At 46.9% G+C, this 118,655-nt stretch overlaps 5 protein-coding genes across 9 annotated transcripts in view; 2 read left to right on the top strand and 3 right to left on the bottom strand.

Moving 5' to 3' along the window:
* Positions 1 to 1,591, top strand: part of KCNS1 (potassium voltage-gated channel modifier subfamily S member 1) — a 12,458-nt gene extending 10,867 nt beyond the window's left edge. For both annotated transcript variants that reach the window (XM_064673644.1, XM_064673643.1), the window contains exon 3: positions 1 to 1,591. This exon is cut by the window's left edge and continues 870 nt beyond it. The gene's annotated coding sequence lies outside the window, so the exon portion shown is untranslated.
* Positions 1,592 to 4,919: 3,328 nt separating this feature from the next.
* On the bottom strand, positions 4,920 to 49,860 carry STK4 (serine/threonine kinase 4). 3 transcript variants are annotated; one of them, XM_064673640.1, is made up of 12 exons: positions 49,754 to 49,860; positions 47,220 to 47,300; positions 46,266 to 46,394; positions 44,327 to 44,441; positions 43,643 to 43,807; positions 43,074 to 43,241; positions 42,363 to 42,500; positions 41,580 to 41,708; positions 41,108 to 41,161; positions 39,086 to 39,272; positions 25,774 to 25,931; positions 4,920 to 8,134 (listed from the first exon to the last, which is right to left on the bottom strand). In XM_064673640.1, the coding sequence occupies exons 1-12, from the start codon at positions 49,783 to 49,785 to the stop codon at positions 7,976 to 7,978; spliced, it is 1,515 nt and encodes a 504-aa protein (XP_064529710.1). In that variant the 5' UTR covers positions 49,786 to 49,860; the 3' UTR covers positions 4,920 to 7,975. The 3 variants fall into 3 exon arrangements, with proteins under 3 accessions (XP_064529710.1, XP_064529712.1, XP_064529711.1); XM_064673642.1 differs by lacking the exon at positions 49,754 to 49,860 and adding an exon at positions 49,048 to 49,145; XM_064673641.1 differs by lacking the exon at positions 41,108 to 41,161.
* On the top strand, positions 49,784 to 53,986 carry TOMM34 (translocase of outer mitochondrial membrane 34). The gene is made up of 7 exons (XM_064673645.1): positions 49,784 to 50,036; positions 50,149 to 50,248; positions 50,365 to 50,517; positions 51,101 to 51,261; positions 51,520 to 51,664; positions 52,304 to 52,430; positions 52,948 to 53,986. The coding sequence occupies exons 1-7, from the start codon at positions 49,784 to 49,786 to the stop codon at positions 53,044 to 53,046; spliced, it is 1,038 nt and encodes a 345-aa protein (XP_064529715.1). The 3' UTR covers positions 53,047 to 53,986.
* A 2,647-nt stretch (positions 53,987 to 56,633) lies between these two features.
* PABPC1L (poly(A) binding protein cytoplasmic 1 like) lies at positions 56,634 to 67,555 on the bottom strand. Its single transcript, XM_064673638.1, has 15 exons — positions 67,312 to 67,555; positions 66,366 to 66,559; positions 65,747 to 65,862; positions 64,809 to 64,948; positions 63,903 to 63,997; positions 63,530 to 63,667; positions 62,893 to 62,988; positions 62,020 to 62,286; positions 61,418 to 61,508; positions 60,992 to 61,120; positions 59,833 to 59,969; positions 59,404 to 59,497; positions 58,426 to 58,556; positions 57,567 to 57,650; positions 56,634 to 56,999 (listed from the first exon to the last, which is right to left on the bottom strand). Exons 1-14 carry the CDS (start codon positions 67,502 to 67,504, stop codon positions 57,573 to 57,575), a joined length of 1,899 nt encoding a protein of 632 aa, XP_064529708.1. The 5' UTR covers positions 67,505 to 67,555; the 3' UTR covers positions 56,634 to 56,999; positions 57,567 to 57,572.
* Positions 67,556 to 70,613: 3,058 nt separating this feature from the next.
* Positions 70,614 to 84,718, bottom strand: YWHAB (tyrosine 3-monooxygenase/tryptophan 5-monooxygenase activation protein beta). 2 transcript variants are annotated; one of them, XM_064673646.1, is made up of 6 exons: positions 84,525 to 84,718; positions 76,654 to 76,954; positions 75,537 to 75,660; positions 74,360 to 74,523; positions 72,953 to 73,048; positions 70,614 to 72,516 (listed from the first exon to the last, which is right to left on the bottom strand). In XM_064673646.1, the coding sequence occupies exons 2-6, from the start codon at positions 76,945 to 76,947 to the stop codon at positions 72,460 to 72,462; spliced, it is 735 nt and encodes a 244-aa protein (XP_064529716.1). In that variant the 5' UTR covers positions 76,948 to 76,954; positions 84,525 to 84,718; the 3' UTR covers positions 70,614 to 72,459. The 2 variants fall into 2 exon arrangements, with proteins under 2 accessions (XP_064529716.1, XP_064529717.1); XM_064673647.1 differs by lacking the exon at positions 84,525 to 84,718 and adding an exon at positions 80,344 to 83,796.
* Positions 84,719 to 118,655: the final 33,937 nt, after the last annotated feature.

Consider the following 118,655-nt stretch of genomic DNA (forward strand, 5'->3'; position numbering starts at 1 on the left):
GAGCGTGAGGCAGCCCCTGACCAAGTTGGCTGCCCTTGCAGGTCCTCTGCCAGGTCAGCATCAACTCCAGCCCCAGCCTTGTCCTACCCCCTGCTGGAAACAGCCTCAAAAGGCTCAACTGGCCCCCCAGCCATAAAGGAAAGGGGGCTGGAAGTGAGTCTGTATAAGGGGAGAGGTGGTGTCAGCTCAGGGTGAATCCCACTGTCCTCAGTCCCTGCAGTGGGGTTGACTGGACCTCACCTTCCTTCCAGCTGGGGCTTATCTGCTTGCCTGCACTGCCACTGCTGGGATCCCCGGGGATCTGGGGCTGGGGCATGGCACAGCCAGGAGCACTGCCCATGCAGGGGGGCACCAGCCAGGGATGACCAGGCCAAAGGGACGTTGTCCTCTGAAGCAGGAGCAGAGGAAGGGGATCAAGCTGGGGGAACTGAGGAGCCATCCCCAGTGGGGCTCTCCCCACAAGCCCTTCCCTCCACGGTGCTCCTATGCCATGGGAGCCCAGGGCCTGCAGCAGGCCATGGTGGGGTAGGAGACACAACCAAAGCCAGCTGGGTTTGGCACACAGCCTGTTCCCCCTCACCACAGCCCCAGCCTGGCTTCGTTCTGCCTCTTCCCTCCTTGCCTCAGGGCCAGGCAGGGGCAGGAGGGCTGTAAGGAGTGGGGGGTCACACTGCCCTGGGTGTCCTCGCTGTCCCCCAGGGAGCTCAGCTCCCCAGGGGATGATGCACTCACCTTCCCTCTGCCCGGAGGGGGCACTCCCATGTCCGTGGGACAGAGGAGACCTTGCACTGCTCCTCGGTGACCAAGCACCTCACAGCCGGGCAGGGAGGTCCGCCTGGAGCACCAGACTGCCCTCCTGCCTGGACCCCCAGCCCACCTGAGCACATTCAGGGCTGCTCCCAGCACAGCATTAATTCCCTATGGAGTTTTTCCTTGCCCCCATGGTTCTCTGTTTGGAAACTGTGCAGCTCCGTTGTGCACAGGGGAACACACCCAGCAACGCCTGTTCTGAGCAGGGGAAATGTGCATCCTGCAATCCCCAAATCAGCTCAAAACCACGTTGGTGGCTGCAGGATGACCCCAGGTACCTGGATCACGGGGTTTGCTGCTGGCTGTCCTGGCTGGGTGTCGGCACAGCCGCAGCTGCCGGTGCTGGATCTGCTGATCACGGGCGAGAAAAGCCAAACCAACGCCAGTGCAGGTCCAGCCTTTCTGAACCCCAGTGGGACTCGGGGAGGGTCCCCAAGGACCTGTGGTGTGGGATCGGAGGGTGTTCACGCTTCTGGCATCATCAAGTCTTCCAGTATCGATGGTTTGTGGTCTGCTCTGCGCTCAGTCCTGCTCTGAGCTGGGACTGGGGAGCGGCTCCGTCCGCTCCGACCGGCTCCTGCTGCACTGTTACTTGAAAAAAGGAAGGAGTTTCCCCTTCTCACCATAAATATTCCAGTAGCAAAATGTATTAAAATGTGAAGAGTAAATTACATCTATTAATGAAAAAGCATTATGCAAATAATTAGGAGCATGTAAATTAATTTTATATCTATGCATGGGATGCATACTGTATATTTTATTAAAGACCTCAGTGACCTGCTGTGGATGCTGGTTTCTGTTTTGTGGCAGCTGCACATGCCCATGCTCATGCAGCCCATGGGCTGAGCTGGGGCTGGATCAGCAGGCTGGGGTGAGCAGGAGCTGCTCCCACAGCACTGCAGGTCCCTGTCAGCCAGCTCCAGCACCACCTCGGAGCACAGCAGAGATTCCACCTCATCCCTGCTCTGGGTGGTGAGTGATAGCTTGTCCTCGTGCTTGGACCACTGGTGTCATCCTGGCTGGAGCAGTTTGGATAACCCACCTCCTTGAGGCTCAAGGAAGGGGCATTCCTGGGGTGCAAGGGGATGGGTTGGAGCTGGTGGGCTCTGGGAAAAGCCACACAGGGAGCCAGGCATCCCAGCTGGGAGGGAGAGAATCCTGATGCTGGGTGTGGCCTCAGATGCTCTGAAATGAACGGGGTATCTCTCTCTAGGCTGTTGTTCTGCAAGGGCTGGCTGGGGAGGGCAGGACTTACCACTGCTCTTCCTGTGTCAGGTGCATTCCTCTGCTGGGTGCGACAGGAGTCAGGGGAAAAAACAGAATTTAATCTCTATTCCTTTGAGAGCTTTTCCATTAAAAAAAAAAAAAATCTACAAGCTGCTGATCTTTCCAAGGGAAAAGCTCCCCTGCCTTGGGGGCTGTAAGCAAGGTAGGACATCCTTCGGGCCCCCCTGGGGCAGCAGCTCTCGGAGGGGCTGCTGCAGAAGAGCTCCAAGCTCGGGTTTTGGGAAGCCACGAGGGATGTTTTCTTTTTTTAGCCTCCTGCACTCCGTTGAAGACATTAGGATTTGTATGGCTCTGAGTAACTGCACTAGGAAAATCCTCCCACTGCTGTGCAGGCAGATCTAGCAGAGCTGGAGTTCTGCAGAGCAGGGAAGAGCCGGGTGCAGGAAGGTGCCCAGCAGCAGTGGGTGATCACAGCCCACGCTCGCGCTGCAGAGACACGTCTGTGCAGCAACGGGGCTGCCAGGACGGGGCTGACTTACTATTTCTAAGGCAAGGAGGAAACTCGGGTTCTATTGCTAATCCCTAATCAGTTTTCCTGAGTGGCTGCGTTTTCATTTGGTACAGTGGGTAAATCAATTACACACTTTATCAGGTTATTCCTACAAAGCTGCTTTCCACATTCACAAAATGATTGATGAAAGCACGACTCTCTTGCCTCCAGGGAATGGTGATTATGGAGTGACCTTATTAAGCTGTTTAATGCAGCCGAGAATTAGACAACTCTCCTCAAAGAGACAAAGTAAACTTCATTACTTCTGTTTGAAACTTCTTTTCCTTTGCCAGCTCTAAGCACCGTGACTACCCTGAGCTTGTTCTGTGCACTCAGGAGATTTTAAAGGGTTTGATCTGTAGGAAGGGAAGACTCCTCACTGACAGCGTTCTGGGATCTCTGCTGCTCACAGGTTCCTACAGCCCTGCTGACCTCAGTAAAAATCCAAGCTTACTGCCTGAGCACACTGCTTGACGTGTTAAATCCGTGTTACTGCTATCTGCTGAACTGTGTAAGGAGATCAGTAAAGACAAACAGTGCAGTAATTCTATTTTTTTGTTTTACAACATAATGCTAAAACACTTCCTCCTGGTAGAGGTTCATCTGAACCACAGTTGTTAGCTTAGTTATAGGAAACACACAGTCTCAAGGCTTCCATCCTAAGTGCCTGAGAAAACCAAAAGAACAGCCTTGAAGGCATGGAATTGAATTAACCAAATATGCCTAGACAGGTCACACCATTTCAGGGAATGAAAACCACAGGTCAGATGTGCAGGGAGGCACAAAACCAGTGATGTTCACATCATCTGCATGTTCACATCCAGACCAAGTCTGGTGAGAGCAGAGGGGGAAAACTGCCCCGTGCCTTTTTCAAGACCATCCCCTCTGTGCTGAAGGAGTGATGGTCCAGAGCTTGTGAGCCCCTCGGGCTGAGGAAAGTCCACCCCACAGCTCAGCCACCTGATGCCTGTGCAGAGGTAAGAGGCTGCTGTGCTGCTCTCCACTCAGGATGGGACTCAGGGACTCTGAGCTCCCTCTGCTTCTGTTGATTTGAACAGTGACAACCTAGAGGGGAGCAGAACAGACTGTCCTTCAGAGCTGGAACTGAACTGTTTTAAACTTTATAAACACGTTGGCTACCTTCCTGGGCTCTTAAATTAAAGGACAATTAACTTTCAGTCTAGAAAGAGATGATGGTTGTTTCCCGGTTTGACCCTTCAAAATTTTGCCAGAGTGATTAGCGCAATGAAAAGCTGTCAGCGCTCGAGGCAGGGCTGTCAGCCAATGCTCAGAGCATTTATCCAAGCTCAGACTCCTCTGGCCTGTGCACAGGAGGAAATGGGACAAAATGAGGGTGTAGGAAATGAATAGCTGGGCATACAGGACACTGGCACAGCAGCCCCTGTCCTTCAGTATTGATTATTGTTAATAACTGCTGATCCTACAGGTTTAGTGGAGAGTTGACTTTTCCCTTTACTGGGGAGAAAAACCTGGTTAAACATCAGTCCCAGCTCACAGGTACCTGTCAGTGTTGGTTTTGTTCCTTATATGCAGTTAATATTTGTGCAGCAGGTGCAGTGCTGCAGCACATGAACACTCCCCTGGTATGGCAGCACTGGGAACACAACCCTCCCTTTGTTCTGGGGCTCCACAATATCCTGGTAACACTGCTGAGGATATGGGAGAGCTCCAGGCTTTCCCAGTTACTAGAAATGCCTGCAGCCTCCCCCCCTTTCACTTCCACGCTCCTTCCGAGCATTTAAAAGCTCACATCTACTTTGTTTCTTCCAGGATTGCTAACCAAAGCTGACTCCTGAATGAATTCTGTCTCTGCTCCCGTTAGTCATCCCTCCAGGACAGATTTAGTAACTGCTCAGGGAAACCACGTCGAAGCCAACAGTTCACCATTGGAAGGCAGCACCCACTCACTGTCAGCTTCATCTTTTTCTGAGCTAGAAAGCTCAAAGTGAGCCAGAATTGGGAGTGAGCCTCCAGCCTCACCTGTTGTGTAGGAAGGTGGATAAATTGATATGTACCTAGTCCCAAACCTGACTGCAGGCTCAGGGAAGCTGCTGCAGAGACAGCAAGGACCTACAGCAGAGTTCAGCATCCCCATTTGCCAGAGCACAACGTGGGGCAAATGACTCTCCTGCATGACTGGGGCTCCAGGCAGGGCTGCCTGTGCTCCCCACCGTGGGGAACTGCCTTTTCCAAAATGTTTATCTGATGTGTTTACTGCCTGTGTTCCTGAAAGCTTGTACTCTCCTCCAGAATGTTGCATAACATTGGCTGACTAGAGGTACACCATGTTAAAACTCATCCTCATAAGCAATAACACACCAAAGTATTTTAATGCACAAACATGAGTCACGACTCCACCCGATGCTTTCAGGTAGGGACAGTTTATTTGCCCCTTTGAACAAATAAGGCAAGATATTTGAGAAAGATCAAATAAAATCTCCTGTATCAAACTGAGAGGAATGCAATAAAAGTTACTATTTCATACATATACAAACTAAAGACCCAACACTATTATATACAAACAGCCAGATCTTACAAAATAGCATTTCAAGTCAGCAGTTTATGCCAGTGTCGCTAATTTCTTTGTTACAAAAAAGTTAAAGCTACAAACTTCACATTTGTAAGTCTCACATGACCGACATCATCAGTATCTCTGGGTTTTAGAAGCAAAGAGAACAGTTTGTCCAGAACCCTTTCAACAATGCAGATGGATTCAAGGAGCACACAAATGTAGCTTCACAATTAAACAAGTTTTTTTGCTTAAAAACTTCGTCAGAACAGCCTTCCCTTATGTCACTAGCCTTGGTCTTAGTCTGGAGTGCTAAGAGTTCACTCTGAGGAGTGAACAGGTCCTGTCCTTCCAGACCCTCTACGAAGGGACCAAAAAAGGGAAATATTTTCTCTAACAGATTGAAAATCAGTGAAGAGAAAATAATTCCTCTGCATTACAGCTCTAAGTGCAAGAAACATCATTAAGTCTCAGCCACTGCAAGCATTTAAGAAAGGTTCAAAGACAGTTAAGCCATTGGACCAGTTTTACTTATTTTGGTTCATTTGCTATATTTTAAGACAATTGCGTCAGCAAAGCAGAGTATTTCAAGAGTGCTTACATTCGGTTACAGAAGTCACAGGTTGCATATTCTGTAAGTAGACACCACCCCGTGGTGTTTCACCTAAAACTTGGGGTTCTAATGCCCTCTGATCACTACAAAGTTACCTACACAGTGCAGAAGTAAAACTCCTCCTGGCAGAGCCCGTTTGATCCACGCCACACGCAGGCAGTGCACAGTTTACCATGTCACATGTCTGTGTGTCCATCACACCAGAGGTGCTGGGCCAGATCCATCCCAGTGACTAATACAAGATCCAGCACTGAGCAGAGCACTCCCTCCTAAGTTGGAGGAGTTTCTTTGATGCAAAGGATGCTCATGGATATTGCTCATAACAAAGACAAGACCAGGGCAAAGAGTATTGCACAGATTCCAATGAGCACGGTATGAGCTCTGATGTTTCCCAATACCTGAGGCTATCAAATTGCTGGTTGTCCCAGGATGTACTCCTCCTTCAGCCCCCCTACATACACTGCTTACTGCCTCTCCCTTTTCCTTACGGACAGCTTGCTGATCTCCAAAACTGCCATGACCCCAATGCACATCAAACAGAGACAAACTGATGCAACCAGAGCTGCAGAGGGTAAGAATGGCTTGGTTCCTTTCACAGCTATGGAGCAGACCTGTTAGCAAAGCCAAGAGCCTGCTCTAAGGGGAAAACAAGAGCCCACAGAGGCACGAAATGAACACTTCACCTCTCTAGCAGCACTTGATCCAGGAGACACTGCTGTTTTATTATCTAGGTGATGTACCAAGGCCTGTTTCAGAAGATCGACAGGGAAACTGTTCCCTCTATCAGAGCAAAATGAAAATAAATTGGTAGAAATACTTGCTCTGTCCAAACAATTCATCATATGCTGGGAACATCTAAAACTACACAGCTCTGCTGTTACAGCCCACAGGGCAGAGGCACTGCTCAGTCTTTGCCCTGCAAAGAGGCTCTTTGCTGCTTCTGTTTTCCTCTCCCCTCTCTGGTGTGAGCTGATTGCACCATCCCCACAGCGACTGTACACGCTGGGGCATCACCACTGATTGACCTTTACTGGGCAGGAACAGCAGGGAAGTGAAAAAAAAAAATACAACCTACCAACACAGGAGCATCCAGAGAAACTGGAAGAGACTGAACCTCTTCCAGCAAGACATCAGTAGGTGTCTTCTCATCCAGATCAACTCCGCCTTTGCTCCACCACCATAAATGCACATCTTTGTTAATTCAACAGTTCTTACTTCCAGTTCAACTCTCCTGATGTGCTAAACCTTGCAGAAATGTGAAGGATTGTGAAACCAAGTTTTTATTCAAGTGTCTAAAGATGTAAATTTGAAATGAAGCCTATAAAATATTTCACAAGCTGTGGAGATTTTTTAAGTCCTCTCAGACACAGCTGAAGTACCCAGTTCCTGAGAGTATTCCTTCCACCCATTCAGGTGCTGTTTCCTCTCCTCAGCACTCCATTTGTGTCAGCAGGGTCTCCCTGAAGGACATTTCCAGACAGACAGACAAAGGGGAATCAGATCACTGACTGGCTTTTGGTTTTAAATGGGTGTGGATTTTAAATGACAGAACGTAATTTCTTATGGAGGCACAACGTGCTTTATCTACTCATATAAATTCATAAAGGACACAAAAAGAGAACAAAACTGAGGTCTTGAAGAAACCACACTTGCTTAAAGCACACAGTGTAAGGCATGGGGCTTATTACAGGCTTTTCAAAAACTGAGATTTAAGTTTCTTTCAAAAGGCTGGAACAGTTTGTACAAGTTCTCACCTGCTCTCTTCAGTGACCTAAAACTTATCAGTACCTTAACAGTAGAGACAGTTAACAGCTTGAAATTGAGTCTGTGCATTCACAAAGAAAAACAAAACCAAAAACCCCACAAAAGATGCAGCCGTTAAACACCACAATCCATATTCACTGAAACCAAAATGGACTCCTGAAAGTTCAGCTGAAAAAGAGAGTGAGCCAACTTTCATTAGCCTATTCCTATCTGTTCCTCTGGTTTAAAAACAATCCTCCTAAAAACAGTAACAGAACTCCTTTGCAATAATGTGTTAAATACCTGCCTAACATGAAAACACAACCACCAGGATCCTCCAGGTCACGGCATTCCTGAGTTCACAAAGGTGCTATGGAAAAATAAACGAGCAGAAGTATTGCCCTCTATTTCGCTAGCGTATTTCAATAGAAATCAATCTGTTCAGTAGTCATAAAAGCAAGGAGCTGATTGTATGAGGCTGGAAGAACATTCTACCCGTGGCTCAGAAGTTCTGCTGCCGCCGCTTCTTGGCTTCGATGGCGTCGAGGATCGGCTGCCGCTTGGACTGGTACTTCTGCCGGATCTCCTCAATCTCCTGCTCCATCATGGGGTCCAGGGCCGAGAGCCTCCTCTGGAGCTCATCCACACTCCACGTCTTCAGCTGAGCAGGAGACAAAAGAAGAACAGACAGCGGTGTCAGCGTGGCCACCACCCCCAGGTCTGCAGGGATCCTGCTGCCCGTCCGGCGGGCACAGCGCGCCTTCCAGGGGGAAAAGTGGGAGAGTTCTGCTCCAGGCTGCTGCTCTCACTGAGACTGGTACAAGCCTGGGGACACTGGGCTGCTTCTGCTCATTTTACAGGTACATTACATGCTCTGTTTAGTGGCAGTGTGAGCGTATAAACAACCAGTGAAATGTTTCCCCCGCTGAGTTGCTTTTCTAACGCTTCATTTTGCAGGCTTAGAACAGAAATACTGCACTGAGATGGAAGAGCAGCAAAGTTCTCTTCCCCTCCCCTTTCCTTGCAACTAAACTTCCTTCTGCTAAATGACAAAAGGAGACAGAGGGGAACAGAAATCAAAAAATACCATTGACAAAAGTTGAATTTGAATAAAAAAATCACTTCTGTACAATCAGGCTGAAGCTCAATCAGGGCAAGGATTCAGACAGGAATCCCAGAGCACAAGCACACACACCAGGTCTCTGTGGGTCAGCCTCGTACTGATACAGCATGCAAGTACCATTTGTATTTTCCTGCATGTGTGAAGATGTCAGACTACTCTGGACAAGCTCCCTTTCCCTGAATTCCCTCTCTGCCTGACCTTAGTTTAACTGGCTCTCTTGTCCACGCCAATTTGCTGAGAACTGGCACAGAAGAGTTTTACCGTGTGATTAGAGATGCCAAGTGTGGCCTGGACAGTCTAGATTGTCCACAGCTACAGCCTTTATGTAATATTATAATATTATAACCTGTGGAACAGACAGGATTTTAGGACAACGTTAAAATATATGGACACTGGAAGTGCTTCGGATATTCACTTAAGCACGAGCCCTTTTCCCATCCAAAACCAAGTGAGCATCAGAAGCACACAGGAGATGCTGTTTTACAGCCACTGCAGCAGGACAAGGATGACTGTGCAGCACCTGCCAGCAGCGATGCCATCCACTGCTGTGGATGCTAAGAACATGCAAAATAATTTGGTGATTTTTGTGCACAAAGAACTGTCAATTTTTTTGACTTTCAACAAATGTCATAATTGAGTGACTTATCTTTTTATTTCAGTTACATGCAAGTGATGCTGTCCTGGTTTAGCTGTTAATTAGTCAGCTGTCATGGTTATTCTTCAAACCACTTCTGAACCAAAACACTCAGTGAAATGTTTGCTGCCTACTACAAGGCAACAAATGAAAGTTTAATGGCAGTTTGCATCAGTCCTTAAAAATAATACTAAGATACAGAAATCTTGATCCCTCTTCCTGAGATGGTTTCTGCTAGCTGATTTCTTACACGGTCTTTTGAAGTTCTTTAGCATATTCTAAAGATCTCTCCTAGTTGCATTTACAGGATCATGAATTCACTTTAATCATCCAGGCACACGTGAAACACAACCTTTCTGCTGAGGATATACAGTCTTTGGGCCTCTCCAATCAGGCAACTGTTCATTAGAAAGACAAAGCACTTCCTCTGCAAAGATATACATTATTTATACACATTAATGCAACTTTACTAGGCAGCAGTTTAAGTTGATGCATGGCACCAGTTGCCTTTTCACACTAATTTATTATGGAGCAGGTAATTATTCAACATTCCCCTTCCTCACAGTCCAGGGAATTGAAAAGTCAAATGAAAATGCAAAGCAGAAGAAAATATTAATTCAAGTACTGAACACATACCGAGCAGCTACAGTGGAGCAAAGGGCTGTCAGGTCTCCCACTGCACCCAGTGCTGGACTGCTGAAAGAGAGCACTGGAATAGATCTAAAACACCTTGATCAAGGGTTAAGCCAACTATTAGATGTCAGAAATTGTCATAGGGCTGCAATCTTCCACGGATGCCCTTTGAGCCTTCTCCATCACCTCCCAAAGTGCTGGGTGCTGCTTACAGCCAGAAACAAAGTGCCAGAGCTGGCAGAGCAGAGGGCAGGGCAGATGTACAGCCATGGTCTCTGCACCTGAGAAGGTAGCAGTAAGAAAATACTGCCCTGCTGCTGCTCCTGAACCTGATGGAGCATCTTGGGACACCCTCGTGGGTACTGACACACAGAGTCTTCCTGCTGCCGGAGAGAACTGCCTGCCAAGGGACACAGCGGCTGTGACAGCTCCCGGGACTGGGTTTGTCAGGACAGATGGCTAACAGCATGGGAGATGCTGGAGTACTGCTAAGTCTGGAGTGGGCAAAAGCCCACAGATATATATTAATATGAGCAAACTGGGAAGTGCGTTCCCTGCGCAGACGCGCTGACGCAGAGCAAAGCTGCTGCTTCGGGAGCCTGATCACGGGTTAACCAGCACAGGGGGGGTGGGAGAAGGAAGGGAGGCAAGGCAAGGCACTGCAAAAATCTGGGAGCTCAGGAACATCCTGTGTGCAGTGCTCTGTGCTGGTGAGGATGAACTAACCACACAGCCTTCCCCTGGAAGAACGGCAGCCTGGCTGTGAGTGCCATGCTGGTCCTGAAGGAGGCAGAGAAGCCAAAGGGCAGCCCTGGGAAAAGGTCCAGAACGTGACTGCTCAGCCCAGATGAGCTGAGGAGAGACTGACAGCACCCAGGGGCTAATGAGAGCCACCCACCCACGCAGTGCAGAGGACACCCAGCTCTCTGCTCCTGCCCTGCTTCAGGCTGTGACAGCACCAGCCCAGGGATCTGGGCTGGGCGATTACTCAGCTCGTCCTTCCACTCACACACACATCTTTAGAATTAAAAAAAAAAAAAAAAAGCAAGAGAACTGTTTCAAACGTGATGGCCTCCATTTCACTTTGCTGCATGGCAGTTCACTGTAAGCCAATGCCACAGACAGACTTTCTGCCAGAAATGAAGTTTCAGACTCCAGGATCTCTGTCTCTCAGTGGAACACTCCCGGGACACTGACATTATTCTCTTTGTGAAATGCCAGGAGCAAAATAAGCCAAGAAGGACAAGGACAGCATCTCATGACAGACAGTTACTCGGGGTAAAGTCTCAGTGCTGAGCAGCTGCAATTAGAGCTGGTTTTAGCCACGGGCTCAGTCCCACTCCTCTCCTCACTTCTCAGCAATTCCTCTGCTGTAAGAAGTCAAAGTGTCTCTGTAAAAGCTATCTATTTTTGTCTGCACTGATCAAATACCTAAGACAAACTTTTAAAGGAAGGAATCTCATTTCAAATGTAAAGACAGATATAAAATACTTGTTCTAAGGTTAGTCAAACACATCTATCAAAATGGAGAGGAGGCAGCGCAGTGAAACCATTCCAGCAAGGTTGTATGTGCAGAAAGCTAATTTTTAACCATTTGATGAACAGTGGTATTTTTACTCAAGGTTTTGAGAATGATCCTAACTCTGTAAAAATGCCCAGCTGAAGACAAGTGTCAGAGGTGCAAGTGTTCACCTGAAAGCCTCTCACCCACGGCTGTGCTGTTGTTCTTCAGACACCACTGACAGCAACATCTTGTTTCAATATGCTGATGATTTCTGCTGTATAATTCAGAAGGACATACATAATTATATCCTTTGGAAGGACATAACCTGCAGCCTTCCCATGCATGCACAGTAATGATGGACAAACCAGGAACACATCATTTGAAATACAGTTTCTTCCTCAAGGAGAAGACTTGTAAGCTATTCATGACATTCCTTTGTCAGCATTTCAGACAGATTTGTAGACAAACTACCCCATGAATAATGTTCAACTCAGCAAACTGCTTCTGAGTTGCCATCCTTTTAAATCAGCATTTAAGAACAGGGGGGAAAAAAAAACCCCAAACACTTGCAACTCTTAGAGTCAGGTAAAGTGTCACAGCAACATGATATTCTACTGAATGTAAATGAACCTAAGCAGCAAAAGGAGAATAAATAAAAGCCACAGGTTCGATATTCAAGGGCACCATGATCTGAACTTTATACTGCTCTGTCCTAAGCAGGAAGCTGTCCAAAACCCTGCCACAGTATTTTTAAACAGACCATGCCAGATTTCTTATTTACACAAAACAAAAAAATCTGTTGTAAAACACAAAGCCTGGAGAATTAACTCAGCTCCTGCCCTGTCCCCACAAAAAAACCAAATGAAAATCCCAAGCAGTAAAAACTTTTTGAATTAGAAGCTGATGCAAATGATTTATCACAGGTTCTCTTGGGACCCATAGTCTTTACCCTGAAGAGCACCCCATGCTGGTTTTCCCATAGCAAGGTCTGTAGCTTGACCAGTTTGGGACTTGGCACATTCCTCTGGTCCCTCAAGAGCCCTTCAGCAGCGCAAGGTCACCACTGCCTGGACCAGGCTGCACTACTGACATAAATATGGTCATCCACTAACCCCCAGGTCACTTCAGCTAGTACTCTTATTTGCTCCTCTAGCAAAAAACACTGCCAGCAAAATCCTCTTGCTGCATGAATTATGAGCATCAAACAGAAAGGAGCTGTTTCCCAGCAGCTTTCACACGTTTCTCCCCCAACAAAGAGTCTCAGTAAAGCTCTAGCTCACTGACTGCACAGGAATCAAAAAACATTACCTTGGGGCAAGCAGAAAGCACATTCCTCCTGAAACTTTCTTTTTACTTGCTGACACTGAATCTGATCCCTGGATTTAGCACAAAGCCTTTTCCTTGCATGTCTGCAACGTTTCAAGCTATCTGGGCTTTGCTTTTAGATGCTGTCTTTGAAGTTCTGAAGCTTGTGCCAAACATGAACCCTCCATCCCCAGGGAGGGGATGCAGTTGTTCTACCATCACTCTTCAAACGTGCAGATGCACCCTGACTTCTGGGACAAAACTGGAATATGTATGATACTGATGAGATGAGGTTGCTTTCCTCATGGTGAAGGTGTCTGAACAGCTTTGCAGAAGGAAGATATTTTCGAGTCTTGGTACTACAACCAGTCCTATGAATAAAATCAGGAAGTTGTTCTCTCCTTCCTCAGCCCTCTAGTCACATCCCTCGACCATGATTTCTCTGAGTTTGAACACTTATCTTCCACATGCTCAGAGTATTTTCCGAATATCCTCCCACTGTTACCCCCAGTGGCTTTTTGGAAAGGAAACACCCAGCTGCAGCAATCGCTCTCTCTGCCTTTCACCCAGATATTCCAGGTGGCATTTACTGCTCAACATAACTTGATGTCAAACTTTTAAGTTTTAAATAGCCTTTAGAAAAACGGGCTTTAGCAATTATCACTTCATAAGGGGCAGTGGGAGTTTGAAGACTAAAATACAGAAGTAATAAAATTGCAGCTTCCCACGCTACACAGGGAAATAAATTCTTAGTAGAGCTAGATGGGAACTAAAGAAAAAAACAAATTAATTGTCTATTTAGCAGAGGTTTTATTGTTATAACTTCCTCTTCTGCCTAGTTTTATGCTGCAATCTAACAGTTCTTGACTGCATGCCCAGTGATCAAAACCCCCCAAGGAAACTCATCAATCATATCAGTAGGGAGCACAACTCATCATTTACTTGTGTATATTTGGAGAGGCAAACTCTAAGCATGGCTTGAGAAAGGGTTTTATCCAAACTGAGATATCCAAGCTATGCTAAACATTAAATGCCAAATAGGAATTTGCTGTTTAGAGATAATGAAAAATATTTCCACTGTAATATAGTAGCAACAGGCTACTTTGGAAAAACAAAACCAGAACAACCAAGTGGGACTGCAACTGTATGGAAGCCCCTCACAGGAGGCTATTGATGATCACACACCACAGCAAAAGTGGCTTTGTATCAGAGACAAGTAAAAAGGAATTCCTACACACAGTCTATTAAGTGTTCAGATGTCCTTTGGGAAGGGAGGCTCTTCACAGAAGAGACTAATTAAACTCTTGCCTCTCTTCACCCTGGCTATCAGCACTGTTATCAAGATGCTTCCCTTCTGACAAAACCAAGGGCACACTTGTACTTCCTTCTCCAGGATCCTGCAGATCAGTTTGTGTATTCACCTCAACTTCTGAACTTTTCTTCTGTCACCTCCTCGAGCAGAGTTTTATTTCTGGGAGGTGATCACCCCTCGGATACCACTTGCCATGACTATTTGTAGCAACCACCTCGGAGCAGAGCTCAGCCTGCAGCACATGGCAGCGCACGGGTGCTGCAGAGGACCACGAGCTAGGGAGAGGTGTCATCTCAAGGATTCATGAATGTGAGCTCTGACAAGTGTAAGAGCTGAGATTATTCTGGAATTAGCTTTCTGCAACTCGAAAGACTGGTTAAACACCGTATCAATTAAATGCTCGTATCAAATATACTCGGAGGGAGCACATTACTCAATAGTACTACACACGTTTTTTTAAACCAGAAAAAAATGTATTCCATTTCTCTGGCCAAAATTAAATGTAGAAGGTGATTTCTCACGCTAAGCAGACTTCAGGTCTTGAGGATGGTGATATAAATTGGTGTTGGAATAGCATGCCATTTTTTTCCATAACATTTTTCCTGAAATGCTGCCTCAATACTGCTTGGCATACTTTCAATCACTGATCTAAAAATTAAGTGCCTCGTTCTCATTTATGTTTCTAGCATAAGGAAGCCTTGATGTAATATATGAGCAGGCATTAACTATTTATTCACTTTAAGTTGTCAAACGCAAAGGACACAAGAACCTAAGAACCTACAGGCACTTTCTGCCCACTTTTTTCTCATGACTGTCAAGTCCCTACAACTCCACATATCTGCCAGGCAGCCATTCTACAGAGGGGCTGCAGTAAATCAGGATAAGCCCCTGTGCCTACACAAATACTAATTATCTTGATTTTCCCCCCCTTTTAGCATCAGCACGTCAGTGAAGTTTCTCACTGTTATGAAAGCAGAGGATGAAATGCACTCACTGTGGGATTTCATGCAAGATTCAAAATACAGATATTAAACTTTCAAAGGATTTGAAAAATAAGTCTCAGCAGCACAAGCTTCTGCTTTTAATGCATCTTAATTATTTAGGCAATGTACTAGCAAAACACATCATGGGCTGCAGCATCCAGCATGAGTCAAACCAGCACTACGGCCAGAAATTCCCAAAGAAAAAGAACAGGATCTGTGATCAGTGCACATGTGGAGACAGTGGTTTCAGGCCACCTCATCTGAACAGCACATGGCTTTCCAGAAAGAAATAACACTCAGCTTCCAACCAGATCATCGTTCTAGATCATTCTAGAGGTCAAGTCAGCTCAAGTCAGTGCAAGTCAAGCAGCTGAAACCATTAAATATTTAAGTGCAATCACAGCATCACTTTTTGTGGAAGAAAAGATGGACACTCAGTGTTGGATCCCTGGTCAAACTGGAAAATATATCTTAACAGAGAGTTATATCAGAGGAGACCCAGGGCTTCTCAGATGAGCTGTTTCTCCAGCTCTACCTTACTTGCACAGGTGTGGAGTTTGATGGCTACTGAAAGATCTCACTGCTACAATACCAGTAAGGATCCCAATTCATCTGCCATGTAGCTCTGCTTATTTGATTAAAATACAGGAGCATGACACCAGACCATTTTATTTGTTACTATCCCTACAGAATTACTTCCACCCATGTTTGGCAGAGAATTCCTGTGGGCGCTCTGGAAGAGACACACACACACACACTTTGGACACACAGCTGCTCCTTCAACAGCTAAGAGGCATCTTTGCTTTCTCACCCTCCCTACAGTTTGGAAGTTTCCCCCCATTCCTCAAAACCACGGAGCAGCTTTACTGTTGGCAAGATGCCAGAAAATTCCCAATTTTGGAGGATCACAGCAAACATCCAGCTCTCCCTGGCTACCCAGACAGAACTGTGCAGTGATTATGCAGAGTGATTACCACGGAACAGGGATTGCAGAACTGTGGGAACAGTACAGCCTGCATCCCTGGGCTGCTCTGAGCCAAGAACTGCACTTCAGTAATTCTCACTGTAATCCTTAAAAGGCTCAAGAAAGTTTTGGTGTCCCAGCCAGCACAAGCACACAAACACTGCAGGCTGTCATTACCTCAGCACCGTGCTGAAGTTGTATCAAGGAAGCAAACCCATCCAAATCTCTACTCACTGATATGAGTGGTGAGTGGTCATTAAAAAAAAAAAAACAGAGCTTTTTAAAAAAAGACCAATTTGTTTTAATCTTCTCAGCTCCAAGATTAAATTTCCTTTTTTAGCCTTCGTGTCAATTATGAGCATGAATAACGCCATTCACTTCCAAAATCATCCCAAGTATTGTACACACTCAATCTAAACAAAGGGAATGACAGATTGTGTTGGTGTTGTTCTGCAGCACTGAACTTCAAGAAGTCCAAACCTTAAAATCCTTTAGGGACTTAGAAAGTGGCTGACTAATCCTGCAACCACAAAGACAAGTTATCTCACTGGGCTGTTTTTTTCCCCAGTAACTGAATTACAAACCAAGATAAAAGGTCAGCCTGTCTGAACAAGCAAGTAAAAAAAAAAAAAAAAAGCATCACTTGCTTTTAAAAAGCACTTGCTTGCCAGAGGTTTGATTAAGAAAAAAGACAGCAGAGGGTTTTTTCCTTCTCTAAGTGATTATGCTTTAATTTTCTTAAGTAAGAGTACCAAAATACCTCTGAACATGCTAAAATAAATCATGTCATTGGGCTTTGAGGATCTGGCTAGCTGCACAACTCAACTGTAGAGCTCACAGCTGACCAATGTGGGGTTTTCCCCCCCCTTTTTTTTTTTTAAGAAAAGCAATCTGTTAGGAGATGCTGAATCCTTTAAACCAAATAAAATGCTTTTACAGATCTGAAAGGTTTAACTAAGTTCTGCCAGGAAGGGTACATGTGTCTGTAATGGAGCTTCCTTCCAATCCCCCCTACCCTTTCCCCCTCTCTCCCCTGCTCCTAAGGGCTCTACTTACTGAAGGATTGACAATAAACTTCTTTATTCAGGATCACTTATCCTAAACTAGGAGTGATTCATTCACATGATATTGCCCAGCATGAAACACAAATGTACCTGAAGTGGTAACCAATTAGTTAACACTGAATCAGTACACAAATCAGCAAAACCTCAAAGAAGCCTCACCCATGATGAAGCCCCCCCCTGCAAAGTCTCCTGGTGAGGTCAGCAGGCAGATTCCCAGGGATTCCATGCACCAATTACACTGGCAATGAGCAACACCTGGATGTTTCTGCAGGATTACAGGAACAGAAGAAGAAGGGGCACAAAGGCAAATGCAGCAGGTCCAGCAGTCAGAGCTGAGATAACTTTGCTCCTCCCACAGTGCATCATTTCAGGCACTTGTCCAGATGAGACCCTGCCCATTGGAAAGTATTCACAGGGACCTGATGGAGACTTTATCCCCAGGCTCTTCATTTATGGTCCAGAGGCTCCACCTCCCACGAGGCAACCCAGAGCACCTGTAATGGGCTCCTCAAGCAAAGAGGCACCAAAAGGAGCCTTTTCTGCTACAGATGAGAAAAACCTGGACAAGCTTGTCTTTTTAAGCTACATTACCCTTTAAAACATTTGTACTGACAGATGAGTTGGAAGAGGATTTTAGAAGCATTTCAAATAGACCTCATTTGAGCAGGAGTGTTCTTTCTTTAAGGGAGACGCTGTGCCAAGAACACATCCAGCCTTGAAAACAGATCTCAAGGCATAACAAGGCTCCAACAGGTTTTCTAAAGAATACAGTATGCTCAGAGATAATTTTTCCAGCATCACACCCTCAATTATTAATTCCTCTTCCCTTTCTCCCAAAGCAAAAATGCACATTGCAGCCTGACCTTAAACATACAGCCAAATCCAATGATCACAGACTCTGGATGAAGTTCTGTTAGTTACTTAGTTCATCCACAAAGCTTTCAGTCAATGTCTCAGCTGATTAAATGCTACAGCAGGAAAGGGGCCTCAGAGATAGTCCAGGATGTTGAGTTTACAAGTTTGAACACTGTGATATAAAGTCGATTTCAGGTTACATTATTCCAGTCTCTATTAAGGGCTATGACCTAAACAATTCGACACAAACAGCAGCAACTCATTTTACTTCCCACTCACTGCAAATTTCATCTAAAAGCCTCATGTCACAGAAGGCCTGCTATATACAAAAATATAGCAAAAAACGAAAATTTGACAGCGAGTTGTGGCAGAAAGTGCTTTGCAATCAATGTCAGTTTGCACCCAAGTGAAAGCAGGTGGTGAGCAATGACCCTGTTACCAAATGGAAGAGAGCAGGAATCTATTCTCTTCCCCAGCAGATACAAGAGTCACGTCACTGAACTACCTTTTTCAATTTTAAATATTGCTAACAAATTTTAAAACCAAATGTGGTATCTTCTGGTTTTTTTTTTTTTGTTGGTTTGTTTTTATAAAGGAAATTTGGAAAGGTTTATAAAACCTACATACACAGAGTTTGCTGTAAACCACGCTGGTGGTTTGAGGCAGCCACGAATCCAATGAGGTTTGCAGTGAGGTTCAGAGTGCTTTCCTCATGCAAATGTCACAGAAGATTAACAAACAATAAAAGAGAGAAGCAAGCTGTTCCTGGGCTTATTTTTAAAATGACTGTGTGTTTGACTATAAGGTGACAAAATGAACCATTTGTCCTTAATAAAGATGTCGTAAGTTAAAAGTATTTGCTGGGAAGAACATACTAAATATGCTGAAAAGGTAATGCTCAAAAGAGACACAAACAATTAACAGAGCTTTAAAAATTCTTGGCAGATGGCTGAAGGAAAAAAAAGGAAATCCATTCAAGGGACATCAGTGCTATGAATCAAGACAGGTGACATTTAAAACCAATGAATAAAACATCACAAAAACCTGCCTCTTTTTATAAATCATACTTCACAGTGGAATTACATCCAGATATTATACTTCAAGATCTTCCTCCATAAGCAGGAGACGCCATGGGGGTACGATTCAGCTTTGGAAGTTAATACTTGTCTATCCTGGACTGCCTTCTGCTGTCAGAAAAATGGTCTTATTTGAGTCTGTTTCTCTCCCTCCCATAAAAAGAAAGTTATAGCCTTAATGCTCTCCCACAGAAAGAAACCTTTATTTTAGATTCAGCACAGCAGAAACAAGTTTACTTGCTTCCCACCTAGGAATGTGCCCTACTTCCATAGGACCTAGACAGGGATATCCATCAGCCACCCCAGATCTGGCTTCATCTCTCAAACTGATGAATGCCCCAGCAAATAAGTTCACTTTACGTTCAAAGTAAGACTATTGGAAGAAATCAGTGCCTGAGAAGTAATTTTTATTCCAGCCACCACTGGGAAAAAGGAGAGTTCATGATAGATGAAGGGCAGAAACATTTGGACAGAGAACTCCCTGAAGATTCACTCAAAGTGTTTGTTTTAGTCTTAGAAAAACATTATTGAGAAAAGCTCTACTTTAACCAAACTTCTTTTCCTTCTGTGCAAAACTATACATATTCAAATGAATTTTTGGAACAATCAATCTTTATTCATCACACAAGGGTCAGAGAAACTTGCTCTCTTTGAAAATAATAATTCAGTAGAAGTCTCACTATTATCTGATTTTCAATAATGCCATTTAAATGACCTACAAATGTGCACACTCTAATAAAGCTTTTTTTGCTCCTATCCAAGCAGACAGACTTTCTGGAGTCTTGGTAACCAGCTCGGATTATTCACTTGAGTAATTTGTATGGGAGAAAGGAGGAACAGAAAGATTAGTGTGGAGGGGCCTGCATCTGACACCTTTACCAAGCTGCTTAAAAGAGAGAAGTTAAAAGAAGGATCACAGCAGTCAGGAAACACTATAAAATGATAAACTATAAAAAGTCACACACCAGCAGCTCACCCATATAATGCAAGTACTTCTAGCATCTGCCTCATCCCTGTATCCTCAGCATGCCTTCTTCCTACTGCTAGCAAAGACCCAAAGACCAATTCCAACAAAATGAGAGCCAATTATTCAGTCTGCCATCATTTTCAAAGCCGGCAACTGCACAGAAAATACTCTCAAGTTTTTAATCGATTGAACTTTTAGAAGGACAAAAGGTAGTAAAGCTACAAAGCATCAATATTAGATTGCTAATAAATGCTATCCAAATGGATGTTCAAAGAAACCAAAGACATTGAATGTTCCAGGTACTGGCAGAAAACAAGCTGTTCACAAGATAAATGACACCTTCACAGACAGAATACAATAAATTAGAGACTCTGGTCATTGTAAAGCAGAACGTGTTTACTGTTATTGATAAGCAATAAATCACCTGCCCTCCAAGAGTTTCTCCCTATAAGTAACTTCCAGTGAAAGAAACAGATGGTTCCAGTATGCAGCCATTCTTCAGCACAGTCCTGAGCAGGGAGAAGGAATGTGCTGTGCTGATGATGCCCATTTTTAACTGCAGTTGTTCTGGAGTGGTGTTGGGGGGAGCAGTGGGGTGAGGAGAGAGACAGAACACTGAGCACCTGAGCTCCAGCTGCCACTGCTTCTGGTCCAGGCCAGTGGGAATCATCACTGCACATCCCTGCTTTGGGCTCCAGCCCATAGGATCCATCCTGGCTGGATCCTTCCTGCCTGGGTCACACCTGACATGCCAGGCAGACTCGGACCTGCAGGCACTGTCAGGCTGATCTGCCCTCAGAGTCAAAAATACAGCACAATCCTAATGCTTTGGCATCCTAACACCTCGCTACGATAGAATTCAGCTTTCTACAAACACTTTCAATCTCTTGCTATCACACCAATACCTAATTTGTGCAACTAGAAAGACTCACATTCAAGGTTTCACCACAAACAGCCTGTTGTCCAACTGAACAAGCTGAAGACACCGTTAGACCAACACAGTTTCCTTCCTTGTAAGGAAACAAACCCAGAGACCACAACAGCAAGTGGTCTGCAGATGCCTCTGAAACAAAGAGGTCTCATTTCAAAACTAGTCAGTTTTAAGGAGCACATTCCCTGGAGAAGTCAGGTACTGACAGTAAGTTGTGGCCCGAGCACTTTGGAAGCAACAGGCCAGACTATTGGTTACTGGAAGGAGATCTGCAGCTGGGGCAAGAGCTGGGTTTGATCCCACAACTCCTGCAACTCAGCAAAGCCCCTTCTCTGCCGGGCAGATGGTGAGGTGGAGACCAGTGTACATGGGGACTCTCACTGTGCAGCCCTGACAAAAGTGGCAGCTGGTCAGCACTTACATTATTCTCCCCAATTAGAGGCAATTAACACCTCCTGCTAATCCTTCCTTTGCCCTGGAAAAATTTCAGAAGCCACAGTTATATTGTTTGCAGGACAGTCTTCCCCAGCAGTAGAGAAACAGATGACACTGAGCACTGAAAAGTGATAAAGTCTGTTTTGGAACCAAGGGAAATCACAGCAATCTTTCCTGTCCAAAGAAATTCCCATTAGCAGCCAAAGAGACACTGCTCAAAAGGAGCTAAAATGATGGGCTGGTGCAGGGAATGGCACTCACAGCATGGAAGCACGAGAGCTGGCACACAGGTTCACTCCCAGCAGACTGCAGCGTGGTGAAGCTGTGAACAAAGGCCACGGCAGCAGCCACCTTCCACAGCCCTCCCACAGACACCTGAGACACTGGCTGTGTCTGCTCCTTCCACTTCTGCAAACCCTGACACTCTCAAGGGCATATGTTAATTTTATTTTTGTAAGGAAACCAGTTCTGCTCCAAAGTTTTTTCTGCTGTGAAGGCAGATCCTCTTCATTAAGCCCAGGAGTGAGAAGGAAAGACCCGAATTACAGCTGTTGATAATTGCAGGAAAGGGAAAAGTCTGACTCACCAAGACCTCGCAGATGCAAGCAAATCAAGGTCTTCCCAAAGGAAGCAGCATGTTTCTTAGGAAAGAGGCATAAACCTCGTTTCTGAATGTCAGCCTCCTCCCCAGCGCTGCAGCAGCAGGGTGGAGACTGCCAGTGCAGACAACAACTGCTGCTGGTGGCAGCTCTCCACCAAGATCCTGCAGGGGAATGGCACTGCCTTCCCTCCACAGCCCAGCTCCCACCTGCTGCTCTTCCAGGGAAGCACCAAGAGCAAGAGCAGCTCAGACACTGTAAAAGTGACTGTACCAACCCTGCTCTTGACAGGCTGGCAGATACACAGGTGCTGGAAGCAAAAAGGCCTTGGAGCAAATGGCCTCAGCTTTATGTGTAAAGCCTGTGGAAAGATCTGATGTCCTGCCGTACCCTTGCTCTAGTCTCTGTTAAAAGTTCATGTCCTATTTGACTTCACATCCAAAACGTGCCATCAGGATACTTGACTAGCAAAGACTCACTGATACATAAAAAATTATGACTTAGAGTTACAGTAAAACCTAAGGTTAATACAGGTATTAAAAACACAGCAGTTGCATCATGGTGGCAAAATTTGAGACTGACCAGGGCTCTACTGACACTGATTTTCACCAGTGAAACCACAGTCATGAAATAAAACTGAAAAGGTTGCAGTGTTATCACAGCAGTCGCTGGCACCTGCTAATTTGTTAACAAAACAGGCCTTCAGTAAAAGGATTAGTGTTGTAATATAAAACATTAGTGACTGGCTGATCCACAAATGTGTGCTACAATAGGTCTGGCAAGACTGAAGGCCTTTCAAGCAGGGCCAGAATAAAGAACAAGTGACCCCAGTTTAGCCACAAGTGATATTAGAACACTGACCTGCTCAGAGCAGTCAAAAGGCTTTTAAAATAAGAATAAGTAAAGGGTTTGTTGTGTCTAAGGGCAGGAAACACTGCACAACTAATTTTCCCTTATGTTACAGGACTACTGAAAGATTAAAGTGAAAAAATGTAGGACATTGTCTAAACAAATCTTCTAGCATTATTAAGTCTGTGCAACAGCATGTGACTAATGTTCACTGGCAAAATTAAATTCAACTACAAAAATTCTGAAATCTGATTATGGCAATTAGGAATTCTCCATACAATGCAGCCTGCCCATTAACAGCCTACTCCCGCAGCAGTCTCCTGTTAAGAGTTTGTTATATTTTTCCTAAAAGCAAGCATTTTTGCCCATAATTACTATTTTCCCCCACCCCATGTTAAATAAATCATAATGTTGTTGAAAACATTGTTTGCAATCAAGCAGGGCTTAAATCTTTAGAGATCCTTGTTCAAGCGTGAGTGGGGATAAACATTAACAGCATCAGGCATTGACTAATCAGTTAATAACAACTTCTACCTCAGAAATCCAAGGCTGGAAATACTCTGGGTTAATGCCATCTCTGACCACAACCAGGACACAGCCAGAGCATCACATCTGGGAGGAATGGAGTTCACCACCTCTGCAGTGGATGGAGTTGAGTCAATCTAACCCTCATCCAACGTGACACTGCCATTGTGATATAAATAGTGTCTTATTTGCCTGCTTCAGAGGAACAACGTTAGTCAAGAAAAGGTCAAATGGTTTTGCCACAGGGAAAAAGAGAAAAAAAATCTTTTGTAATTTAATATTGCCCCCCCCTTTTTTTTTTGGGGGGGACAGGAGACTCCAGGTGCTACTCACGTAGGAGGGAAAGGAATACAGAAGAGAAGGCATATTTATCTAGTCTCCAGTAGCACAAAGCAACAATATTTCAATCATTTCTTAAGGTCCAGAGGAACTAGTATTTACCCAGCATCTCACTGATCTCATCTCTACTTGGAAACCTGCAAACTCTATAAAAAAAGGCTGCTCAAACCTGCCTATTTTGACAATGCAGAAGTAAGTTACAGCTGCAGGCAGATCTAGGACAGATTTACTGGATACACCCAGTGAATGCATTTTTTTCTTATTCCACAATGCTCACTGCATTGATGATTTCAATTAAAAAATCATTAATAAACATGACTTTCACCCACAGCTAGCTATCAAATTGATCAATTTTTGGGCAAATGGTAAAAAATACACGATTTTAAGTCTTTAAATACATTACACAACGTGAGCTTGCTGCTACAAACCCTCAGATAAGGGCTATCTGAACACCCACCTTATTTATCAAGACTGCTTTCAAGTAATTTTCTTATCCTACAGAAAATAAAGTAGCTCTGTTCCAAAATTTACATGCAAGGCAGGTTGGTATATTCATATGCAATTGAACCAGAGAAACACATACAGCTGGGAAGTGAGATTCCTACAAATTATTACAGGAAGGTGACCCAAAGGCCGATTTATTGCTCACTTTTATTGCTTCCAGCACACTGCTAATCTGTGCACATGGCAATACTGCAGCACTAATGGAAATCAGTAAGCAGGGTCATGTGTGTCAAATAACTGCTTTGCATGTTCTAAAAATATTTGTAGGTCCCGTTTGCTGGAGTGGCACCGACCTTCCCTCGTCTTATCCGTGCTCCCTGGGCGTGCCCTGCACCCACAGCTCCCAGGGAGCACAGTGGAACACATGGAATACACTGCTAAACTTGTTATCAACCGAATTAGAAAGTAAAATAATTACAGCAAGTTTCCCCTTGGGCCACCTTCTGCAGACAACAAAAGACTTCTGAGATACTCCAAACCTTTCCTGGGAAATGCCACACACTGAAAAAACAATTATTTATCATTAGATTAGGGTGCAGCACGCAAGGTGAATGAGATACATGAAGTGTCTGACTCGACTGGAACCGTGTGTTTGGCCCAGACCCTGCGACACACAGGCAGCTTGAGGGTTATATCTGCAAAACATCTTTATGCAGTGACTTTAAGCTTTCGGGCTGAACACAGCACAGTGCAAAGGAGAGAGAACACAGGAGGTCCCCTCAGCCATCCTCTGCAGCCTGAGTGAGAAAACAGGAGAAGCAGCAGCACCGACAACAAAATACACATAACAGCAGTAAGTCTCCTACAACATGCACAAAGATGATGAAAAGCTCCAGAGATTATTCTGGCCTTGAAGAGAAGCATCTCCTCGAGTCGTGACTGGCAGAGGGATTTTGCTTTGCACGCTCTGTGAAGGTGGAGTGAATATCACCAGCTCCTGACAGCGTGACAACCTGAGCCACAGGCAGCACGACGAGGCAGCACAAGGGCACTGAGAGCAACAAGTGCTGGCAGTGAAGGATCACTGTGCGAAAATGCAGCGTTCAGCTGGGCACGCTGCTGCTGGCATGGGGAACTCAAACCAGAGACTTTCCAGCCCCACCAAAAAAAAAAAAAAAAAAAAAAAAAATTAAATCAAATTTATGAATAATGGCTCTTTCTTTGGACTTCTGAAAAGTTCACGAAAATTCCGAGCGTGTGAATCGTAGGCAGGGAGGCTGAAAATTAAGGATTTGAAAGAGTAATTAAAGACGAGCTTGATGTTTATCTATTAAAACAAAGCCCAGCGCCACAGCTTGAGAAAAACAAGGGAAGTCAATGGTTCTAACACTGTTCTTTGTCAGGCATTACACACTGTGGATTTGCATTTTCCAACTACCATCTGGATTTTTTTTTTTTTTATTTTAAATGCATAACGGGGAAGTAAAGCAAGACAGCTTGTACCGTCACGTCCTCAGGCATTTTTGTTCGTTTTGTTTGCTTTTAAACAAGGAAAGTATAGAGACAGTGACTGGTTATGATTACTGAGAAATACCTAAAGAAAACAAGTTTTTCAAAATGCCCCATCCAAATGCATTAGCCATTAGAATCTCCTCAAGTTTCCATTAGTCTGTCAAAACAAGAAATAATCTTATAGCAGCTCTGACTAAAATTCTTAAAGGATTGTCACACTGATTGAATTTCAAAGTATAGACTTACAAATTCGTAGTCTCCATCCTGTGGTACTTTCCAATCAGATGAATTTTTTGTCTGGCCAGACACATTCTTCCCGAAGCTATTGATTTGATTCTCCTTCTCCTTCTGCTCAAAATATTCAAGGAATGATGGTTTGGCTGGCTGCATGGTTTCATCCCTCCCTGGAAATATTAAACATAACAATAAAAGAGTTGTTTTGAAAAATATAGCTTTGCTTATACAGCCCTACATCACGCCCAAAAGTGATTTAATTTTTTTAGCACACACTAAATCACACAGTACTGCTAAAGTACTTGCTAAAATACTATTTTTCAGCAGCTTTTCAATCATAAAACTGACTGTACAGTGGGAAAACTAGAGAAGGGAAGCTTAAAGCCCAGCACACAAGAGATTACAATGCTGGAGGCCTTGGCCTCTAGACCTGCAATCCATCATCACAGCACATTGCCAGGTAACTCGACCTCATGCACTGAATGTTGAACTGAACTGCTGCCCACGAGACAGGCTGGGCTACTTCATCCCAGCCAGGTTCCATGCACTGCAAAAATAAGCCAAGTTCAAAAACTAAACAGCGCTGTTTTACAAGCAGAAACTCACCTTTATATTTGTGAACAGAACAGGACAAAAATGAGGCTTTCCAAGACCACAAATACCTTATAAATACCACATAACTTGCCTTGGGTAGAAGTAGGCAAGTTCTACATTGTTTGTGTAGAAAGGCTTAATTAGCTGACAAAAGTTCTTTTTTTTTTCCTTTTTATAAATAGTAAGTTTTCAAGTTTGCTGCTCCAGTTTTCTTTTCATAAATTAATTCTTTTGAGTCCACTTTCCTAGTGGATTACTCAAGTAAGCCAGATATACAGATCAACCTCTCAATTCTAGGCTGTATTTAAGAAACTTGGGGTAATAAGAAACAAGTTAAGAGTACAAAGAGAGACAGAGGAGTCAAAATAACCCTGTAAACATGAATACTTTGATTTTTAAAAGCAGGTCTCATAAGCCTCCCGAGCACCATTCTCAATGAGCTCACCCATACTGATGGCAGAAGAAAGGACGTGGCCAAGAGCACATGGCTTTAGCACAACTGACACTGTTCTCATTTGCTTAAATTATTCTTTGGAATGAGCAGGAGTTAAAAAAAAAGGGAGAATGCTGCTGATCCATTAAGAGCTAATAAAACTACATTCTCACAGGGTGCACAGGTAGGTTGGTGGGATTAGGGATACGAGCACTTTATCCTTCTTCCTTTAGCCATTACACCATCCAATCCCCTGCTCATGTGATTCAAGAACCACTGCATACAAATAATTCTAGCAATCCATTCAGTAAACAGGTTTCCATCACTGCAGGTCACAAGTTCCCAGAGCAAAGCAGCTCCCCAGGGCTGTGTGGAGAGAGCAGAGGTGGCTCCCCACGGGAGGCGGCTCCGGCTGTGGGGTGGCAGCAGCAGAACAGGGAAGGAAGTGATGAAACATGAGAGGATGGAAATACTGATTTCTAGCACAGACAGCAAAAAAAAAACCAACACAGGAAGAAAACATGACATTTAACTTCACAGCAAGTCAAGATCAAAAGGTTTTCAGTATCTCCAAAGGAAGATTTCTTCACTAGTGCAACCAGTCCAGCTTGAGATGCTGCACAGACTCCTCTCACTTAAACTGGCCAGTCCTGTGACTTACAGCACTGCTAATATCTTGTGAAGAGTCCCAGTCCAAAGGAAGAAGCTGTCTTGCACAGCAAACATGCTGTAACAGGGCTGCAACACAAGGCCATGACAGCTGCAAACACAGCTACAGCTGCAAACACAGCTAAAGGCTGCTCACAGCTTAATGCCACTGCACTGCTCTTGATGATAAAATGCTTCAGCAGAACCTGTGAGCATCATGGAAGCAAGCACTGAAAGCCAGTAAATGGTTTTGTTCTGATAAGACAAGGTTCTCTAGACACTGCAATAGGTTACTCATACCTGAAACATATATTTTAGGTGATGCAGAAACCATCATTTTCAGAAAGCAGGATCAGGACTAGAGTTAACAGAAAATAGCATCAGAATAGCCTAATTCTGGACTGTGGAAATAAGTTCACTGCTGAATGCCATACACTTGAAATAAATATAATCTGTCAGGCAGGCAATCAAACAAATTTTAGAGCTTCAGACAGACACAGAGGGGATGTTCTGTGATGGGTTGGTCTGTGTAATGCTCTCTCCTACAAGAGTCTGTACAGAAGGCAGGCTGTCACAAGGCAGTCCTCTCTAAGGATACTCAGCAGTGCTTTCCTCTTGAAAAAATATTAGCTGCTCTGGAAACCCATTAAGATTTAATCCCTGAACATTATTCTTGCACACAAAATTGCCACCCAGTGATCCAGAACTTCCCTTGCAGATTCTGTCTGATCCTCAGACAAGCAGATGAATTCCTTGGTCAGCTACGAGATACTTTAGGAAATTATTTGTCTATAGACACGTTAAATACAGAACAAATTTCTGCAAAGTATGAGAAATCCTGGCAGGATATTTGGGTTGTGATACTGAGAGAAGTGTGGTTCTACACGGCCTGGAATGTCATGATGCATTTTGAAAAAGCCCTGCATGGCTCTGCCTCTCCAGGGTCAGCTAAAAGCTCAGGCATAAACTGAAGCGCTGATACTTTTGCACCACGGCAAGTGGAGCAAAGACAAATTATTCCACCCCTGGCAGCAGTTCCCCTTTTCTAAACAACAAATCCAAAAAACTCATCGCAGAGAATAAGATCAAGAAGGACACCTTCAGACCAGCAGCGTGAAGGTCAGGCAGGGAACACGCCTGCGAAGTGGAGAACAGACTTGCTGTTGGGAATAATTACTGTAATACAATCACAATCCAATTACTGCTGAGTGATAAAACATTTATTTAGAATGAAGTAAACACATCCCTTGTGCTCTGCTGCTGCTCAGCCTGTTTGAAGCAGGAGGTAAGTTATTATGGACAATCTCGGCAATGTTTAACACCAACTAATTTTGTAGAAATACAGGAATTCATAACTAGCCAGGCTAATCTATACACAGCTCACTGACAGCCAGTCTGGGTCTCGGTAACTCAGACTTCCTAGGGGGAAAAAATGAAAATCTGAATCATGACTGTACTCTCTGTTTTGAAAACTATTGTTTGCAGCACAGGAGGCTTTGAAAGCAAATGTTTCACTCTAGTGATATCGGCTTATTCAGTTCGTTCTTTTTATTTTCTTAAAGACTGTTCACTCCAAAGAGAGCTTGATTCAGAGTGCCAGTTAAAACAATCGTGCTCATTTCCCCACATCTTGTGTTTTAACAAGAACTGCAGTATTTGCATTTGGCCTCGTTGAACTTCTTGAGATTTGCACAGTCCCACCTCGCCAGCCTGTCAAGGACCCTCTGCGTGGCATCCCTCCCCTCCAGAGTGTCAGCTGCACCACTCAGCTTGGTGCCGTCAGTGATAAATGGAATAGGGAAAATTACGTACCTACAGAAGCTTTTCCTCCTGCCCTTGATGTCCCTGGCCATACTTATTTCTATCAGGGTTTTAGCTTTCCTAACCTGATCCCTGTCTGCTCAGACAATCTCTCTCTGTTTCTCCCGGGCTACCTGTCATTGCTTCTACCCTCTTTGTTGGGGTGAACTGCTCCTGAGCTTGGAAGATGTGATCCTTGGATATTAACCAGCTTTCTGGGGCCCCCTTTCCCTCCAGGACTTTATCCCATGGAACACTACCAAGCTGATCCCTAAAGAGGCCAAAATTTGCCCTCCTGAAGTGCGAGGCAATGAGTTTGCTGCGTGACCTCCTCGCTCTCCCCAAGGAAAGGATGAGAGGAACGGTGTGAACTGCAGCAAACACAGGGGAGAAAGTTTCACAACAGGGATGGTTGTGCAACAGAGTGGGGCTGGAGGGACCGTGCAAGGCCTTGAGCAACCAGAGCTGACATTGCCCTTGCCCCAGCCATCACAGTGGGGTCAGACTGATGATCTCCAGAGGTCCCTGCCCAGACCAGTGCCTCTGAGACTCATGCTCTGCACACCCACTGTCAGACACAGCTAACCCAGCAGTCACCTTAGGCCCTGCAAACACAAACAACATTTAGCCACCAATTTCAGAACGTTTTGTCACCAATTTGAGTACATTTCTATGCATCAACATGTAACACTGCGCCTTAGTGACGCTTCGTTTTCTTGTCTTAAGTGATATAAAATAGAGACTGCTAACTGACAAAAAATGGGAAAGGAAAGATAATATAAAAGGAGAAATAGCTGGAATAGAAATACAGATCTAAGATATCTGAAATTGTAGTTGCTGCTCTGATCTCAGTAGGGGTGCATATGCAGTAAGACCAACAGAAACGTTCCCGGAGACAGAAAGACATTACACCAAATCAATTATCATCCCAGCACGACTGAAATTCTTTTTGTCAATCTTAGCACTTAACAGCAGTGTCATCTTTCCAAAGATGATCTGCTATTAATTCAACACAAGAGTCACTCCGCTATATCTTTAAAATTTTGGTAACAGGCAGCTGAAGACAAGAATCGATCACTGCTATTTGCAGAAGCAGATGCTGCTGAAAGATGACACCGCACCAAACGAGTCTGTGCCAAAAAGCATTTAACTTCCTAATTTTATAGGGTTAGACCAAAATATGAACATCTGACACAAAGTGAGATCACAACTGTGGCAGAGAAGAGCCTTTTATGAGAAGGTCACCCCGTGGTGACAAGAAAGGCTTCACTGTGCATCTATTTTGGAATCTAAAGAGTTGCTTATAAGGATGAGCCACGAGAGCTCCCTGGAGCCATTAACGGCCTATCATTTAGATATGCAGTCATCTTTTAGGAGCTATATTAATTACACAAATGGAACACCACAGCTCTGTTGGGGCTGGTCCAGCTGACTGCAGAATTGCAGGTTCGGGGTAGCTGTGCAGAGCCACAGGCACTGGGAGGGACTCAGAGCTCAGCCCATCCTGTGAAGAACAGAAGCCCTCCATGGAAAACTCACAAGTGCTGCCTGGTATAAAGTCATGCTTAGAAAGTATAAAAACATCAGTATTGTTGTGACAACAGCAAAAGGTGTGAAACTAGTGGGTCCAAAGAATGCCATAAGTTGTGCACAACAAATAAAGATTCTGATTATTGAAGGAATATCATGCCAGGCTTATTATGATTTCACTACCAGTGTTACCCTTCAGCACTGGAAAGCAAAGCCCAACTGTGCTTGTGGTACTGTGCAAGCTGAGACAGTCCTTACCCAAAGCACAAATAGCCCAGACAAGCCCAAAGACAACTGACAGGTACAGGCAGGGCTCTGCAAGAAGCCACTGAGGTGACATCAGCAACAGCCAGTACTGGATCCTCTCCTCTGCCAGGCTACAGCAAGGGCAGCTGGTAAGGAAAAACTTGAACAACAGTCTGCTCCTTTCCAAAAAATGTGACCTTTCTGAATAGTTGAGGGAATGGAAGAGGTCAGTTTTAGTGGCTGATTGCAGCATACAGACCTCCTCACATCAAGCAAAAGATGACAAAGAAGGTGTGGAGAGCCTCCAAGCCATTTGCCTTTCCATAGGATGCTGCAGGGAAAGCACAGTGATAAAGAAGAAACAGCCCAGTCAATCAAACCAGCAAGACATTTACTTTTTATTCCCAGCAGTAAAGAATATCCATGAAACCAGATCATTCACTATCATCTAGTCCCAGAAATCAAAGGACTCATTTCATTGATTCTGTCAAATTAGCTCTCACAATTGAAAATTTTCAGAAGCTTATGAGCTTCAAAAGACGCCTTCAGAAAAAAAGTGGGATTTACAAAGTCCTTCTATCTCTCTGAACAGGCTTGCTGAGTAATGAAACTAAAATTCCTGCTTTTCTCTAAAATTATTCTTCTTCTCTACTCAAACTTGACATCAGAAGAATCCTTGTTTTATCATTCTTTCCTCTCAAAAGGGATTGCAATGATCTACCTAGGGTGAATATTCTAGAGTCACAAAGCTTGCCATGAGAGAGTAAGATAACCTCAGGAGCATATTTTGTGTGCTCTTTAGTCAGTTTATACAGTTAATACTTAAATACCTATTCTTGAAGCCAGAATGATAAGATTTCTTCCCTATATCACAAAAACTCCCAGCTGGAGTTATAGCTAGGAACAGTCAGGAGATCATGCTACAAATTAATTTACAAAGATAATGTAATCAATAACAATGAAGTGAGCAATTACTACATTAGCAATATCAAAATAAACCGTGATTTGTCAAAGATTTCAGAGCAATTTTTAGAAAGACAACTGGCCTCAGCTCTGGAGAATATTTGTGTGGATGACAACGTGGCGTCAGGAGCAACAAAACAAAAAATTTTTAAGTTGACTCAGTTGCACCCTGTGAGGAGGAGCTCAAAGCAGCTCTGCAGAGATGAGGGAAGAGCACTCTGAAGGAAGCAGAGCCATCACTGCCTTTATTCACACACACTGACAGAAAGGATCCCCTGGGACAAGCAGCACTGTCTTCTGCTATTGTATACGAGATTATACAGTCCCTTTCACAGAGGGATCAAGATCTATTGTGGAGCAATTGGTTTGCTTTGTCCTTGCTGTTGACAGCCCTGCTGCTCTCCCCGAGTTATAAACCCTCTCATTTCCACTCGGAAGTTCATGGGGAGCTGGTGGATATTCACTTGCTTTTAAGTAAGGCTCAGCTTTTCAGCATTCAAACCACCATCCTCTACACTGTTCACCTTCCCTCCTTGCCTCAAATTTCTTTTTTTTCAAATATCCAGTGTCATCTTTCATTTTAGTGGTCTAAATAAGCACAGATCTTCCACTGACTTCTCACATAACAGCCTTAGTCCCCAGCAGTCTCAGTAAGTTGCTGTCTGCTTTAGATTCAATTATGTAACTAAGACTGAAAATACATATTTAGGAGGCACAAAACAGTGCCTGATGATTATGTGCAAGCAACACTCCATCAATATTAAATTTCAAATGGAATTGTGTGTTATTTGCTTTGGGCTATTTCTTAGAGATCACAGATGAACTTTAGCAGCTGGGCAGCATAATTTGTACAGCATGAACAGGACTGAGTCATTTTGAGCAGCAGAGCAGAGAGATGTCAAATTATTCAACCAGAGCAAAAAGTGCTCCATCATTAATAAGTTCACCCCGTGGCAAGAGAAGCTGAGATTTCCTCACATTAAAAGCAGACCACGTAACACTTCCTATCTCTTGAAGCTTATGAGGACAAGTCTCCCCATAATTATGGCTTATCTCAAACTAAATCAAATCAGAACATTCCTGACAGGTTCTGCTATTAAGAAGAAACTCCTAAATGACCATAAAAATCAACATCAGGTATCCTAAATCTCTTAACAAATAAGAGATGAAAGTCATTAAGGAGAGGAGTACCAACACTCATCCAAAGCTAGTAGCATGTAGTTGAGAACCCTTTCAGGAAAAGGGGAGGAAATCCTCACAGCAATGAAAGCTGTTTAAGACCAGGTTACCTCCTCTTGGATCTCTTTTACATAAAAACTGAGACACAATTATAAATACACAGCAGCTTTCCTCCTCCATCCCAAATGCTCAGTGGACACCTTATGTCTTTCACCTCATTAGCTTAAATTGTTAGCTCAGTCCAGCAACCACAGTGTGTGACAGGCACTGAGATGTGAAGGTGCATCAATAAAGAAGCGAACATTTCATATTCTGCAGCGTCTGCCTCAGGTTCTGATGAATCCTAATGTGAAACAAGCCCATCAACAGGGGTGCAGCCTGCAGGTCCAGCACCTGTGGGTAACAGCTCAGGCTCCCCAGACAGCACAGAACCAAATGAGCACTTCCTAACTCCCTTTCTATTCATAATCCAGAAACTCATTTGCTTATCTAGAGAGAACAGAAAACAACATTGCAATGAACATTTCTTTTCCCCTGAAGCTTGAAAATCTGCTGGTAAAAACAAATTTGGTTTTGAACTCCTGCAGTGAAGGAATTTCAGATTTTACAGTTTTCCTTACTCCTGCTCAGGAGGTAAGCTTTCTCCAGGATTTATTTTGATCCAGTAGGGAGTGAGTTTATTCTTAGAAGAGACAGGTAGGTTATAGTTTTCCTGTATGTGCAAATGCATGGGACAGAGATGTACTTACTGAGTGATTTACTACTGCTCTGTCTCTTGGTCGAGTCTCCTGAAGCACACTGCCTCCTGTATGCTGTTCAGGGCTCTGGTAGTCATGTTTCCCACTTCCCATCTTCTGTAAGACAATGTTTCTGCCCAGAAAAAGAAAAAATATCCCCCCACTTTCTCTCTATGCCCCACCATCACAAAGACAGGAGTGCTCAATAATAAAGTGTTAGAAACAGCAAAAATAGCTGTTTCTATACATACATCCTTTCTCCAATGTGTCCCTGAAAATATAAAAATTAAACTTTGTCTCAGTGTTAAAGCTCTGTCAGTTATGCAGGCCAGCCAAAGGTGGACAAGCATCCCACTGAGCCCTTGGACTTTAATTCTCTTCATGCTTCAGTCAGCCACTATTTCAATTAGTAGGGCCAGGAGCCTAGCAGTATTCAAACAAAAAACCAACAGCATAAACAACTCCCCCCATTGCTCAAAATGCTGTCTGCATGTCCACACAGCTTAATGCTCTGGAACAAACCCTGCAGGACACTGTTTATGTCAAGTTTGCCAGCAAGGCTGCTATTAAAAGTCAAAAAAGTAACACAGCTGCAAGACTTATCTGTGAAGATGTGTATTCTCCACACCTCAAGAGTGGCAGTATGATGATTCTCACAGTTCAAGAACAATTTAATCAGTGTAGGAGTTTCTATAAGCAGCATGTAATTTAAACGCATAATGCTGAGAGTGTTTTATGGTCCAATCATCCCTAAATGGACCAATTCACTTTAAACACAGAACTGTACCACTGGACATTAATAACATTAAGTAGTGGGGAAGCTGCTGCAAAGAGTTATTGCCTACAGAGAAAATCAGAGGCAAAACACAGCCAGTGTCTCTGACGTACACATGATGTAAATCCTGACCAGACGTGGAGCTGTTCTCTGCAGGACCTGCATCAGCGACTTGGACAACATGCAACTGCACTTTTCTGGACAACTAATGAGATTACAGCATCTACAGCTACCTCAGCTACACACCAGGAATACTTTATTCAATTACAGTATTAATGCCATTGCATAAACCTTCTGCCACCCATACTCACTCTGCTGCTCACGTTACAGCTTTTACAGTCATTGCTTTACATGAAAAATCTCAGTTTAATTTGTGGGGAAAAACTGTTTCCTGAGTCTTGGCAGTAATGTTTCTCTGGCTTAGGTTTAAGTGTCACCCACTGGCTGCCTCACAAAGCCACCAAGACTAACAAGCTTACTCTGAATCATTTTTCTAATAGCAAATTGCTAACTTTGCATCTTAGCTCATTTAATTTGCTAATGAAACCCGATTTCCCCTCAAAAGGGGAAATATTTTCTTAAAAGGACACAACCAGGCTTAGCAATGTGGGCATGGTAAAAACATAACAAAACCCAAACCTGCCAAACTGTGTTATAAGAATGAAGCCTAGAAATTTTTAAACAAACTATTATCTGCACATTATGTTATCAAGGTAGAGGCAACCGTGCTATGAAAGCTTCTGGTCCATATGCACCAGGTGCTGCACTGAACATGGGCCACGTTAACAGAACCCCCACACCCACAATCCTTCCACCATCTCCAGATCCCTCATTCATCTCCACCCAAAAACCAGACAGCCCAACTCACACCACTGTTGGCAGTTCTACATTCTCCAATGTAATTTTATTTGATGCTTAAACAAGCAAGAGGCACTTTAATACAGAGAATAGGACAGACTATAGTTCTAGATCCTATTTTACTTGGATCTGATCATATTGCAGTGTCCAAGGAAGGCAACATGTTTATCTGCTTTATTATAAAATCATGTTCCACTCTTTAAATTGAAGAGACAAACTCATGCAAACTTTCCTCTACCTAAAGACCTACAGGAAATAAAGCAGAAAAAGCACAGAGTGTACAAAATGCTGCACTGTTTACTAGTATTATATATTCTCTCACAGAAAAATTTTAAAAAGATGATTCCAGACATATTAACGGTTTCTCCAGCTCTCCAGCACAATGGAAATGCCTGTTATTACAAATCATTGCTCGTCTACAGCTCTTCTAAGTTTTCCTGGAATAGTTTAACTGCAATCCATAAGTAATCTGCTGGCCATCGATTTAGAACTAAAATGTGTCACGGCACAATTCAGTATCTGCGGTTTCAGGCAATCACTTGAGTGCTTTCAAAACGAGTCACAGAATGTCACAGTGACATTTTTAATGCTGCCTGACTATTTATATTGAGTGCCCAGAATAAAGCCAAGCAAATGAAAAGAATTTAGGCAAACACAATTACGGCTCAATTGACTGCAAAACAAAACTTCCCCTACCACGTAAAAATACAGGAGTTTAGGAATGCTTTTCCTCTGAGCCTTAGAAGTCACAAATCGATTTATGCACTTTGAAGTCTACTAGAAGTTGTTTGCACTTTCAGGGCTATTGGAAGTTGTTTGCTGAAGATTTCTAAAACAATCCTATCTGTAAAACACTGAAATACGATGCTCTAAACACTTTTTATGGTAACCAAACACAAAACTAGTCAAGATACAGATTTATGTTTTTTTAATTAGAAGGAAGGGCTAGAACACAAGCTCAGAAACCTGCAGTTAAACAGCCCAAGACACCTAGGGAAGTTAAATTCTCCTACTAATGCCATCAATCAGAAGTTTTTTATTGACTTCAAATAGGCTCTATTGTGAGTCATAACACAAGCTGCAAAAAAAAAAATAAATACAGATGTCTTTAAAAATATGCATCAATAAAGCTTCTTCAAACTCAGTGGTTTCCAAACAGTGTTATTACATTTATGTTTCAGATTACAAAGAGAACTTGCTCCAGAGGGTTCTGCAGCAGGCTGATGAGCTTTACAGCTAAATCCATTTAACTGAATGTTATGAGTATGGAAATGGAAAGCTGAAAAATGGAGCTATAGGTAATTCTCACAAAGGGCAAGCTGCTCAGAGACACTGCCCAGCAGCACATCCCAAAAACAAGAAGAGCTGCTCTGTGCAGCAGCCAGCATTTCACAGTTATACTACGCAGTAAGGAACAGAATGAGGTGTTAAGGATCATTTTCATTAACATTAGATTTCCTGGAATCAAGCTACAAGTTATTAAACTGCAGCAGAACCTGGAGCAGAGGGTGCTGAGGGCAGCTGGGGTTTATCAGACGTTGCTCTGTGAAGCCCATGGACGTGGAAGGTGGTCCCTGTGTCAGCCACCACCCGCACCCAGGATCTGCAAATGCCTCCTCCAGCTGCCCCAGTACCTCTGCCACACACCCAGCCCTGAGCATGTCACACAGCAGCAGCTGAAGAACAGAGTGTTTTTAAGAAGCCTGAAGTCCAAGGAGGGTTTAAAATAAAAATTTGAATTTTCCAGTCACGGAGACCTCGAGATGTGGGAGCTTGTTGTGGAGCTCCCTCTTGAGGTTAGAGACGAGCCTGAAGGAATTGCTACATCCTCATAACTGATTCTGCTCAGAACGAGAGCATGTCCTTGCAAGAGATACTATCAAAGGCATCTCCTCAAACCTCTGTACTCCACTTCACAGACAGCTTAGGTGCTTTTGAGTTACAAGCGCTGCAGTCTTAGGAAGACAGTGAGGAGATAAATACGTGTCAAACACAGGGAGATAAACTCTGAGACACTTTATTTACACAGTGTTGGCAGCCAGTGCAGGAGCAGCAGAGAGCAAAACCTCCAAGACTGTGAGCCATGGAACGGAACAATACCCACTGATGATGAGAAAGTAACAGTGCTGGCTCTTTGAGGAGAAACTGCAGCTTCACCAGGTTTATTTAATACTGTTCAAATATCCCTTTCTTGGGATGACAGTTTAGCTACTCTAAGCATCCATCCATCCATCTCCCTGCTAGACTGACCTTGTTCCACAGCACCTGAGAGCATCAGCCCGTTGCCTTTGTTGCCACAAGCTGCCACATGGGCTGACACCTCTGGGGTTTAATGTGATGAATCAGTGTTTGCCAGAGTCTGGAAAACTCTTTAAAGGGATTCTGCTGAAATTTCACTCTTGAACCCAATATCTTTCCACAAGCTTCAGAGGGCCCCCACAGGGAAGAAGCTTTCAAGACAGAAATTCCTGAGGAAGGGATTTCTCCAAACTCCTGTTGAGAATTTTTTCCTCTATCACTAGAGCTAAAGGTTCAAAACCAGATTGCCAAGGAAGTCTTTGGGAGCAGTGCAAGAGACAAAAGAACAAGCCTTGCCTGTGCTGGTCATATCTCAGTACTGTTGAGCCCCCACTCAGCATTTTCCTCAGTCCTTGAGCAAACAAACATTCCTGCTGGCCAGCTGAGTCATCCCTGACTACCTCTGCCTCAGGACTGTGAGGCTAACAAACCTGTGGGAATGGATTTCTATGAGAATCCATAATTCAGAAAAGATTCCTTTTCTTCTAGTCATACTTTTCCAGGAAGGCTCTCCCTGCCATTTTTCTTTAATCAAAGAAACATTTTCAACTCTTTTCCAGCTCAAGCTGTAAGGTCTTCCATAGACTATCAGTCACATCATTTTAAATCTTACATCCTAAGGCAAGGTTTGTAGCTTTAGTAAGCTTTCCTGTTTTAGGGCAGAACTTGAAATGTCTCAAACAGCAACACACAGCTCATTCAGTTGTCCTCAGTGATTAGAGTAACACTAAAGAAACACACCACTCTAGAGAGATGCCAGCTCCTCCCGCTGCCTGTCCTGCTGTGCTGGAAACCTGAAAGATATTTGTCATTTCATGAATCTTCATTGGATGCATCAGTCCTGACACAGACTTGCTGCTTTCAGATGCCAGGATACAGCCAGATCATCATGTAAAGCAGCACAAGTTTTTTGATTAACCCTCTGCTGGAATCCCCCTCCTCTATATTCTGTGAGAAAGACAAAACAAGCGAGAAAGAACTGACCAAAAAAAATTACCACCTAGAATCAGATCTTATTCAATCAGCACAGAAACTTCTGGAAATTGTGCACAAGTCATCAGCTACACCAAGTGCAAGACTAAAAAGAATGAAACTTGGATCCTGAAAGGCTTCTCTACTGCCAGAGGGCATTGATCTAAAAGTTTTAGCTTCCTACAACCAAAAGACACAAGCTACCAAAAACATCAAAGCAGGCTGGCAATATATAGAATAGCCCACATGAAGTCTTAAGGAATATTCTAGAAGTCAGAGATGTTCTCTTACTTTTCATGGTGCCCTCCTCCTCTTCCTCTTCCGTGTTTATGACCATTGTACCCAGCTGGGACTCCAAGGTGCCATCGTGTTCTATCATGGTGTTGGCTCCGTCACTCATGGTGTTCACAGCTCTTATGGTTCCAGTTTCATCTCCACTTGCCCTCACCATGGTGCCTGAATCGGTTTCATCTTCCTCCTGTACAAAGATGCCATAAATACATATTTTACTGCTGGTGGTGAAGTCCCACGAGGAATGTCTGTCTCCAAGGACACTGGCAGGGCTCACTAATTCAGAGGTTTTTACACACACACACACACACACAGGAGCCACATTTGGTTTATGCACTTAGTTCTCTCCCTGTCATCTCCAAACAGGTAATGAAAAGTCTTCATACTTTTCTGCCAGCATGATAAATAAGAGAACAGATAAAATAATCAGCAGAAGCTTCTCAGTGCAAGTTGTATCTCATTTTCTCATTTCTGACCTGGTGATGTGCCTGTAAGAGTAGATTACAACACTTGTTCAGTCATTAGTGTTTCTATTCATGCAGCCAGTTTTAAGAGCTGACCTCAAACCACTATCTCAAGTGCTACAGTTCACTGAGGAGTCATTATTTAATGACAGCAACAGGTCTAAGTCTGCAGTGTTTGTGGCACATGGAAAGAAAACCCTCACCCTACTTTTTTTTCCCCCTATCTCTAGCATTTAGGTAGTTTTACTTGCTATAAATTTCAGAAGCACTGAAGAAAAATGAGCTGCATTTGCAAATCTTTGAAAAGGATTCAAATAAATTACCAAAGTTTAGTAATTTTTTTTCACTGAAAATTATTTTTTATCTTTCCATTTGTTAACAGGCACTAATACTAAAGTAGTTGGAATTAACTGCTGTCAAGGCTTAAGAGACTGACTTTGTAGGAAAACACAAGCTCTTCAAATAAATTCTGGTGGAACAACTTCCTGGTAGAGAGTTACCTTAGCCAGAGGTAGCCAGAGGTGCTTCACTAAGTGTATATTGTGAGTAGGATTTAACAAAGAATAAGGTCAAAATTTCCACAATCCATTTAGTTTCTTGGAAATGTGGACCAGCTGTCCAACTGCAGGAACACAAGTCACTTTCTAGGTTTAGAGTAGAGTTTTTAGGCATCTCACCTTAGATGAGATGCTCAATTTAGTGTTGTTCTAAGGATGAAGTTCACATTTTTGATGTGTGACCACGGCCTTACAGATGTGTGTTAGTGTAAGAGGGAAAACACAGGCACTGCACACCAAGCTGCAATACTCCACCTCACTGTCATGGAAAGGAAGAAGTAAACCCCTCCATGGTGTTCCCAGCATTTTATCTGCTGTGTCAACAACATCTACAAAATTTACTTCCCAACCTCAAAACCAGCAGCAAGAGAGGAGAAAACTACACAAGGTGTTAATGGAGGAAAAGCAGTTTTATGTGGAGATGAGTGGGTGAGAGGAAGCAATAAATTTGTTTGCTACACGTCATTTAACAAAGGAGCACAGCAGAAGTTTCCACAGTGCTTGGGAAGTGCTTGGGAATGCTCTTCTGCTCACAGACATGGAGCAGACAAGCTCTGGGAAAACACACAGACCAACAGAGACGACTCAACTCTGCTACACAGACACCACCTCTCAGCAACGTGACCCCAGACCAGTCAGAAATGCAGAAGAGAGAGTGGGGACAATACTCAGGGTAGGGACAATACTTGCAGAGTCGACATTGTGGCAACATAACCCATAAAGTTACATCCACACTGAATAAATATGCAGCCCTAGACTGGAAAACCAGATGAAGAATGTGTTCAGCACAGACACTGTGGACCATGCTGTTCAAGTGTAACCCCTGAACAGGGCTGGCACACAACGCCTGGTGTTGCCCATTTCATTTATTCAGGTTGAAGCAGGCAGAGGCTCAAAAACCAGCTTTCAACATGCTTTCCAAATTCACATGCTGTAACCACTGAAACAAGGAGCTGAACTGCAATTCACAGCAATCCCCTGAACACTTCCCATGCCCTCACCTCAGGCTTCTGTCGGTTGCTCTTGTGTAGAAGAAAGTTTCTATAAGGGAGGTTCTAAAGCACAACAATAGTAAAACAACACAACATACTTATATCATAGTGCATCACAGATGATATCATCATTTTATACTAGCAGAGCAGTCTAAGACCTGAATCCACAATGAAAAATTCTCACTACTGCATAAACAATATAATCCAACTGGGAAAATGTATCAAGTCTTCTGCATACAGTTCTTTGTAGCCCTGCTCAATCACAGGTCTATAAGGTGGACTGTAAGCCACACATGCTGCCTATCCCACCCAAATATAGATTGAGCAGGGACCAAGCACCAGGTTAAACAGTCACAAAGCAGAAAACTCCAGAACTAAGTCAAATCCACTGGCAATTGAACAAAATATTGCAAAACCAAAAAACCAGAGCAGCTAAGCCTTAGAGTCTGGACTTTGTACACTGTTACTATTAAATACTCACTGAATTTTCTTCATCCTCTTGATCCAGCTCACGCTGCTGAGCCTCCTGACGTTTCAGCTTGATGTCCATGGCTTCGTTAATCAGGTCTCGCAGGATTGAGACTCCTTTGGCACTTTTAACAAATGGATGCTGAGAAGTATTTTAAAAACAAATAAGCACTGCATCTGAAGCAAGGTGTAACAGTGAAAGGCTATTACTGGGGCCTACTTCAAATTAAATTAAGGTTTAACTCGAAACATGACTGAAATAACAATCCAGTACTTCTGTCTGGCACAGGAAGGAGACATCCCACCCTCCAAACGAGATCATGCTGCAAGGGCACTGCTGCTGTGAGACCTTGGGCTCATTCCCCCCTCCACAGCTCTGATTACTTCTCTCCTTAGCAGCTTAGCTGTCAAGAACCAGTTACACAGACCATTTCCATGCCTAGACCATTCTGAGCAACCACTTTCATTTAGCCTCCCCTGTTTAGTGTTTTAAGTTTTTTGGCAGTGCTGGTGAGAATTTGAAAGTAAAACAAAACCAAACAAAACCAACATCAAACTCCAAAAGCCAAAACATAAACAACCCAGGGTAGACAAAGGAAGTTGGACTGGTTCTCAGAGAAGAAGTGAAAAGCTGAAGTTGAGTGTGAGATTTTTAAAACTGAGATATTAAAAAGTAAAACCTGTAGTGAACAGGAGCAGCAAGAAAGGAAACCAAACATCCCAACAGCCACACAGCACTGCCTACCCTGGCAAGGCTTCTCTAGAGCTTATTATGTTCTTGTAAGAAAAGGCAGACCTGCAGAAGTTGTGTTGCAGTGGCACGTTGCTCTGGGCTCTTCACAAGACACTGTTTCACAAAGTCAGTAAAACTGTCTGACCAGAGCTCTGGTTTCCGGAACGTTGGGGGTGGGTTGGTGGGAATCATGAAAATTGCCTGAAAGCAAAGGAATATTCCAGATTTCCAAACAAAGCTTAAAACGTTCCAACAACACAATATAAACACACCCAAACACTCACTGGCACTGAAGGATGATGGACATTGTCAAGTTTGCTGCTTCTGAAGAGTTTGTGCCAATATTACACACAAATCTGCTCAGAGGGATCAAGTAGCAAGAAAACAGACTTTTCTCACTAGGTGCTTACATCTGGCTGGGCCATTATGTGCCCCAAAAGGTATGAATATGCTAATGTCAAATCTTAAAAAATTGTGCTTTCATAAAAAAAAAAAAAAACAGAACACTTTGGATAATCCAGCTGAAAATATGTTTCTTCATACCCAACACCAAGCTTCAGCTCTGTCTTAACAGAACAGGATTGTGATTTTTTTTCTTCCCATGCAGATTCTTCTTGACCTGTTTTTCGTTTAATCAACACTACAAAAAACTGGTAGAAAACAAACAACTTGCACTAAATTAAAAGCAAATGGCATGCTGGTATGTTACTCAGCCACCTGCAACAGCAAACCCTTTCCATACAGCAATACATTTTAAGAGGCCACAGTCCTTACCCTCATGGGATGAATATCTGCATATGGTGGCTTGCCTTCAGCCATTTCTATTGCAGTGATTCCCAGAGACCAGATGTCTGCAACACAATTATACCCAATTTCCTGAATCACTTCTGGAGCCATCCAAAATGGGGTCCCTATAACTGTGTTCCGCTTTGCCATGGTGTCCTGAGAAGAAGAGAAGGATAAAGAGTCAGACAGTGGCAACTGTATTAGCCACAAACACTCCTTAGTGAATTATCACCCTAATTATCTTGCATGCACACACATTATTAGGCTCAGCAGGACTGGGATATGGAGGGCTGCAAAGAGGAATTGGAATGTCCTCACAGAAGTTAAAAATATCCCGAAGAAAACAGCAAATGGTATTGCAAACCATTACTCAGGTATTACAGCTTCCACAGAGCAAGCTCTGCTCTAGTCTGTCACTAGTTTACAATCTCATTATGCTGATGTGAAGTGCTAAACAACAGCTATGAACAGTTTCTCAGCCTCCACAAGCCCATCACACTCACACACAGATTAAAAAGACAAACTGAAATGCACACAAACATCTTGGTTTTACTTACTGTAAGTTGTCCTGCCACTCCAAAGTCTGCAAGTTTAGCATGTCCCTCTGTATTTAGCAATATATTTCCAGCTTTGATGTCCCTGTGTATTTTCCTCATAAAATGCAGGTACTCGAGTCCTTTCAGGGTCGACTGCACTATTGTAGCAATTTCCTCCTCTGTGAGCTAAAGAAGAGAAGAGTTGCTGCCAACCTGGCAGTGCTGAGGCACAGCACTGTTGTGCTTTGGTCTGTATGTTACTGAGATTCACTAACTGCTATTTAATTGCCTTCACTAAAGGATGCCACACTAATGGGGAATTAGTTTGTGACTTACAGCATTGTGTAGCAAATTAGATTACAATCAGCATACACATACACACCTACCACATTTCACATACCATAACCCTTCCCCAACTTGTAATTCCTATTCTGCAATAACCAAAGTAGGGCAAACTGGAGGCTTACTTGGAATGAGTCTGGCTTTTCAGGAAAGCCAACACACCCAAATCTGCTCCCCTGATTAAATTATCCAGATAACCAAAACTCAGTCAATGGAATCACCCTTTCTCAATTTCAGAGGAGCAAGGGACCTGCACCACAAGTTATGGCAAATGGTTGTCAGGCATTGAACACTGTAAGAATTTCCTTGAGCTGCTGGACACCCACACTTCCCATCCATACATTCAAAGGAGAGAGGACGTACAGTTTTGTTTCGTAACCGAATAATGTCAGACACGGATCCAGCGCCGCAGTATTCCATCACTATCCACAGGTCTGTGTTCTTAAAATAGCTGCCATAATATTTCACCACATGAGGACTACGAAATGTGAAAGAAAGAAGAAAACAAAGGGTCAAATACCAGTAATCAGCATCACTGAATAAGCACGATACACTGCAGAACCCTTAAGGATGTTAACTCAGCGCTGAAATGCCACTGAAACCCTGATCAAAAGTGTTCCAAACCACCCTGAACCCACACAGGGCTACCACAGTCCTGCCAAGCCTGTTCCCACTGCTCATATGACCTGCCAGTAAGTCACTTCAGGGAGCTAAACTGTCAGACAACAAATCCTGCGGAAATGAGGAGCGATTAGCCTTCAGTCTGGTTTAACCCCCTGGACAGGGTTACAACAGGGTCAGTGCTGGGGCAAGCAGGAAGGCAGGAAAAGGGAATGGGAAACGTGCCACAGCAGTCCCTGGTAAAGCTGCTGCAGAGCATTTGCCACCAAATGGAAACATTAAATAAAGTCCACAATTCGTTGGAAAACAGCTATCGTGTTCATTAAAAGGAATGTTCCCCCATTGCTACATGCACCTATTTGTTTCTACAGTTTAGCCCAGGATATATTTTAGGATCTCAGTACAACTGTCTCTCTGTGAGCTATTTGGTTGCACAAAAAAACAAACAACCTAGTAAAGTACATTGGTCTGAAAAACCATCTGTTCTCTGGAAAAGGTAAAGCTGAAACTAACAGAAAGAATGTCCCTGATTTTATGGGAATGGAGCTAAGGAACAAAAGTGTGTTTAATCTATTCTCTGATGAACGTTTTCTAATGAAAAACCAAAAACTAGCAGGTCAGTCACACTGCAGTGTCCCATTATGCTTGCACAGAAAATGTGATGCTCCAGTGATTCACTCCCTCTGCTGTTCACAACTGTAAGGTCTCATTTTAGGCCTTAAGATATTAATATTTAATTTAAGAGACACCTAGTAATGCTTTCCAAGTTACACAGTAAAATTTTTCACAAGAAATTTCCATTCAAGTTACATTTTGCTGTCTGCCCCCACTCACCTGCATTTACAGACAGGGAGAGTGGAGTGCAATAAGAGCAAGTGGGACCACAGTTTTATACTGCTCATGTAATTTATTTTAAATGGCTTTCCATGCCTCAAGTCCTTCAAAGTAGTGTTTTTAAGGCCAGATTCATAAGACCAGAAGAAATGAGTGTATTTTAAACCTTCAGCCTTCGGCACACTTTGACAGGGTCTTCCCTACCCAGAAGCTCTTCATTAGCTAAGTCACTGCAGCATCTTTTCCCATAAAAACATGCAAAGACAGCCCAGAGAGCCAACCATCAGCCCATCAGCAGAGCTGCCAGCAAGTTATTCTGGGGATGCTCAGATCAGCTGGTCCTGCACTGGAGCCTGCACAGGCAGAAAACAGCCGGGAAGGACAGTCCTGCCACCCGAGCACGTAGGTCGTGCACATGCAAGAGCAGTCATGCGTTAGTGGCTCCCATCCACGTGCCCCTTAAAAACAAAACCAAAAAAAAAACCTTCTTCTAAGAGTTTTCTACATCTTGTTTAGAAGCCATCCCCCCCTGTGGAGGCAGGAGCTGCTGTTTAGCACACAATCAAGTTACCACTGCTCAGCAAGCACGGGCAGAACCGCGGCAGCAAGTGCAGGGTTATTCCACTGAGTGCTCTCTTGCTGCAAGCTGAATTTTTGTTGTCTTACCTTTGCACTACCCAAACGGTCAGTTAACATGACTCAGCTGATACGAGGTAACTTGATTGTTCAAGTCCAGCCTTTTAAAAAACATTTAAGGCAACATCACGGCTTTTATTTGATGAAGTGCCAGATCACAGGCGACATTTTTCCTTGCATCCTGATGATGGGGTTTGCAGCACACACTTACCTGTCACATTGCTGCATTATGGATATTTCCTTTATAATCTCTTGCAGGTCAGATTCCACAGGAACTTGTTTAATTGCAACAACTTGACCCGTTTCTTTATGAATGGCTTTGAACACACTGCCATAGGAGCTAGGAAACAAAACATGAAACAAACACTGAAATGCACTGACATTTTAAAAATGCAAATATTATAGCTTTGCTTTTTGCAAGTGTAACCATCGGGGAAAACATATCCTTCTGTTAAAAATATTTTGTATTTTAATGTAATCATTCCGCTAGTTTCTAAATACTGTAATACAAATAAGTCACAGCACATTGAGATGGTGAGAAAAGAGCCAACCATTATGACATTGACCATGGCTTTGGAATGGCCTTTTGCACAAATCCAACAAATAAAATTCTCTCTTTCCAGCATACAGTACAATCTGAGCATCAGTAAGAACTACAGCCCTGGTCAGATATTATCATTCTTATTTGCAGCTTCTTTCATACAGCAGCCAAGCAGATTTATAACTCAGTTTTTCCAAATGAACTGCTTAAGGCAGCAAATACGTCACTCACTGACTGTTCCCATGCTGCTCTGCCTCATCAAGTGGCACAATGCTACTGAAGTTCACTTCCACCAGGCAGATCTCCCACAAGAGGTACCCAGGATCAACTACAAAACCTCTTGAGTTCCCACAGGGTTCAATCAACTCCAGGCTGGCATTTTTCAACAATGCTTCAACTCCCTACTGCTGAGCCATAAGCTACTGTTTGGATTAAGATATCACACTCTTGGGAAACAAATTCTTTACTCTGTTACTAACCAAACACTGTCACTATGTTAGTACGTACCTTTGCAGAAATAAGCTCACAACAAAAATGAAACAGCAGAGATCACTGAACACCCCCCCATTACATAGATTTGTCCTCAGAGACATGTACATTGGGCCCATTGAACAGAACACGTACCCTTCTCCAAGCTTCTCCAGTACATCAAACACTTCTTCAGGTTGTTTGGTTAAACTGTCTTCATCTAACTTCTTCAGCTGCCTGTATGGGCAAGAAGAGAGAAATTATGGCATTTAATTTTATGGCAGTTTGGGCTTTGCTGAAACAGAAGAATAAACAGCACAACTTAAATGTACAAAAGGCTTGGTGTGAAGTAAATTGATTATCAAGTAAGTTTATTTCACCTGACAAGAAGAGTGAATATTATTAGCATCCAACAGCAAAAACGGGCTGGGAATTACAAAAGAACAGAATGTTCTACACCTCATCTTGATAGAAATGCATTCCAGGATCTCTATGCTGGTGGTCACATCCTAACACAGTACAGCAGAGTCTAACAGCTATTGAACATATCTGCTAAATTTCAATATCTGGAATGAAAGGATACCTACCAAGGCCAAGCAAAAGGGAACATCATCTTCCCTGATGCTCAAGAGTATGGGTGGAATACATTTGTTGGGAGAGCAAGAGGCAAGACTGATCTCACCTGTACGTTTTTAACATCAAAAGTTCAGATCTTAACTTTGTGGGCCTGGATACGTACTAGGAAAATTCTACCAGGAAAAAAGAAAAAGGAAACTGTATCTGACTATTGCAGTATCTTAATGCCATGACTCTTAAATGTATTGCTAATAAGAGTCAGCTGAAACACCTTCTGGGGAAAAAAACCCACGCCATGTGATGTGATCCTGCACTTGGCCCCCCTCTCCCCCGGTACAACTTTTAGGGAGATTTCATGCACAAAGCAACAAGATCAATCATATTTGTTTCTGTCCACACTGAGAGCTGTTCACCAAACCTTCTGAAACAGTTAAGGACTACGTAACAAAAAGTTCTGAAAACTAAGTATTTTATTGTCAATGATACAGTATTCAACTGCCCACAAACAAGCTCTTTCATTTTCGCACCAACTAAAAAAAAATTAAAAATCCGAAACAACAATAAAACACACAACAAAAACCCCTCCAATCTCCCCAAACCGGCTCATGCGAGTTTTTGAAACACAGAAACTTATGAGTCTCAGAGCTTTTAGCACTGCCTGGTCTCACAGTGATCAGTGTTTAAAGTGAAATACGCGAGAACACCCGCAACTGTAAATTACTCCTGAAAGCTCGAACCGCTACTGTTAAATATCAAGAGTCCAGTCACAGGCATACTAATTTTTAAACTAAATATATAACTTTTTTCCCCAATTTCTTCAGAAGCAGAGTGAGAAACTACTCCCTGATCCCTGGCTATAACATTTATGTACAAAAGCCACACAGGAGGAGCAGCTCACGCATGGAGCACATACAATGGCTTCCTGAAGCAAAGGAAACATTATATAGAAGCAGACTCAGGAAGTGGTGAAATACTGAAAGCAGTCACTAGCTTCCCTGCACAGATAAGCATTAAACAGAATGTTACTTGCCCTTGTGAAAACGGGGAGGGAAGAAGGTGTGGGAAAAGGGGGGAGATGAAATTAATATATGCATCAGCAACCACATAAGCCACCATTTCCAAAGAGCCCAAAAAGTGGTGATGTGAGAGGCAGACCCCTCTTGCTGAAGTTGAGGCCTAAATTCTACCAGCATAAAAGGGGACAAAAAGGTTTTTAACATACCCAGGCACAATAGCCAGACAACCACCGTGCCTGCAGCAAACAACCTAATTTCTGCTATAGACCAGGAGCTGAATTACTTTGGGCTGTCTGGTTCATGCAGAGCACTCGCTGCTGTCAGGCACACGCTGCCTTCCTCCTGGATGTTTATACAACGCGGATATAACAGCAACACAAACTCAACCTCACCTTTGTTGTTATTCAGATCTAATCTGAATCACCTGCCAGCTAAGAACCAGCATATGCAGTTACAGAATAAAACCCAGTTTTCGTTTTTAACAGAAGATCCATCGCTGTCCGTTTAACGAACCGAGCCAATCTCACCGAGGAGCAGCGCCCGCAGCTTCCTTTGTTCGCCGCTGATTCCCCGGGCCCCAGCTGCAAGCCGCTGATAGGATTCTGACACGGACACTTCATTCAAGCTGCCGCCGATCTCCAGCTCTCCCTCCGCAGCCCGGCCCGGCCTGGCGCTCCGAGATAGGCGGCTCATGGAGCTCAGCCCAAACCCCGGGATGCTCCGGGCCCGGCGGAGGTGCCAGGGCAGGGCACCGGGCTGGGCACGGCCCCGGCGCCAGCGGACCCGCACGGAACTCACCCGGACAGAGACGAGAGGGAAAAACAAGCGAGCGGGGCTCCGTCGCTCGGCCGGCACAGGTGGGCACACCTCGGTACAGCCGCGGTACCGCTGCGAGCGCCCGCAGCCGCCGCCTTCTCCCCGGCTCTGCAGCTTGAGCCATTTCCCCACCACCTGCGCTCGGTGCTGTCCCAGCACTTGCCGGCGCCGCTCGGGGCGAAGCCACCGACCCCCGCCGCCCCTCCGGCCGGCTCGGAGCGGCCCCGCTCCCCCCGCTCCCCAGGCCGGAGCATCCCCGGCGGGGACGCGCCCCGCGCTTACCGGCGCGGGTTCCGCAGCTGCACCGTCTCCATGTCGGCGACTCGGCGATCCCGGCGCTCCGTCTCTCACCGCCCCATGGCTCCCCGCCCCGCCGCCGCTTCCGCCCGCCGCCGGATGCCGCGGGGAGCGCCCGCCCCGGCCCGGCGAGGGCGCGGCTTCCCGGGCGCGATGGCCGCGTCCCCCGGTGCGCTGCGCCGGGCCGGCAACGAGGAGTTCCGCCGCGGGCAGTACGGCCCGGCCGCCGCGCTCTACACGCGGGCGCTGGAGCAGCTCGAGGCATCAGGTACGGGCGCGTCCCGCGGCGGGGGGGCGGGCGGGCGGACCCCGCTGGATCCCGGCTGGATCCCTGCTGGATCCCGGCTGGATCCCCGCTGGATCCCGGCTCTCCCGCGCAGGGGATGCCGCCGCCGAGGAGCGCAGCGTGCTGCTCGCCAACCGCGCCGCTTGCCACCTCAAGGACGGCGCCTGCAGCCTGTGCGTGGCCGATTGCTCCAGGTGAGCGGGGCCGGGGTCACCGGCGGGCCGGAGGGCGCTCGGCTGCTCCCCCGGCCCGGCTGGGCGGCCGCCCCGGAGCCGCGCTGGCTCACCCCGCTGTGCCCCCTCTGCCGCAGCGCCCTCGAGCTGGTCCCGTTCGGGATCAAGCCCCTCCTGAGGCGGGCGGCGGCTTACGAGGCTCTGGAGAGGTACGCGCTGGCCTACGTGGACTACAAGACCGCGCTGCAGGTGGACTGCTCCGTGCAGGCGGCGCACGATGGAGTCAACAGGTAACGCCGGCAGGCGCGGGTCCTGCTGCCGCCAGCCTTGCTGCATCCCTGCAGCGCTGTCAGGAGCAAGCTGGGCCCCAGCTTGAGTAAAGCAAGGCCTGGCCATGCTCCCTCTATCTGCCTGAGCCCAGAGGTCCTTTCAGGATGCTGCCTGATTTCTCTGGGACTGTTTCTGCTTTGCTCAGTGTCTGGTCTAAGGGAAATAATAAAATACAAGCTCTCGTGCCCTATCCTTTAAGCCTCTCAATGCTGACTGCATTTACAGGCTGCTCTAGTCCTGTTCTCTTCCTGGTGCTTTCTGTTTCTGTTCATGGCTTGCCAGACTGAGGAGTGAAATGCATGTCTCTTGCTCACCTGAGCACTGACAGCCCCAGCCCTTGTCCTGTGATATTTTTAGCCCTGCTGACACAAAGAAGATCTTTTCATAAATGTCCTGCCTGTAAAAGGAACCTAGTTGAGATGCACGTAAAAAGATCAGGGGAGAGTGCTGTCCTTGGTACACAAACTGGGTTAAAAAGTGACCCTGCTGGCTACTGTGTGGCCCATCCAGCCAACAGCCAGGGTGACTGGGAGTCTCTTCCAGGATGACTAAAGCCCTGCTGGAGAAGGATGGCGTGAACTGGCGTCAGAAGCTGCCGCCAATCCCTACAGTGCCTGTTTCTGCCCAGACGAGGTGGAGCGTTCCTTCTCCTGGAGCCCCTGGGGCAAACACTCCTCCTGCAACTTCACCACAGGGAAAACCAGGTGGGAGCATGCCCTTGGGCTGGGCACAGAGCCCTGCAGCTCACAAGGGTGATGAACAAGGCAGCTGCCACACCTGCTCGGTGTGTCTGCAGCTGGGGCTGCAGCCTGGAGAGACCCAGGCCAGGCTCTGCCACAGCCTTTTTGTTGATTCTGGTCCCTTTGATGTCTCACCTCTGGTATGGGGGTATTTGTTTTCTGGGATGCTGTGATGTTCTTGTTGGTTTTATGGTGTTCTGTATCCTTCCACACTGTTTCCAGACCAGACTGCTGCTGGCATGGAGAGAGCTCGAACTCTGAAGGAAGAAGGAAACGAACTTGTAAAGAAAGGAAACCATAAAAGAGCGGTTGAGAAGTACACTGAGAGTTTAAAGCTCAACCAGGAATGTGCAACTTACACCAACAGGTACTGCTCAGCTCTTTGCCCAAGTACTTCTTGGCCCTTTATAAAGGTCACTGTGGTACTTCTGACAGAGCTGTCTAACGTTTGTACCCAAACTAACGAATAAAACAAAACCACCTACACACATCCACCCCAAGTGCAGTCTCCCCTGTAGTGTAACATTCTTTGATCTGGTACTGCAAAACCCTTGGAGACACTGAAGGGCCTACTCCCTTTAATGCTTTGTCTGCCAGGACTGGGGTATTCTGAGTGGCCTGTGTTGTCCTACAAACCACAAAGTACTGTACTTAGAGTACTTCTAAGGCAGTTGCAGCAAGCAGAACACATGCTGCACTGGTATAGACAGGAACCTGCATCCTCAAAGTGCAGGTTCTTTAGCTTCAGGGTCTTCAGCTTCAGAGCAGGTTGCTCTAAACATCCTCCTTTTTTTTTTCCCCTCTTTAAATCAAAAAACCATTTCCTTTTCCCCCTCCTCCTTTTAACTGAAATAAACTTGGGCTCAAGAAGTAAGATGACATAACGTGTGAGAATCAAGGCTGGTTTCGGAGCCCAGCTTTGTGCTCCACTGGGACCTGCTCTGTATGCTGCAGCAGTAGGTGCTGTTTTCAGCCAGAGATCTCTAACCAGGTATCTGTTTTGCAGAGCTCTCTGTTACCTGACCCTGAAACAATACAAGGAGGCAGCACAGGACTGCACAGAAGCTCTGAAGTTAGATCCTAAGAATGTGAAGGCACTCTACAGGCGTGCTCAAGCATTCAAAGAACTGAAGGTAAGTCAGGAGTTTTTGAAGGGTTTTAGGCTAGGACTAGATGCCTGGTTGTGCATAATCAGAGCCATAGGTGTCCTTTAGAACTTGTTTCTGTGCTAGACAACATCTGCCAACAGGTAGCTGAGACCTGTATGGACTGAGAGGGCATTTTCTTTCACATCAGTATTTGGATCTCATGAGTTTTTCCACACAGGTCCCATTCCTAGAGATGCTGAAAGCAGCTGTGTGTTGTGTTGAGCTTTATCTTTTTGTGTCTCGTGAGAAATTCTGGAGGCAGTGCTGGACTGTGCAGTGCATTGGTCTTGGACTCAGAACCCACTTGAGTCATGAAATTATCTTCTCAGCCCTAGTTTAAGCATGTTTTAGAACAGCTACATCAATGCCAGGGCTTGAGCAGTTATAGAGAGGGAGTCAGAGGCTTACCTGTGTTGCCTTTGCCTCTGTTCCTGAGTAGTAGTTCTGCAGCCTTAAACTGCATTTTTAATGCACTAACCCTTAAAAAATACTCTCTTTCTAGGATTACAAATCAAGTATTGCTGATATCAAGAGCTTGTTGAAAACTGAACCAAAGAACACAGCTGCACTGAGATTACTTCAAGAACTGAACAGAGCCTAGGGTAACCAAGCAACAAGGAAAGCTTTGTTTTCCACTGCAGGAGGAAGCTTTTTCCCTTCTCATGTTGTTACAGGGACCAATCTTGATGCAGGATCTGTATTGAAATCTATCTTCCACTGCTGCTGAGATCTAAGAGGTTCTGTACCAGCATAAGGAATGTTAAGACACAATCTGTATCAAACTCTAATAATCTGGCTCTAAGATCATGCATAGTTTTAATGCCCTTCCCTGGTTGAAGTCAACTTGCCTGTAACTATTGGCCTCAGGGACTCTTTCCATGCTGGCTGAGATGCATGTGAAGTGGCTGTTCTTTCTGAAGAGCTGCAAACAGAGGGTTCTTTGTCCTTATTCAGGTGACAGTTTTGCTGCATTTGTGCTGCTATTACTGAAATAAGGTGGCTGCAAGAACTGCTGTAGTTGCCAGAGCACCACATACCCTTCTTGTAACAGGGGCACAGTTACTCGCACAGGGCTGAGCTTGTTCCCTCGCCCCCTTGATGCCTGCTGGCCCTCAGCTGGGTTCTGCTGCTTAGTGTGGCTGGGCAGATGTTTACAGTAGCAGCTTTCTTTAGTTATTCTGCACATTTAAGAAAACAGCAGCAAGTTAAGCCTGCCTTGTTACACTGTGCACTATTACAGATTCTGGGTGCTTGGGAATTTTGCAATGGTTTTTTGTCTTGTTTTGTTTTTTGTTTTTTTTTTTAAAAAAAACCACTTTAGCTCCTCTGTGCCTTTTGGAGCAGTTGCTATGGGGTGTTACAGGGAGGAGAATTTTCAGTAACATCCCAGCTGAGGTCTGGCTTACTACTTCAATGCATGTTTATGCTTTTTGGTCTTCTCCTGATCTGGTATTGATGGCACTGATTTAAAATGGTAGGTAAAGAGATAGTTGGAGTTACTCTGTGAACTGTTAAAACCATTAAAGCCATGTTTATTTTCAGTTTGGAGCTGTGTTTTTTATGGGATGGAGGGTATAGGGGAACTGATACACTTCTTTAACCACTTCACACACCTTTTTGTCAGAGCACTTCAAGCACTGTACAGGGCCCTGCTCTTTCAGACAGTGGCCTCAGCTCTTAGTGGCCATTAAAGTTAGGGCTCAGAACAAGAAAGCCTATAGCTCTAGGGACACTGGGGCTGGGAAGGGCATGCCAATGGGAAGCACAGCACTGCATTAGGGTTTCCAACCATTTTTCACTTGCACACTGCTTCAGCTAGTAAGTCCAGATGCTGGACAATGCTAGACCTGATCCACCTCACAATAAAGGCCAGGAGATAGAAGCCAGCCCTGAAGTCAGGGTTCAGGTATCTTAGTTTCCCACCTTGCTTCTCCCAGCAGTCAGTGTTTGAGGCAGGTACTGCACCAATTGAATTTAGAGAGCAGACAATCCTTCTAATGCCATTAAAGACAAAGACTTCTTCCCTTAGCCTGACATTAAATAGCTTTTTGTAGGTCCCAGGGCTGTACTCCATCAGCTGTAATGGGCCAGGGCTTGAAACAACTCCTCCCTGAGGGGCACAAATGGCTCCATTCACTCCACTCCTGCTTCCAAGTGAGGCAGCTCCATTGATCCCACAGCCAGCATCTGCTCAGGCACCTTGGAGGTGGGATGGCTTTCAGGGTGGGGAAGCACACAGCAGCACACAGAGGAGCAGAGGAAGGTCACAGAATCCAGGAGCAGGACTGGCTTCACCTAGTCAAGAGCTGTCCTTGTAAGAGCCCTCCTGTTCCCTGAGGGCAGATTCCTGCCCTGTTCAACTGCAGCTCCCTGCAGCACCAGTATTCACCCTCCTTCCCCTCACAGCAACATCAGTGCTGTTTGTGCCTCATCTCCAAGGCTTTCCCCAGCAATACCACCAGGCAGGCAAAGGTCAAGCACAGCAACAAGAGACCACTGCAAACTGGGGGTCACTTCTGCTCCTGACTCTCCTGTTCCAGCCATGGTGCTGCTGTTCATGCAGGACACTGCCCTGGTGAGCAAAGGGAGTGCTGTCCACAGGAGCAGCTGGAGAGGGTTTGTCACAGGGACACACCATCTGCCCCTTTCACAGCAGCTGTTCCAGACTGGAGCCTCCAGACTCATATTTGCATTGCTGCTCCTGCCCTAACTCCCTAAAGCCTCAGACTTCCCCAGGAGTCCAGCCAGGGAGCTGTTCTGAAAACTTTCTGGTACCACCAGGGATCCAAGCGCCAACTTCACCTTTTGCTGACAAAAAATTTCAAGACCCTGCTCCTTGTTCAGGTCCTTTCTTAGGCTATTCCAACATTCCTGTGTTCCTGGCCCCCACTCTGCATTCCCTCTGGCTTTACAGAGCATTCACCCAGCCCAGCCATCTGAGATCATAGGTGTTGTCACAGGCACACCTGAAAAGAGGCTGCAGCCAACCTAACCAACAGCAGAATGAAGTTTACCTGTACAGGCTTATTCCAGCTCCTTACATCCATTACACTCATGCAAATAAACATTTTTCCTCTAGAGACAAAGCAGAAAAACCTTCCAGCCAGTTACACTTCGAGAGAAATAACAACTCAAATGAAGGTCGGGTATATTAAGCTAATTAAAGTCCTTCATAAGCATCTCACTGAGGAGAAGATATAAACAGCACACAGTTCAGGCTGAGGAATCCACTAAGAGGAAAATAAATATTGAAGGAGGTCAGAGGAAGAATTGGCAAAATGAAGGTGAGAAAAAGGAATGATGAGAAGCCCCAGGGCAGAGTCCCAGTCGAGCAGGAGCAAATGTGTAAACTGTTCTATTAAAATGCTGGAAGGAAAACAAGAGGTAGGAGGGGTGACTCAGCAGGGAGCTGAAGTGAGAGTATGATACAGCACAGAAGGAAGATTGAGACACCACCAGCAGTACACAAGCTGCACAGAAAGAGGGTGGGTGGTGCTGGTGGAGGTGTTCTCCTGCTCCTGCCAGCTCAAGGAAGCAGTCAAATGAGGTCAGTGCATCGCCAGCCTCAAGCACCAAGGAGCTTCTGGGGACTGAAGTGCCTTCCTTAACTAGGAAGAGCAGAGGATTAAGGCCAGGATGATGACAGCAACACAGAGAGCAGAACACAGCAATAACAGGTCCCTGCTACAACTGTGAGCAGGGAGCATCCCAGTGGGACACGATGTGGTTTCAGGCCCTTCAGTGACTCCTTGACACCACTGGTCAGGAACACACATTGGAGAAGCAGCTTTTGATTTACAGCTACTGCACAATACCTCAAAAGCTGGATTTTGTGCACCACACACACACACACACACAGCCTCCATGTGACCAGCAGAAGACATTCAGGGGCAGTCCTGCAGGAGTACAAGGTCCATTACAAAAGAAGAACCACAGGAAGATGACACCTTCTAAGAGGAAGTTTAAAACAGCTATCTAGAGAGGATAAAATCCAGGTATATTGTGTGAGTTTTGCTTAAATCCATCCTCCTAAGATTCAGAAAGAACCTTCTGTCAGCTCTCAGGACTGCCACCCCACCAGAATCACAAACTTCAAACACTAATTACTACAGCCTGACCCACGTCCATCCCTCCACCTGCCTGGAACAAAGCACTGGCTGTCCTTCTGCCAAGGGAACTAACCCATGCTTCAAGGGTGGAAGCATCAGTTCTTTATTAGTGTCAACTACATGAACAAGTAAAACTACATAACCCAATAAATTCCCTAAAATGATGATTCAGCAGCAGCAGTTATTTCCTGGGCAACTGACCCAGGCTGGGTTCCACACTACATTTCACAGGGTGCTTTCAGTGGTGAGAAGAGATTTAATGTGGGGATTTTTACAGGTGCAGAAGGAAGCAATTCTACAAGGTTTACAACATATACAAACAGTAGGATGGGGCACTGAAGACAAGCCAGGGTCTCTGTACAGGTATAATTCCAATAGCATGGTGGGGTTGCTGCTCCTGTTCTTCAAAGGCAACATTCTTAGGGTTCACTCTCAGTCCCGGAGCCTACAAGAAACAGAGAACCCTCAAATACAGTTTTCAAATGCTAAAGGAAAAATTTCAACCAGACAAGACGAAATTCACCTGAACTCAGATTACACACAATTTCATTTATACCACAAGTCAAGAAAATACTACCTTCAAAGATAAGGGCACATGAGAGCCTCAATTGCTTGTTAATGTGTCTGTCCCAGCTGCAGCAGCAGGACCAGCTCTCCTGATAAAGCCCACAAAGGATATTTTATAGGGTATCTCCTGCCAAGATTCTGATTTAAAAAGAAAAAAAAAGTCCCAGGAAAGATTGTGCTGGTCCCCACTAGACCCACAGAAAAGCAAGGTCCTTTCACAGTCATTGCCCTCATCAACACAGAAAAAACCCCCACAGAACAAGGTCTCTGCAGTTGGACTAACTCTGGAAAACGGAGGGTGCAGTTTAAGAAACGGAACATTACAGTCAAAGATACTTTTGTTACTCATCAAACTTTACTTGGTTTGGATGAGAAACTCAATCCCCAGTTTCAGAGTGAGAAATCAGAGACCCTGAGCACACCATGCACAGCTCCCAGCACCCACCTGGAGTCACTGCAGGAAGGCACTGCCCTTATGGGAGGTGTCCACAGTCTCGTGTGCTTGGATAACAGCAACTGCCTCCTTGACCTTACAACAGAGAACACAAGGAAGGGGAAGTTGAGTTGCTCCAGTGGAGGAGTGCACTGCACCAGGAATTCAGTATTCCAGGTCCCGACTTGGTCTCTGCACAGAACCACTTCCAAGAGGTAAAGGACTTAAATTATAATTATAAAATCCAAGTCTGCTGCTTCTGCAGGAGACTGATCAGCCCAAAGACATTTCCTGTCTCTTCCCAAGGGAAATTCTGGGGCTTCTCTGCAGGTAAAGCTGCCTGATACCACCCAGCAGAGCCCACACTCCTCCAAAATAAAATTTAAAAAAAAAAAAAAAAGTCAGTGAAAGGGTGAAAGTGGATCCTGCCTCAATCAATTCACTGCAACTGGAACCAAAGCTAAATATTCAACAGGGTTAAGGAGGAAACTGAATAAACACTGCAGAGAGGCAGCATTTATCTGCTTTCTATTCTCAGGAAAGAGCATCTCTCTGTCTCCTTCTAGGGAGCAACACCCAACCTGCTTTTCCCCCTTTTACTTCCCAGTCACTTCCAAACCACCCTCAGAGCTTGTCCTGTGCTTTCAGGGATCTGCTCCAAGTTTCTCCTTTTGCTGAAGGTGGATGACACTGGGTATGGTGATGTCAATGGGGCTCCTTCTTCACTTGAAAATAAAACCAGCAGCTCCTTGCTCTTCCCCTGGCAATCCATGTCCTGGGCCCCTCTCCTGGGCTGGGGTCACCCTTCCTTGCAGCAGCAGGGAGTCAGCCCTTGGGAAAGGGATGTGTTTGGGCACCGAGTGACTCCTACCTTGGAGTGCAGGGAGTCAGGGGACTCCATGAGCAGCAGCAGCTCAGAGTTGTCCATCTCCAGCAGCATCCCAGTGATCTTGCCAGCCAGCAAGGGATTAATTGAGCAGACCAGAGCGTAGAGGCGCTCACCTGCTCCAAACACCAGGAGGGACATCAGCACTGTGCAAGCCCTCCAGAGTTTTCAAACCCAGCGCAAGCCCTCCTGCCTTCTCAACTGAAAAGGGACACAAGGGTGGTGATGGTGGTGGAAAAGTCACTGCTCACAAGCAAACCTACTCCAGCAAGTCCCAGCAGCAGGAAGCTGCTGGGTGAGGTCAGCAGCAGGCACCTGCACTGGGAGCAGGGCAGTGGAACAGGGATGCTGCCCACACCTGCCCATCAACGTGCAGGTGGAGGTGCCAACTTCTGCAGGAGCTGTTCCCTCCTGGGGAGGAAAGAGCCAGTCTGTGACCTGCTGTGCTTTGGCCAGGCCAAGCCCATGGGGCAGATGGAGCAGGGCACTTCCCAGCAGCAGGACAAGCAATGCCCTCCCTTGCCAGGGCACTGCCCACTCCACCATGGGACACCTGAAGCCCAAGGGCTGTGTGGCAGAGCTGACCTTAATGCCTGCAGCCACCAAGCTGTTCATCAGTGACCAAGAGCAGCGATGGCTCAGAGCCCAGGGGAACCACAACCACCTTGGCACGGCCTGGCAGCACAGGCAGGACAGATGGAGCTCTGTCTCTCTGCCAAGCTTTGCCAGACACTGTCTCACTGCCAGGCAGCTCACACAGACAGGGAGTGGTTTTGTTGCTCTCATCCAGTTCCACCACAGACTGAATTTATGGTTATCTTTTTAAAGCAGTGCAATACCAGAGCAATCCCACAGGCCTTACAGCTTCTCCCAGCAGTTGGGTCTCCCCTGGTGCATGCAAGCACACGTGCCCTCACAACCCCACAGCTGGACCTACTCCAGCAGAGCAGCCGTGACACCCACCGATCATTTGCTTCTGCTCCTGAGGAGGGGCTGCTGCAAGCATGGATGCTGTCAGTGGCTCCTGCCCCTGGACACACACAGCAGGTTCTACCACCTGGAGAAAAAAACAGGGCTGGAATGATGCAAAAGTTACCTGGCTTTCAGGAACACTGCTGGATCCTGAATGCCATGGGGCATTTCACCCTCCCAAGATGCTGATGGAGGCTCTGTCTCTGTCTGTTTGTATCCAAACACCAGCTTCCAGGAAAGCTGGAGCCAGGCATCACAGCTGTGTGGCTACTGGATCCACAGCCCCAGTCACCCCAGCAGCCCCCAGGAAAGGTTCCCATAGCACCAGACACGGAGCCACGGGGCTGCCTGGGATCAGCAGCTGTGTCATCACAGAGCAGGACCAGGACTGTCACACTGTGGTGGCTGCAGAGCTCTTACCTGCGGGGGCACCACGGGTGGCAGGTGCCCCATGGGCACGTTCCTGACGGCCGAGGAGTACTTGTAGGCACCCCGTGGCAGGGAGGAGGAGGAGGAGGAGGCACCCCGAGTGCTGACCGTCTGCGTCCCGATGTTGGCTGCAACGGGGACGAGAGCATTTGCAAGGCAGAGCCCTTAAACACATGCCTGTGCCATGGAGGCTGAAGCCACAAGGGCAATGTGCTCATCTGGAGGGCCTGAAAAGTCCCTCATGGGCTGAAAGCAGCCCCCAGGTCAAAGAGAGCTTCTCCAGGACAGGCAGGGCAGTGTCACCCTGCTGGCTGGGGTGGGCTGATGTTAAGCAGAGGGCAGGAGAGTTTATAGTTTATAGTTCTCTGCTCCAGAAACACCCATCTGCATCAGAAGCCAGAGGATGGGAACAGCACTGAGAAGGGTGGGCTGCAAGACCCCAGCTCACCTTGGTTCCCCTCCTGCAGGGAGGTGAGGGCAGAGGAACAAGGGGACAATAACAACAGGAGGGAGGAGGAGCCACAAACAGCCCTCCTGGTCCCCCTGCTCACTTCAGCAATAAGGCACTCAGTGCCAAGGATGACCCTGGGCTAAATCCCATGAAGCTGGGAAGGCTGCAGGCAGATGCTGCCCCGGCAGATGGTCCTGTGCAGAGGGGACACCCTGGGACACAGGGACAGCCCCAGAACAGCAAGGCACTGGGGATGCCAGCAAGGTCTGGTTCCCAGCTCCAAACGTGTCTAACACGTGTGTTTTATTGGAGGCTTAGCCTTGGCAGCAGTTCATCCAGAGCCTGGAAGATCTCCTGCCTCTTCCCCAGAGGTCCTTTCCCACCCTCCACCTGGGTCCAAGTACTAAGCCCAGCTGCCACGGCTGCATCACCGTCTGCTTTAGTGAACACGTTCAAGGAGCAGCAGCCAACAAAACCAATGTGCATATCAGAGACTTGCCCCACTACCTGGAAGACCACAACCTTCCCCAAAAGTCACTTTTTCACTACAGGCACTGCTGCCCACCACATCCAGGGGCACCATCGGACCCCTCCACGAGCAATCCCACGAACTGATCCATCCTCACACAGGAGACCTGAGCTCAGAGTGAGCACCTTTGCCACTGCTGCGATGTCCCAGCTGGGGCCTTCCCCACTCACCCATTCTCTGGGCCTGGGGGAGCACCCGGGGCACCTGGGTGGAGGCCTGTCTCGTGGTGCTGATGTTGGACAGCAGGCGCCGGGGTGGCACAGCAGCCCTCAGGATGGGGGTGGCTTCAGGATACACTGCTGCAGAGATGGAGCAGATACATGATAAAACTCTTTATATATAAGCAATAAAGCTTCTTGGTAGCACAGGCATGAAAGGAGACACGGGGGGAGTGACTGTGGCCGGGGAAAGCTCAAGAGCACCTCTGGTGTCACCGGTGACATCTCATCACCCCGTGCCCATCACCATGACTCCTGAACACTTCTGCAGGACAACTCCCCATGGCTACAGGCTTTGTGCTGCTTTTAGAGAACCTTCAGTCCCTGACCAAGCCCAGCTCGTGCTGAGAGCCCCCAGGGAGAGACAGGGTGACTCACAGGGAGGCCGGGAGGGCTGAGCACTCCAGCGAGTGGAGGGGCGGACTGGGACAACAGGGCTGGGGCCGTAGAAGGCAGCTCTGGCTTGTGGCTGGGAAAGGAGAACACATTATCCAAGGTGACTGGGGAGCTGAGCTAGAACTAACCTAGAGCCTCTTGGTGGCTGCTGCACAAAGACAGACAAGCCAAAGCCATGCTCTGCAGCATGCCAGAATGCTCTAAAGACCAACCTCCAGCCCTGCTGCCAGCAGGTTCTGCAGCAGCTCCACTTTTCTCCTCCCCAGGAGCTTTTGCACCCCTGTAACCCTTCTCCCTCCCCTGGTTTCATCAGGAGACTTGTTCTCCATGCTCACACCCTCCCACCAAACTCCCCCTTGGTTCCCTCCTCTGAGGGGCAGAAGCAGCTACTAAATCCTGAGCCCATTGTCTGGAATACCCACATCCCCCCTGACACATGGAAACCCAGCACTGATCCCACTGGTCCTCCATGGGCATGTGCCCAGGGCTGCACAACCCAACTCTGCTCCTCAGCCTGACTGCTGCCCCCACCCAGGACAAACTTGGGGCCCTGTGCGAGGCTGCCCCTGGGGAGCAGGACTCACCTGGGGGATGGGGGGGAGGAAGTACCCTGCAGGGGTCTGGAAGGAGCCCAGGAGAGGGCCGGGCAGGGCCCTCATGGTTGCCAGTCTCTGCATGTACTGGTTGGTGAGGATTGCTTTCCGCTCCTCTTTCCTTTGAGCGAGCGCAACGTAGAGAGGCTTAGTGCTGACAATCCTTCCATTCATCTCTGTCACGGCCTTGGTAGCCTCTTCTGGGGAGGAAAAGCACACAAATCCAAACCCTTTGCTGCGGCCGCCGTCTGTCATCACCTAAAATTGGATTAGAACAAGACAGTTAAGTCCAGAGATCGCTGCAGTACCCACAGAGCACGGCACAGGGAGGGGTGGGAGCCTCCAGCCACAGGCAGCCCATTGCAGCCCCCACATCCAGGGTGGGATGGATGGGGCTGCACCTCTCCAACAGAGAGGTTTCTCTGGGGAAGGGGAAGATTTGATTAAGGAAAACCAGTAGGTTTTGGAAATGAAGATGGCAGAGTCTGGACCAGCCAGAGATCTGGAGCCTGTGACTGTCCAGGGGGGAGGGTCTGTGCCCCAGCCCACGGGCCAGCAATGCTGTAGTGCTTGATGCTGCAGGAGCCAGCAAAGGATGGGGATCAGTGAGACACTGTGTCCTGCCAAGGGCCAGGCAACATCTCTCCCTGGCAGGTTACAGGTAGCTGACCTTAAAGCCAGACCACCCTCTGCACCCAACTGGGTACTCTTCAAGAGAAGCCTGACACCAGTCTTGATGAAAAGATTAACACTTGAGAAACAAGCCATCATCAGGGAAATGTAATTCAATAGGATGATAACCCCAATCCATTTCCAAGGGCTGAGCACACCAGCTGACTGACCCCAGGAGCCCCAGTCCCTCACCTTGGCACTGGTGATGGTGCCATAGGGGGAGAACTCCTTCCTCAGCTTCTCATCATCTATCCCATCATCCAAGTTCTTCACATACAGGTTGACCCCCTGCAAACAGGTGAAAAAAGCAGCTTGAGATCCCAAAATTTACAGCAGCTTGTCAAGTTGGCTCTGTGTTTAACCAGCAGCTCAGCCAGAGGGTAAGACATCCCACAGAGACATCCCTGTGAGATGGGATGCAGGAGCAGTGACATGGAGAGGGCCTGGAGTGAGTGTGTGCTCCACTTGCAGTACAGACACCCCGAGTGATGAGAGCACCCAAACCATCACTGTGAAGCTGCTCCAGGACCTCGGGAAGCTGCCTCGTTCCCAGGCTAATATTTTCATTTCTGCAAGTGAGCAGGAGCATTTGTTCACCTGTCTACACCATCCTAGGTTTAGATCTTTCTCCTCTTTCCCGATATTGCCTCCCAGGACATTCCCAGGCAGTGAGTGGACCCCTGTGCAGGTTTTTAATTGCAGGAGGGCCCCAGCACACTCATCTGTTCTGGAGAGCCCTGTGCTGTCCCCAAGCCAAGGATGTCCTTGGATGCACAGGGCATATCCCTGCTGCAGACCTGCGGGATGGAGCATCCTGCTCTCCCCTTACCTGGTACCTGCTCGCTCGCTCCTGCTTGATCTGCTCAAACTTCCTCTTGAGCTCACTCTGGCGCTCCAGCCGCTTCTGGGCTCTGCCCACGTACACCATCCGCCCGTTGATCTCCTTCCCGTTCATGTCAGCCACCGCCTGCAGCGCAGGGAAGGGCTCTGGGCTCAGCAGGAAGCAAGTGGTCACAGCTCTACTCTTCACCCACCACCCCAGTGCAGCCCCACCACAGAGAGACCTGCTCCCCTTGCCAGGTCCTGGTACCCAGTGCCAGCCCCCAGGCGAGCACAAAGCCGGTGAGGTTCCCCCTGAGGACAGCTGGGAACATCAGCAGGCAACAAGCCAAGGGCCAAGAGGGCAGTGAGGAGCCTCTTGCCTTCTCAGCTTCTTCGTGCTTCTCAAAGTTGACAAACCCGAAGCCCTTGGAGCGGCCAGCACTGTCCATCATGACCTTGACACTCAGCGTCTTTCCTGCAACAGGGAAGGAAAGAGCCACCTGAAGGGTGCCCGCTGAGGGGGTGCTGCTGGCACGTGGCACCATCTCAGGAGCCACCATGAGATGCCAGCCCAGCAAGGAGACTGGGTGGCCATGGCAGCAAGAGCCCAGCAGGAGGACAGACAGCAGGATCCTCAGGAGGCAGGGACAGGGGGCTGTATGTTGGTGAGGGCAGTCCCTCCCACTCTGGGTGCTGCTCTCACTGTCTTTGGCTTTTCAGCCTCTCCGGCCAGTGCACTGAGCTCCTTTGGCCAGAATTCTCATCACCTTTATACATGAACACATATACTGGGTTTCTGTGAAGGATATCCACAAGTTACCTGGGATGACACTGACCAAGCACGGACAGTATGGTCCACAGGTTGGAACAACACTAAACCCCATCACAAGAGGCATCCTCCAGTAACAGGTTAAACTGAAAAGTCTTTTAAATTCAGACTCAACATCTCTTATTCCCAGGCTATAACCAGCCAGCATATAGGGGTTTTTTAATTATCTTGAAACCAATCAAAACAAAAATAAGTTGACCTTTGTTACTCAGGAAAGAAAAAAGCTACTTTTTTCAAGAGAGCACCTAGTACAAATTATCCTCCATCATAGCAGGAAAGCACATGTAACATCCTGGCAACTGAATTGACTGCAGTCCCTTGATGGGGGGAGGTTTAAACAAGTCAGATCCCTCTGAGAGAAGGGCCTGCTATTTCAACCAAGCACTGTCCCCAGCACACTTTCCAGTTGCCCCAACTCCAGGTTTTTAGATGAGGATACTTTGCTTCACCAGCTCACCAAACTTGGAGAACATTTCCCGCAGTCTGTCATCATCCATGTCATCCCCAAAGTTTTTGATGTAGACGTTGGTGAACTCCACCACCTTCGCCCCAATCTCTGCCTCACGCTCCTTTTGGGATTTGAAGTGGCCAACAAACCTGCAGGAGGGAAGGAGAGGACCTGAGAACCTCCATGTCCCCTGCAGAGTGAAGATGGACACAGGCACATCTGTCTCACTGCAGGCCAAGAGAGACTCCATCACCTCAGGCCATGCTTTGCTCACCCACAAACCCACCATGTGTTTCACATCCAGCAACTTCAGCATGTCCCACTCGGGTGTTCCCCTACCCAGCTGCCCCCTGGCACTACCAAAAGTAGGGATGTCATGCCAGGAGACATCAAAAGACCCAAGGATGGCACCAAGTGCCAGCTGTCCTCCTCCAAGTTATTCCCAAGCCCTCTGGGCATCCGCTTGCCTGTGTGGGAAGTAAAGAATGAAGTGATGCAATGCAAGCAAGAGCTGAACAACAAAACCTCTTCCTGCCCAGATTATCTGATGCCAACAGCTGAGATCAAGGACCAGCCCTGCTTTGTGGGCACTTGTTACACTGCCTCAGCAATAAAACCCAGCCTGGGGTTGGACTCCTTCCCCACCATCGGGAAGAGCTCCAAACCACTATCACACTTCCACCAGAACCGACCGTGAGTGACTCACTCCTGGAGAGCAGTGGAGCTGCTGTGCCCAGCAGGGAGGGGAAATGGGGAAAACACAGAAAGCAGCACAGAAAGCACACGGGGAAAACACAGAAAGCAGCACAGAAAGCACATGGGGAAAACACAGAAAGCACAACAGCATCCGAGCAGGGCGGGCATTTGCTCCCATGGGTGCACCAAGGCAAGGGAGGAGCAGAGCCAAGTGCAAAGCCCAGGAGAGACTCTTCTCTTCCTGCACTTACACCTTCCGGTCGTTGAGCAACATCCCATTCATGGTCTGGATGGCCCGAGTCGCTGCCTCCTGAGTCTCAAAGTGGACAAAGCCATAGCCACGGGATCCGTTCTCATCACAAACCACCTGCAAATGCAGAGCAGGGGGGAAGGGGAAAAAAAAGCAACCAAAAAACACAAGAGGCAGACACTGTTTTTCTCCATGTTTGCACATGAGTAAGTCACAGGAAACCCATCCTCATTTTCCAGGGGCTTTTCCCCTCCCTGATGCCCTGCTCCCATTGAGGCTCAGCTGTGTTGGGGTGTTTGCAGCAGGTCAGGGAGGCAGGAGATCCCAGGGCCAGATCCACAAATGATACCCAGGAGCTCATGGCTCCCCAAGCCCCCCATACCATTGATGCACTTGGACAGGATGGCACAGGACATCTCTGGGAAGAAGGTGGGGTGGGGGAAAGTGCCTATTCCAAGGGGAAGCATAGCAAGGCTTTTTGGCTTCAAAGCAGGTGGGAATTTAGAGGAGATGTGGGAAGTGAAATGAGAAAGTGAATTCCAGCTGGCTGGAGCACACTGCTGAGAGCAGGGGCAGCTCTGCAGCAAGCCCTCTCCTGCAGGGCCCCTGGGAATGTGTACCTTGCATGACAGGATATTCCCAAAGGCGGAGAATGTGTCATACAGGGCTTTGTTATCAATGGAGTCGTCCAGGTTCTTGATGAAGATGTTTCCAATCCCTGACTTCCTGAGCCCAGGGTCCCGCTGGGACCACATGATGCGGATGGGGCGGCCTTTGATCACCTCGAAGTTCATGGTGTCCAGGGCTCGCTCAGCTGGCAAAGAATGGGGGGAGAGGAGAGTAACAGAGACAGATCTCCTTCAAATCCTGCAGCAGCTGAGGTGGGCACAGGAATCAGGGATACTGTTGTAGAGGAGCTTGTTAACCTAAATGAGATAGGCAGCTCTGCCTCCCAGGGAAGCCCATGCTCTCCTTCCCTCCCCTCCAGCCACACCACTCCTTCCTAATTAATTGGGTTGTTTCCTCTCCAAAGCATGCCTGACTGCTACAGGATCATCCATTTCACTGCAAACTCCAGTTTGGCAGATGCCCAGCTAATTTACCCAATAAGGATTTTTGTCTCCAGAGCAACTAACCAAACACCTTCCCATCACTACTGCCTCACTTCAGCATGGAACACCTTTCAGTTGCAGCTCAGCATCATGGCAATGCCTGCCAGGAAAGGGCTCAACACTGTGAGCCAGAGGGCAGCTGGCTGCCCCAGGGAGGGGCATCTCCACAGCTCACGGAGGGGGGTAACTATTGAAACTCATCTTCCTCTCCTCTAAGCCCAAAGCCCAGCTGACACATCCTTTCCCAGTCCCTAGGAAGAGACTGCAGTGGGATGGGTCCCACTCATTCCATTAGTTGCAACCAAAACTCAAATTAGTGGAATATTGCCCAAGCCCCAACAGCTGATGCCTCCATTCAGGTCCTTCCTCTTGCACTGCCCACCCTTCCACCCCTCACGCAGCCCAAGCCCCCGCTGTGAGGCCGTTCCTCAGAGCTGTGTCCCAGGGAACAGACCATCCACAGGCTGGTGGAAGTTGATGTAGGCGTAGCCCAGTGACCGGCGCGTGGCAACGTCGCGACACACTCGGATGGACATGATGGGCCCGGCAGGTGAGAACTTCTCGTAGAGCATGGCTTCGGTCACATCTGGGTGCAGGTCCCCCACGTAGAGAGAGGCCAAGGGATAGCCAGGGCCGCTGGCGTTCATGGTCGCCCACGGAGCTCAGCTGCAGAGGGAGACACACCCGAGGCTGCAGGGTGCAGGTTTCAGATCGCCTACAGCAACCACAGCCACGCCCTTCCCTTCCCACCAGCAGTGGTAGGAAAAGGAATGCCCGATGGGAGTTACCAACCCGAAATTTTTCAGCACATTTCAGTGTTGGTGCAACAGCCAAGCTGGGATGACCCGCACATCACAGCTCTTGCACACCCCGGGAGCAGCCAGGGGAACACACCACACACACAGACCTGCTCCTCTCAGCACTCAAACCCTAAGAGAAATAAAATGGAGTTTAAGTCCTCAGAAGGTAAACAGCCTTTCTCCAGCAGAAACCTTTTACTCCTTAACGGCTCCCTCCAGCCACAGCAGACCCGAGGAGTGTGGGTTTGCTTCCATGCCCGGGAACAGACCTGCAGCCCACGCCACTCCCTGCAACCAACTCCATCATCACCAAGACAAACACGGGGTTTTAGCCAGCCCTTCCCAGTTTCTCAGCTAAAGTCCCTGGAGCAAGCAGGAAAACTGATACTCAATCTCTGCCTGGTTTCAACTGGGTATAAAGTTGTGTGTGGACATGAGAGTCACTGCCTGAGACCCCCAAGGTACTGCCTGGGAACACAGAATTGCATCTCCTGCCCTAAAAGCTTATAAACCCACCTTTGGGGCTCTTACCTGAAAGCTCAAAAGACTTGAGACGCTTGTTTAGAAACCTACAGATACCCAAAATAAACACACACACACACACACACACACACACTCATAGGAGAGGTGCACCGAGAACAGGCAGGGCAGCCGCGCACCGGCTCCGTGACACAGCCCCGCTCCTGGCACAGCCCAGACGCGCCTCCCAGGGTCCCCCCAGAACAAGGACAGGGTAACAGAGCAAACCCGGTGCCCCTCCGCAGCCAGCGGGGCAGGGAGGGAAGGGGGATCAGGCGGGGAGGAGGCGGCGGAGCAGAGAGCGCCGAGCGGGGTCGGGCCGGGCAGAGGCGGCACAACCCGCGGGGATTGCCCGGCGGGGCCAAGGGGAAGCTCGCACGGCCGGGCCGGCGAAGGAGCGCGGGGCTCGGCGGGACCCCCGGCCACCCCCGCCCCGGAGCAGCCGCCCCGCCGGCCGGAGGGTCCCTGCCCCGCACTCACGCCGAGCGCTCGGGCTGCAGCTCCGCTCCGGCTGCTGCTGCCGCGGGACCCGCCCGCCTCTTCCGCGGGGCCTCGGGGGCGGGACGGGACCCCCGCCCTCCGACCCCCGCCCCCCGCCAGGACCGGCCCCGCCCAGCCCTCCCCTCCCTTCTGCGGAGCGGTGCGGGCATCCCGGTGGGCATCCCGGCGGGCATCCCGGCGGGCAGGGGTGACCCCCCCCGTGTCCCCATCCCGCGGAGCCGAGGGGCTCGAGGGTTCAGCGGTTGCATCCCCTCCTTTTTGCGAATCGCAGCTGGTGCAGCTCCAGCACTTCCCGGGTCTTCCCAAACGAAGGGCACGGGGGTTGCGCTGCGTGTCGCCCTCGAACACTGACAGCGCTTAACAGCGTGTGTGTCCTACCCACGCAGCTTTAGGAATCACATGCACGTTCTGGTGTGGAATTCCCTGAAGTTAAGGAATCGAGGCAGGAGCCTCACGCAGCTCGGTACAAACCCTCCATCACTGGGCACTTGCACACTCCCGACTCCACAGCAAACTCGCTCAGCATTCAACAGAGACCCACGGGATATGGGATACGGGATCTGGCCTCTGCCATCACCTTTTGTCTGTGTGGCACATGCAGAGTGCTGTAAGGTCGCTTTCATCCACTGAGATGGATGTAACTGCGCTGCTGAAACATTGGGTGACAGCACACAGGAACCTTGAGCCCCTGACAGCAGCTCCCCAGCTCCAGCCCAGCCCAGCCCCTTGGAGGGTCAGCAGCGGGGCAATCAGGACAACCCTTACATTCACCAAAGCCTTCTGATGGTTTCCCACACTAAGCTGACTCACCCAAAGGTCAGACAAGCACCGGTGCCAGGAATGAGAAGCCACAGCAGCAGCAATTAGATGAGTTAAACATGTAGAGTGCACATGGACTCTTACTGTGGCTGGGCCAGTGGGAGTGTCCTTCCCAAAACAACAAAATAAATTGAAAATTTGAGATATTCCCTCAACTCATAATTGCCACAGACCAGGCTCCTTGGTTCATGATTTCCTGAAAAGGGAGAGTAAGGATGGGAGATGTTATGTGAAAGGACTGAGGCAGAAGTGGTCTATGAACAGGATCAGCTTGCAGAACACAAGATTTTTCTTCTCAGAGCTGACAATGCCATCAGCATGAGTCAGATTGGCAGTTAGTGTACGCTACAGAATCACTGAAGAGCAGGTATGTCCATAAAGGCTGGAAAATGACAAGCAATAATCACAGAGGGACCACCAATTAAAGCCATGGCACAGGGCTGAGCAGTGCTCCATCAGCAGCTGCTTAGATTTTGACCCAGTGCCTTTGTAGTGGTCAATCAAAAGCAGCCCAGTAACATTTTGCACCGTGCACACTTCTGTGCTGCCCCACTGCAGGAGCAGGAGGCTCTGGGAGCAGGAAGGGCCAGCCTCCTCAGTGCTTTTAGGCTGCCTGGCTGCTGCCATCCATCCCTTCAAGGGCTCTTATGTCCAGGAATACCCCTCCACCTATTTTCCTCTCCCAGTGCTGCTTTTATACACCACGGGCTGAGCCCAGCAGAGCTGGGTGTGCAGAGGTGAGGCTGGCCCTGCACTGGAGTGGGCATTGGAAAGATTCCTGAGGAGAAACCTCCAGATGTAACCAGCAGACTTTTCTCCTTTTACAGTGTGCTCAACCATACAGTATGTAATGACTCATGGCAAGTTAAGGAGTTATTTAGAGTTGCATTTAAGCCCTGCAATGATGATATATTACAAGTATGACCTCAACAAAAAAAGAAGAGAACCGGTGTTTTCTGGGACAGCGTGTGGGGAAGCCTCTTGGCAAAGGAATGAGTAATTTAGTATGTGGAAACCATGAATCAACTCGCACAGTCCCCAAACCGAGAATTTAATACAAGTGGTGATTTTACTACCACAGGTTTTGCTACAGCCACAGACAACAAACACAGCCAACTGATAAAATTTTTTTTTATTATCCACTTTTGAATTCTTTTACACTTTCCTGATTATTTTGTGTAAGGTGAAACTAGAACTGTTTAAAAGACATACACGAATCTAGTACATCAATAACCAGGTATTTCTTTTTTGCTATACTATTCTCACAACCACGTGTGTGCTAGGCAATATAACCGTCACAGAAGCAAACTTTAGGCAGAATACTGGTCAGTAAAAACAAAGCGAAAAGAGCTACCAGATATACAGACAGGCTCGGTTCCACATTCACTACTGCATTTATCAAGCGCCAAGTATTAACTGCACAATTTGTTCAGCTAGTAGAGGGGAGTTTTAAAATCAGTGCATGAAATTCTCTTCAGCAGACAGATGGACAAACAGATGGATCCTATACCTAAGTGGAATGTGAAGGCAGGGGATGATACCGCGGGACTGATAGGTGACTATTCCTAATCTTTTCCACTGCATTATTCACGCAACTCTTATTAGGTTTTATTTAATGGGACATGTTTGAAACATGGCCAGGTGAGGACGTTTGGAGCTCAAATATTACAAGGTACAAGTGTTACAGATGTGTAGGTCTGCATTCCAGTACGAGATGGGAAATCCTGAATATTTGAGCCAGATCCTGGTACTACCAAAAAGTGGCAGACAAGAGCTGAAGGCTGCAACAGCGCTGGCAGCTCTGAAACATCCAAGGAAGAAACCTGTCCTTGGTGAGGCTCAGGCCTCAGCCACCATCCTGACATCACCCATAACCAAAGAAAGGATGACGCGTATGTGGGAGTCCAAAATTGCTTTAATGGAGTTTAAACAGGTGAGAGGGTCAAGGATGAACAGAGTCCAATGGGAGAAAAATTTCTATAAAGTGAACTTAAAAGATGGCTCAGTGGATTACCTAAGAGGTTTTCAGGATAAATTCAAAATGGGAATACCATGGAGATTTTGACTCATCTAAGAGTAAAGTAATGCTAAAGTGGCAGATCACTTCATCCAAACTAATAAGTATCATCCAAACTAATAAGGCCATTCAAAAAATTGAATCTTTTCCTATTGCAAGTCCATGGCAGCGAACCAAGAATTCTCACTACTGAAGAATATCTAAGGTGTAGTAACTAGGTAAGTTATTGCTGTGGGAAGGGGCTTAGTCATGCATGTCGTATGAGCATGAAAGCACTTTTAGAAGTCAAATCCCAGTTATCTGCCAGTGTAAAGAGTTTGGAAATCAAGCTGCTAACTCCCCCATTACCCTCCTCCCCAAAACAAACCCCATCCCCAGAAAGACAGGATTGACAAAGTGAGCTTTTGACTGAAAGCGGTGCCTCAGACTCGGTTACAAATGTCTACAGAGTGTGCCTGTTCAACTACCTCATAGCAGTGTCCCTAACTGGAATGCCAAACATTGGATTGTTTTCCTTCCATGCCCCAGTGTCACAATAGAATCTCTATAACTTTCTGTACAACTTTACAACAGAATTGTACTTCGACTATTTTGGTGCCAGATTAAGCTCGCCAGAGTTACATAATTGATGTCTACTTCTCTACCAATAAAGAGTTTTGCAAAGTCAATTGCGATCACAAAACCCGTTATCACAGTGTTCAGTTAAAAATATAAACACGGTAATCGGAACTGGAAATGTTCATCATAGGAAAGTTCGGAATGCCATTGGAATAACCGACCTCCGCTCTAGGTACACACAACACCAACCAACCGGTTTTACCCCACAGACAGTTTTTGCTACGTTGAGGTTGTGACAGTCGATGTACTATTCTTTTTGCTTGTCGCACAAAGGGATTATGTGTAGGGTACGGGGTGACATTGAACACATAGTGAAGCGTGACAGCCATTAGTTCTCTCCCTCCCCAGCGTCCCCTTCGTCTCCCTGGTTTTCCGACGTCCATAGCTGTAAGAAAATACAAATATGTGTTTGTGCTGAAAGCACACAGGTAATTACAATAGTCAGGAAGGGGAAGACAGCATAATTAGTTGTGTAATTTTCTCAGCTAAGAGCAATACAGAACTGAACTTAACAGTAAAGCTAAAGAATAACACACTGTTACATGAGTGAGGATAACAAGGAAGAAACCAGCACAAGCTGGCTACCTACACATAAAACTGGCTGTTGAGAACAAGCTTCACTTTGTGTTACAGAAAAAAACCTGAGTTTGTTACAGTGGTTAACAAGTGATTTCTGGTCTGAACAAGCAAGTCTGGCCGGTCTGGTTACAAAAAGCAGTGATCACATGCAGTTACCAGCTCAGAAAAGGCCTGGAATGGCACAGAACTGCTTCAGGGAGTGCAGCAGCCCAGAGTGCAGTGGTTTGCCCCCCGGTACTTACAGTGAGGTTGTCCCTAAGCAGCTGCATGATCAGAGTGCTGTCTTTGTAAGACTCTTCATTCAGCGTGTCCAGCTCTGCTATCGCTTCATCGAACGCCTGAAAACATGCAAGACAGCACTTTCACACTCTGCTCTCTGAACTGCTTACAAATCTGGCACATTACTATTCAAATTCTGTGACAAAAGCTTCCAGTATTTTTTTTTTCCACCACAAGAAGAAATGTAAACCAAAGTGAGCACCAGCCAGCCACAGGGGAAAACAGAAATCTTCAGGGGTGTCCAGATTAAAGCCCAGAACAACTTCACTACCATTCAACACCAAATACTGAAGAGGCAAGAGCACTCTGTGTCATGCTTAAAAATGATTCACATAGTTTGAAGTCAGGTTTAAGAACAACAGCTAAAAGCAACACTTCCATTAAAAAGGAAGGTCTCACTGGTTTAAACTGGCAATGAAAGACAAAGGCACCATTACACTTATATATATACTGTACATGAGTGACTTGGCAAGAAAATGGAAGACAGGGATTTTTGACAGTGGGGTGGAAGATTTTCAATTTCTTTTCAAAAAAGCAGAGGAAATCAGGTATGTTCCACTAGACATTAACAAAGCCATTCTTCCCATCCATCTGTGACCCGTGAAAATCAATGCTGCAAGTCTGAGAGCCATGAATAAGTGCTATTTCTTCTTTCAGGTTTCAAACACATGTAAGAATTTTAACTATAAAAAAACAAGCAGGAACAGCAGCAGTATTTTACAGCATAACATCACTTCTTGTTACAAAGTCTTACTGAAGTGTGTATTAAGAACACTAAGATTCACCTAATGCCATGCTATTTGAGTTACTACCAGACAATTTTCACAGACACAAAAAGCTCTACTTAGAAGGTTTTAATCCTATTTTAGAGAGAAGGCCAAGAAAAAAAGGATTCATTATTTGTTTGGCACAACCCACCATACAAGCTTATTTTGGTCTCTGGAGAGAGTGGCACACATGCACATGGATACACAAGGACATTCAGGGTTACAAAGATGGACACACAGACAACACTTCATGTGCATTTGCTAAGTGTTCAAATTTAAATAAATATTTCACTTTAGAAATGCTAAATTAATTCAAGTGTTTTCAAACAAACACATTCTAAGAGAATTAGGTGGACATTAAGAAGAGGCATTTTGTCTTCCCTGTCACTGGAACAGCTGCAGTAGCAAATTAGCTTGACCTAAAGCTAAGCCAGACCAGCAAACCAACTCACCTGAAAATATACTAAAATGACAGCAGTTTAAGGATAGCATTTTTAAGCAACTTGATATGAAAAAGCATAATCATTTACAAAGTGCTACTGCAACCACTGCACTTATGTCCTCAGCCTCCACAAATACTGGTGATATGGAGAGTGTGCTTACCGTCTTTGCCAGATTACAGGCCTTTTCAGGAGAATTTAGTATCTCATAGTAGAACACAGAGAAATTTAAAGCCAAACCGAGTCGAATGGGGTGTGTTGGCTGCATCTCTTTCTTGCTAATCTCAAATGCCTCCTGGTAAGCTTGCTGAGAGTTTGCTACCGTTGCTGTAAGAAGTAATTACAACCATATTAATGCACAGCACATCTCTGTACTTCATGGGGAAAAGGATTCTCTTCTCTGTGCCACCAGAAATTCAGTCACACACGCACAGACGCTTCTTTCAGTGTTTGCAGATGTAAAAGCTTTCCACTGGCAGAAGTATGAAGGCAGAAACATGTGCTCAGCTAAAGCTCTGACACAGAGAAATTAAGTTCAGCAGTTCGGTAGAGACTTAAAATAACATTTATTCAACATAAATTCCAACCAATCTGGATGGACACAAACCCTACCTAAGTCAAGTGTTCTGGTGTTAAACACTCCCTTCCAGCCCAGCTGAAGAAGTCACAATTATCAATAATAAATCCAGACAAAACCATATAGGAAAGAAGAGGTATCTAAACTACTGCAGCTCTAGGGCATGAACTTTGTATTTCAGGTTGGGGTTTCAGAGGAGAGCCAACAGTCCCTTCCTGGCTAATGAGTAACAATAAGTTCCATACTGGCATAAAACTAAGTTTGCAAGACATGGACTCCATCAGACACTCACCAGGAGTTCAGGCAGAGTCCAGCACTGCTTTACCATTTCAGAATTAACTGGTTTAGGACCCACAAACCCAATAACCCATATCTGCATGCAGGAAGTTTGCAAATGGCGAAGACTTCAGCTAAATTCACAGTTTAAACAAGAGATCAAAGGATTTTCCACGAGGAAAAAAAAAAACCAGCAAAACCATTCTCCAGGAAAAGGATTTTATACTGCTTTATATATGCTTGAAAATCAGCTACTGTGGTCAGGGGCTGCAAGCAGAATTTGACTGGATTGATGGACATCTGTCAGTAACTTCTATTAATTTCAGTGAAGTCTTTCTCTAAAAGTGACTTGCACTGCACCCATCTGGAATACTACAGAGCAGTAGTGAAAAGAAATAAACACTCCATATTAGGGGAAGAGAACATAAGTATTTTTTACACTTGATTCTGCTTCGCCCCCAGAATGAGAGATTTCATTTCTACTTACTTTGCTTATTGTCCCCAGATGCCACCTCTGAGAGGTATCTGTAGTAATCACCTTTCATTTTCAAATAGAAGACCTTGCTTTCTGGCTGTGTGGCGTTGACAATAAGGTATTTATCCAGGAGTTCCTGAGAAAGGAAACATCACCTTTTTTTTTAAATCCAAGCTATAAAAATAATGTCTGAAACAGAGCCTTTGTTACAATGGTGAGCATGAACTGTTCAAACATTAACAATGACTTACGTAGACTCATGTGTTAATCACTTTGCCTACTGTTGTCTAAACTTAAAAAAAAAAAAAAAGGAGACTACTTGTAACCTAACCTCAGGACAGCTGAAAACTTGCTCTGTTGAGGCCACCCACCATTCCCTCCTGCAGAATCTATTCACTATCAGGGCATACAACTGCAAAGATTTTCCTTGAAATATACTGATGCAAACCTGTGTCCACAACCAAACTAATAAAGCAGCAGCTGGACATTAGCACATCTGCTCACTTCTGCTGCCACAGAGCTGAATTCTATGCAGAGCTGTGAAATTATCCACAAGAAACAGATTCTATCTGCAGCTCCAGCTGAAAAGCTCAGCAGTGGCACAGTCAGCACATGTGAACTCAGAAAGAGATGTACAGACCGACTGCACTGACAGCAGCTGCTCCTGACTGATCTTACACAACCTGAACAGCAATATAAGGAAGAGCAAAACCAGTTTGGGGGAAGAACTACAGACCTCCTCTATTCCAAAAAGGTACTAAACAAGCCTCAGGATGTCAGCATTCATTCACAAAAGAATTTAAATGGTCAGCCTTTTAGCAGGACTCATGCCATTACCCCAGATCTAAATTTGCTTTCATGGTGAACCACCCCCCCCAACCAGCAGCCAGGGGTCTTCAATGTGGCCTTGTTTGCTTTTTTCTGCTAAAAAAAAATGCTCTTTTATAGCAAATCCCCCAAGAAACAAGCTAGATGCCTTAGAAGCTGGAATGGGATCCAAGTACGTAGCTATGCAAAATTATTCCCCTGCTAAGGTGCTGCAGTGTCGACAGCAATCCTAAGATTCCTTAAGCCTCTCTGAAAAATGCTGCAGTACTAACTACTGTTATTTTTGCTGTTGGATTATTACCAGAACATCATTGCAGATATCCTGCAATTCAGCCTCGATTTTCTCACGATATTCTCTTCCCATCTGCTGTTTCTTCTCGTTCCTCTCTGTTTTCTGTTCGATGCTGGAAATCACACGCCAGGACGAGCGACGGGCACCGACCACGTTCTTGTAGGCCACGGAGAGGAGGTTCCTTTCTTCGTTGGACAGTTCATGTCCCTGCTCAGTGACAGCCTTCATAGCAGCAGCCATGTCATCATAACGCTCGGCCTGCTCGGCCAGCTTGGCTTTCTGTACCAACTCGCTTTTATCCATGGCTCTCCTGCAATTAGTGGGGAATAAAAAGAGAGAAAAGTGTCTCCTGGTTGTCCACACTGTGGAAGTTCATGCTGAAGGGTGAAGCAGATCTCACAGTCACTAATAAGAGGGAAATCTATAAATTCTATCAGAGTAATACAGAGGGTTTCCTTTTAAAAAATTACTGGACCTTTTGCCAAACATGTATAATTTCTATGTGTAAATGACTAATCGCAATCCTGAAGATATGAATGCATCATTCTTCAAAATGCAGCAAAAGTCATTAAGCACAGCCCTATATGAATCTGTTTTCTATACTGGCCACAGCTCAATTTGGGAGACACTAATCCACTGTTCTGACCCTGAAACAACCAGTTTTGGTGTTTGGTTTTTTTTGTTTGTTTTGGTTTTGGTTTTGTTTTGGGGTTTTTGTTTGTTTGTTTTTTGGTTTGGGGTTTTTGTTTTTGTTTCCCTCCACTGCTAAACAATAGCAACTACTTAGGAGCACTGAAGCACTGGACAGCTCCTCCTGACACTGAAGAGCTTTGGCAAGCTACAGGAGGTGTTTCTGTGGGTTTACATAAACCATACCCAGTAAAGCTGTAGTTGTTGGCAACTACGGAAAGCATATTTATACTGTTCTGCCAGAAAATACAGCTTTTTTTACACATGCATCAACGTACACATAATGGATCATTCTACACAGCTATGGGGGCTGAAGCCTCAGGTTTGCAAGACCTTTTAAATAATATTGATGTTCATAAAATCTGAATGGGACGTGGCCCACATGATGGTCACTACCACAAAACAAATTGCTTATATGGAAACAATTTGTTTATCATTTCTGATAATGCAGTTTAGCAAGTGGAGCCAAGAAAAACACATCACGTGACCACAAGGCCACTGAAGAGCTTAAGCAATGGAAGATGAAGTGAGTAAGGAACGTGCTAGTGAGGCGGCTTGAGTGTTGCTTACTCCTACACCACAATGCCAACATACAGCAACTCAGCCACTGAGCACCAACCTCACACTCGATACACCACCTAGGGCCTGGCTCCCAGGAGAAATTAAACAAGTTTCTTTGCCTTTGTCAAAGCAAAGCAGACCTCAATACCTCACAAGCTCCAACACACCCCGAATTCGTCTGCGGAATTTCTGTAGGTTTGCAAATTCACTTTTGGACAGACCCAGAACTGTTATTCTCATCAGTACTGAGCAGTAATTACCCTCTCCTACTCTGTAAATCCTAATTAGGACTTTCACTGTCCAGGTAAGTTTACAGGCTGAGACCTAACAAAAAACTTCTAGAGCCTAAAAAAACTTCTGGAAGAAAAATAAAAAGGAAACAAGAACAGTAACTTTACAATTGCCTTCACAGGCTTCTGTTCATTAGAGAAGCATCTACAGCCCTATTAGAAAGAACCAACAGGCTGAAAGCCATTGCTGTAGCCTTTTCCCTGGCTCTCACCCTCAAAGATTCCAGTCTGACAGGCTTCTGATGGAGAACATTTTGCACACCCTGCTCAGCTTGTATTTTACTCCACGTATCACCTACCACACTCTTATACAGGAAAACCAGTCCCTTATACTAAATCCTGAACCAGGACAATGAGATGCAGACCCAAATTCCCACTGTGTGTTTGAGCAGTTTCATACACTGCTCAAACTGCCAAGGACGAGCCCTAACTACAAAATTATTTTGAGATGAGCACATTCTATCCCTCCAGCTGAAGATATTAAAAAAAATAAATTAATCACCCAAGATATCATGTCAAACATCGTTATTTCACATGAAAGCTCCTGAAGTAATCCAACAACCAAATGTACCTGCTCTATATCTGCAAGTCTAACTCACTCCTGCTTGCCTTTGATCCTTTGTAGATCCTAATGCATCCAGCCACATAAGGCACTCAAGGTAAGGATATGGAATGCTAAACCCAGCCTCCTGGAGAGGGACCTCTTGCAGACTGGTAAGTAAAGTTGGGCTGCAGTTCAGTCCCATTGCAAATACTGTGTTTAAACTAGTGGATCTTGGGATCTATTGAAAGGTGACACACACACTTCAGATGGAAGCCCTCAACAAGCCAGAGTGACTTTGGGCAGCAGTGTGACAGGTTCTGGAGATTAATTTGGTTCTCTCCTCACCGATAAAGAGTTCTCTCTTCTTTTGCCATGGGGATATGCTCTATTATCATTGGCTTCCATGGGCTTACCAAGAGGATAGCTCCTGACTGAAAAGGGGTAAGTGTGATTAGTGATGTTCACTTTTTCTCTCCACTCTGAAGCCTATCACAGTAACAATGCAGAACAAGACCAAGGAATCATCAGACCCTTCCCACTGAGAGAACCCATCCCACTTTTCCCTGTTGAGTCTACTGAACCTCATAAACCATTCCCCCAACTCAGCAGTAACTGCAGACTGTGTGCTCAAGGCAGGAAGTAATTTGTGAGTGGCATTTCTCTACCCACTCAGTAACATCTGAACATGAGCAAAGTACACCTGAAGAATGCATTTTACATTGCAAGGGCCAACTTTAAACAACAGGACATTTAAACAAAACAGTTTCAGAGCAGTTCTAGTTTCCTCACTGTCTGCACAGCTTCTAGAAGTATTTCTACTGCAAGCATCTTATCTTCTCCTCTTCTTCTTATGAAATGTGATTATTACGTGGAAGCAGCCTGCTTGTTGAAGTCCAGAGGCAAGTAGGTCCGAGAGTTTACATTTTGCCATTGAAAAGTCAGTTTAATCTTTGATCTGCACTTTGCCAATAGTGGTCTAATCTGCAGACAAGTCATCTGTGCAGAATTCCATTCACAAACAACACGGAGCTTAGTTTTGAAAGGGTGCAGAGTTTGTTTTATCAAGCTCACTGACATATTTATATTTAGATGCAAGACAGTTCACGGCAGTCAATGGGTTCATACAAGGACACATGAAGGAAATCACAGAGGGAACTGCAGGGGCACAAAGACCTAGTGGATAAAAGAGATTCAGAAACCAGTTTAACACATCAATTATACAAGTGAAATAGCAGCACAAAGATTAGAATGTTGTTTCTCATGAAGCAACGTTCCTCAGCAATGTATCCAATTTATGCACATCTTAAATGTAACTCAAACCAATCACTGAAGATGGAGCTCCTCAGAACTTCACTGGCTTAGTTTTGACATAAGAATTCAGTACACAAGGGCTCGAGTTTAGTTAATTCATCTTCATATCTGTACTGTTAGTAGGTTTGCTATGAAACACAAAGTATTACTCAATAATATGGATTTCACAGAATTTAAATGCAGTAAGAAAAGCATTGCCCACACCAAAATATCTGCCATTGACAGTAAGCCTACCATTATATCCTCCCCAGGGTGCTGCATAAAGAAACACTTAAAATCCTCATTTGATTCTCCATTGCTTACCTTGTTAGAAGCTTGGAGAGAGCTTTGCAGAGCTATGCTGGCTTGAGCTCCAAAAGAGGGAAGTGTTTGCCAGAAGGAAAAAAGATACAAGGAAAGGAGTGATGTTTGAAAAGGCAAAGAAGCAACTATCAGTCATAACTGGTCCCTCCCAGAGAGGAGATGAAAGCCACGCTCTAACAATGGATCAGTGTGCCACAGTCTGAGACAAGCAAAGCCTAGAGCTAAAAATACTCCTAGGCCACACACAGAAGCCATCTACCAAAGGTTACCTGCAGCTAGGAGCAAAACACACAGAGGTGATGAACGGGAGGCTGACAGGAATGATCTATTCTAGCACTAATGAAGCCATGCCATGGCGGCAAGGGGAAAAAAAGGGAAGATGGGAAAAGGTGCAGAGACGTGCAGATCACAGCCATGGAGGAGTCCTGAAAGTTGCCTGTCCTAAGCAGAAGATTCTGATATTAGATGCATTAACACATTTCAAATTCTTAAGATGCTGTGTTCTTAAGAATCTGTTAAACCACAGCTTAGTAGCCCTCCAAAAAGAAGTGGCTGGCCACTGTTCACAAATAAGAAATACCAACCACTACCCAGCTGCCACAGCCAGTAGTACCAGCTGCCAGAAATTTGAATCACACTAAGTCCCACACTTAGAATGTAATTTTTTTGTTATTTTTCTCCTCTATCTCCCATGTAGCCTGGAGCTCTTTCAATCTCTCTTACAAACACAGAAGAGTGTGTATGCAGGCACTACAAGTTACAAGTGCTTACTCCCACCCCGGAAAAGCTTTACACCTGTGTAGAGAAGACTGAAATATTTCACAGAGCATCAAAGGTAAAGGTCAGAACCTGTAAAACTCATTACTTTGTAGCTGCCTGAATCTTTCAGTGGAAGATGCAGGGAGAAAGAGATGGTGTGACCACCCTGGGAACAGCCCCTGGAGTCAGGACACCCACGGATCTTCCACGAGTGGACGGACGCACAGAAATGGATGTTCACATCCCAGTAACAGCTGAGGAGTAAAACATCCAGCTACTGTTCTTCAGAAGGCTGCAGGATCTTGAGAACTACACCTTACCATCTGCTCTGTAGCCTTTATTGTTTCCCATTCCGATGGGCTGTTTAGGACAAAGCCGGAACGGATCACAACTAACTGTGTTTAAAGTCTGCAGAAAGGAAATGAAAACTGGCACTGAAAAAAATTCTGCCTTATATAACATATCGAACTGACAGGACAATACTAATAAGCTTATGTTGGTCTGAAGTCTGCTGCTCCTGATGACCTGTTCTTCTCATGCTAATTAAGCCATCGATTTTTGTGCGCTGTTTTTCTCTCCATAGCAAGCACGAGACTCTATCAGACAAAACTTCCCCTTTGTAAAACACTGGTGAGAAATCAGGGTGGGCATGGGTTTGACATACTGGTCCTCACTGGGTCGAATTGAGACGCAGGTTAATAGACCCGCATGTTCCACTGTGAGAAAGGAATGTGGAACCAGAGTGGGTGAAACGGGAGGCAATCCTGCTTCCCAGGCACAAGCTCCTTTCAAATTCTAACGGAAAAAGCAGCAGACTGGTACAGAATTTGCAGCTCAAGATTCCAACAATACGTGAACGTACCTGGATTTGATTTCTGAATGGGCAATTCATTCTGAAATTAAACATTAATGTGAGGTGAGTTGTATTTCAAACTAGAGTTCTATAACTACAGAGAGTAAGAGCTTTGGAGACACTGTTTCTAACACAAATGGAAACTCTTTCTCCATAGCTCAGGTACACACATGCTGACACAAGTATCTGCATGATGGGGATGGCATTCCCTGTCAAGAAAACACTGCCCCCAACATTTATTCTTTACAGGAAATCAATCAACTCTTTCCATGCAGTGCAAGAAACCTTCCTTGCTTTACTGCAGTATTAGGCATTTGATGTCATTACTTGTGTTTCTCTGTTTGGTTCCCTCAAAGGCTATCATGGATTGCTAAGTAACTGATTAGAAAATGAATGGGTCTGGTAAGATCTGAACAGTAAAATCTCACACAAGTGTCAGAAGCTTGGGTATAGCAAGATCAGTATAATATCCTGCAAACATAATGAGGGAAAAAAGAAAATAATTTCCCGGCTGTGATAATCTTGCTGACCTTGTGAAGCACATAACTTTGGCCTCCTCTGCATCTACCCTGGCCTTCAGCTGACATCTTTATGCAAATGCTCAGGTAAAATTAACATTCTGTAAAACCATGCCTCAACCTGCTCTGGTCATCTGCCATCATTAACTGTTGCTTTCTAAATCTCACCAATATAATTATTGAATAAAATGAAAACCAATGGTTTTCCACCTCCGCAGAGAATTACAAAATGTCTATGACCAGTACCAATAACGTGGGAACACTGATACTGTACAGACACCTTCAATCTAGTGACAGGAGCCTTCTTCTTCCCAATGCCAGGCTGAAAAGCTGAGCTCTGCTCCCTGCCTATGGCCCTCACTCAGGTGGAGACACGCTGGCACTTCCACAGCACAACATACTCACATGGTAACACCTTTTTGTTCAAACTAGCAGAATTGTTTTTGGCTAGGGTCCAGGTGGAAATAGTGAGTTAGCCCGAAAAATCTTCCCTCAGGCATAAAGTTCATGCCAAACTAATGTATTCATATCACAGGTAAATCACTTTTGTTAATAATAAACTGTCAGTATTTGTATTACAGGGTGGGGCAAGAAGTGTGGCCATATAACAGACACACTGCTGGTATTAGGATACCACACGGATCAGAGTACGAGCTTTTACCTCATTAACCAAATAATTATTTACTGAACTCCTCTTCATCTGAGTTTATTCACATGCAGCACAAAAAGCTGCATACTGGCACAGGCCTGCTCAGGAAAAAATAAAAAGACTCAACATCAAAATAGCAGAGATCAGAACATGCGGTACTGACATAATGAGGTTGAGAAAACTGCACCAGGCCCATCTGTGCAAGGAGTCTATCACTTTATTGGTACCAATTTAATAAACAAAATATGATACTGGGGATATTTTTGCAGTCCTTTAATGCAAAGAGAGAAAAAGGCACTCGCATTCTTGTTGTCTTTTCTAGACCAGATTACAGCTCGTTATTACTCTGAAATAAAAGTAAGCTCTCTTTTCATAAAAAAGGACTCAAATTTCTGACTAAGGTGTCCTGCAACAACAAATGTGCGAAGACACAAATATTCCCCCTGCCACTGAAGTTACAAAACGTTAATAACATTCTCAAAGCCTCCAGTATTTTCCCACAGGAATTTAGTTTTTACGGTGCTGCACGATGTGCTTTTTGCTTTCCCACCACCGGAAAAGGTATTTTAACTATTAATAAGAAACCCACCTGAAGGCAGCCAATTTATCTCGCGACCTCCGCGCGGGAGGCGTTTACGCCAACCCAGCGACCGTGTGCCACTGTCACTCCATCATCCATCGGGATGACTGTACCTACCTCGAACAAAGCCTGTTAGCTCGGGGCCACTGCCCGGCCTTTTTGTGGGCCGGGACCCGCTTGGGAGCAACCTCCTTTCCATTCTGGAGAGGGCTCTATTCCCGAATAGCACTCTATCCCCAAGCGGGCGCGATCGGGAAAAACCAACAGTGAAAAACTGGAATAATAATAATAATGATGATGATGATGATAAAATAATTTTTGCTGCCTCCTAAAGGGAAGGGAAGCATCGCTGCGATCACCTTCAGCCCTACCACGGGCCGCTCGCACCCACCACGCGCGGCTCTCCCGGGCTGGCCACGGAGCTCTCCCGGGCTGTGGAGGCCGCCCTGGATCACCCCGGCCCGGTTTTTCCCCCCCCCTTTCCCCTGCGGGAGCGCGGGCCTTGCCCAGGTGAGCGCGGCCGCGCCCCGGGCCCCGAGTGACTCACCGGGGCGGGGCAGCGAAGGGGCGGCACCGCCCGCCCGGGCCCGGCAGCGGCCGCCGAGCAATGGCCACACCGTTACCCGTGGGCACGGGGGGAGGCACCGCGGTGTGAGGACTCTCCCGCCGCGGCCTGCGGCCGCCGGGACGGAGGGGGGGCGAGCGGGCCGCCGGACGGCGGCCCGCTCGCCCCCCCCTCCGTCCCGGCGGCCGCAGGCCGCGGCGGGCTCGCCTCGCTGATCCCGACCCCGACCCACCCCATCCCCACCGCAGCCCCCTCACCTGGGCGGCGCGCTGCGATCGCACGGGGAGGAGGGCGAACGGGCGCGGCGGCCGCTCGCACGGACACGCTCCGCACACACTCACACTCTCTCTCTCACACACACACACTCACACACACGCCCTGAGGGCTCGGCCCCGCTTCCGCCGCCGCCGCCGCGCCCGCCCCTTCCGCCGCCGCCGCCACAGCGGGCACCGCCCGCCACGGCGGGCCCGGGTTGCCATGGAGACGGGGTGGGCCCGTGTGGGCTCCCCTCAGGGGGGATGAGGGGAATGAAGGCCGGGAAAACACACACACACACAAACACACACACACAAACACACACAGAGAGGGCAGCGGAGCCCTGTGCGAGCCGGGCACACCTCGGGAGTTGTGGGCTCTTTGTCTCCTCCGAGCGCCGCGGGAAGCGCCGGGGTGGGAGCTGCGCTGGGTGGTTGTTTGGGAGCGCGGCGGCTTCTCCGGCGGCAAAAGAGCCGGAGTTCCCGGTTTTCTTGCCGTTTGCCGCTGGTGGTCTTTTTGGGGATAAGAATCGAGGGATCAGTTAGGCTGGAAAAGACCTCTAAAGTCACAGGAGTCCGACCCATGACCCAACACCACCTTGTCAACTCAGTGTCACGCAGTGCCAGCAACAAAAGAACCAGATTTCGTGATTTTCTTGCCGTTTCTCACTGGTGGGGTTTTTTTGGGTTTTTTGGTTTTTTTGTTTGTTTGTTTGTTTTATAAGAATCACGGGTTCAGTTAGGTTGGAAAAGACCTCTAAAGTCATAGGAGACCAACCCATGACCCAACACCACCTTGTCAACTCAGTGTCACCCAGTGCCAGCAACAAAAGAACCAGATTTCGTGATTTTCTTGCCTTTTTTCACTGGTGTTTTTTTTTTTTTTAATAAGAATCACGGCTTCAGTTAGGTTGGAAAAGACCTCTAAAGTCAGAGGGCACCAACCCACGACCCAACACCACCTTGTCAGCTCAGCACCACATCCAGTCTTGCCTCAAACGCCTCCAGGGACGGCGACTCCAACCCCTCCCCGGGCAGTCCATTCCAAAGGGACACATCCCCGCGGAGCACAGGCGGATCTGTGTGCCCTCATGGAAGTTAAAATTTCACAAATGCTTTGAATTGCAAGATCACCTTAAAATGGTGTTTTAGTAGCAGCTCCTCCCTACAATTCAAACTGCATGTTTTCACTGGAAAAAATGAGATCCTTATCGGCTACATAAGTTTTATGCAACTGTAATAAGCGACATTTTCTAGAGGAATGGGAAGAGAAAGCATTTTTGGGGCATGAGGAAAAGTCTGGCTTGGTCTTCAAGAAGGAATCCAAGGAAAAGAGTTCAGTTTTGTAATCCGTATAATCCTTTTGGATAAGAAGTGACAGGACACACAACCCCGTGCTCTGCTCCCATGTCTCAAGTTTATGGCAGCAGCACTTGTCAAAGTGTTATTATTGGGGCTGAAGGCGCTCGGTTCAATTACAGCGTCCCAGAGTCCAATTTTCTCTTCTGCTTTCAGATACAATCCCGGGCCCATCAAAGTGACTGTCAGATTCCTTTTCAGTGATGGAAGGACTTCATTAGTTTCCTGCTTAGTCTTGGTCCAAAGGTTAATTACTTTGGAAAGTCAGAAGGAAAATTACTTGGCACCCACAAGTTATCTTAAGCTGCAACCACCAATTCAGCTCCATCAGTTATTGTCATCACTCTCTTTCTTCTTTTCTAGACGAAACTTGTTTTTTCCCCCTGATCTTCTCCACAGCTCCTATCTTCCCAGTTTCTGTCTGGGCCGTTCCCAGTGTTCTTGCTGAGGCCTTGTGAGTGCTGATTCATGGCAGAATTACTTGTTTTCAACACTCTTATATGTGTATCTGTATATCATACTCTGTTTGTAGAGGTGTGCTGTCGACACCTGTTCATTTGTCTGCTGCTGTACCTCCCACAGTCTCCTCACCTCTCTGCCCATGTTGTCACAGCTCGTGCCTCCTACTTCAGTGAGGTGCACCCAGCTCTCTTCATACTGCTCCTTCAATCAGTCCAGTTCAAATTCTAGTCATCACTGCTGACGTGCTTGCAATCCTTCTCAACTGGTATTTTTGAACTGTGCACTTTCCATCTCAATATCCAGGTAGGACAATTCCAGGCTGCGTAGTGACAGAGGTAAAGTACCACCCTCTGCTTCCACAGAGCTCCTGTGGCTGAGTCCCTGCTGGGTCAGGGGCCACTGAGACATAACTGTGTTAAGATACAGGTCATTCCTCCCTGAGCTCTTCCTGCCCTGGCATCTTCCCAGTCCTTGTGTACCTGGAAAAGATAGGCAGTGAACCCTGCAGTTCTTTCAGGCACAGACAGGTGAAGGCCGGAACCAACACCAAACCTCAGCTCTGAAACACGTTGCAACAGCAGCGAGTGGTTCAAAGTGTCCCCTCTCAGAGGAGGAAGTGCATGTTGGCTCAAAGGATCTGAGACAGACCCAAAACTCTGTGCAAGAACAGCCTCTACCTCAGGAACAGGCTCGATCCCTGAGAAAACAGGCCCAACAGAGAGACCAGCCCGCCAGGCTCTCCAGCACCACTGCTCTGTTTTCCCAAAGAGCCACATTTCAGGTAATAAGTGTGAGGTGCAATTGGAATTTGGGCTTTAGCAGCTGGTCAGCGTTAACCCCATTGCTCCAGGGAGTGCTGAACAGCTGCACTGAGAGCACTTGGTGCACTCACAGTGAGCTGCAGCTTCATGTAGAATAAATTCAAGAGAGAGGAAATCGCACGATTCTGCTCCAAAAAGGAGGCAGCCCATGGACGAGATGGAGTCCCCTGGTTACAAGGACTGTGAGACCCGAGCTCTTTCCTGGGTGCATCACAGGCTTCACCTTTGGAAGCAGCCTCTCTGCAGGCAGCTGGGGCTGCAAGGACAGTTTTTTCCTGTCTTTTGCAACTGCTTCACTACAGAGGATTTCAGGCTCCAAAACTCTTCTCTAGCACGAAGTTTACTTAACATCAATAGCAGTTAAAAGAGGTGGAAGAAGCTCTTTGTCAGAGATGCCAGTTGCCAAACAGGGAGGGCTGGCTCTGCTCCCCGTGTGAGCAGCAACGCCAGAAGAAGCTGTTCCCAGCAGATGGCACAAGAGCTTGAGCTGCTTCCATCGCCGCTCTCAGCGGCACGTACCTGCCCTCAGGTGTGCAGCTTCTGGCACAGGAAAAGTGAACCTGAGATTTTTACTAAAATACTGGATTTCAACTGATAAACCTTCATTCAGAAATACAATCCTGATGAGTTGCTCAATTTTTGCGATTTTTTGGGGGGTAATTTTTTGTTGAAAGCAGTCTCAGCTGCTGTGGGTACCAGAAGCAAACAGTTGATGGCACTGCATGATCGCTGTCCCTGCAGCTGATGTCTCCCTGCAGCCTGTCTCTGAATGAAAAGGAAAGGTGTTACCCTTCTGTGCTGTGGGAATGACTGTCAAAATGTGACCTTCACCTTCTAAGTGTGTTTTATTTCTTGAATCTCCTGGTACTCATTTTCTCCATCTTCTGCTCTATGTGTGAGAGTGCACAGCCTGGACATTTCAGTTGTTCTAGAGCTGGATCTCATGGATAACTAAATAATGGATTAGGTGATGGATCCCAAATGGAACTGGCGTAGTGGTTATGGCTGCTCTGCTGGAGCTGAGGGCTGGGATGGATGTCTACCAGAAGTCTCATCAGTATATTAAGAATTCCATCATTTGTCAGTGCTGGTTGTGGTGTACTTTGAACTGTACACAGTGGAGATAAGAAGTAGACTTGTAAGGAAGCAACAAGGGACACAAAAAAGGAAAAGTATTTTTTTTTCCCATTAATATTTCTGCAATATGAAATAAAAGAAAAGCTCCAAGGGAAAAATCTCTGCATTTCTTGTCTGTCTTGTATTTTCTCGGTATGTAAGCTGCTTGTGGCATTACAGACTGCTGTGATGAAGTTAAAACTCAAATTAGCTTAGTTAGAATTAAATTTTCAACCAAACTGGGATCGGGGATAAGCATATTCCATAGGATAGAACTATTATTAACTTTAATTAAAGCAACATTTAAAGCAAAGAGCAGCAGGTTTTCCTCATGGTCCCTGCCAGCTAAATGCTAGACTAAATAATACTTTGTTTGGGCATCTTTCAGTTCTTCCTTCTGTCCAAGGAATGCAAGTAGTTTAGTGAAGCTTCTCCATTAAATGCAATTTGGATCAAAGTCAAATGGCTGTTTTAATTTGAAGGTGTTCGAAGGTCTGAAGGTGACTTTAGAGAACACAGTTAAGAGCATAATTGCAAGGGAACTTATAAGAAGTAACTGTGGGAGCATGAAAATATAAATGACCTAAATAGTATAAAATAGTATGATGGGAAATATGGTTGGAACAAATGTCTTGGATGGGATAGGAATTCATCTCCAGGAATGCAATTTTGGCAGTAGTGTCCAAAACAGAGAATGCTATTTCTGTGGAAATGCACTGAACTCTGGGTCATGAATTAAACTCAGGTAATTTATGTTCTGCTCATAAAAAGTGGCAGTGCAAAAAAAACCAAGCAGAAATGGAACAGAATATATTGCTGTAAATTTTATAGCTGCTGAGACCTGTAGAGCTGTCGTGTGCATCTGATGCCAGGTAATGCCTAAGAAAAATTCAAGCCAAGGAACACACAGCAAATCCTTCAGAGCTGCTGCCAACTCAGTGACCTGAAGGAAATCCAGTTTCAAAGCAGCGTGTGAAGAGAGGTTTGAAGAGGTGGCTTCCCAAACCCTAAACTTTATTTATTAGCTGTTTCTGACAAGCCCTAAAGAAAGGCAAACGTCTCGAAATGGCAAATTTTGAAATTGCATGGCAAGCATTCATTTTATAGGAAACTCTGATCTTTAGGAAATACCAACACTGTTCCATTTCCTGCTTTCTCATTCTTTTCTCTCTTGGTATTTAATACCAGTCTGCTGTGCAGAGCTTCCCAGCCAGTGTCAGTTCCAAGGCTTGGCTGCCTGGGCCCTGCAGAGCTCCAGCTTTCTCACAACCAGCTATCTTCCAGGTGCCTTTGAAGTGGGATTTCTGCCAGAAAAGTAGCTATGGAAGAAATAATCCTCCCTGTGGTAATCACAGTTGGGTCTGCTAAAATTTTGATAATGTTTCACCCCTTGGCCAGGTGCAGGTCAGCTGGAATTCTTCATGGGGAGAGACACATCCAGAGGAGAAACCTCCATTTGGCATAAGGATGGATCCCTTTGGGGTTTGGTGAGATCAGCTTAGACAAGTCCAGGCCCTTTATGGCAAATGTGGGAGAAATCTCTCCTTAACACACGGAGTGGTGGAGCTCCTTCTTTGGTATAACACAAAGGGGAGCCTGGCATGACGTTTTCTCTGGATGTCTCCAGGGAAAGGCAGCTCCTCTCACAGCAATATAGATCTGTTTCAGGGCACGCTTCAAAGTCCAGCCTGGGTTTTTAGTGTTTGCTTTTCTCCTTTTAAACAAGATCTGTCCAAAGGACTAAGATCTGAAGCTTAAAGAACTGTGCAAGCTGCCTGGAGCTCCAAAGAGTTTCTTTATAATTAGTATAAATGCATGAAATATTTAACCTTCATCCTGTGGAAACCCTGACTTTTAAAAAAGAATTGACGGCATAGGGTGGAGTTTTATCTGCTCCTAAATAGGACAATGATTTCTGCCCCAAATCTCAAATTCCAGTGTGCAATGAATCAATTGCAGAGGAGGAGATGACTGTTCCTCCATCTCCCCGTGTAATTGACTCTCAAAAACTTGATTTTTCTCAGATGAGTCAGGGTGAGAGCTCTGAAGTAGCACGGCTCCAGCTGGATATCTGTTCTTATTCTGGTTTGTGGTTCAAGGTGTCTTTTCTTAGTAAGCACCTACCACTAGACCATTAATAGTTTGACAGTCCACAGCTTCTAAGGAAATGCTTACCAGCATTCAGAGCTGGAAAATAACTCAGCGAACAGCAGAGGCCTGATAAAAGGATTAATAAATCACAGCTGCAAGAGCTCTGAGTTCAGTTTTGTCTGACTCTGGCTCTAAGGATTATTTTCTACATCCACTGCTCTTAATTGCTTTTTCTCCCTGGAAGTTTCTGTGCAGCTCTGGGATGGACTTTGGAGAGCTTTCCCAAACAAGCTGAACTAGGTTTCTTCCTAATTTATATTAAAACTCTGATCCTTAAAGCAGACATTTGTATCTGAGCTGTACTGAAGTGACTGATAAATACAGAGGGTAAGGGGTGACACCTTCTCTCACTTCCATCACAGCAAAAGGAGAATATTTTTGCAGAATAAAACTGCCAACCATTCCAACCTAGCTCTGCTATTCCACTTTTACTGGAATTGTTCCGTCTGTTTCTCTGGAAATGAAAGTCTGTTTTTACTCCTGCCACCTGCTATTTCCATATGAAAAAGCTGTTTGGTTATAATGAAGGTACCATTTCTCCCAAGGGCAAAGTAAGGACATTTCATCACACTGCTTTTCCTGAAATCTCAGTAACCAGATTCAATATCTTACTAGATTTGATCTACTTTCTCACAAAGCTTAAAGCCTTTCAGGGAAACCTCGAGTTCTGTCTGTGAGTATTAACAAAACAAAATGTCATTTCCCTGCTGAGCCGTAAGACAGTCTGATCTGGCAAAACAAAAAACAGAATATAAAATCAAGATTCACTTTAGCTTTGAGGCTTATCCAGTGATGAGCACGGGGAAACCACAATATGATTTCCAAGCACAGACCATATTTGTATCCCAGGTACAAGTGAACAACACTGTAACCGAAAAGTTCCTTCATGCTGACCTCTTGATGTGAGCAGTGGTGGGCAGTTGAGGTGGCCAGAAGTTGGTCTGCAAGTCAGCTTTCTGCAGAATCACTTGTGCTTTTTCAGAAGCTGTTTAAACTGTCCCTTGGCTCCAGGAGAAACTCTCCAAATGAGTCACTTTTGACACCCACCTTTTAACAAACCCCTCAACATCATGACCCCCTTTCTCCCAGCAGTGTGGGTTAGTCCCATATTCCAAGAACAGAGTAAGAAAACAGTCAGTGGCCACCTGAGTTTCTTCAGCAGGATTCCTAGAGAAGAATCAAGGAAAACTGATCCTTCTCTTAGCATTTGTGTAGATGAAGTGAAATATAACCCATCAGAGAATGTACTCTGGAGAGAACAGGACGCAAAGGAGTTTACAATGCAGTTAGTTTGATGTTGCAGGCCTGGATTCACTGCAGGACATTCCCAGCTGGCTGCCCAAAGGCTTTGGTGTGGACCTTTTGCTGGACTTTCAGCTGTGCCTCAGGTCACCTTTTCAGAACAGTGCAGACACAAACACGAGTCAGAAAAGATCTCCACGGTTACAAAGCTCCTTTCAGCTCCCTGTCCTTTCTCCTGGTAGCCTGGCAATCCCCTGGGCTGAGATACACTCTTTCCTCTGCCCAGGGTTAATAAGGTATCATCAGGGATGGAAAGGAACAGGCTGAATTGAAGGCTGAATAGAAGACATAGATGGTTTTTTTCTCAAATTCCCAGAAAGCCATCAACTGTCACCAGATCACTGGCCAGGATACTACAGCTCATTGGAGACTATCCAGGTTCAGAAAAACACACCAGGAGTGTTGCTTCTTTGACTCCTTTAGGTTCTTGCCTAAGATGAATCCTACAGGAATAAAGACTGGGGCCCATTACAGCCTGAGGCTTTCTTGAAAATCCCAACTGCGAGTTCCTTATTCATATTAAAGATCTGCCTGGTTCTGCAAATCATCTTTATTTCAGGCCTGATTCATTTATCGAACACTCACAGCTCAGCCAAGGGCCCAGGCAGTAAATGGGAACATGTTAACACATTCACTCTTGGATTGCCAAAACATTATCCAATTATCTGTGCTAATGCCAGCTGCCTTGGAACACAGAAAGCCCTTAATAAAGAAGCAACTGTGGTAAAGAAATGATAAAATGAAAATAGCAGAAGATGGCTCCCGAGGCTGGGTGAGATGGAGATGCAAAGGAATAACAAAACCATCACAAATGCATACCTAAACATCCTGCAAATGTAAATATGTCAAGGAGTGAAGTCATTTTAGCCCCAGGAATAGAGACAGAGTGTGCCTTTTTGTTTTACACCAGTTTGCCAGTTTTCTTGGAGGAAGAACCACAAAACTGCTGTAAGCCCTGAACTACAAGTGCTACCAGCCACTAGATGTCCCAGAGCACTCAGACTGCACCCATCAGCTGCAGACAAAGGGGAGGCAAACTTGGTGGTGCAGGAGAGAGGATGTCCTTCAGCAGGCTCTGAGCATATATATATATATATATATATGCCTTTCTTTAGGCCTTGTATTGTAGCTGTGATGGTGTGAGGAAATAAGGAATCTGGACAGATGGACCCGAGGAAGAGCTTCTAGATCCCAAAGTTGGTCTTGCTTCTTTTTTGTTGTTACCGTAAAGCAGGGTACAGCAACACTGCTCAGGGAAGCAAAGTGAGATGGAAAAGCCAACATTTCAGTGTTAATAAACTCCTCAGAGTAACAATATGGAGGAGCAGAAGACAAGTATTCCTGCTCTCGTCAAGCCAGGGTTATCATGGGATCTACACGTGTGGATAAAGGTGCAATGTCGAGTTGCTTTTCTTTTCCTGCTCCTCATTTATGGTTTAGTGCCTTTCCTCAGCAAGCTGCAATGCTGCAAGTTTCTATACACACCTGTGCTGTTCTGTGCCCACCGTTTCTCCCTTCATTGAATTGCTTTGCTGTAATATTCAGGAGTGTTCTGATCCTGCAGTCAACACAGGAGAGTTGTGAACAGCTCACTAAGAGTAAAGACAGAGAAAATGCCTCAAGTGTGGCTCGTGTTCCTTCCACATAAAAGTGTTTTAGAAACAAAACCTGTGATATTCCCAAACCTGCCTCTTTCCTTCAGCACTCACTTGCCAATCAGTTGCTTTTTCTTCACTGTCAGAGCAGTAATTTAATAACACATACCAGGAACCAGCCAGCATGTCCAATAAAGGAACAGAAGCAATTTAATGTGATTCATGATCAGTCACAACTAAGCAACAGCACTAATTTTTTGGCATTCATTCCTGGGAGTAAGGATTCAAGGAAAAAAAGATATTCTTGATTAGATTCAAAGGAAGTAGAGGAGTCTGAAACCCCCTCACAAGCAGAAAGGAAGGGAAATGAATCCAGCACATCGTTTTTGTGTGACCTGCTACACTGCTGGATGAGGAGGGAGAAAGGGTTGTGTTGGAGAACTGTGGTGTTGCCACTTGCCTCCTCCAAACTATTCCTGCCAGAAGGTATAAAACATATCAGAAGACAAGGCTGGATGTGATAGCATAAGGTTTCTTCAAGTACTGTGATCTCTTGCTTCCTTCCCATTGAATATATCAGCTACTAAGCAGGGTGAGAGAGAAATGGGGTTTTGGAGGCAGGAAGGTTGCATGGGGGCATCTGCCCCCCATTCTGGTGCATAATGGTGGTGTCATTTGTGCTTGGCAGGTCCTGAGGATGAATGAGAGAGAACTAATGAGAACATCAGGAAGAAACCATTTATTAATGTCTCCCTTGGTAGGAAAATCCATCGTGTCCTTCTCCTGCTCCTTCTACCTTACTTACAAGTCAGTGATACTGGGTGACATTTTTAGCTTAGTCATTTTATCAAGGCTGTGAGATAAATCACTGCCCGGTGAGGGAAATGAGCTCAGCAACATTTATAACAGTGTGGGGTCTCATGAAATCTTAATTTAATGACCTTTGAGTAAGAATAGAGGCAAATCTACACCCCTGTCAGGGGCCATATCCTGGACTCCATCAAATCCTGTCATCTACTTCTCTGACTGTTCTGAGCCTGTACTGCAAACGGGCCCAGGTCTCAGATGATCCTCTCCTTTATTCTGATGGGAATGCTCAAAGAGTTCATCTCTGCAGCCAGAGCTGCAGGCAGAGGGATAAAGCCTTTTCCCAGGAGGCAGCAGTGCCGGTCAAAGAGCTGTCAGTAGTCAGGACTGCCAGGCACGGGCTTTAGCTGATGCTTAATGCCATCTAAAAGCAGGCAGGGAGGGGAGAAGGACAGGCTGCAGTCTTGCTCTTCTGAAGCTTGTCTGTGACTGTAGGAGCCCAAATCAGGACCTGTTACAGCTTTATCAAACCACAGTCATCCAACAAAGCTGTCAGTTTGTACCTCAGTCCTGGGGAAGCCCCAGGGTAGGCAGGAAGCAGCCAAGCCTCGATCAACCAAAGCACAGTGTGGGCTCCTAAGCAGGTGAGCTCAGACTGCCCAGGCTGTTACACTCTTCTAGTTGTCAGAGGACTGCTGTTACTGTCCTTCATAATAAAGCCCTTTGATGCCTCTTTATCTGCCCACTTCTCTTTCTATGGCCAAATCTCTGTGGTCTTCTCTGCACAAATATCTGAATAATGGAAGAAATCAGAAGAAACACTGAAGCACCAGTGATGCCACTATTCCCGTGATCATCATTATTTGTCATATCTACCATCAGTTATGGTTTGCTTGTGCTGGGTCTTATCCAAAAACATGGGAATAAGATATTCCTCGCCAGAGGGAACAGAGAGTGCAGTTTAGGATGTGATGCAGCAGATGAGGGTGGTCCAGACTGGCAGGGACCAGTGCTCCCTGTTCAGCCGTGTGTCAGATCTCTCTGGTCCTGGGCAGGAGGAGCCCTGCCAGCCAACGAGCCTCCTGCCTGGGAGGAAGCAAAGATAAAGTGTTTGGTGTTGGCTCTGCCCAGAGACAGGGAGAGCAGCGCTCCTCGGGAGGGGAGAGCTGGCTTTGCCAGGAAGCTGAACTCCTGGGTGGTGGGACGTGGCTGTCAGGAAGCCCGGCCAAATGTCTCAGAGAGCTTGTGACGTGGCACTGCCTCGCCACCACACACACACCATCTGCCACCAGCCGTCCCCAGGCACAGCCTGAGCGTGGAGCTGCTCTGCCAAGCAAGGCTCCAAATCAGCGCCAGGAGAAGGAGGCCGGGAGCAAATGCCACCCCACGCAGGGGCTGTGACATGAGGCGGGTGGGCTGCACAGCCTCCTGCAGGCCCCCGGCGTGTCCCAGGGCTGGGGCTGCTCAGCCTGCCCAGCACCCAGCATTCACACAGCCACCATCCCCACGGGGCAAAACGGCTTCAGTGGCTTTCTCACGGTCAGAAGTCTGAGGAAACCTCCATAACGAGGAGGAGGAGGCAGCTCAGGGTGACACGACTGACTCCGTGCTGGGGTGGGGTGGTGGAGCACGTGCAGGTGTGACCCCTCACACCTTGGTTTGCTCCAGGAGGTTTGGAGCCCGAGTCTTCTGCCGGCACAGGGTCTGTCAACCTGCCAATTCCTCTGCTGACCTTGTTCCTCTTCTGCGGCTCAGACACCTCTGGTTTCTCCAGAGGCTGCAGGACTGAGGCTGCCTTCCATCCACAGCATGGCCAGGGAATGCACTGATCTCTCCCACAGATGCACGAGAAAACCTGGAATTGGTGTTTGTTTTCTGTAGGGCCTGTCTACCACATGTGGTCCATTGCCTTCTTTCCTGGTACAACTCCCATGTAACTAGAGGAATTTGTCATTTTAAGAGGAAACAATTATTGATGAATGCTAAGGGTGTCAAAGATTTTACTCTTCCCCACCCTCTCCCTTTCCTCTCCCAGTCTTCTTGCTGTTGGAGACAGCCATCTGCTCTGCCTGCCCTGGGACTCAGCCCTTGGGATAATAATATCTCCAAGCAGTCCTGAGCACAGGAAAGCCATGAGCCAGCGGAGTCTGCGAGCACCAGAATGAGGAAGGCTTGTGGGAACCGAGTGAGAAAATAGCAGGCCCAGCCTAATCATCCTCTTGGAGCACTCCCATCACTCGGGAAGCTGAGACCGGCGGCAGAGAGAAGCTGCTCTGGGTTATCACTGCTGCACACAGAGCAAACCTGTGCCAGGCATCTCTCTCAGTTCCCAGGCTGCTTGGCACCTGCCTGCCACCCAGCTCAAATCCAGAGACTTTGCATAAAAAAGAATGCCAGTCTTCTCCAATTGCTTACTACTGAGTTCCTTCCCAGGAAGGAAAACGTGGCTTTCTAATGCAGCTCCTATTCTCTGGTGTTCCACAGTAACCAGCTGCAGCTCCGTGACAGCTCCAGCAAAGCCCAGAGCTGTGCCACAGTCGGCAGAAGCTGGGCAGAAGGAGCTGGCAGCTGTAGGATTGCCCCTTGTCTGACCCTCTGCAAACTGGGACTCCAGTGCAGCTGCACGGGGCTGATAACCTGCTGCACTGCTCTGTGTGCACACAACAAAGCAGAAGGGATTGAGCCCCAGGACCCCTTGTATCAAGAAGTTGGAATGTCAAGCCAGCCTGGCCAGCAAAATTGATTCCTTCCTGCTCAAGGGCAGGGTGAGCTTAGCAGGCTGTGCAGCAGTCAGGTAGCACTGAGAAAGGTGCTTCTTGGAGAGTAGGGTTGAGTTCCACCATCCAGGGCATTTCCCCTCTACTCTCAGGAACAGAACTCTGCTCCACTTTTTCCTCTAAGAACTTTCTTCTTTCTCCCTGCAGCTTTTAGCTAACGAGACGTCCCTGCTCTAGAAACTCTAAAGAAAAAAGTAAACTGTTGCCAACTTTCTTCGAGGTTCCTTTGCAGAGAGTTGAATAAAGCACAGGAATAGAGCTGATTTGCTAGAAAGTAGGACTTTTTCCTCCCTAGAGCTTGTTCCTCTTGCCATGGAGAAAGCTGCAGCATGGTGATCCACCCGCACCTGGGAGCATGGTGGGAACGAGCCCAGAGACAGGTGGAGAATCCCCAGCCCTGCCTCAGCAGAGCTCCTGCAGTGCTGGCAAAGGGCTCCATGCTACTGCTCTGTTCATGATCTCCTGGTGGGTTTTAAAGCAGGGCAGATGTACCTCAAGCCCATTTCTCTTACCCTCCTGCCAGGTGGGTACCCAGCCTGCCAGGCTGGACATGCTGGAGATCAGTCTGTCAGTGGTTAATGTAAACAGAGAGGAAAGTTTACAGCAAACAGGAACAGGTGACATGGTGAGTGCCACAAACAGCCTTTTAAAGAGGGCCCTGGGTGACTGGGAGATCTCTCAGCTAATGTTCCAGGCTGAATTTTGTTCTACCAAGGTGGGGATGGGGATTCTGCTGGAGTTCCACACCTGTACAGGGCACTGTGCCAGGCCCAAGAGGTCCTACAGACCACCTGGCCTCCCTGGGGAGGGCGTTTACATAATCCCATGTTAACAAAATGCCCACTTAGTGCTGGAGCTGGACACCCTGGGATGACTGCCTTTGCCAGGGAAATAGGCTCTCCCAGGGTGACAGGCTGCCTGCAGCACTGCACAGGCGTGGAGGGCAGGAAACCGAGAGAACAAATATCCTGTTCAAATAGCAGAGGACAGCGTGTAATTACCTGAGCTGGGAGCTGGCCAGGACTCCAGGAGTGAGAGTGCTGCCAGAGCAAAAGAGATGAGAAATGTGAGGGAGTCGGGGATGGAAGAGGTGGGTACTGAAGAACCAGGAGCAGATTTTGACTTTTTAGGAAGGCAACAGCACGGCATCTCTGCACTGTGCCCATTGCTGGGGCTTTGATCCAGCATGGATGGAGAGAGAAATATAGTCCCCAGTGTGCCTGCTGCACCCTTCCCAGCCACTCCATTGCCCTGTGGAGCTGGGAACACTTGCACTTCATACCATCCCAGCTCATGCAGAGTCCACAGCAGCTCCGCTGGACTTGGTGCACTGAGCCATGTTATACCCCGTGCCAGGCCCAAGGTAAGTTTTTGCATCCACACCTGCTGAATTCAGACTTCTCCAGGAGCTCCAGGGCTGTCAGGCACCAGGCCAGGCTGTGCTCTCTAACTCAGTGGCTGGCAGCTGTGGGCTTGATGCTGGGCTGACACATCAGGGAAGTGGTTCTGCTGGGCTCTAAACCAGGATGCAACCCTCCAAGCTTTCTGAGGGAGGCAGTGCCAGAGTCTTTGCTGAGGAGCTTTCTCAGGTTGGGCCAAACTCTCCTAGCTCAGTTTTGTGCCCCTGTTGAAGGGACCTGGATGCACACAGGACGATTATGTGCCATTTTCTCAGGACTCTGCTGGGTTCCTTGGCTGGCTCATGCTGTGCTTCAGTTCCCCAGTCTTGATATAGGGGATGACCTGGTGTGATTGATGGTGAAGTGCAATCAGCCTGGTGGACCAGCCTCCTTCATGGAGGAGACCCTCACCCCACAGAACCTGGTCCCAGCACCTGGAGGTGCTTTTCCAAAGAGTTCATTTTGCTTGGTGCTGCTGGACCTGATCTACCACCCCCTTGGCCCACTGGAGCCGCTGGCCTTGGCTGAGATGTAGGACCAGAGCCATGGCTGGCTGTAGGGAATGTGTGTCAGGCTCCAGGACTTACTTGAAATTCTATATCTCCCAGGGGATCTCACAGCTGCTGTTGAACTGATTCAAAGGCCAACCTGGTCTTGTGAGCTGCATTTCACTGTCCTCTGGAGCACTGGGCTATGCAGCTCCCTCTGCAGAGAAGTGAGCAGCCACCACCATCTCCTCTTTCCCATCCACACGGCCGCACATCCCATCACGCTTTTCAAGAACAATTTTTCTCCTTAATCACCAGCCCCAAAGTTTCAAAGTTAATTGGGGCTGGTGAGGTATAAATAGATGCTGGACCAGATGGAAACTCTGTCGTGATTTATAGCTCGCTGAGCCATCACATGTTCCACTTGTACTCTGAGCAAGGGCACTATTAATTACGACACTGCCCAGGCAGATCGCAGGGGAGGTTACGACAATGATATTCAAGCTGAGGACTTAAATATAACCAGGCAGTGACGTTTTGCTGAGTGAGCGAGATGCAGACAGGACCTGCCTGTTGCAGTGGCACAGTTTTCAGGGCATCTCTCCAGCGAGCCCCAGGGATGCAGGTGAAGCAGGTATTTTGGAGACCTTTGCACGGACAGAACCAACACAGCCAGTCCTTTGCAGGATCCTGCTTTTGTCCAGGCAAACTGCAATAAAGCTGAGGGATATTTTCTAAGCCCTGGGAAGGGAGCACTGTGCATTCCTGGCCCAAGGAAGCCCAAAAAAGAAAGGCAGTGTGGACGCCCCACCCCACAAGCCCTGTGTCCTTTGCTCCACAGCTCCAGCTGGATGTGGACCATCATCCAGAGTGGATGCAACCCTGAGGGCTGCAGTCCAGGATGGCGAGAGCAGGGGAGAGGGACAGCTCCTTACTGGTGTTTCCAGGGGCACATAAGGATCAAAGGACTTGCCGGAGGTCATCTGGGAGGGTCTGGTGCTGCACCAGGTCTCCTGAGTTTCAGGCCTCTTTTCATCACTGCCTGTTTCTTCTTGTAGCCCACGCTTAAAACTTCTGTTCAGTTATCCATTGTGAATTGGGATTTTGCTAATTATTGGAAGAAAAGGAAGCTCAGGGCAAAGGGGGTGACTAGTCCTGCCTTTCCCCAGGCCCTTGCTGCCTCAGGAACACGTTCCCCACCATTTATGAAGCACTCAGTTCAACAACAGTTTGCAGTTGTCCTGATTTTTCTGGGACCTGCTGCTCAGTGGTAAAATGAGAACACAAGCCACAGTCTCCTCTTGCTTTTCAAAAACATCAACCTCTTGCATTCCCTGCACTGTGTAGCTTCAACATACAGACATGTGTCACACCCTACTGCCTGATATGAAGAAATCTTTACAAAAGCTTCCTTGGGAATTCTTTGCATGACAAACTGAATAAGATGTGCAATTACAGAGCCATGATTTAAGAACTTAAAACCCAGCTAAGCTTGATAGAAGGTATCAGACTTAAAAACAATACGTAGAGAGAATTTAATCTTGCAGAGACTCAGTTATTTGAGGGGAGAGATTGTGTTTGGGATTAAGAGTCAAATTACTCCACAAGTTTTTATTAAACCTCTATATTTTCAGCCCTACCTTCTTATGGCTGTTTTGGGACAGGAGCTTGATTTTATGATGGACATAAATCCCCAAAAAATAGTTTGGATTCTCTGAAACAGGCAAAACATGAACAAAATGGATTTGGACCTTATCTGGGCTGCTGATGGCTTAGAGCTCACACACTGGCATTTCATTAAGGCATGCAATTTTTCAGGCAGCACCAAAAGCAAAAAAAAAAAAAAATCTAATTTCCCTAGTATTCTTAAAACCCCAAAGAAGCCCTGAGCACACCCCACCCCCCCTCAGTGGGAGCCCTCCTGTTCTACATGCACACTCAGTGCATGTCTGAGCATCCCTGTTTTGAACTGATCCCACCATTAACACACCACAGAAACATTCACTTGGTTATCTTGGAGCCTGTGGGACCCCAGCTCAGCTCCTCCAGTGGGGTGCTGGGTGGGCATTAATGCACTGTACAAGGCTCTGCTGGTGCCTCAATGCCCTGGTGGCTTTGGGGGGGTGGCAGCAGGGGACCTGGGGGCTGCAGGGTGCTCACCCCTGTGACTGGGTCCACATGTACCCATCTTCCACCCAACAAATGAATCCAAAATCACCGACATCACGTCTTGGTGTGCAAGGGATATATCTGTGCAAGACAAAGGTTTGGTTTGGAGTGAGCATCACTGCTGTAGTGGAGGGGGCAGGAGCAGGGACAAACACTTTTCCCCGTTGATGTCTCTGATTAAGTGGCTTTTTGCAGCTGGCAGCCAACTCTGGGACCCTGAGCTGAGCTCGGAGATGGATGGAGCTGGCTGTGCCCAGCAGCAGCGTGGCATCCCTCTCCAGCTGTGTGATGGGCAATGTCATGTTACTAAAACAACACTCTCAGCAAAAACACTTGGGGAAGCACAAAAAGTGTCCCAGGCTTGATGCAGACAGTGCTGGTCTCTGTGTCCCCATCCAGCAGATCCCTGCAGCTCGTTCCCAGTGCCATCACCCAGGGGTGAGTGCTCATCTCACCGGGTGACATGGAACAAACCCACTCATGTCTCTGCACCTCCGTGAGTGGGATGACAGATGCAAAGTGCTTTGAGGTCCTCTGTGGGAAATAACTCATTCCTGTCACTGGACCTGAGCATGTGAACATCATTTAATCTCCCAGGAACGCAGGTCCATGCCAGGTGAACATGGATATAGATCCCATGTCATTAAACAAACCACAGAGGCCGGGAGCTGGGAGGAGGATGGAGCAGTCTGAGACAGGGAGCAAAACACCAAGCACACGCTGAGGTGTGTGCAGGTCAGACCCACGGCACTGGGAACACTTCTCTGTGTGTCTCTGGGCCGGATCTGTGCCCCCTCCCCGCGGGCACAGCTCCTGTGCAGGCTGCCAGGACCCTCCAGGGCTGGGCACAGCCACAGCTGACAGGGCAGCAGGAGACACGATCTGTTCCCTGTCACCCCGTGCTGAGGTGCTGCTGCCTCACCCACTGCTCCATAATGGCTCGTTCTCCCCGGCTCCATTCGCTGCTTTGCCCTTTCCAGCCCAACACAATTGCTTTATTCCTGCTGGGATTCACATGGTTTCCTAAGTTGGCTCAGTTGGGGCAATTCCAGCTGGCTCCTGGTCCCAAAGACCTTTTCACCTTTGCACTTTCTGTTTGGAGAGGAGGAGGGAAAGCTGAGGCAGCAGCGTGCACTGAGGTAGCTGAGTTGGGTACCAGGGAGCTGCACTTCTGAGAGCATCATGGGCACCATGGGCATTTGTGTTAAATGTGATTTGAGGACCAGTGTGGACACTGAAAGTGTCCTTGTCACCATGGCTCTGGTCACCTGCTGCTGCAGACTGATCCAGGAAAAGGCCTCTTTCTGTCCAACAGCTTCTCAAACACTGGCTGCTACCCTTGGGCCAGCTGGGCTGGCCTGCAGCATCCTCCCAGGGCAGCACCATCCTCCCTGCCCATGCCCGCTGCTCTTCCAGGCAGCAGGAAGGCAATGGGCAGGAAAATATTCAGCTAGTTCAGGGCTGGCTTCCTTTTTGGGGAGAAGCCTGGCAATCTTGGCAGGATGAGCACTTCTAATTTATGGTGACAGAGGGAAGTAATGTGATGTTTTCTGGCAGCTGCACTCCTCTATCAGCCTTAACCTGCTCCCCGTGGTGCGGAGCGCTGGCTCTGTGGGAAGGGAGTCAGCAGATGAGGCTCCCCAGTGGGAAATGGTCCCACTGAGGCTGCAGCCAGGCTCTGCATCAGGACATAGCAGGCTCCATGCTAGCTCTCATTTACCTGGTGCTGTTTCCCTGCAATATGACCTGTGCAGGGATGCAGTGCCACCTTGCACACCTCCTGGCACTCCCCATGCTCTCCTGTGCACACTGCTGTGCCCTCTCTGCTCTGCACACTCCTGCCACAGCACATGCCTTCCACCAGCACCAGCTTGGCAGCAGAGAAGGAAAAGCGAGGGCCCCTTCCTCCAGCACCATCCCTGCCGTGGGGCTGCCTCCCCTGCCTGAGCCACCAGCTCCTTCCCAGTGACCCCTGCTCACTCCCACTGCAGTTGCTGCCGCTCTGGGTGATTAATTCACTGTGAGTAATTTTGGAGCAGATGATCTCATTCACGTGGTTCCTGCTATTTCTCCAGTGGAAAGGAGAGGAGAGGAGAAGTAAAGGGAGAGGGAAGAAGGGAGATGGAGAGGGAAGAAAGGAGATGGAGAGGGAGAGGAGAGGGAAGAAGGGAGATGGAGAGGGAGAGGAGAGGATCACAATGTCCATAAGATTCATCTCTCCATACATTCCCGGGAAGATCAGCACCAGCCTTATGACCACTTAGTGGTACAGAGCTACAGGCAGAGCAGAAGAAAATTTGCTGGCAAATTGGTTTCTCTCAATAGAGGGCAACTTAATCATTCAGGATGATAAGAGCTCAATTATGGCTTTGTAACAAGCCCAGAGTTTGGGGCAGCACGTGGCTGCTGCGGCTGAGGAGCAGTGATGCTTGCTGGACTCCTAGGAGGCTGAGGAGGTCCCATGATGTGGGATGTGGCACTGGAAGGCTGGGCCATTGGGGACTACGAAGTTCTGCCCCTACCAGAGGTTTGGGAGGTTTTGTGAGGGGCCACAGGGACTCGCTGCAGTCCCCAGTTGCCAGGGGGCAACCCCAGTGGATTTAGCAGCCCCCAACTGCCTGCTAAGAGAGTCAGAGACATTAAAGAAATCTGTGGGGCCATGTTTGGAGGGACAGGGCCCACAGAGAGGTGGCTGCCCCTGTCTCTGGGTGATGGGGGAGCTGTCAGCCAGGAGAGCGAGGGCAGCAGCAGTGCCCTGTCCTGGGTTGCACTGCGAGGAAACTGGAATGAACCCTATGAAATGGGATGAGATTAACAAAGCAGCTGAATTATTCTAAGCTAATAAAGTACCAGGTCCAGATGGCTCCCACTATGAATACTATTAAAGAGAAGAACTCAGGGTAAATTAGGAGATTTGAAGCTAACTCTTTCCATGTACAGAAGAAGCTCTGTGGGGTGGGCAGCAGTCCCTTCTCCCTGGCTGCCTCCAGGGGCAGAGATGTGGTGCTTCCTTGCAGCCCTGAAAAGAGGAGTATGTGCTCCTTCTATCCCGATTTCTGTTGTCTTTCCCTTGGAAACCCATGCTGGCCACTCTTGTTGCCTCCTGGTAGTGCCAGGCTTGGAGCCATGGAGGCATTTTCCTGCCCACACAACCCCCAGCTGCTTGGGATCCATGTGCAGAATTATTTCCCATCCCCAGGAGTGGTGTGAGCCCCCAGCCACCCCTGTGTTGGCCCCCTCCCACTGCCTGATGGGATCCCACACAAAGACTACTCAGGGAGCAAGCAACATGAGTTTGCTCCTGAATTTTGGTGCCTGAAATAAGCTGTAAGCAGCACTAGACCGGCACTGTGTTTGCTTTGTGAAGGACTGAGCTGCAGCCCAGAATGCAGAGGGGCTCAGCAGGAGGCTGCACTTAAGGGCCAGCTCCAAACCACAGCATGCCAGGGACTGTTTATCCCTCCCTGAGCCTGGGAAATGGAAGCCAGAGGCAGTAAGTGGCTGCAGAGCTGGGGTAGCTGCAGCCCTGAGCTGCTGGAGGGAGTGGGGCAGTGCTCACCAGGGGTCAGAGCACCTGGGACATCCGTGCCATGCAGAGGACAGTGACAGCTCATGACATGGGCTTGACACCAGCAGAGCAGGCAGGACACAGCAGGTGCTTAGAGGCACAGCATTTCCCACCCATCATGGTGTCTGGCTGAGGATGGACATTTAAAGCACATCCTTATTCCAACAGGGAGAGGGAGAAACTGTGGCAGAGAGGAAAGAGCTGGTTTTGCTCCATCTGCAGTGACTGGGTCAAATAGATGGCTGATGTGTTTAGTTTCTGAATTACCCTGATGAGATGTATAAGCTTGTTATTTGTTTTAATTAATGTGAAGGAAACTGTTAGAGTGCCAGAAAGTGTGAAGAGAGGGGGAGCAGGGAGGGGAGATAGGGACATTTGGAATTGAAGGATCCTATTAATATCTCTGCTGTTGAATGAAAGGTCATTAACGAACCAAAGAAAAATGAGTGGGGAGGGAAACAAGAGAACTGAATCCCTCTCTGCCTCCTCTCCCCCACGGTGTTACCAGGACACCTTCCAAGCCCTGCTGCAGCCCTGTTGCCCCTTGTCCTTTGCCTTCCTCTCCTGTCTTTAATCTGCCAGAGGGAGACACTCCTGTTGGTGCTGGATGGGCTGGGAGGGTTTCAGGGAAGATGAGCGTTGGTGCCTCATAACACTGACACGAGGCTGCTCAAAACTGCACCCACCTGCTGAGACCCAGAGCACTGTCCTTTGTCCCAGGACCTCACCTGGACACAGCAAGTCCTGGCCTCTGCTGAAGGCATTGAAACCCCAGCCCTGGACTGATGTTAGACAGGGAGAGGTGCTGCAACAGGCAGGAAAGCATCACTTGGTTTATTTCTCTCTTTTTTTTTTGCTCTTTTGGAGGTTACCATGACCAGTGTGTGTGTTCCCAGCCCTGCACCGAAGCTGTGCTTGCCCAGGAATTGATTTGCCATGCTTGAGATGGAAGCAAACACAGATTAAATTTAAGCTATTTGTTCAGTATCTCACTTACGCAATTGGACATCGTAGATTAGGGAAGGTGACCTCCTGTAGCACAGGGGGGATTTACTGACATGTACAAACAAATATTACACTTCCTAGGATCCAGCACAGCTCAGGATAAAGGAGAAAAGGGTACTGGCCAGCTGCCTCCCTGCGCAGGCACCCAAACCCCAGTGTGATCTCTGTCTTCTCTGAGCCTCAGGCTGGAGGACCCAAGATCAAAGCAGGGACCAGCCTTGGTTCCTCCTGCAAGGAGGAAAGGAAGAAAAGGAAAGAAAGATAAATGGGAGGGGAAGGGGTGAAATGAGACTTTGAAGGGTCTCAACCACCTGCTAAACATGACCAGCCCCGGGAGATGGAGGATTTTTTCCAGTTGCCATGGCCCACATTCCTGGCTCTCAAGAGCTTCATGGTGTTGGTGGAGCCAAGGCTTCGTGCTCTTGCTTGCTGCAGGGAGACTCCTGGGGTCAGGGCTGGTCCTGAGGGCTGTGGCAGCAGGCAGAGAGCAGGCAGAGGAGAGGACACAGCACTAGGGACCATGGGAAGGTTCGTTTGCTCAGGAGGCCAGTAATGGATCAGCAATTTAAAATTTAAATCCATGTGCTTTTAAAAAAGAAAGAAGGGAAAGAAGCCAGCGAGGACTGGTGGTTGCACTGCAAACTGTCACTGTCTGTTTGGGAAAAGGCTTTTGACTGACAGCAAAGTTGTCAGAGGCGTCTGACGTCAGAGCTCTGCAGCGAGGTGTGGAGGGGACAGCTTGCCAACGGCAACAGCAGCAGCAGCTCCTCTGGGCAGCTCTGAGCTCTCCTCCTCCTCCTCCTCACCTGGGTTTCAGAGCAGACGAGCAGGCTGCCCCAGCACTGACCTGCCTGCTGCCTGTGGAACTCCCAGGTGGCAGAGGAAAGGAAAGATGCTTCCTGGATGCCACATGGCTCCAGAGCTGTGGTACCCCGTGATGGAGACACCCTGGCACAGGCAGGGCAGTGCCCCCAGCACCACCTCCCTTTCCCTGATCTCCATGGGCCGGGGCAGGCTCGGCTCAGTCTGCAGCTGGGAGGGGAGCTGAGGTGCTTGCAGCAGGACTGAGCCAGAGCAGGGTCCAGCCTTGCACTTCCCAAACCCCCTGCACTCTTCCAAACCTCACCCAGGGCTTTAGCTACTGAAGTGCCCCACTCTCCTCTGGCTTCAGGAAGTTCATGACCGTGCTAAGTGTCAGGCTGCAACACTAACCAGCCCCTGGGCCTTTCCACTCTCCTTGGCCAGTTCTGTGCCACCTCCAGCACGACCTGGACAAAGCCAGGGCTCTGCCTGAACACACCAGGCAAACCAGACAGACTAAACCTGTTCTCTCATGCTTTGGCACTGAAACAATACAGTAACTCTGGCCGTGGTAAGGGCAGGGCAGAGCTGAGGATGAGGAAGGGGGAGGCTGGGGCAAAGGCAGCACGAATGGCTCATGTTTGCTCTCTTGATGTGAGGTCTTGCAAATGGAAATGATCCTCCAGGAGCATCTGTTCCTCAGGCAGGGGCTGTACCACTGCAGGCATCCTCCAGAGACATCACTGGCACTTTGTGCAAATAAATAAATCAATAAAAGCAGTGGCTACAGCAAGGAATTTGGCCTTCTGGTCTTGGAAACACCTAAGCTATGCAGGATAATCACCCTGTGGCCATGGATGGATGGGTTTTTTGAGCCCTGAGACACCTGCTTGCTGCTGAAGTGGTTTAGCCCAACTGTTTAATGCTGTGCTAGCTGCAAAATTGCTTCTCTGCTTTGGCTTTAAATGATGAATTTTTGCCTGAAAGATTATCCTTTGTTTATCTCTGTTCCAGTGACCCTCTTTGCTGCCTCTCCTCTGCCCTCTGCTTGGGCGCTGCAGGAGCGAGAGCAGAGGGAGCAGGAGATGTGAGCCCTGAATATCAGGCTGTTGACCTTTCCTCCAAGCCATCCCATTCCCAGCTAAAATCCTGCCTCTTGTCCAGCTCATAGTTTCTCCAAAACACAGAGCAGGGTCTGGCACTCCTGAGACTAGAAAGGACCACAAGAAATATGTAATAGCTGGAATGAGAAACGTGGGGAGGAGAAGGACCAACCTCCACATCTCACCCCACCCTCTCTTCATCTCCTGCCTTCAATCTCCCCTTCCCTGGGAAGAGCTTGGGGTGTTTTCTGTGCTTGCACAGGAGGGTCTGTGTGTGCTTGGAGATGGGGCTGTGGAGGCACCACACTCAGTGTCAGGGGTGACCTGGGATAGAGGGACACACGGATGCTCCAGCCTGGCTTGGCTCAGGCAGACTCTGGTGGGACTGAATCAGGCTTTGAACACACTTGTTTGCTGCTGGGGGGGGCTGGGCACAGGGTGAGAAGAGCTGAGCTTGGAACTGGCTGCAGGACTCTGTGTGGGTGCTCCCTGAGTCACTCCAGCACCCTGAGACCCAGCACTATGGGCACCCGAGTGCCCCCAGGGTGAGGCCACCTCTGTGGCCCTGCTCAAATGATTTCCTGGTGTCCAACAGAATGATCTCTAGAGCAGGAACTTGCCAACTTGATTTGTAGTTTAGATAATTTCCCATAGAAAAATCCTTGGGCCATAACTCTCTTAGAAGGGCCAAATATTTTCTCTCAGAATCTGGCGTGACTTGCTGCTCTCTCAATGCAGGTGTGAAACTGTTAAACATCCCAGCCCAGCTGGGTCTCTGACCCTAAATCGATGGGAGCAGCAACCCCAAGCCCCAAAACCACCCCTGAGAGCTCCCACTTCATTTGGGTGCTTCTGAGAACTGGTGCCTGACCTCCTCCCTGTTTCCTGACAACCTGGACCAGCCATTTGGGGACCAGGTTTTCATGCAAATGCATTCATGAAGAAAACGAAGGCATTACAAAAACGAGTCGAATCTCACCGAGGGAGCTTCGTGCAAGAATAAAGCAATAAAGTGACAGGGTGGATTTGTTTGTAACTTGGTTAAAGCTGGGGTGGGAAATCTGCAGAAGGTCACAGTGACACTAAACAAGTGTCTTGTATTAAACCCAGCTCAAGTTTTCATGTCTCAGTAAAAGAGCTGGAGCATCTATAACTAGTAACAGGTTATTTTTGGCATCTCAACCTATTTTGTAGCTCCCAGGAGGGCAAAATTGCTTCTCTTTGACTTTGCAAAGCCTGGATTTCTTTTTGTGTCGACAGAATGCTGGGATGTGCATTTAAATTCTTCTGCCACTGCCTGTCTTAACGAAAATTCACAGGTCCAGGGAATTACTGCTCTTGCTTGCTTTGCACACAGTAAAGAGCCCACAGCATAGATGAGGGCTGTGGTGTTCAAAATAACAACACAAAAGTTATGTTGAGTCGCCATCCCTGGAGGGATGCAAAAAAACATGCAGATGTGGCACTTGGGGATGTGGTTCAGGGGTGGGGTTTGCAGTGCTGGGTTAAAGGTTGGGCTCAGTGATCTTAGAGGGGGTTTGCAGCCCTAAAAAGGGTGTTGCAGCCCTAAAAAGCCTAAATCCTCAGTAGACACAGTGGCCTAAGGGGTTACTCTGTTATTGCCTCCTTTACAGGTCACAGAGCCACAGACATTTGCTTGAGGTCCCTCGGAAATCAGGAGCAGAGGTTGGCACCAGGGCCAGGCCATCAGTGGTTTACGTGGCCCTGTCATCAGAAAGGTTTCCATGACTCTCCCTCTTCCTCAGCTTGTCCCTTGCCGAGCCCCAGCTGCACCCACACCATGTTCCCACTCTTCCTGAGGCTGTTTGTCGGATGGGTGCCAGATCTCCAGCTCTGCAAAGCATGGTGTGACATCTGCTCTGCCTTCCCTCCCGCTTCTCCCAAATGCAGATAGCCGGAAAAATATTTAAGCCAGCAGAGACACGGGCCCATCAAAATCAAAGTGCTTCACAAAACTGACTGCGTTTCACTGGAATTTTGTTTTGAAATGAAACAAACAAACAAAAAATCTGGCAGAATCAAAACATCTTGTTTCAGCGTTTTCAGAAGAAAGAAAATCTTCCTGTTCTATTCTGAAAAGGCTTTTCACTGCTGAGATTGTTTCAGAAAATAGCTAAATCAAGCAGAAAGCAAATTAAAAAAATCAGAGTCTCTTGGAGATGGATCCCATTTCCAGATTTTTCTCTGACTGGCAGCCAAGAGGAGCAGTGCCCCTCAGGCATCCCACCAGGGCAGTGCTGGTACAGCAGTGCTCTCCTCTGGCTCCTTGTGAGTGGACAGGGAAGAGCAGGGAGGTGACCCAGGGATAACTAAAACATGGGCAAACCATGCAAAATCAGGGAAACCCCGCCATCAGTGAGGAGCTGCTCCTCCTCCCATCAAGGACCACCCTCCAGGATAAAGTTGTGCACTGGAGAGGGACAAAGAGAACCCAAGATGTGACAAGATGCCTTAGAGGTGTTCAGACAATCCCTGCCTGTGTCTCCTGCTTGAGGAAGAACTGGGCAGGTTCTTCCACTGGATCAATGCACATAACACCCAGGGCAGGCACCTGGGGACAGGAGAGCTCCCACACTGCCTGTGCCAGGATCCCATCCCAGCAAGGTGGGGACAGCAGGGCTGAGTGCTGCAGCACCCTGTGATGGGAGCAAACCCCCCGGAGCTGGGTACAGCTCACAGGGTGCACAGGTTTCTGCTGCAAAACCCACTGTAGGAGAGGTTGCAGGGAATTCAAGGTTCTGGCCTTAAGCCTGGTCTTCAGTTACCCAAACGCCCCTTTATATGTCAGTATTTCACATTTCCTTCAAATACTTGCATGTGTAGGCCACTCTAACACTCTCTGGCATTATGGAAAGTGCCTTTGTTAGGAAGTAGAGCCCCTGGCACAGGGCAGCTGGGCAGATGCCTGCAGAGCCATCAGCTGGGGACTGGGGGAAGTGTGTGCAGGGGGAGCACCTCCTCCAGGGTCTGTCCAGGGCTGCAGCATCACGTGTAGTTTGCCGTGAAAAGCAAGAATCAGCATCTGCTCCAATAAGTGATCTGCCCCAGGGCAGCAATGCATCTGCTGGAGACAGAGCACATCTGTGCTCCAGGTAAAAGTGGAGCAGTCAGTGGTGCTGGGAACAGAGCACAGTCCCAACTGCCCTGGGAAACAGGAGATCTCCTGGGGCTGTGTGACCGGGGTACATCTCTGCCAGAGCTGAAACTTGTGATCACAACACATACGAATTAAATTCGGCCCTTTGTTCATGAAAAAATGCAAGTGGATTCGACCCACTGGACTCCCCCAGTGAGCTGGTGCAAATGCTGAGGAGTGTGTCATCAGTGCACTAAGACCTTGGGCGGGTGCTGCTGGATAAACAAAATCCCTGTTTGCTTTAGGGATGGGAATTTTAGAGAGACAAGAGTGAAAGAAACTAACATGGTGTTTACAAAATTAAAAAAAACCCTAAACCTGAACCTCCAGGCTGGGGATCACACTGTCCCCCCAGTCCCTCAGGGATTCCACGAGGAGCTGGTACAGTCTGTGCTGATCCATCATCAGCAGTGAATGCCTCCTGACCATATTTCTACATCCCCCACAATTTTATTGAAACAAACTAAAAGCAATCTTGGACCTTGTAAGACAAGGTAGTTATCTCTCCAGCCAGCCAGCAGCAGATTTATTGACCCCTGAGATGCATTCAAACCATATTTCCTTTCATATGACAAGTGTCCTGCTTTATTGAAGCAGTTTCTCAGCAGTCCTGAATCACTGCTGCAACTCCATTTTGTCAGAGGCAAACTGAAGATGTTTTGCACTGGAGTCAAGGCAACTGAGCACAGAACCTTCGTGAGATCAAGCCTTTAATGACAAGAATTAAAGTGAAAAAGGGCAGGTTTTGGGGCAAGGATGATAAACACTTTAATAGCTGAACTCTGAAGTGAGGGAGGCTTTTTGGCAGCAAAAGTAAAATATGGTAAACTGTTTTACAGTACTTTTACTAAGTATTTGAATGAGTGGGCCTAATATTTTGAAGATTGAAAGCAATCTGGATGAACTTGAAGAGTTCTCCTTGGCAAAAAGCATGAAACCCAGCCTGAATTGCAGTGGGAATGCTGGCAACCATGGCCTCAAACAGACTGACAAAGGTGAATGATTTCATGAGGCTGCAAATGTAAAAAAAAAGAGTTGAAATTAAATGTGAAGAGGAGAATAAAAACAAGACTAGTGAGATAAGAAATGCAGTGATATATTCCAGTACTTGGTGTGAAATATAGTGTCTGTAAAAACATGAAAACATTATCTGGATTTTCACTGGTACTTCCAGTATATCTTTATAGACAGATGATAAGAAATATAATAACTCTGAGAGTACTAAACCAATCAATATAAAAATATATTTCCAAGACATGCTTGTAGTGAATTTTATCATATGCTGCTTTAATTTTAAACTTCCAGAAGATACACATTCTTCCCAGTACAGAATTCCCTTCATTTCCTCCTATAGTTTTCTATACTTAGAGATTTAAGAGAGGAGTTACAACACTTGAAGGAGCAGTCTGTTGATAGCATATATAGATAAGGCATTTTGAAAGGTAGAGCACATTATTTTTGGTTTGGGGACTGGTTATGTCAGCAGACAGAATGGAGTTGTGAAGCTAAATGTGAGTTTGCTGGTGATAACTACAGCAGGTTATTGAGATCTCTGTTTATTTTCAAGTTGATGCAACGTTTAGAGTATTATGATAAAACTTGTGTTATCACTTGGTTGATAAAAAACTGGTCTTGCCTTCAGTTTGTAGTTACACAGTTTGAGTCACAGCTTCCAATTATTTGTCTTGTGTAGTGTTCTTAGACAATCTGTTCGGGGCTTCTTATGTAACATTATTCCTCTCAAGTTCAGCAAAAAATGCTGCATCGTGAAGAATGTGCATAATGTACAACAAATTTAGCCCCTCTGCTAACTGCAGACAAGTGAATCTTCCCTTCATTTTGGGACATGGTTATCGCAGCCTGCAGGAAGGAGGGAGGGAAAAGGCAAGGCAAACCAAGAAAAAGGGTGAAAGTGGCTTTTGTGGCAGCACCATAAACATACAAACACGTTTTGCCAAACTGTTGTTGGCTTTTGAGATGAAGAAAAAGCATTTTTCCCCTTCTCTGTTGGCTTCTAGTGCCTTGCCCAGCACTGCAGGACACAAAAGCCCCTTTGGCTGAGCCCAGCCTCAGCACAGGCACAGGCACAGGATGGCAACACATCTGAGGTGCCTGCAAGGGCCTGCAGGGATTTCTCCCCCCAAGCTGCAGTTGTGCTGCAGCCACATCACCTCCTCCTATCAATCTGTCAGTGTCTATCCGAGGCCGGAGCAAATCCATTTGCTACAACTTTTACAAGTGCTAAAGCCCATCTGTGGGAAGCCACAGACAGGATTATTTCTGTCCTCTTCTTATTACAGACTCAGCAGACTCATTTAAAAGAGATATTTCACAAACCTGTTGCCTCCCAGGCTCAGAGTGTGTGTGCACAGGGGCCATTAGTCTGAAAGCCACTGACTTTGGCCCTGATGGGCCACTGCTGCAGGGGAGCAGGAATGCTGAGATGAGTCTAGAGGAAGGTGTCCCTGCCCATGGCAGGGAGGTGGAACTAGATGAGCTAAAAAACTAACTTTACATTATCAAACTCAGAATATCAGAAAGAGATGTCCCTGATTCTATTTTCTGTATTCCTTCCAGGAACTGCTCCAGTCACACAGGTAGCAGAACTTCCCAGTCTTGGCACTGAATATTGACATTACAACAGAATTTAAACATTTCCTCTCCTTTCACAGACACAAACATATGTCTGTGTGAGTGCACAGGGGAATCAGATGAAGACACAGCCCTTTGAGTGTCAGTGAGAGAAGTAAGCTTGAGTGTCTCTAAGCATGGCCTGGGATGGCTGCCATACTATTAATATGTAGTTTGGCTGGATAGTTCTGAGCCATCTTAATTCTCCAGCCATCATTACTTTGCTTGGTTATCATTCATACATTTCTATATGCTAGTCTGTTTGGAGCAAAGAGATTGGACATTTAGAGCTGGAGTGGATGAGTCTGTATTTTTGGAATTGGAGCTAAATTACCCACCACTTGACGCATTATTGTGTTTAACAATAATTGCTGATTAAAATTCAAACGCACTAAATTCCACCTGTCATCCCCAGCATTGCCTCTGTTGTGACAATGCCAACGCCATGAGTGGGCATGAATGAAAAGAGTGAAGGGAGTGGTTTGTCTGCACAGTTCCATCCTTTCATTCTGCCACAATCTGCTGGACCCCGCTCCCAAACCCTTGGGATATTTGCCACAAAATGCCTTCTGCACTGAGTGTTTTGTAGAATGAAGAAACCGTGGTGCAGGTTTCCAAAGCAGCCTCTGTGTTTTCACACCCATGCAGGACACACACCCACCTGCCTGAGCTGCACCCCTCTGTCATGGGTGGCCTGTCAACCTGGTGCTTTCATACACTGATGCTCATGACTCTTGATGGAGGTTCCAGGTGGGCTTTTCTCTTATGAATCCTTCCAGAGGAGATAGATGGGCTGTTCATGTACGTGAGCTCCTACTTTGTGTCTCTTTTTTCTTCAGGCTGTAGGATGTGCCCAAGTCCATTTCTGCAGCTCTCTTAAACTTGCCTCTGGCTGCAAAACTTCTTTTGACTGGCTAAACTCCCCAGTCCTTTCCTGCTCCTTTTGTGCCTCCCACACTTCAGCATTTTTGGCCTTCTTCTTGCTTTTGATCTTCCATTCTCTTTTCCCCAGATCTCTCAAGCTTTTCCTCACTGTGCCTAGCATTTCCCAGCCTGGAGAGCTGGGGAATAGCACAGCCCCCGGGGATCTGGTGTGTTTATGATAAATCAGGGAAGTGGGTAAGCAAGTACTTGCTCTTAACAGCACTTTCTACATGCAGGTGCTTCCTCTTTCCTTTCTCTCGTGACTGAATATTGCAACAGACAACAGGTCTGCAAATCACCACTACCCTGCACTTCATCAGTCTGGGCTCACATTTCAGTCATCAGAGAAGAATCAGCCTGATTTAACATCAATTTACCCATCCTGGCTGGCTGAAACAAAAAGAGCCTGGCCCCAAACCCAACATTTGGGAGGACACAGTGGAGCAGAAGATGGTCTGCTGAGTTACACCCCATGGCAGTGCCCAGCCCATTCCCACACTCCTGCTCCCAGAGGCTGGAGGCCACTGAATATGGGCTGAACCTGTCCAGTTTTAGTAATGCCAACAGTAAAGCCAGAGTGCAGCATGTGCTGTGAAGCCTTGAGTTCTCTGGACTCGGGAAAATGCTGGCTACACAAATGTGAGAAGAAGCAAGGCTAGTAAGGGACCCAGGGCTGACAGCTCAGCATCTCATTACTCATCCTCTCAGCTCTGTCTCACTAGTCCTTTAGCACCTTTGTGGGCTTGGTTTTGATAGCTAAAGAGGGTGTAGGAGAGATGTGACTTAAAACAACAGGATATCAGCTTCTAGATGGGGTTTCAGGTTTGAGTAAAGGCAGAGCATTGTGACCTGACACTGCACACAGTGTAGCTCCAGGGCATGGATGTGGCTGGGCTATGCACAGACCAGAGCACTCCTGGCTTGCCTGGATCCCAACCAACACAGGATGTTGTAAAAGTCTGTCTGGCTTAAAATTTAATTTTTCTAAGGTTAGAATATTGCTTCTATTATTAGTGAAAAGCAGAAGGTAGTCTTCAGATTAAGGCAGGAAATCTGCATTCAGCTCCTAGCTCGAAGGGAGACTTTCCTTATGCAGTGTTGGACAAGCCAAGCTAAACTCCCATGCTTCATACCCTGAACTTGTATGAGAAAAATTGTAGTGCCTTCTGTTCTTTGTCTTGGCTACTTAGACAGTGAGGACTTGGGGAAGAGAAAGGCTTTCACTCTGTGTTTATACTGTGCCTGGTTCTTCGGGGCTTCAGCCTGCAATATTTCCTCAACACAAATAGCAAGAAATATTAAATAAGTTAAAATGTGTATTGCTATGTAAGTGTACAACAACCAAGCCCAGTGAAGCTGTGGTGCTTGGTGTGGTTGGGCACGAGAGCCAGTATCTCTGAGCATCACCCCATGTTGATGCAATGCCACAAGACCACGGCCCTCCTGTGGTGTTTATTCCCTGGTTCTGTGTATCCATGCTCAGCATATCTCACATCCTGCCCTCCAGCCTGCCCAGAACGACCAAGAGGAGCTTGTAAGGGAATCAATTAAAGCCCTAGAGAACAGGGATGATAAAGTCTGCATTTGCTTTTGGGAGCTGGAGAATATCATGTACTGCCAGTTATGAACTGCCTGGCTTCACTCAGGGAAGGGGTCGTATGAGACAGGGAGGAGCTCGGCTCTCCTCACCCTTGCTGGATTTACCCTGAGCAGATTTATGCACGAGATGTGTTCTCACTAGCAGGGCTTGTTTCCCCGCTGCATTTGAGCTCCCAGCACGTGGACTCTGTTTTGAGCAAGCAGTGGGCAGACAGAGCAGAAAGAGAAAGATACACAAATCAGGTAGTTTGGTTTTATTTCCAAACAGGAACACACAGAACCGTAGGGAGTATGAGAGGGAGAGGGCAACATATCCTCTTGCTCCAGTATACAAAAGCTAACTTCCTAGGCTGAACCAGACACCTAAGAGTGAAGGCAAAATATAAGCTACGTGACTAGTGGGAAGAGAAAGAGCCAGCAGGAAAAATCTATGAGAGCTTTCCATGGTTCAATCAGTCAGAGCCTGCTTCACTGGGGAAACAATCAATTAACCACTTCCACTAGAGCAGCCGCAGACGTGCTGTTCTGGAGGTACTAAATCTTTGAGTTTATTTGTTCCCAGTTGCACTCCCAGCTTATTTACAACATCACAGGAACCTTCCTCCTTGCTTATCTTCACTTCTCCGAGTCCCTCCCAAGGATCTTTCTGTCCATGTTGATCAGTGAAGAAGAACACTTACAGACTAACAATTTCCAGCTTCACTGCAAATCCGTATTTCCCTTAAACAGGCAGCCAAAATAAACAGTTTCCTCCAGGCATCTGGAGGGCATTATGCCTTTAACTGTCCCTTTGATTTCCAGCTGTCAATGCATTTTGTCTCACTTTAAGGCAGATGCTTTTAGTTTAGGATGTTTTGGCCCAACCAATAATCAAAGAGCCCTGCAGGAAACAGATCTGTCCCTGCCCTGAGGAGCAAAATGTAGCAGGCAAATGAGAGGCAGATGACACCAAAGGCAAGGGATGATGCTGAGAGCACTCAGCCCAAGACCCTCTGTGGCAGACAGGAGCAGGAAGGACTTGAGCATGGTTGATCCCACAGGTATGGTAAAGAGGGAGGTGGGAGACAGCCTGGAAAAAACTGCGCAAAAGAAGTCTTGAGAGGATGTGACCTCCAAGTGGTGCAGAGCTGTGCAGGTACAAGGGGTTCACACTGTGTCTGAGAGGAAGCTGGGATATGGATGAGCATGGAGAAAGGTGCACAAAGGCGATGTGGGGGTGATGATGGTCTTCCTCAGCACCTCAAAGGTAGATCTCAAAGCACTAAAAGCAGAAGGGTCTCCAGTCCTGGTGTGCTGGTGAAGAAAACAAAGGACAGAGAAGAGCGTTGTGGGAACAGATCTGCTCTCCAACCCACAGTGTCTGCCATCACTGTGCTTTCAAGATGTAGGAAAACAAGAGACATTTAGATGACCACAGCATGAAGTTGAGATTAAATTTCTATTCCCCATTTAAGTTTTTCCTTGCATTCTTTAAATGAAAAGAAAGCAGCTCTCAGCAATTTTAGGTAGATCCTGTGCCTGGCAACCTGGAAGCAGATTTTGATTCACAGATGCCTCTTGCTCCTCTGATCAAATGTGCTGGCAGGACTGGTAGACAGGAGCTGACTTAACAGCTTTAATGCACTTAGATTTGTCCCTATAGCTGTTGCTAATGCCTTGATTGGTGCTATTGAAATCTCATCTTAAACATATGGTAATACATTCCTCACTGATTCCCCTGCCTTTCAAAACTCAGACCTGGAGTCATCATTGTCTGTAATAAGTTCATTCTGTTCCTTCTGCTTTACTGCCTGCCTGGCCTAGCTTTGATGAAGTAATTCATATAACTCACTAACTCCAGAGTAAATTTTGATTAGATTTTGAATTAAATACCATATTTTCTATTGGGAAGCCCTGCAAACTCAGCTTGGCATATGATATTCATATGACCTCTGCCATTCTGGATGCATCACTGGTAATGAAGACTCTGGATGCCAGGGCTGGGAATGCACTAATTGGCCTTAATTGCCCCAACAAGCCTCATCTGGGGCTCACATTCACACCTTCAGCCAGGAGCTCTATTAAACCTCCAACCCCAGGGGCCTTCAGTTTGTGCCTGGGCTGTGCTGTAGGTGAGTCTGTCTTAGATCTGCTCTTTAGCTGGTGTTTGGCTTTTCACAGATGGCCTTGCAGTTGGTGTATTTACTGGACCCCATTCCCCCCACACCTTGCTCTACCTCCCATGGCATGGGGTCATTCCAGGTTGTTCCTGGCACCCTTTCCCTGCTCTTGCTTCCTGATACTGGCAGCAACAAAAATTATACAGCTCTGGTAGGTTTTTTAGTAGATTAGAAGAGTTTTAATATATTGATTTCTTAACTGTTTGAGAGAAGACTACAGGTAATATTATGGGCTATAATTGCTTACTGTGCATAGAAATAAAAAAAGCAATATTTGAAAGTTGGAGATCTCTGGGCCAATTACAGCCTTAAAGCTCAAGTGGGGTTGAGCAGAGCACTGGGAATGACTGACCCGGGAGGCCCAGTCTGCTCGTCTTCTGGTTGTCTGTAGCTGGGCCCGAGCACGAGAGAGGGAAAATACTTTTTCACTTCAGGCTCTTGTTCTGCAGCACTCAATGTATAGTAGTTTTAGCCACAGTTTTGCTTACAGAGATGCTGGGCTGTAATCTGCATTTTTGGAATAGCACAAATAAGTCTGTGGCTTCATGTGTTCAGTGGGATGGCAGTTGGTTATCATGATGGGTGGACAGACCAAGCACATAAGGAACATCTTCCTTTTGTGCCTTGAGGGGACAGTAACCTTGCTGAGAAGACCAACCTGCTGTTGGAAAACAAATCCCGTGTCACCCCATCCCAGGTTTTGTTGCACTGTGTTGCAGAATGGGCTTAATGCTGAGCCA

The sequence above is a fragment of the Pseudopipra pipra genome, chromosome 17 (assembly GCF_036250125.1).
Source record: "Pseudopipra pipra isolate bDixPip1 chromosome 17, bDixPip1.hap1, whole genome shotgun sequence".
Lineage (NCBI taxonomy): Eukaryota > Metazoa > Chordata > Aves > Passeriformes > Pipridae > Pseudopipra > Pseudopipra pipra.

What these genes read in the sequence shown, in the direction of transcription:
- TOMM34 (XM_064673645.1), top strand. Translation starts at nt 49,784, where the DNA reads ATGTCGGCGACTCGGCGATCCCGGCGCTCCGTCTCTCACCGCCCCATG. An exon ending in TGCGTGGCCGATTGCTCCAG is followed by an intron (nt 50,249 to 50,364) that starts GTGAGCGGGGCC and finishes CCTCTGCCGCAG; the next exon opens with CGCCCTCGAGCTGGTCCCGT. An exon ending in TGTGCAACTTACACCAACAG is followed by an intron (nt 51,665 to 52,303) that starts GTACTGCTCAGC and finishes TCTGTTTTGCAG; the next exon opens with AGCTCTCTGTTACCTGACCC.
- STK4 (XM_064673640.1), bottom strand. Translation starts at nt 49,785, where the DNA reads ATGGAGACGGTGCAGCTGCGGAACCCGCGCCG. An exon ending in CTGCAACACAACTTCTGCAG is followed by an intron (nt 41,709 to 42,362) that starts GTCTGCCTTTTC and finishes AATACTTCTCAG; the next exon opens with CATCCATTTGTTAAAAGTGC. An exon ending in GCAACCGACAGAAGCCTGAG is followed by an intron (nt 39,273 to 41,107) that starts GTGAGGGCATGG and finishes ATCTTTGTACAG; the next exon opens with GAGGAAGATGAAACCGATTC.
- PABPC1L (XM_064673638.1), bottom strand. Translation starts at nt 67,504, where the DNA reads ATGAACGCCAGCGGCCCTGGCTATCCCTTGGCCTCTCTCTACGTGGGG. An exon ending in TCCTCCCCCCCATCCCCCAG is followed by an intron (nt 61,509 to 62,019) that starts GTGAGTCCTGCT and finishes CTCCTTTCCCAG; the next exon opens with CCACAAGCCAGAGCTGCCTT. An exon ending in TCAGCCCTCCCGGCCTCCCT is followed by an intron (nt 61,121 to 61,417) that starts GTGAGTCACCCT and finishes CCATCTCTGCAG; the next exon opens with CAGTGTATCCTGAAGCCACC.
- YWHAB (XM_064673646.1), bottom strand. Translation starts at nt 76,947, where the DNA reads ATGGATAAAAGCGAGTTGGTACAGAAAGCCAAGCTGGCCGAGCAGGCC. An exon ending in ATCTGGGGACAATAAGCAAA is followed by an intron (nt 74,524 to 75,536) that starts GTAAGTAGAAAT and finishes TACTTCTTACAG; the next exon opens with CAACGGTAGCAAACTCTCAG. An exon ending in CCTGTAATCTGGCAAAGACG is followed by an intron (nt 73,049 to 74,359) that starts GTAAGCACACTC and finishes GCATGTTTTCAG; the next exon opens with GCGTTCGATGAAGCGATAGC.